Source organism: Rattus norvegicus, chromosome 8 (assembly GCF_036323735.1).
Source record: "Rattus norvegicus strain BN/NHsdMcwi chromosome 8, GRCr8, whole genome shotgun sequence".
Classification (NCBI taxonomy): domain Eukaryota; kingdom Metazoa; phylum Chordata; class Mammalia; order Rodentia; family Muridae; genus Rattus; species Rattus norvegicus.
This window is the reverse complement of record NC_086026.1, coordinates 124,839,736-124,983,914: the sequence shown is the minus strand read 5'-3', so window position 1 is coordinate 124,983,914 and position 144,179 is coordinate 124,839,736. Positions and strand designations below refer to the sequence as shown.

General features: G+C 44.8%; 5 long non-coding RNA genes across 8 annotated transcripts in view; 2 read left to right on the top strand and 3 right to left on the bottom strand.

Annotated features, from left to right (window-relative positions):
* The window catches only part of LOC120094286 (uncharacterized), a 49,425-nt gene extending 35,625 nt beyond the window's left edge, over positions 1-13,800 (top strand). For both annotated transcript variants that reach the window (XR_005488544.2, XR_005488542.2), the window contains one exon: positions 13,359-13,800. This is a non-coding gene — a long non-coding RNA (uncharacterized LOC120094286). The remainder of the gene's footprint in view (positions 1-13,358) is intronic.
* An 18,005-nt stretch (positions 13,801-31,805) lies between these two features.
* LOC102549917 (uncharacterized) lies at positions 31,806-48,017 on the bottom strand. Its single transcript, XR_005488541.2, has 4 exons — positions 46,883-48,017; positions 45,539-45,661; positions 43,120-43,195; positions 31,806-42,781 (listed from the first exon to the last, which is right to left on the bottom strand). It is a non-coding gene; the product is annotated as an uncharacterized LOC102549917 (long non-coding RNA).
* A 2,108-nt stretch (positions 48,018-50,125) lies between these two features.
* Positions 50,126-80,927, bottom strand: LOC102549861 (uncharacterized). 3 transcript variants are annotated; one of them, XR_010054300.1, is made up of 5 exons: positions 80,645-80,927; positions 76,725-76,827; positions 72,217-72,593; positions 51,083-53,928; positions 50,126-50,861 (listed from the first exon to the last, which is right to left on the bottom strand). It is a non-coding gene; the product is annotated as an uncharacterized LOC102549861 (long non-coding RNA). The 3 variants fall into 3 exon arrangements; XR_010054299.1 differs by having other exon boundaries at positions 50,126-53,928; positions 80,645-80,925; XR_594184.4 differs by lacking the exon at positions 72,217-72,593 and having other exon boundaries at positions 50,126-53,928; positions 80,645-80,925.
* A 1,722-nt stretch (positions 80,928-82,649) lies between these two features.
* On the top strand, positions 82,650-99,510 carry LOC120094285 (uncharacterized). The gene is made up of 3 exons (XR_005488538.2): positions 82,650-82,959; positions 94,531-94,642; positions 96,946-99,510. It is a non-coding gene; the product is annotated as an uncharacterized LOC120094285 (long non-coding RNA).
* Positions 99,511-101,365: 1,855 nt separating this feature from the next.
* Positions 101,366-103,333, bottom strand: LOC134480109 (uncharacterized). Its single transcript, XR_010054298.1, has 2 exons — positions 102,489-103,333; positions 101,366-102,206 (listed from the first exon to the last, which is right to left on the bottom strand). It is a non-coding gene; the product is annotated as an uncharacterized LOC134480109 (long non-coding RNA).
* Between the last annotated feature and the right edge of the window lie 40,846 nt (positions 103,334-144,179).

Sequence of the window (144,179 nt, the reverse complement as noted above, 5' to 3'; positions counted from 1 at the left end):
CTTCTCCTTCTCCTTCTCCTCCTTCTCCTTCCCCTTCCCCTTCTCCTCCTTCTCCTCCTTCTCCTCTTCCTCCTTTTCCTCCTTTTCCTTCTCTTCCTCCTCCTCTTCTTCCTCCTCCTCTTCTTCCTCCTCCTCTTCTTCCTCCTCCTCCTTTTTCTTCTTTTTTCCTTTCTTCCTCCTCCTCCTCCTTTTTCTTCTTTTTTCTTTTCTCCTTCCTCTTCCTCTTCCTCCTCCTTTCTTCTTCCTTTGAGTCCTATGTCTATTTGTATGTGTGTATGTTTACATGTATGTAGGTATACCTATATGTAAGCGGATCATGCATGTGGAGGCCAGACTGACTTCAGGTGATTTGATTGCTTCATCTCCTCTCTATTTACTGAAATCAGGTGTCCCTTTGGATACAAAGATTGACAGTTAACTTAGTCTACTATCTAGCTAACCAAGGATTCCCCCGTTTTATGAGTAACGATTAAACACACACACACACACACACACACACACACACACACACACACACACACACACAGTTTATCAGCTACTTTTCACAGTTGTGACAAAAATACCAGGCAGAACAAAGGAAGGGAAAAGGGATTTATTTGGATTAACGTCCTCAGAGGATGTCTTCCATCGGAGTGGGGAGGTCACAGCAGACTTGATTACAGTGGGTCACATGGCAGAGACTCCTAACACCATAGGCTCCCAAGAAGCAGAGAGAACTGGAACAGAACCAGAATAACTTTCAAAGACATGTGTCCAGGGACTTCCTCCAACCAGCCCAGCCTCACCTGCTAAGGGTTTCAAACTTTCAGAACAGCTACCAATTAATGTTCAAAAAGCAAGCCTTGCCGGGGACAGGTCAGAACCCAGGTTCTGTTGTCATCAGCAGCACTGACACTGTAGAGTAAAACAGCTGTAGACACACCTCAGGGATGGACCTCGGGGTAACTGACTGCACAGCAGGTGGCATGGCGGTGCTGGGGGAGCGAGAGAAGGAGTATCACGAGTTTGAAACCAGCCTGGGCAACTCAGTGAGGCAGTTATCTCAGAACAAAACTGACCAAAACATAAAAGCAACAAAAGCAAAACCGGGGACCAGGCAACCGTGGCCCAGAGACTCTGCATTAGTTACTCTCTGTCGCTGAGATAAAACACCTTGAGCAAAGGAAGGAACTGTTTATTTTGGCCTGCGGTTCCAGAAAGGTAGTCCACAGTGGCGGAAGAGGCACGGGAAGAACCAGCCAGAAGAACCCGAGTGGGTTAGATCTTCAACTACACATGTGGAATAGAGAACAAACTGGAAATCGGATCAGTCTATACACCCTCAAAGCCAACTCCAGGCTGTACACCCTCAAGATCAATCCCCCCAGCCAAACACTTCCTCTGGCAAGGCTCCACCTCCTAAAGGTTTCATACCCTCCCCAGGCAACATCATCAACTGGGAGCAAGTGTTCAAAGATATGAGACAATGGGAGACATTTCTCATTCAAACCAGCATAGACTGTAATTTTCAACACTAGTTTCAGGAAGAGAGAGAGAGAGAGAGAGAGAGAGAGAGAGAGAGAGAGAGAGAGAGAGAGAGAGAGAAAGGGGAAAGGGAGAGAGGAGGGAGGAAATGAGGGAGAGAAGAAAGAAATTAAGGAAGGAAACCTTCCTTTTCTTCCTCCTCCTCCTTCCCCTCCTCCTCCCCATCCCCTCTAGAGACTGAACCCAGGGCTTTGAGCCTAGCAAGCATCTTACCACTGAGCTACACTCGAACCGTTCACATTTTATATATACTTGTAAAAAAAAAATGGTGCAACAACGTGTGCACTTGGCTCCTTTAAATAGCTCTCATCTGGCTGTCTGTTAATGTATGTATCCTGCTTCCATACTGGGGTGGTGACTTTTCATTACTGGGCACGGGTTGCAGTAAAGAGGATGGGGTCCTTGAATATCACAAAGCAATCCCTCCATTCTCGTCAGGACGGTTTCGGAAAAAGAGTAAATATTCTGAAGGCCATTCAGTCTCAAGTTTGGATATTTATTTCTATTTTGTGAACATTTGTTTTGCTTTTCTACTGCCTGGGAAGTCGGGCTTGCATAACTATTGGATCTTTTCTGTGGAATTTCACACCCTCCATTCCGTGGCAGAGGTGGGAACCTGTTGCCATGGAGATGATTTCCAAATTCCCAGGGAGGTTTGTGATTTCTATTAGGAAGTGAGCATCCAAAGTAAGTGAATTTTCCACAATGCCCTCCAGTGTTGAAGCCGACCTTTAACCTGACCCCAGTGCATTATCCACGGAATTATCTAGATATAATTACCCTTGCTGGTAATGAAACGTTGTTGGATGTGGATACTTACTCTCAGGTTTGTGGGATGCATACTTAGAAAAGCTCTTGGCCTTATTCTACATTAAAATCTCAATTCATTCCATGGGAAAATACCTAGAAGATTGGTACCTGGAGGGTGTCTGAACGATCTTGGGCATCTTCCTGTTGGCTTTGCAGAGCTGGGAGCTAACCCTAACCGCCCTAGGCCATGCTAGGCAGGGACTCTACCACTGAAACACATCTGCATCCATGAAACAGAAAGTAGAAACTGTAAACATAACAGACTTCACGTGCTTTGAACCCCAACACTCAAAGGGAAGAGGCAGGCGGATCTCTATGAGTTCAGAACAAAATCACAAACAAACAAACAAACAAACAAACAAACCAGAGTTTTCCCTTTTGGGTTGTGTGCGTAGAGCAAAAGAAAAAAGAGTAGATAATAAAGTTTGATTCAAATTCTGGATCGGTGGCACTGTCCTCTTTCAGAACTGCTGAGTGCGGGAGATAAAAGCATAGTATGCCCAGTTACAATTTTATTTCAGGCAATGAATAGCTTTTATGTTGCATATGCTCCATGAAGTAGTAAAGCAGAAAATAATCTGTTGCTTATCAGAAATTAGAACGTAGCTGAGCATCCTATATTTTTCTTGGAAATCATCCCCCCACATGGAAGTCAGAATCTTTTGGGGCCTTGGTATTTTCATACATTATTTGTCTTATCAGTATTTTCTATTGATCTGCTTGTTTTTATTTTTATTTTTGGTTCTGAGGTGTAAGCCAAGGTACTTGGGCATCAAAGAACAGAAGTTCCCCTGGATTCCATCTCCAGACCTTGGTTTTACAGACGGGGTCTTGCTATTTTGCCCAGTCTGGCTTTGAAGGTATGATACCTCTGTAACACTCCTCCACTCCTGAGGTTAAAGGTACCTGGCCACCACGTCTGACTGATACTCACTGCAGTTTCAGTAACTTCCTTCCAGTAGAATTTTTCAAGGTTAGAAAGTTTGAGTCTGCAGAAAGTGGCCTCCATTGTTAGAAGCTGGACACAGAGATGGCTTCCTTATTCCTGATCCATTCAAAGGTTCAGGTCTATATTATGGACGGTGCAGAATCATGGACTTCTTTAGTATGGGCTTTTGTCGTTTCCAATACGTTCTCTTAGCCGGGGGTCTAGGGCAAGGGGGACGGGGCAGGTGGCTTGCTTTGTAAGCAAGCAGCCCAGAATCTGATCCCAGAAACCCAGGTACAAAGCTGGGTGCGGTGTTGTGAGCCTATAATCCCAGGGTAGAAAGGCAAAGAGCAGGTTTCCCAGAGGTTCACGGGCCGGCCAGTCTAGCCTATTGAGTAAGATCCAAGCCAGTGAGGGACTCTGTCTCAAAGAGCAAGGGTGTGGGAGAGAGAAATGGTGCCTTGACACCCGCCCTTCATAACATGTGCATATGAACACCCACATAAATACAAATATACACAGAATGCCCTCGGTAATATTAAACAGTGAAGCAGAACCCTCCTGATGTTGAGAACCAGTGTAGTTGACATCAAGACATAAGTTGCTAGAAGATGTTGAGTTAACCCCCGTCCCAGAAAGAAGAAATGGCTCACAGGAGGCTCCTGCCACTTTCTGCCACCTGCCTTCATTTAGCTCATGCATTTCTCCCTCCCTCCATCCCTCCCTCCATCATCCATCCACCCATCATTCATCCATCCATCATCTATCTATCCATCCATCCATCATCCATCCATCTATCCATGATCGATTCCATCCATCCATCCATCCATTCATCCATCTATTTATCATCCATCCATCCATCATCCATCCATCTATCCATCCATCATCCATCTATCCATCCATAATCCATCATCCATCCATTATCTATCCATCATCTATCCATCCATCCATTCATTCATCTATTCATCATCCATCCATCCATCATCCATCATCCATCCATCCACCATCCATCCATCCATGATCGATTCCATCCATCCCTCCATCCATCCATTCATCTATCTATTTATCATCCATCTATCCATTATCCATCCATCCATCATCCATCTATCCATCCATCATCCATCCATTATCTATCTGTCATCTATCCATCCATCCATTCATCCATCTATTCATCATCCATCCATCCATCATCCATCCATGTTCTCACACTCACTCTGGGCTTTATTATCCACACTGCAAATAGAGCAGTGAATAATCTGGATTAATTACTCCTTTCAGAATATTTTATTCCTTGTGGGGAGAGATTAAAAAAATAAACGAATGAGATTTGATGCTGGGAAGAAATGTAGAAATGTTTTCTTATCAACATGGTGGTTCACAACTCCTGTTCCAGGGAACCCAATGCCCTCTTCTGCCCTCTACTGGCACTGCATGATCATGGTATAGATGCAGAGAAGCAGGAACACTCACATATAGATAATAGTTTAACATAAAAACATGGATATCTCTGCTGACCTTTCAATATGTAGAGATGAGTCCAGTGCAGACAAGCCATGTGCCATGATTTGTGACTTGAACAAGCTCTATCTAGGCCAGTTTAAGATAGGATGGAAACAGGGGCAGATACAGGTATCTCTGGAAAGGTTACAATGACTTAGAGAAAATAGATAGCTATTTCTTTAAAAGAAACTTGAGTTGAACACCAAAAAGTTTTCACTCATTGAACAAGCATTCCATGCCCTTATTGATTCAAGAGAGACTGCTGTTCTGGGGGTGTTCGTTTGTCTTCAGTTCATTTTACAAAATAAACACAGAGTGTTCGCTCACATGATTAGCTCACATGGTCAAGACACTGTGGAGCGGAAAGTTATTTCCTGGCCGTTTAATAAGGTGAGACTCCAAGTCTGTTACAAGGATTGTTGAAAGCTTTTATTGCAAAACCATCCCACTCTCTAGGGCAAACTAAATCAGATCAATAGCGGTGTTTCTAATTATTACATGGTGGGGTGAAAGGAGAGTGAGGGACAGAGTGGATAAATGCACTCCTTGCATTAGAACTCACTGGAATTTGAAAACACTCCAGCAAAGCCATCAGGTACAAACAGGGAAGAAGTGGACAGAGGGCTTTTTACAGATCTGCTGTTTGCCTAGAAGGCACCCTGTGGGTTACCTCCAAGGAGTTCACCTTCCTGGTTGGTTTACACAGGAAAAGAAAGGCCTCTTGACAAACAGCACTCAGTAGTTTGCTCAGCTGTGAGATTTCCATTAACCAAACAGAAGTCCTCCAGCACACACTGGGTGTTTGCTCAGCTAGCATGCAGTGGCATCTCGTCAAGGCCTGCCGTTGTCTGCAAAGCCCTTGAAAGCCCTAAGTCCACAAGAAAGCAAACAGTTTGCCTAGTCATTACTGTCAGACTCGGTTTTCATAAGGCGGCTATGAATGTCACCAGTCGCCAGTTGAAGTGAATCTCAATGAAGCCACACATGTCATGGTGGTTAAAGATTTCCCGGCAACTACTTTCCCTCTGCCAAACGGTTGGGAATGATATGGGTACATCGGGGTGTCTTGAAGAACAGTAAAGTCTTTGGCGGATGGGGGGAGTCAAGAGTCCCAGACGCCAGATGGCCACCAAAGATGCCCTAAACGAAAGGCTTTCGGTTTCTTGTCTCACGGATTTGAAGAACAAAACATTCAGACCACGATGGCTAACTCTTAGAGAGAAATTATTATGGATTTATAGGTGGGAGCTTAAGGTGAGGTGCAGGGAACACTTATATACAAGTACAAAGCCCCTATGTAACAAGACGAGCAGTCTACTTCCCTCCTTGGCGTCAAGGTGCCTCAAAGTTTTATTTGCATTCTCTGTATGGTTTCCAGGAAAGAGCTACTCCAGAAAAAGATTAAGTAGTAGTGTTGTTGTTGTTGTTGTTGTTGTTGTTGTTGTTGTTGTTGTTGTTTGAAGCGATCGCAAGGCAAAGGAATGCCACAAAATCACACCACGCAACAGACCTCATATGGGGGGGGGGGCGGGGGCGGGGCAGTATGAAAATGGCTGCCTCTGAGCAGGAATGGAAAGCAGCAGCCCACGAAAGAACAGGCTTTAAAACAGGTATAGTGCATGCGCGTAGGGAGACCATGCGACATTTGGTGGTTGATGGTGGAAATGTGTCACGTTTGACTGTTGGGGATGGGCAACGGCGCTGACTCACTGAAGGCGGGCCGGGGTTCTGGAATCTGGATGGTCTCGGTTTGCCAACAAAAAGAAGTAAGGAAAAGTCAGACCCCCACCCTCACCCCCGCTTCTAGCATCTCCATACTCTGACTGTGGTAGAACCAGAGGCTTTGGGGCTTGAACATTTATGGCTACCAAAAGCCCCAAAGGCATCCCTAGCTTTTAGTAAATAAAGACCCTGGGTGGTTTCCCAATACAAAAAGAAATGGATCCCTTTTACCGAGGAGCTTTTCCCAGTGTGAAACCATAAAGCACTTTCCTTCACAGCTTGGTGGGACGCCCTGTAGGAATATATCTGCAACTGGTGGTTATGTCAAAGGCCTGCCTTTGAAGATCGCAGCTGCTTGTAGCTCTGGCCTGTGGGTCTTCTCCCTTCTTGCCTCGGTTTACAGATCTTCTGGGTCCTTGGTACTTCAAATAAGCCCATAGCTGGTGTCTTAATTGCTTTCTGTTGCTGTGATAAACATTGTGAGCAAAAGAGCAACCGGAGGAGGAAAAGCCAGGCAGGAACTCAAAACAGGAACCAGAAGCCGGAAGCCGGAAGCAGGTCTGAGGCAGAGGCCATGGAGGAATGCTGCTATTATAATACTTTGCCTGTGCCTTGCTCAGCCTGCTTTCTTGTAGAACCTAGGATCACTTGCCCAGGGGTGGCACCACTACCAGGAACCTGGGCCCTTCCACATTAATCATCATCTAAGGAAATGCTTCCCACCCCTCATGGGTCCACAGGCCAATCTGATGGGGGCAATTCCTCTATTGAGGTTTCCTCTTCCCCAGTGACTCTAGTGTGTGTCAAAATGACGATAACTAACCGGCCCGGTTGGATGTGGTGGCATATGTCTATAATGCCAACACTAGGGATGGGACAAAGGCAGTAGGATTGTAAATTCCAGGTTATCCGGGCTACAGAGAAAGTTTGAGACCTGCCCAGACTACAGTGAAACCTTGTCTGTAAGCAAAAGAGAGAATGTGACCTGCGGGCGGCAGGAGCCCCTGTACCTGTCCCCAGGCGCCCCTGTACCTGTCCCTAGGCAGCATCGCAGACTTCACGGCAGACCCACTGCATCTGAACATGGCCTTTAAACAAGATCCGGACTTCATGAGCAAGTTTCAGAAGCACTCGGCTAGAAACTTTCTCCTTTCAACCAGATGTCAACTCACGGTAAACTTTGAGAGTCTCAAGGATGAAGCCCCCAAAGGGATACAGTCAAGCGGGTATTTCTTAAGGCATTCTGTGGGTCTGAAGAGAAATCTTTTTATAGTTAATATTTACCTCTTTAAAAAGCCATATTTTTTATAAATACAATTGTTTTTACAATTGCACGTGTACCCAATCAGGAAACAGGGAGGGCGTGTCAATGTCCCTTTGCACTAGTGTGACAGTTAGTGAGGTGGGCAAGCAGTCTACTGCTTGAAGGATCTCATTAGGACTTCTCTGTTGGTATATAAACGTTTCAATTGAATGTTCAGCGTCAGGTAGCTGCTTTTGAAATTAAGGCTCTCCCGTCATGCCCTGTGCTACATAGCAATGGAGGGTGTTCACTATTCTTAAGAAAAACTATCTATTGGAAATCAATGCTGTGTCCAATCGTCCAATTGCTTTGCTGATAACCAGTGGGGTGAGACGAGATAAGTCATTCTAATTGCTCCCATTCTTTGTTTTCCTGCCAGCAACTTTAGATCAGCTCATCTCGATAGAGCTTCTCCATATTTCAGCACAAGACTGGCTTTGTAAAAGTTACTGGTGATGGGGAAAGTTTAAAAACAAAAACAAATATCCCCCTCCCCCACCAAGCCGTGCCTTCACCCCCTGCACCTTTTTGTGAATGACACCCTCAGGGCCCTTCATTGTACTTAAGGTAACTGTTTCTTCTTATCCTGAGCAAGCTGGTTCTTCAGAAACTTCAGAAGCAACAGTCTAGCACAGCCCCAAAGGAAAACATGTGCGACTTAGTGCCCAGAAATGGCTGAAGCACTCCAGCCATCCATGCTATAATCTCTGGGCCAGAAGACTCAGACTGGGTGGCCTGCAGCCTGGAGCTTTTAAGATAAAAGAAAAATTATATAGTAACAGAGCCCTGGTTCTTGAGGAGTAAAGAAATTGTCACTGCTCTTTTACACACTGTGAGTTCTCTTCTGAAATAACCTCCAGCAGACTTCCAGCTCTCAACTCCTGGGCTAATCAAGGCTCTTCAGTTCTTCCGGAGGACCGAGATTTGATCTTGGTTTCTTGTCCCAAAAGATCTGTCTCTGTGTGTGGCAGAGATCTCGTACAGAACCTGGGGCTCTGGAGGGATGGTTGCTACAGTTTCAGGATGAGCATCAGATAGCTGCCCAGTGAGCTCCTAGCAAGAAGAAAGTGAAGTGTGTGTGTGTGTGTGTGTGTGTGTGTGTGTGTGTGTGTGTGTGAGTGTTTGTGTCTGTATGAGTGTGTGTGTGCCTGTGCATTCCATAGAATGTGTGTGGAGGTCAGAAAGCAACTTTGAGAGCTAGGAGACCAGATCTGGTGGTCAGTCTTGGCAGCAAGCGCCTTTACTCATTGAGCAATATTACTGGGCTTTCCTTAGATGTTTGTTTGTTTGTTTGCTTGTTTGGACAGCAATAGAAAATTAACATAATACCAGAGTTCACAATCCTTGATCTAGGATCAGTAATGTAACACATTTTACAAACCCACAATAGCTCTATATGGATTATTATATATATTATACTATATTATCTAGTATATCTAATATACTTCCATATTGGAAGAACTAGAAAACACCCACAGCAGTCCTCTACAGCACTATGTGTAAAGAGAGCTGGGTGGTCTGTTCAGAGCCTCAGAGCTGATTCTTGGGTAATCCCGTGGCTTCTGCTTTGGGTCTAAGGATGTGCTTGGAAACGTGGGCGTGGCTGACTTCTCCACAGTTGCAAGGTTCCCACTGTTCCAGATGGCCAGTAAGGAATGTGATGTGTGGCCCACCTCTGGAAAGGATCGAGGAAGCTCGGTGGTATTTCCTGGCAAAGAAAACAAGGGTGGTTCTTTACGGCTTATGCCTTCCTTCAGGTACTAGGGGTGTTTGATTGTACTTATAAGTAGTCTATGAAACAAGAGAAGGTGTCGGAAAAGCAGAGCTCGCGGGGATTGTAATTTTACTGAAACCGGAGTGTCGAGGGAATCCCTCTGGGGGAGCAGAGGCACTGGCTTAGCGTGCCGTGCCTTCTCCATCTTCTCAGAAGCACTAGGCCTAGAGCCCCGGCTTGCACACTGCGAGCACATTTAGAGTTTGTGATGGTTGAATGAGACGCGTCTCCTAGGCTCCTGTGTTGGAACACTTGGCCCCAGCTGGTGGCGCTCTTTGGGAGAGTTGTGGAACCTGAAGCCTCAGTGGAGGAAGTGGGTTACTGTAGGCTGGCTTGAGGTTTTATGAAAGCACTTCCGGCCTCACTTCATTCTCTGCTCCCTAACTACAGCCTAATGGACCATGCTCCGGCCTCCTTGTGTTCCCCACCTGGAATACTGCCCCTCCACCGCCACCCCACCCCCACGCCCACCCCTTAAGCCACGAAGCAACATAAACTGGTTCTCCTTTAAGCTGCCTTTTCTCCTGTTTTTGACCACACTGAGAAAAGTAACTAATTCAGCAGAACCTAAAGAAAGGTCTCCTGCCAAGCCTGGCCAGCACAACGCAGAGCCAGCATTCCTGTGTTTGACTCCTGCCAGCAGCTCATGCAGACTCCATCAAGAACTCTCGGAGAGACAGCCCTGCGCGGAAATCTAAAGCGGAGCTGGCACGAGGACATCACATGCTTCCAGAGCACCAGCACTCAGCCAGTTAGAAATAGTGGTGTCTGGGGATAGGTGGAACCCGTGGGTTTGTTGTTTTCCCCTATTTAATTTCTTAGAAAATAGTTGAGGTCAGCGTTCGTTTTGTATCACTTGCATGGAATGCAGCCAAGAAGGAGGAAACCGCTCTAGTTATGTGCTTTGTGTGGAGGAATACATTTTACTCTCTCTTTATGCTGTGGGCAATGTGTTAACATGCCACTGGCTGAATTACCCTTGACTTAAAACACCTGAAGGCAATAAATCCAAGCCCTATCAGGTGACTCATGGGAAAGGCATGCCTCCCTCCTCTGCGGTCCACTGGTCCGTGAGTGTGCGTGCCAATCACCATCACCTGGAGGCTCACTGAAAACAGACGCTGTGTTTCTGATTGAGTGCATTTCTGGGCTGGAATGTGGCCTGGGAATTTGCATAGCAGAGGAACGCCCAAGATGATGCTGGCATTCTGGCTCTGGGGCCACGCCTGAAGGTTCCCTGTCCTGAGTAAGGGGCCAGGGTTGCAGAGCAATGGAGACACCACGTAAAGCCGGCACACCGGCACATGTCTATCATCCCAGAACGCCAGAAGGAGTAGAGGAGGTGGCAGCCTGAAATCAGAATATATAATCTACTATGTATCAAGGTCAAGCCCAGCTTGGACTACCTGAGACTCTAAATAATAAACAAATACGCTACCCCAAATAGACTCTTTTAAACCCAAGGTTACTCAAGCAATTCTCTCCTCAGGGACAAACCAGGGATCCTACCTTGTAGGTTGAGGTTCACAATCTTAGCCCAACTTTTAAAAAAGATTTAAGATCCGAGGACGGATTTGCCAAGTGCCCCACCCAAGTGCTACTGACACTCACAAGGCTGCTCCCCATCCCTTGTGATTTTGTGCCCTCTCAGTGTGGTGGCTCTCCATTTGCTGTGGCCCTTTCCATTGGACTTGCTTGAGCCCTGCCCTGTGAATGCTCTAACAATCAGACCAGACATCACTGTTCTGTCCCCACCAGATCCAAGTCCTGGTCTTGTAGCCTTTCTCTCCTTACAGTTTGCTCACTGAATAGCAAACCTTCTCTTGGTTCCTCTTTAGAAAATCCCACAGCTTGCAGTAGGATGTATCTTTTGAAGGACATTGTCCCGGGCAATGAAGAGCCTACAAGGAAATGTGGTGCACACTCTGTGATGGACACGTGCGATGGAAGATGTTCACTGTCAACCCGACAGGGTTTGGAGTCACCTAGGAGACACACCTCTAGGTGTGCCTAAGAGGAAGTTTCCAGAGAGATTTGGCTGAGTAGCAAAGACCCCCCCCCCATGAGTGAGGGTGGCACTGTCCCCTGGCTTGAAAGCCTGGACAAATAAAAAGAGAACTTGAACTGAGCAGAAGAGTTCATATCTCCTTGCTACCTGACTGGATGCAAGTGACCATCTGCCTCAAGGTCCTCTGGCCATGCTTCCCCTGAACCAAAATAACCCATCCCTCCCTTCGTCCTTTCCTCCCTCTCTCCTTCCCTCCTTCCCTCCCTCCTTCCCTCCTTCCTTTCCTTCTTTCCGTCCTTCCTTCCTCCTTCCCTCCCTTCTTCCCTTCCTTCTTTACTTCCTTCCTTCTTTACTTCCATCCTCCCTTCTTCTTTCCTTCTTTCCTTCCTTCCTTCAAGTTTCTTCTGTCAAATAATTTGTCAGAGCAAGAACAGCAATTCACTAGGGTGGGAGTGGGGGGTGGAGAAACGGCATAGCAATTAAGAACACTTCCTGCTCTTACTGATGACCCAAGTTTGGTCCCCAACACTCACATCGGGCAACTCACAACCCCCTGTATACAACCCCAGGTCCAGGGAACCTGCCTGCCATCACTTAAGAGGCACAGAGGTGGGCAGATCTCTGTGCATAAGGTCAGTCTCATCAACATTCTGACTTCCAGGCCAGCCCAGGCTACCTAGCGAGAGCCTGTCTCAATAAGTAAATGTACGAACAAATGAAAAAATAAACAAGGTTTTGTTTTTAACAAGGGCAGTAATGGATCAATGGTTTCAGCTGTTAAATAACTCATGTTTGGAAGAATTATCACATTTCTTCATTTAAGGGTTAATTTAATTAATTTAACAGGACAGGATGTTTGTCTGGGTAGACCCCTCCAGGTAAAAGCACAAGCCACACAAGGCTGATGACCTGAGTTTGCTCTCAGGATCCAAAGAAAGATAGAAGGAGAGAAGTGACTCTATGAGGTTGTCCTCTGAACCTTCACACAGGCACTGTGGTGCGTGCGCGCGCACACACACACACACACACACACACACCCCACAAATAATGATGATAATAACATTTTAAAGATTTGTTTTACTCTTGATCATGCACATATATGTGCGTTGTGTGTGGGCATGTTCATGTGTATACAGGAGCCTGTAGAGGACAAAGAGGACATCAGCTCTCCTGGGGCTGGAGGAACAGGCAGTCGTGGGTTGCCCAGTAGCTGTGGGTTCTGGGAGCGGAGCTCTAGTCCACTGGAAGCACCGTCAATCACTGAGCCATTGTGCCTGCTCATGAAACACTTGTCTTAAGTGTGGGAAGCATACAGTTTACAAAATGATACCTCTGATTTGATTTTATTCATGCAAGTGTGTCTAAATAGGGATGCCCTTAGGATTATTCTCAAAATAATATGTATGACCTTTTTTCTTCTTTTTATAACTTTTAGGAGGGCTAGAGAGATGGTTCAGGGGTTAAGAGCACTGGTTGCTCTTCCAGGGGACTAGGGTTCTGTTCCCAGAACCCACATGGCAGCTCAGAACTGTGTGCAATTCCAGTTGCAGGGGATCTGATGCCCTCACACCAATGCATGTAAAACAAAGCTAAACAAACAGCTTTCAGAATGCTTTTTTACACACTAATAATGAAGCTGCATTACTTATGGAAGAAAAGGGCGGGGGCTCTCTGTTCCTTTTGTGCTCTTAACAGCTTGTCAGTTTTTAAAACTCAGGTTGCCTGCTTGACTGTTGTTTTTGAAATAACTCTTGGGTGGGAGATAATAATGCAAATCTTTTTTTTTCAGCTAAAGGAAGAAAGGGAGGAACTGGAGGTCAGACCTTGGCAACAAAGCTCATAGTCACATTGTGCACGGAGCGGCTGCCAGCGTGGGAAAACCTTAGCGCCGGAGTGGAAATGTGGCCTGACAAACAAAGGCCACATACCAAACGTGTAAATTCACAGACACTGGAGAAAAATGTCCCAAATGAGTATGTTTAAAATGTTCAAGTTCTTACCCGCTGTCCTAAGATCAACCCAAATGCCAACTTAAGAGAAAAAAAAAAACAAAAAAAAAACAAAAACAAAAACTCAAACAGACAATCGAGCAAACAAACAAAGAAGTCATCAGTTCCCTTCCACCTTGACTCTTCCTGTTCCGATAACTGGTGTTGCAGGTGTGCACCACACAGGCTAACAATGGGTAACCTGTAGCCTCCAAAGTAGGCAACAATGAAACATTTTTAAAACATTCTAGCTGTTGTTTTGATACTTTATTTTTAGTGTGTGTGTGTGTGCAGGTGTCTGAGGAGGCAAGAGGAGGGCATCGGACCCCCTGGACGCGGAGTTACAGGTCCATCAGATGTGAGTACTGCTTTCTGATCCCTGTCCTCTGGAAGGGCTTCCAGCGCCCTTAACTGCCCAGCCATCCTTTCAGCCTAAAAGCACCTACTTTATTCTTCCACAGTAAGGCTTGCATTTGAATTGTTTTTCTTGCATGGCTATTCTCCTATCCCACCTTTAGCTCTTACTCCTTGATGTAAGGCAGACTAATGATTTGTCAATCAGTAGCTGGCAGAGAGGAGGTGGCAGGCAGCCTGTCTGACTATTTTAATTGTCATTTGTATGTGTATGTGCTTGGGTCTCTGTGTGAGCATGTGCACGTGAGTACAGTGCCTATGGAAGTTAGAAAAGGGTATCGGAAACGGATGCCCTAGAACTGGGTCACAGATGGTTGTGAGCAACCATGTGGGTGCCGAGAATCAATCCTAGGTCCTCTGGAAGAGCAGTAAGTGATCTTAACTGCTGAGCTGTCTCTCCAGCCCATTTCACTTTTTGAAACTAGTATTGTGTCTCACACACACACACACACACACACACACACACACACATATCATCTAAATAATGTATACATCATAATCTCATCAACATAAGAGAAGAGTAGCAAGAAACCTGAAAGCCAACTATGATATGTCAGACTTCATCCTGGCATTGCCTACCTGCTAAATTCTAGAGAGATCGGTGCTCTGATGAAGCACTAGATAACTCAGAAAAAAAACCCAATCCTGTGCACCTACTAGTTATCGCCACTAGTGGAAATAATAATAGTAATTTAGGTTTTAAAAATTAAGCACATCATCTCTGACAAGGACTTTGTCGTACATTAGCTGGGACCCTGACTTAAGCGGGAGTTGTAGACAGTCTACATTAAGTGAATCTGCTTTCTTAGCAAAAGCACAGAGCCTATGATAGGTTCTGGGCAATGTCTAGGTTTCCAGATATGAGGTGCATGCATGCCTGTTATCCCTGTACTCACAAGACTGGGGCCAAGACGCTGATGATTGTATCTGAGGCCATTCTGGTCAACACAGAGAGACCATGTCTTAAATGAGAAAAAGGGAGAGGGAGATAAAGATAGACCATGAGAGGGAGAAAGAAATGGAGGGAGGAAGGGAGAAAGAGAGAGAGAGGGAGAGGGAGAGGGAGGAGGGAAGAGGGAGGGAAAGAGGGATGGGTGGGAGAAGGTAACAAGTAAATGGGAAGGAAAGAACCTTGAGAAAGAACCATGTAGCCAGCATCACCTGTATCACATTTTAATCAGTAAGCTGCTCAGGTGGCGACCTGTTTTATGAAAGTCTATTTTTTCCTTTTTCCCTCCTACTTGGTTACCATTTAATATAGAAAAGAATGTCCACTTGGGTTTTGTGTCAGTTCTGTTTGTTTGTTTGTTTGTTTGTTTGATGGTGTAAGGAGACACATTCTCACACTGGATTTTGACTGAGAGATTGGGTGTGGTCAGTCTCTTCTAGAAGCTGGGCTCAATCCCTCCGGTCCTTCTGTGCTGAGGATTCATCAGGAGAATGCAGGAAAGAAATTCGGGAGCCTCTGTGTCTCTCCTATCGCCCAGTCCAAAGCCAGAATGTCCTCCACTAATGCTTGTTGCTTGATACATTGTGTCAAAAATCTGTACTAGGCATTCCCGATAGATAAAGGGGTTTAAGGAAGATCCATGTTGGCTGTTTAGCAAATGTTCACTGTCGGAGGGATTGCATGTAGGTGAGTGTTGAGAACTTTTGGCCAGCACTCCATGTAAGGGATCCTTGTCACACAACCAGGACAGATGGGCTACAGTATCTGGCCTGCCAGTCACTGTCCTGCAAGAAAGGGCTAGCCAGCTCTTAGGGATGAGACTTCGAATCTAGAGAACTCTAAAGATCTCGGTCGTCAGACCTTAAAGACAGAGTGATTGGTTGCTTTCAGTGCTTGTTTATTGCATAAATCGTTCACAGATAGTAATGGTCCTCACATGAAAACTCAAAAATAAGAGTGTATGTGGGAATGAAATTAGCATCATCCAAAATACGCCATACAAAGGTAGCATTCCTCAGGTGTGTGTGTGTGTGTGTGTGTGTGTGTGTGTGTGTGAGAGAGAGAGAGAGAGAGAGAGAGAGAGAGAGACAGAGAGAGAGACAGAGAGAGAGACAGAGAGAGAGACAGAGAGAGAGACAGAGACAGACAGAGAGGGGGTGGGGGATTACACCATATAAAAGTAGCTTTTTCCTAAGGTACCCATCAGTGAGCCGCTGATAGCTTTCACAGCGGATCTTAGCATCCTGATTTAGACTTCTGTGGTTTTCTCTCCTCTAGCAAATACAACCCTGGCAAGTAGAGAGCCCGACAGACCCCTGGCAGATGGTCTTCTGTGCCTCTACACATGGGGTCAACAGATATTTGGCTAAAGTGAGTGGGCAATTAAATGTAGAATTCGATGGGCTTTTTCCTCTCCTTTATTTGAATTACTTTTAACCCACATGAATCGAACAATTAATGCTTATATTTTCAGCACCTCTTGCTTCCTTCTAATCTTTCTACATAAAACTATTACAACATAAAATGCATAACTAATGGATAATATACACTTTAACCATATTAAGTCATCTGTTGCACACAAAAGCTGGACTTAACTGTAAATGTACTGTCTTTGTTAGGTTTTCTATTGCTGTGATGGGACACCATGAACAAGAGTAACCTGTGGAGGACAGGGTTAATTCACCTCACAAAATATAATCAGTCACTGAGAGAGGTCAAGGCAGAAACCTGGAGGCAGGAGTGGATGCAAGGCCCATGGAGGATCGATGTTTTTCACTGCTCACTTGCTCACTCATGGATTGCTGGGCCTGGTTTCTTGTAGAAGTTGTGACCACCAGACCGGGATCGCACTTCCCACAGTAAGCTGGGTCCTCCCCCATCAATCATGAATTAAGAAAATGTCACAGGCTTGCCCCCAGGGCAATCTGATGGGGGCGTTTTCTCAATTGAGGTTTTGCCTTCCCAAATGACTTTACCTTGGGTGGAATTGCCTGACGTAAAACTCTCCAACACACATGCTATTTCAGACTGGGAAGCTCATGACCACTCTCTGCCCTTTAGAGTCAGTCATTTGCTATATGATGCAGAGGGATGTGCCAAAATCACGTGTGTGTGTTTGTGTGACATTTACATGTAAGTATTCAGGTAACAGGTGCCCTTGTGCCAAAGGCCAATATCAGATGTCTTCTTCAATTCTTCCTCGCTTTATCCTTTGAGGCAGGGTCCCTCACAGGGGACTGTGGTCTCACCATTTCAGTTAGTCTAAGGAGCCAAGAGCCACAGAGATTCCTCCTGTCCCTGCTTCCTGACACTGGGGTTACAAACAGGCCACCATGCCTATCTTTTTACATAAACTCTAGGGATCGAACTCAGGTCCTCAAACTATGGGGCGAGCACGTCACCAGCAGAGAGATCAGCCCAACTCCATGATTTGCGTTTCTGTGAAGAGATGGTGAAGAAACTCAGTGGTTTAGCTCTTCAGAGGACTAGAGTTCTGTTCCCAGCACCCAGGTGTGACAGCTCACAGCTACCTGTGACTCCGGCCCCAGCGGACCTATTGCTTTCTGCTGACCTCCTTGGAGTTAGAATTTCTCCAGCCCAGTTCTGACTAGTCAGGCAGCCATGATAACCACTGTGGAGACCCTTCTCTACTCTGAGCCCTGCCAACATAGCTAGAATGTCATGCTAATGTCAGAAATGACTTAAGAGAGCAGGAGAGTGGCAGACGATGATATGAAGCCATGAACGCCTGACCATAAAAATCACCATTTCACAGCCTCTCCTCAGCTTCTCCTGTCTGCTGATGCACTCTGCTAGTAGTAACAACCCTGCCTCTGAGGACAAGAGCCTTTAAAATCTCCCACAATTCAAAAGGGGGACACGGTGCAGCACGAGGCTAGCAAATGGGTTTCAAAACCTTTCTATCTGCCTGTTGAATGGGTCAGCTGGGAAATGAAGGGAAATGATTCACGGCCAACAGCTGTGTGAGCCGAGCAGGATTTGGCACATGGCCACCTTTTGCCAGTAAAAGCAGCGGCAGGCAGCCACAATCCTGCCTGAGTCCTGCTCACATAGGCCGCTCGCTCGGACTCTCTTCAAACTTCGCATTCACAAGAAAGCCTGACTGTCAGATGACCTGCGCATGTGCAGTTAAGCAAGCTTTTCCAGCTTCCACCCGGCAGCTTCAGCAAAGGAGAAAACAAACAGACCTTGAGGTGAAGCCTGCCATCTCTTTGTGGATTATCCCATTTTACAATCCAAAGACTGGGTCACTTCGAGGTGATAAACATCAGCCTCTCTGGGGAAGGAAGCAACACACACCTGGAAACCAAGCCTTTTCCAATGTAATTTGTCTATAAACTCACCGGACTTCAGGCTATTCTGGGACTTAACCAAAATACGTAAAGTGCTGAAATGACTCCATAGCATCTAATTACAAATTTCCAACTACCAGTGAGACATTTTAATGTCAACACAAGTCCCTGGTAGAACACTTTAGAAAGCCCATCTTTGGGTTCAATTCCTGGCACCTAACGTGGATTCAGTTTGTGACACTGAATTTATCTATTTTTATGACTTTTTTGGTTTTAACTATGTGTATATGTGGGGAAGGGGCCTTGCACACATGTGCACAGATGGCAAAAGAGGCTGAGAAGGGGGTGTCCGATCTCCTGGAGCTGGAGTTACAGGTTGTGAACCACCAAACCTGAGTGTTGGGAACCAAACCCAGGTTCCCCGCAAGAGCAGCAAACGCTTTTAAACACCAAGCCATCTCTCCACCCACAAGTTATCTAATTTTTGCAGTACCTGGGGACTTAGAAAGCCCGAAATTGCTAAATTCAAACTATCTAAAAGACAAATTTTGACTCTGCTCTGTGAGAAACCTTTCTTCTTGAAGAGAACATAAGCGAACGTTATATTTTGTGGAAGAAAATCATATAAAAATGTGTTTCTGTGAGAAGCCAAGGAAATGAAATGGGTGTCTTTTCAGTAGGCTTATGTAGAAGGCTTTTATATTCTAACCCCACCCCATCACCAAATGAGCTGTTTCTCTAGACAGAGTGCTGGCCATTTGGTTCCTACAGTCACTGTATTTATGAATCCAAGGAAATAAATCTAGAGAGCTATTTATCTGCAAAGCATATAAACAAATAACGGACAAACAGAAGTCAAATAAAAGAATATAAAATACATTTCCACTCCCAGGAAGCCTCCAAAAGGGGGATGTTTCGTTAGATTTAAAAAAAAAATCAAAATCACTTTGCTTTAAATTGAATATCAGTATCTTTTTTGGTTTTGGGGCATCAGTATCTTAATTAGGATAGAAGCATACTATTTATTTATTTATTGTTAGGGTTTATTTTTATTTTAAATTACATGTGTGTATGTGTATGCATGTATGAGTGTGTATGTTTGTACATGTATATATACATGTGTGCATGTGTACATGTGTGTGCGTGTATGTATGTACATGTGTATATACATGCGTGCATGTGTACATATATGTGTAAGTGTATGTACCTGTGTATATACATGTGTGTATGTGTACATATATGTGTAAGTGTATGTATGTACATGTGTATATACATGTGTGTATGTGTACATATTGTGTAAGTGTATGTATGTACATGTGTATATACATGTGTGTATGTGTACATATATGTGTAATATCTAAAGAAGTCAGAGCTGGACCAGGCAGATGGTCGGGAGCTGCCTGGTGCAGGGAACAGAACTCAGGTCCTCTGGAAGAGCAGTTCATGCTCTTAACTGCCGAGCCAGCCATCTCTGCAGCCCAGCGTCAGTATGAAGGGCACACAACTCACTGCCTCGCTTTCTTGCATCGAGCATGACACAACACTGTTTTAGGCACCGCATATAAACATTTTGCTATGTCAGCCTGAATATGATGAGTCATCCGATAAGAAACAGCTTGCCTTTGTTTAAAACCATCGAACCCAAAGCAGCCCCTGGCAGGAATCATCCAGCCATTTTCTCACATCCGTCTGTCCGTCTTCATTGCTGCTGCTGATTCAGTCTTTACATGGGCAATGCTTGTGTGACTATTGGAAGATGTGTTAAAGTATCTGTATGATCACCTATTGGCAAACTAAGAATGTTTCTTGCTTTTTTCATGGAAAATGTCATATAATTTTAAGAAAATGGACTAGCCTTCAAAGTGTCAGGTGTGACAGCAACAGCCCTACTTGAATAACTCCTAATGGGTTTAAAGGTAATTCTAGGGGTGCTGGGTTCAATCTCCAAAGTATAAAAAAATTTAAATGAATAGAATGCAACCACAGTGGAAATATATATATGTTATATTTTTAGCAAAAATATTTTCATAATAGATTTCTTGAAAATTGAAAGAGCAATCAGAACGAAACTCTGACATTAATGAACCCTTTCCAAAGTGAAATTGTATCTGTCTGAGAATTAAAAATAATTTATTTTTTTATATTTATCATTTATCTTCATAAAAACGGAATGTTTATTGTCTTAACTAATATATAATTCATCTACACATGACTGCCTTTTCCATAGCTCGTTATCTAAAAAGAAACTAGTGAATATAATTTGGGGGGGGGGCCTTCTGAAACGGGAGTAAGAAAAGTACCGTTCACTGTGAAATTTAAAAATAAGACTACAGCATATGACTATACAGCCCTGGGAACATATTTCGAAACACAAAATCCCTGTCACTCACCCCAGAGGAGCATGAAAGACACTTAAGATAAAGAGGCTCCTGGTGGCAGACCACACTACCACAGCTTTGAAGATTGTCTTCTGAGACTCATGCAATATGCATAAATAATATGGTTGTGATTTTGTGGAATCAGATGAGACTGCACGGAAGGAAAAAGGGGGAGATAATCCTGACAAGAAGAAAGGCTGTGTGCGCCCTTTGTTCTTTCCTCCACCGCCCCTGAGAAGCTGAGTCTTCTCCCTCTTGAGGCCGAAAAGTGGAACGCTGAAAATACATTCGGTGTATCCGGTTTCTGTCAATTACCCATAGATCCTCACTTCACACCAAGATCAACCCTTCTCAGTGACACAGATGTGCACCACTTTTGCCATTCAATTTAAAAAAAACAAATCTATGAATGTTGAGTAATACCCAAGATACAGCAATGGCAGGGGGGCTTGCAGCAAATTTGAGGCCATCTCAGGCTACATGTAGCAAGTGCCAGGCCAGCCCTGTATTAAAACAAAACAAAAATAGAAGGAAAAAGGAAAAAAATCCAGTGAAAACATAACCAATGCTCACACACCCAATTTTTCAAGAATTGTCACACATCGATTTTTAATATGAGTACAAAGTATGTTCAAATAGAAATGAAAGCATTCTGAAGAATTAGATTGCAGATTTGAGGGTAAACATTTTCTCCTTGCAGGGAGCTCTCTTAGCTTCTGACAGGCAATGACTCTGGTCTCTGTGACGCTTGCCAAGGGAAAGCAGGAGAGGCAGAGGGTGGCTGGATGTAGCCCTGCTCTAAACACTGAGACCCACGGCTCTTCCTCTAGATGAAGGGGTGAGACACACAGGGTCTGCGTCAATGAGCAGCACACTTCAAGGTCATCTCTACTGAGTCCTTGGTGAGAGCTAACTCTATCACGTGGCTATTTTTAGTGTGTTTATTACTAACCTGTCGCTAGGCTGCCACTGCGGTTTAGAATGCCATAGTAATTTATACCATCCTAAAGGTGAGTATCCCCTCCTGGATGATAACAAACAGATTCGATTTCCGTTGAGTCTCCCTCTTATCTAGTTACGTTACAGCGCAGCTAGGTCCATCCCAAAGGTCTTGATTGCCACTCTCCATCCCTAGAAGGCATTTGGAGCCCATCTTTCTCCTTAAACAGTCCAATGTGAGTCCACTTACACCACCAAAAAGCTATTTGTATGAAGGAATACACAGGGACTAGCCCAGCTTTTCTCCGCATCCGCATCGGAAGGGCTTTGGTCATTCTCAGATAGAGGATACGCGGCAAGGAAGATGCACGGCTTCTTTGACCTCCTGTTTATTTTTATGTGCATAGGTCTTATGCTTGCATGCATATCTGTGCACACCATGTTGTACCGGGTACCTGTAGAAGCCAGGGGAAGGTGTTAGATCCCTGGAACTGAAGTTAAAGTTGCGAGCTACCATATGAGTGCTACGTGTGCGCATGCTCACCACCTCACCTCCCCGTGTGCGTGCGTGCGTGCGTGCGTGCATTCATGCATGCATGCGTGGGTGTTTTTGAAGCCTTTACTGGCCTGAATTCACGATGTAGACCAAACTGGCCTTGAATCTGTGATAGTCTTCCTCCCTCTGCCTCCTGCGTGCTGGGATTGCAGACATGGACTATTATTCCTCGCTCCTTTGCTGCCCTGACATCCTGTGTGGCACAGAGCGTCTTGCCACATCTTCAGGTGCCAGTTGTAGGGAAACCAACCAAACATGCATGTTGTTGCTGACATCCTTGTGTACATTTATTAATAGCTGTCCTTTTGCAGTAATGGGCCTCAAACCTTCCCCAGTTTGAGGCTCCAACTGTCTCCAGCATGGGAGGGAGAGATGTGAAAGGCCGTGAACCACAGCTCCCGCCTCCTGAGAGTGGGCTGGTTGACAATGCATACAGTTTGGCATAGGGAAATTTTACAGTCAGTAACCATATACTGGTATGTAATTAATGTATTAAGGAAGAGGAAAGATAATCTAATCAAGATGCTGAGTCCTTCCTCTGGGCATGAATACCATAGTGCCTTGCTTAATGAAATATAATTTTCTAATAATGCTGAAAATCCATTTCCTTATTTCTTTATCTGTTCCCATATGTAGTTCTGGGGAAACTCATGTATTAGTGTAACATTCGTGACAGTTGGCAAGAGTGTTGACACATTATTCATAATACTAAGGTAGGTGTCTTCTTTTTTTAAAAAAAGAAATGAATATGGTATTTCTTTTTAAAAAAGGAGCTAAAACCAAAAGGCAGCTACCTGTTTAATCCAAATGCATCATTCCAGAGTATGCACCTGAAGGAAAAGGTCAGCGTGCCGTGGAGATGTGTGTGCCCATGCAGTGGAGACATGTGTCCCCATGCAATGGAGACATGTATGCTCATGCAATGGAGACATGTGTGCCCATGCAATGGAGACATGTGTGCCCATGCAGTGGAGATGTGTGTGCCCATTCAGTGGAGATGTATGTGCCCATGCAGTGGAGATGCGTGTGCCCCTAATTTTTCGAGAGTTACTCACAATTACCAAGCCATGGTACAAGCCTAGATGCCAAACCTTCATTATCAGCTGAATAAATAAAGAAAATGTGATAGGTGCAGTATAAAAAATATATAACCATGTATACACATGTTGTGTATATACATGTTGTGTGTGTGTGCCTATGATGTGAGTTTTCTCACACCTTAACAGAATGAAGTTATCTCTTTAAATTAGAGAACATCCTAATCTAACGCCACTAGACTCACACGTGCACACACACAGTTTGTTTTTCTAAAGTCTCTGTATACAGACCACTAAAGGAAGCACAGACTGAATGTACAAGGTTTTCTCTTTAAAGACCAGACAGGCACTGAAAGCAGACATTTCGGGGTGGTGCCATTTTCAGAAGATGACTCTAAACAATTCAGTGTGTTTTCAACAAAACTATTAAAGATCATTTTAGGATAAACGTCAGTGTAAAGTATCAATATTTGTGCGTTGTGCCATATTTTACTTTTAAAATTAGTTTATGATCTTAAATACTTAAAAGTATGTCTTTGAAAGTGCTTATAAAACAATTTATTCAAAATGTTTCACAATTATTTTTATTTTGTTGAAAAATATTATATTTGATTACTAGAATAAAACTATAGTCTCCTTTTGATCATGAAGGTTCTTAAAACAAAATTATGTCAAGAATGTGATTATCAACACAGATATTTTCCTGATAGGAAGAAAAGGAATATTTTCATTAAAACTAAACATAAAATATCTTGAATTATACATCTATATTTGATTATTTGCTTGAACGTGCCTATCAAACATGAACATAGAACCCAGAAACATGCATTGATAATTCAATTCCTTAATGTTTGCAGATTCCAGCCAGATGACATCATCACACATAGCTTTCAAGTTTGTCATGATGAAGACTTATTTTATGGTTTGAGGAAAAAGTATGTCTTCATAATGACTTCAGGACTTTGATTTATAATGTTGGGACATTTACATGTGTGGTCGTAGAGGTCACTGTTAGTCTCCCTTTAAGTAATACAATATTAACACAGGAAGCCTGTTTTCCCTGACAGCTCTGTCCTGAAATGACATCCAGTATTACATCCATCCCTCCACATACCCACTCCCCCACCCAGGCTTTTCTCTCTTAACACCCTTCTAATTATTTTGCACCCATTCATTTTTGTTTTATTTATGACTTTATTAATTTTCAAGAATGTACATTTAATTAAGAGCACAAATTTATATCTCATTCATCTATAACCACATCTTCTCCCCCCACCCTTAAAGAATATAGCATATACACTTGGTTATCAATACATCCAGTTCACATTCATTCTTCAAATTAAAATGTTTACGGAACACTTCGGTGTTCTGGATACTAAGAGATTCTATTAAGTGATCTTTAAACATGAGAGAGAGAGAGAAAGAGAGAAAAAGAGAGAGAGAGAGAGAGAGAGAGAGAGAGAGAGAGAGAAAAGGCCGTGCATACTTGATGCAGCTCCTTTCCTGTTGTCCTGATAACATACCATGACCAAAGGCAACTTAAGGGAGTTTATTTCTGCCTGTGGTTTGGTTTTAGAGGCAGAGACCATATGGTGGAAGAGATATGGCAGAAAGAGGTTGAGAGATTGTATCTTTAACTCCAAACAACAAGCAGAGAGAGAGAGAGAGAGAGAGAGAGAGAGAGAGAGAGAGAGAGAGAGAGAGAGAGAGAGAGAACTGGAATGGGGAGAGACTATGAACCCTTATAGCCAGTCCCCAGGGATGTACTTCCTCTGGCAAGGTTGAACGGCTCCTCCCAACAGCCCCCACCTGAGGATGAGTGTTCAAATACCTGAGCCTGTAAGGAGCGCTCTTATTCAAACCACAACAATTTGGCAACTGAAGGAAATGTTAAAACGAAGTGATCTCATCTCAGATCTATGCAGATTTTTAAAGGGAGTGGAAGAGGGCTGTCCACGAGCCATCCTTCCATCCACCAGTGTGCTGTTAACCACTGTTAACAAACCTGCAAGCACAACAGTTTTCTCTGCCATCCATCCAAACAGACCAGAGGTGACTCAAACGCTTTAATCCCCCTGGACCACAAGGTTGTCTCTGGCTTCACTGTCACTTCAGGATTCCCCACAAAAGGAAGATGGCAGGCAGCTGGCACTCAAGGTAAGCCTCCCTGTGTTAGGCTGAGACACTCTGGCTCTCCACACTTCTGGGAGGGGGATTCCCACACATCCTGCAGCCATCAAAGGCAGCATGCAATCTAGCAAGATCTTTCAAGACACTTCATGCATCTTGTGTAATGTGATTACTGAATTTGGCTTTGAAACTAAGTAGTGTTGTTGTTATCTCTTTAAAAGAACCATTCAGAGCATGGAGAGGTGCTCAGTGGTTAAATACACCGAGTTTGGTCGCCAGCAACCACATGGTAGCTCACAACTACAATGCCAGTTCCTGAGGATCCAATGACCCCTTCTGGCCTCCTTGGACACCAGGCTTGTACATAGTAGACAAAAACACATTCAGGCAAATAGTCACACATATAAACATAGTAAGTAAATGTATTTTAAGATTAATTTGGTGTGAGAAGTGTTATGTGTGGGTGAGGTGGTGCCCTATGTTCTTCAGTCAATTCTCTAAGTATTTTCCCCCTACAGTGCTGTCTAACCCTTTCTGTGATTCCTCCTGTGTCTTCCTTATTCACTGAGAAGGAAACGGAAGACCAATGAAGGCAGCTGAACCGTTAAAGAACTCATGACTGAAAGTGAAAAGCCTACATCCGTGTCCAAGAAAACTTGACTCCAAAATCCAAACTCCTAAGAAAGTACCATGCCAGTTTCTCAAAAGTCTCTTTCAATGCCATGTACAATGAATAGCGTGAACCTTAGACTTTGAAAGTGTGTTTCAAAGTCCATAACGGAGGTGCCGTTTTCTCCCAGTACCAACAGGGTGGTGGGGAGGGTGACTGTTAGCAAGGGTAACTGAACCCTTACAGCATTTCAACCTGTAAGGAGGAGACCTCACAGGTGGAAAAGTCCAGGAGTTCCTAATAACAGGTCTGTACAAGGAAGATCTAACTGTTTGCAAACAGTAAGAAGTTGAAAAGCAGATTCAAGGGGAAAATACTGAGATATAAGAAAATGTACATAACTACGTTCTCTGCTAGAATTTGTTGACAGAAAAGTGTGAGATTGTGAAGGGCAGGGTTAGCTTGCAAAGGGATGCGAGGAGGTGGGGAGGAGGAGAAAGAGGACAGGGAGGAGGAAAGGAAGGAGGAGGAGGGGAGAGAGAACAGGGAGGAAGAAGGAGAGGACTAAAAAGCACAGACACTATTCTTTCTCTAATACCTAGACTAAGTTCTTCTCATGGGTGTGGCAATAGAACAATGGGTGAATTTAAATTTAAAAGAAAGAAAGGAGAGGGAGAGGGAGAGGGGGAGAGAGAGAAAGAGAGAGAGATTGACTTAACCTTGAGAAGTGTCTCACACCTCAGAATACAGAGGGACTTGCTCTATTAGAAGGCACCTTGCAGCATTTCACTTGGCCCCTCACAAAAGGTTCTGTCCCAGTTTTGTATTTTTAAGAGCAAAAGTAGTGTTCCTAAAACGTGTGTGAAGTTCATTTCAGCAAATCAGACCGTTAAAGTAGGGGGAAGTGCAAGTAAAGGAGAATCCTACCAAGGGCTGGAGAGATGGCTTAGTGGTTAAGAGTACCCGACTACTCTTCCAGAGGTCCTGAGTTCAATTCCCAGCAACCACATGGTGGCTCACAACCATCTGTAAAGAGATCCGATGCCCTCTTCTGGTGTATCTGAAGACAACTACAGTGTACTTATATATAATAAATGAATAAATCTTAAAAAAAAAAAAAGAAAGAAAGAAAAAGGAGAAACCAACCTGTTGCCTAAGAAGTAAATCCTACGTGCAACCTTAGATTCCATTCCAATTCTGAAAACCCTTCCTGGGAAGTTCTTCCTTTAGTGGGAGTGCTGGGTTACTTCTACTCGCCTTTTGGTTACTGAGGAAAGAAACCCTTGCTGTATTAGGACTTTCTGAGTGGACGCACAGGACAGCACAGGACAATGACGTCATTGGCCCTCAGTCTCCACACCTCCCATACTGAGTAACAGTGTTTACATCAAAAGGTAACGATGAATTGAAGGAAGAAACCCAGAAAATACCAAGTCAAAATCCTTTTTCTTCTCCATATTCTTCCTCCTTAAATTTCACACTAATTGGCTCCCTAGCGTCGTCTCTGAGGCCTCCTCAAGCTTTAACGGTCTTCGGAGGTGAGTCCTTCTGTTGGAAATACTTTTTTACATTCAGTCTGATTTCCTGGTTTCATTTCCTGCAACAGTTTCAAGAATCACCAGAGAATAGAGACAGAGAGGAAAGAGAGCAGAGAAAGTACCAGCGTGGCTTCCTGTGCGCCTGCGTCACCAACTGCAGCTGCTGTGGTTTGGTGAAGGGAAGCCACAGACGACCTCTAGAACAGCAGCTGCAGAAGCCACTCCGAAGACACTCAAGAGTGTGCATGGTTCACGAATGTGGACTGGAAAGGATAGGGAGCAGGTGGGGACGTCCGAGGGACATGGAAACATAGAAAAGTCAGAGGAAAGGAAGGGGAAGAGGTTCTGAACAAGGGAAGAAGAGAAGAAAGGGAGGGAGGGAGAAGAAGGAGGAGGAGAAGTCATTTCAACTCGGCTGTATTTCGGCACTTTACCAGGTCCACAAGTACGTTAGGCAACTTTCCCAGTAACGCAGAGCATAAACACTTAGTTCCATTTTCCATGTCATCAGCCAAGATGTCAGGGCACACACAGACCAGGGACCCCGACCGCTGTCCATTTCACATGCCGATTCTCAATGGGGTGAGCCAGGCGTGCAGCCCAAATCAGGCTCCTCAGAAGTAGGGAGGTCGCTCAAAGGGTAAGACACTGCTGCCAGACCTGACCATCTGAGTTGGATTACAGGGCCCACGTGCTGTCTGGAGAATTAAACTTTACATAGAATGAGAAGGCTTATTGTAAACACAGGGGGTGGGGGAAGAGAGACAGACAGACAGACAGACACAATAGAGTCCTCCGTGCAAAGGTCACAGATGTGAGGCTAGTACTACTTTGTATTCCAGTCTTAAAGCCACAGGCAATTAGGCTGCAAATAGATTCTGAAAAATAATAATTACATAAATCAAAGTTCCATTTACTTCCTTATATCACTATCGATTCTGCGTGTCCTTATCAAATTTACATTCTGCTGCTCTCACTGCCTGCCCCCTGCAGCCTCCCGCTCTCTGATCTAGGAGCCCACCTGTGCCTCCCTGTCACAAAGATGCTCTTCCACAGAAGGCAGCTCCCAAGGAAGTGCAGAGCACCAGGAGCCTGTCCTCTTAAGCCAGCCTCCATTTCTCGGTACAGTTGCTCCCCAAGACCTCCTGGCTCCTGCCAGGTTTTCTAAATCCAACTTCTCCTCCTGAGAGAAGGATCGCATGACACTGATTAACTCTGCAGACTGATAAATGCCCTCTCGCCTGGCAGCACTGTGAATCATAGATATTGACTAGCACTGAGATTTGCAGGTTCTGGCAGAGGGGACAATGCTGAGGGAAAAGGGGAGGAGTGAGCTTTCCATGGAAGGTCCTGGGATTTCACGGGGAAAGGAGACTTTAAAGTGTGAAAGGTCAAGGTTCGAGGGAACCTGAATACCTCTGAACCTGACAACTGGAGCTCCACCTGGGACCCACACGGTGAGAGAACGGCCCTCTGCAAGTTGTCTTCTGATCTTCATAGAAGCTCTACAGCACACATATGCATGTGTGTGCTGCAGAGCCTCTATGCACACGCACACACACACACACACACACACACACACACAGAGAGAGAGAGAGAGAGAGAGAGAGAGAGAAAGAGAGAGAGAGAACGAGAGAGAACTCTGCTGCATACACAAAAGGAAATCTGTAATTCTTGGCCCCATATTTACTTAGATTTGATTTTTAAAATGTGCATGGGTGTTTTGACTAGGTATATATGTGTACACTGTACACTGTACATGTCAGGTGTCCAAAGAGGGTAAAGAGGGTGTGAGACGCCATGAAACTAGAGTGACCGATGGCTATGAGAGGCCGTGTGGGTGCTGGGAAGCCAGCCTTAGTCTTCTGCAAGAGCAGTAGGTTCCCTTAATTGCTGAGCCATCTTTCTAAGCCCACTTTTTTAATCAACTTTCCTTTGCGTGTGTGTGTGTGTATGTTTGTGAGTGTGTGTGTGTGTGTATTGTGCATGTGTGTGGGATGTGTATTTGTATGTTTGTGTTTACATGCATGTACATGAAGGTGTATATGCACATGCCTGTGGGAGTCAGAGGTTGACACTGGGTATTTTCCTTGATGAGACTCCACCTTTTATGTATTAAGGCACAGACCCTTTCTGAACCTAGAGTTCTCATAGTCTAGACAGCTGCTTTGTTCCAGGGGAACCCTTATCTCTGCCTCCTGTGTGCTAGAATTATGGGCAGGCTAACATACTCGCCTGAGCCTTGGGGATTGAAATCCTAACTTCATGTTTGTGTGACAAGTGCTGTGGTGACTTGAATAAGATTGGCCCCTATAGATTCATATATTTGAATGCATGGTCACTGGGGAATGACACTACTTGAGAGGGGTTAGGAAGTGTTACCTTGTTACAGTAGGTGTGGCCTTATTAGAGGAAGTGTGTCATTGGGGATGGGCTTTGAGATTTCAGAAACTCAAGCCAGACTCGGTGTTGTTCATTCCTGCTGCCTGTGAATCTGGATGTAGAACTCTTACCGACTCCTCCCACACCAGCACCACTCCTGCTATCACACCACCATGCTCCCCACCATGACAATGGACTGAACCTCTGAAACTCTGAGCAAGCTCCAATTAAATGCTTTCTTTTATAAGAATTGCTGTGGTCATGGTGTCTCTTCACAGCAAAAGAACTCTGGTATATAAAAATACCTTGTACATGAAGCCATTTCTCTAGCTCCAAGTCATATACTCTTTTGTATGTAAGATTATTTAAATTTCTAGATTTTTTTAAATCAGCAATTGCACATTACTTTAAAGGATGCATATTCATCTCACCTAGCACGGGAGCAATGTGGTCTGATGTTGAGACCAGAGGATTAGTAAGATTTACATTAAGTGTCAGTAGGAACCAATTGGTCTTGTTTCAAAGACAGGAATTTCTGTTTAATTGGGCTCCATGAAAACATAAGTAATTTCAGTCTTCCATACCAGCCATGACACAAAAGAGAGTAAGAGAGAATACAAGGTGGATTACCATGAACTTTACACAGATCTGGCCACTATCAGATACCCAATTATAGATGGAATCTTTAGTGCAATATATGGAACGTTCACCTGTCAATAAAAAAGCCTATGGCCAATGAGCTGAGGCAGGAAATAGGAGGTGGGATATCCAGCAGGGAGAGAGGGGGGAATTCTGGGAAAGAGTCAGATGTGGGAGATTCCACTTGGAACTTTGAGGAGGAGACAATCCCAAAACCTGAGGAGCAGTAACTAACTGTATGGAAGGCATAGAATAATTTAAATGGGTTTTATAAGTAAGGAGCTAGTTAGGAAAGAAGCTGAAGCTTATGGCCTAAGCGTTTATTAATAACAAATAACTCAATCTCAGAATCATTATTTCTAGGAACTAAGAGGATGGGTATCAAAGGGCTTAGGTAAGAGATGGCTCAGTGGGCAAAATGCTCACCTTGGTAGTATAAAGACCTGAGTTAGATTCCCCAGAACCCAACCTCTTTGTAGTGGCACATACTTGTGACTCCCAGAGTTCAGAAGGTAGACATGGATCCTTGGACCTGGCCAACCAATCATTCTAAACTACTTGGCAAATGCCAAGCCAGTGACATACACTGTCAAAAAAAGAAAAAAAGATTGAATGAGGGTTGGGAGAATGACATTGATCACTTTCTACAAGCTGTCTTCTGCTCTTCATAAAAGCTCTGTGTAGGCATAAAATTTTTGCGACCTACTTTAAATAAGGTTTTAACCTCTCATCTAGCCCACCACCCAGCAGAGGTAGTAGAAAAGTTATTAGGATGTGGGGGTTAGGATGTTATTAGGATTTATTCAGCAAGAGTTCTTTGGGCCTAGATTGATCTTCTTTCTCAGCAGTTCAGTCCTGTAGCAAACACCAAATACAATTCAGCAGCTACGGACCAGCCCTCTAAGCCGGCAAACACCAGGCATGAACCAGCAACTGTAGTTCAATTCTGAAGAAATCTCCAGGCTCTCCAACTGGCCTGAGGTGAGGCCTCAGAAGCTGCAAGCTGCCGCAGGAACCTCAGGAGCAGTTTTTGGGCGAGCTTCTCTCAATGGGGTGTTACCACAAGTTGAGCTCAACAACACTATGTAAGGTGAACCAATACGTGAGTGTCATTAGGGAAGAATGATGAGGCAGAGCCAACCAAACCAAGGCTCGGCACTTGTCTTCCAGTGTGTGTGGTATCATATTTATGCTCCATCAAGCATCCTTCCACCCGTGCCTCCTTCAGGAAAGCAGCCTTTCACATGTTTGCTTTAGCGAGACATCCTTTCACTTGTGTGCCCCAGCTAACTTTCCAAAAAAACTAGAAGTTTTCACATCAGCTCTGCAGCACACACACACACACACACACACACACACACACACACACACGCACGCACACGCACATGCACAGATGCATGCATGCTTGTACACATGCACAGGCAGCTCTGCAGCATGTATGTGTGAACACACAGACAAATACACATACACACACACACACACACATGAAAATATATGCAAGCACACACAGAGCTCTGTAGCATACACACATATGGACAAACAGTTCTGCACACACAACCCATTCTCACACACACACACACACACACACACACACACACACACACACACACACACCTCTCTATCTCTGTCTCTCGCCACTATCAGGAGAATATGTCACATGAAAGCTGCCCATAGAAGCCATATATCCGCAATCTCAATGGTGTCCCAATCTTTTATACTAGACATCTTAACTGTCCCCATCAGACACCTGCATCCCATGGGCCTGCCATCACACCTAAAAACTCCACCTGGGGACGGAAGCCATCTGCAGAAGTAAAAGGCAGTGTGCATGGTGTGCAGGGGCGTGGGGTGTGGCGGTTCTGTGCAATGCCTCTTCCTCATTAATTCACATCCCTCCAAGGCCACTTCCTGGCTTCCCTCCTGAGACTATTATCCTTGGTGGTTCCTGAGGAGTTCTGATGGAATGTTGCCTCTCCAACTTGCCTCCCCTGCTGGTGAGTTCATGGCAGGATACATTTTATATTTGTGATATTATTTCTGAGGAAAAACTGCTCAGTAGACATTTTTGTTTTCCCTGTGGTCCCCCAGGAGAGACGCAAGCACACTGGGAAAGTGTAGAATAGAATAAGAGAAATAGAGATGCTCAAATAATCACGCGCCCTGACCTATTTTAACAGCTAGAGAAAGAACAAGCCGGCTTCCCCTCCTGAGGAATTCCAGGGGCGTCTCAGAGCAGCGGTAACTCAGAGTATAAAAGTGCTTCTCCATTCTTTAGAGGGGGTCTCAGCACCACTCACTTTTGAGAAAAGAACTGGCTGCAATTGCTTTTCCGTTCCCAATCTTCCCTTTGGATACCTCACTATTTTTTGATAATGTTTGACTGGCGTACCTCAGGGCAAGGTACTGTAGGGAGGGTCAATATCATTTCTAAAATACCTGAATCTTTTGAAAAATTTGTAAAGTATACAAGGCAGGATTTAACATTCAAATGTTAAGTCAGGCAAATAATCCCCTGACTATGTGGAGCAAACTGGGGATAGTGGAACTCAGTTTGGGCATCACACAATAATTCAGAATTTATTCCTTAAAATATATATTTTTTAAAAAAAAAAAACTTAACAATTACAATGAATTCCAAACTACCTGTGCTTTCCGCACAGAAGTGTCATTGACCTTGAGATTCCAAGGTCACTTGAATCCTCTGACTTCCTTCTTGCTGGCCATGCTTCCTCTTGACAAGGAATCTTTGCATATTCTGTGGAAACTTCTTAGGGTTCCCTCTGCCTTATTTCCTTCCATGTGTTTGCATTTATGTCTTCCTTCAAAGATGACTGTAGCAGGAACAGCAGGGCTGCCTCTATGTAAATGCAGAGCAAGGGGTTATGCAGCCACAAAATTATCTCCTGTGGAAGGACCTAATTGAGGACTGCCTGAGAGATGCAGACAACGCCAGCCACACAGGAACTGCTATTTAGAAGAGATGCTTTCTTGGGATCAATGGGGTTTGGATGGAGGGTGTTAAAGGAGCTTGCAGCAGTGCTCAGATGAGCTTATGGTGTTTCTCACCTGCTCCCAGAGTCTGTGCTGTTGTCTTTGCGCCACCTCACCTCCAACCCTCAAGGGTAGGTAGGGTCAGGCAGTGAGTAGTCCAAGGCACAGACAACAGATGATTCAGTCAGTCACATCCACAGCACACCAACTGCTTACAGAGCCAACAACTGGCAGACATTTTGTGGCACATGGAACATAGAATGTACAAAGTAAGTCCGTAGAGTCATCCACAGACTGGGACTGCAGTCCAGCATGTTGCTGTGATGAAGGATTTGACCAGTAAAGTAGCTTAGCACTCAGCTCTGAAGCCTCACTACCTGGCTTCAGTCCTGCTCCATGACCAGTTAAATCATCCTCCCTGGGACTCGACTTCCTCATCTGAAACAATGGGATGATGTCACCTCTGTTCCTAGCGTTCTTTGCTGATCAAATAGGGAAACAGATGCGAGCTGCTTAGATAAGACTCTGTACCCTGCTGTGCCGTCTTTACCAAGCTATGAACTCAGAGCAATGCAATGACTAGAATTATCAGAAGATCTAATGATATAACTGCATTCTGAAGGAGTCACCAGTGTAGACAGTATATCTCTCGTGCTGCAGGCACTTCCCGACTTCAGATTATTCACCCTTGATGATTGTATAAATACTAAGTCTCAGCTCAACACTCTCTGTGTATTCTATAGCAATTCAAGTTAAATCAGTTTCCTGGAGGAAGCCTCCTTAAGACTTAGGAAGTTCTAAGTTGAAACACTCCCTCTGGGAAGGCCAGGAAGGAAGTAAACAACTGGCAAGTTTCAGGAAGTTCCTGAGATTGACAAAATATACAGAGCCTCTTCCCTAGGTTTAGGAGGCAGTGAACACCTGTTGAGGGGGGAGACTCTTAGCTAGGTAAGCTGGTTAGAGGAAACTGTCTTTGACCTGTCAGCTGTGCACAGAGCTCCAGGGATGTAGCTTTTGTGAGTCATTATCCATGCATTTCAGAAGTACAAATGCCTTTTGAGTCACCCATGTGCCTGCATGTAACCCCAATAAATGTATGGTTTGCCAAATTGGACTGCATTATAATTGTTATTTACTCCCTTTCTTATCATTCCTGCTGAAATATTATGATTCCCACCTTCCCTTCCAGAAGTCAGTCATTTCAATTTCTATAAGGGGTCACCTTCTATTAGGCTGGAACCCCTGCTTGCCGCTGCATAAGCTGGAAAACCCCATCCACCCTCCTTCCTCCACACCCACCTCATAACAAGGAATGACTCCAAGAGCCCAATTCTGCCTTCTTGGCAGCTATCAGAACCTCCTCTCCTGATGCTGCCAGCACCCAAATCCCTGCCTAAGTGCTCAGCTCTTAACCGTACTTGGTACAAACATAACTTATGGCTGACACATCATCACCCATTGCCTACAGTCAATAAACTGTTTCCTTCCTAGCGTACATGCATAACTTCCTCAGCCCCATTCTTTGGGACCACCATCTAATAAACCTGCCTTTATCTATTTTAATCTGTCCTATATCGGTCTCGCCGAAGGAGAGAAAAAGCCTATCGCCCATCTTCTTCTGCAGGCATTTTGGCCGTCTGCACATGTAAGGGTGACAAAGTGTCCTTCACCACAAATAAACATGGTCCCACCTAAGGTCAGATCAAGCCTCCTCCTTTCTGCCTTCTATCTCTCTATAGCTGCTTAATAATATAACATTTGTTGGCTCTTTATCTGGGCTAAACAGATGCCTACGGCTTGTCTCCCCAGGAAAAGCACCCTACAACATCATGTTAAAGAAATCATTGCTTTGCACTTTAATCAGATGTCATGAAACCTCAGGATCCTGCTCCTACCCATCAAGGACTCATCCTAGTTTTGACAAAAGTGTCTCAATGAGTGTGTGAGTCATTTCAGTGAGAACTAACCCTGCCTCACCCTGGATCTCACCTGGTCTTCACAGTGATGGCTCTGCTGTGAGCGAAACTCTTTCAAGGAGGGCATCCCTGAGCAGAGATTCTTGTTGTAATTGAAACACAGCTGTCTGGATTGCTTTAGCAACAACCCTGTATAAACCCAAGTCTAGCACAGCCAATTTAAGCTTATCCCAGACTAGTTTACAAAGGAATGAGTCTCAGACTATGGTCATTTTACTAGGCTTTGACAATTACAAAGAAGTGGCCCCTAATCTACTCTTCTAACTGTTGGCCTGGATACTTCCCCAGCAGCCTGGGTACTTCTCCAGTGGTGTGCCCCAGATATTGCTGTTTCTCCGGCCATGGGCTCATCATCCATCTCCCCTCATGGCCTCCCCCCCCCTCTCCCTCTTTCCCTCTCTCCCTCTTCCTCCTTCCTCTCCTGTCTCCTTTCTCTCACCCAGTCAAGTCACTCCAAGCCTACCTACCTCTAATCCTTCCAGTGGTTTCACTGTAGCCCACTTTATTTAACCAATTGTTTTAAATCAAGGAACAAGGTTTGCACAGCAAAAGCTTGTAAACATGAGAAACCTAGAGTTTGGGAATAGAGTTTAGCATTATAATACATACAACAGACCAAACCTCAACGCACATGACTTCTGGATACAACCAGCCTAGGAATTACTGTCCCTCATGTTAAAAACAAAACAAAACAAAAACAAAAACAAAAAATACTCCACACCTCATATTGATGGTTTTTTTCTCTTGACCTGGTTCTTTGCTAGATGATACCTGAAATATTAAAATGAGGGTATATTGAAAGTTGAAGCTACTTTATAAACTGTGGATTCCACCCTATCTAGCCTGGAGCCAAAGCTTTGAATACAGGCATCATTCTTCTGGGTAACAGGGATGGGAAACCCCAGGCAGATGAGGGGCAGAAGTGAAGAAAAGTCTCCCTAACTACCACAAGCTAAAGAATTCCACATAAAAGGCAGGGAGACCCCAGTGGAGAAACCATAAAAAACAAATTTGGTATTTTTAATTTTTAATTTTGAAAGAGTTATAGACACTAAGGATGTGAAACAATAGTTCTGAAGATTCCCCTACACCCCCATCTGTCTTCTTTGAATGAGAATAAGGTATGTAACTGAAATATATCATCAAAATCAGGAAAATGATTTTATAAAGTACTATTGCCTATGGTATAGGTTTAATCAAATTTGATCAGTTTTTACATATCTCTAGGTGTTTAACATTTGCTAATGCCTGGAACAACAACAACAACAACAGAGTAGAAAGACAAATATTTAGATCATAGACCAAGTCTAATCATTAAGAGCTTAGACTCCCTCTGCCTCTAGGTTTCCCACATTGCATCATGGCTCCACTATTGGCTGTCTTTGTGACTGAGGACCCTATGGAACCTTCTCCACTCTGGTGCTCTCCTCCTTTCTCTACACAACAGAGTCAATAAGAGTTTGTTCCAGAGACATAGTGAGAAGCATCGAAGCAAAATGCTTCCTAGCAAGCACAGAATAGCAACCAGCTGTGGTAGACACTGCATGATAGCTCCTACTGTCCAGTGGGGTCCAGAGACACATGGAGTGTTGGGGTAAAGAAACAGAATTTTGACTGATTAAAATAGCATATGCACATTGTCTGAGTTAGAGGTCCTATTGCTGTGAAGAGACATGATGACCAAGGCAAATCTTATACAGACAAATATTTAATTGGGGCTGGCTTACACTTTCAGAGGTTTAGCTCCCTTTCACAATGGGTGGAGCCTGAACAAAAAAGGAGACCTCCTAAGCCCACCCCACAGTGACAGGCTTCCTCCAACAGGGCCACGCCTCCTAACAGTACCACTTCCCATGGGCCAAGTATATTCAAACCACCACACACATTTACTAATTAGGAAGGAATACAACAGAATAAAACAATCACTTGCAGAGAAGGGTACTAGACACATATTCTGGACCTTAGTAGAGAGGTACGCAGTCATTCCTGATCAGGAGGGAGCAAGCACAATCCGCACAGCAGGTGAGGTGGAGTGCCAGCATTTAGGGAACCAAGAGAGAGCAGAGCAAACAGACATTCTATAGTTGTAATGAATGTTCTTGGTTGTCGAGGTCACTACATCTAGAATTAACTAAAACCCGAGCTTCTGGGTACATCTGTAAGGGAGTTTTCTTCGTGAAACCATTTGAGGTAGGAAGACTCACATTTAAAATCCAGATCTTTTGAGATGGGAAGATGCACCTTTAATCTAGGCCATCCTCTGCTGGCAGCCTATATAAAGGACGTATAAGAAGGGGGAAAGTGCTCCCAATACCTTCCTGCCTGCCTTCTGTCTCCCTGTCACTGGCAAGTCTCTTCCTGCACTGGCATTAGAGTCTACTTCTTCTTCAAGATTCTGGTGTATACTAAAGACAAGCTGAGACACCCGGCCTCGTGAACTGACCAGCTACTTAATTCTTGGACCTTCTGTTGCTAGACAGCCATTGTTAGACTAGCTGGGCCATAGTCTGTAAGCCATCCTAATAAACCCCATATATACAAAACACACACACACACACAGAGAGAGAGAGAGAGAGAGAGAGAGAGAGAGAGAGAGAGAGAGAGAGAGAGAACACGAAGGGAGAGACAGAGAGACACACAGACCCACAAACACAGAAAGAAAGGGATGCAAATAGATCCACAGTTAAGACAAGGTATCTCTTTCATCAAGTTCTGTAGGGGTGGGAAAAGAGACATAACTAAGTCAATGACTTAAAGACAAGATGGGGGTAAGATTGAAGGAGATTATATTTTCCCCCAAGCTGAGTAGTAGTGCCTTAGCCATGTGGGAAAGTTATAGAAAGGTGAATGTTAGAAGAAACAGAACAGTAACTATGGGCATTCTGCATTCCGACTGACCCGAAGACGGTCACATGGTCAGTCATCCTGCGAAGCACATGAATTAGAGACAGAGGGGCACACACAGTGGAGGGACAATCTCCAATCTTCATCAACTTAAGTAGACTTAGGAGACATACACCTGCAAGGATCTTTCCAAAGAGGTCGGACTGATGAGGGGAAACCCTCCTTGACTTTAGGGCACCATCAAGGCCTTGGGCTGAGTGAGAACAGCACACAGAGAAAGACAAATATCAGCTCTCTTAACATTTTGCTGAGTGGACAGAGCATCATCCTGTCAATGGAGTTTTATCACGTAATTAAAGAGCCCCTGATTAATGAAACTCAGAGGCAAACTCATCCAAAGCAGTGATGCTGGGAAAAGATTATTGCAACATTTTTCTCTGGCCAAAATAAAGCAAATGGCTACAGCCTTACAGCTTGCGTTTCGGTTATTCACACTATGGCCCATTTGCTGACAATTTTTCAATACTTACAGATTTATTCTGCCCTATTAAAAGCCTCAAAGCAACCAGGAAGTGTTATAAATATTTGAAGAGAGCTGGATGTTTCAAATGCTGAATAAATCATTAGAACCAGAGCGAGCGCTCTGGTGGCAGTGTTGGGTAACGTGACTGCCCTTGGCTCCGGGCTCTCTCTGATGTAGTTGCCCTTCACTAATCCGCTCCTGGTTCACCCTTTGCATGCTGAGGAAAGCTCTATTTTTTTTCCTCTCAAAGAGTCATTTCTCATCCTGAGAAGTTACAAGGAGGAGACACATTTGTGAGGACAGTAAATCAATTTGCCTCCTAATAATTAGAGTTTCCCACAGCCTTGCAATCAGCCATTCTCGCACTGTGAGTGGACTGGCGTAGTCAACTTCAGGTGAATGATTCTACGATCATTCTAAGAGCTGTTCTCCTAACAATCCTGTATCACCAAGGCCCACACACAAGTAAGTCATGGAGAACGTGACTCTTTCCAGAGCCAGCCCTCTGTTTACTTCTTACATCTGGAGGCTTCAGATTCATGAATTTCTGTCTACCTGGGACACAAGTAATGCCCCTGTCTCTAGCCATCAATCTTCACTCAGAATCCAGCTCAACACAGGTTCTGTTGTTTAAGTTACTTCAGAATTTCTATCAAGATTCAATGTTTTTATTACCCATGTTCCCCACGTTCACCCTGCCCATTCTTGATTCCTTAGTTTCTTATTATTTTATTTTATTTTGTTTATGTGTAGGGTCTTTTGCCTACCTGTATGCCTGTGTACCACTCACACACCTGGTACCAAGAGCATCCAGAAGAGGGCATTCGATTTCTCTGAAACTAGTTACAGATGGTGTGAGCCATCATGTGGGTGCTGAGAATTGAACCTCAGTCCTCTAACAAGAGTAGCCAGGGCTCCTAACCACTAAGCCATCTCTCCAAAGTTCCTCATGGTTTTTGTAGCAAGCAGTTTATGGATACTTGATATTTTATAGTCGTTGTTATTAGATCTTAGCTGATTGTAGAGAAGCATATCACGGCGATGCTTCAGCTGAGATTGGGAGACTGAAATTTTCAGGATTTATTCTGGGATGGAAGATAACCCACAAGGAGGGAGGGAGACACTGGAGTGGCATGCTAGCTGCCCCTTGCATCAGGATTTGTTAGCTTCTTATGGCAACCGCCATCTAGTCATGTAAAATGGGTGGTCACTGGCAATCCCACAGCTGGGATATAAGCAAGTAAGTGGCCCGGTGCTTAACATTGTCTCCGAGAACCACACTCGAATTCTAAGGCTGAGTCTTTCCTGGCTGCTTCCTGGGGAGTGCAAACCGTACTCCCCAGTGTTCTAACTCTCACTCCAAAAGGACCTTGTGCAACAACATCTCATTTTTCTTCTGCTAGTCAAGGCAGGGAATGCTCCCTGCTGTGTGCTACTGTGGTGTGCTACGTGCTTGGCTCTCTGTCATCTTTCTCAAGAGTCTGGCATGAAATAACCTCTCAGATTATGCCTTTATTGAACCTTCTAGATGGGAGTCATGTACTTCTCCTTGTCCCAAAGACATCACACTCAGCTCGATCCTTACCCAACACCACATGCACACACACACACACACACACACACACACACACACACACACACACACAATTTTTTGAGATAAAAATTACCTAGAACAAAGAGAGTAGGATTATTTCCCCACCTCTTTTCTGGAACAAGTGGAAAGTCCTGTACTCTGCTGAACTGGATGTGATGTCCTTGTCCAGTCATCATTTAGCCAAGCAAGAGGAAAAGTGCCAGATCTCATAAGATGGTCTGGAGAAAGGATGAACGGGTAAAGCAACTGCCTTTTGATGGTCCAGTCAAGTCTGAACATCAGGAGGGAGAAGAAGAATGTGTCTCAAAGCAAGTTCAACCTCAGTGGACCACCAAGAAGTGTCAAGTGGGGTCCAGAGGCAGCACTACCATAAAGAGGAAGGATGTATCGTGTATGGTGTTGGAGAACAAACCTGTGCACCAGGTATAAAGCACAGCCAACTTTGACATAGTCATTCCCACCTCTTAGGGATCCTGTCATCTTGAGAGATACCGTACTAGGTCTGTGGTCCCAGCATCCTGTAGTCTTTCTGAAAACAGCTTTACAGCTCGCCTTTTCTCTGAAGTGAATGGAGGAAGATCACAGGAATCTGTACCCTCAAGCAGAATCAAGCTGCAGGCCAGAGCTTGGTACAGTACCACTCCTGAGGCAGTACATAAACTCCCACAGCCTACATCTGCAGACGCTATTGGAATCAAAAGACCCAAGACTCGCTCATTAAAACAATAAAGATTTTGTCATGTTAGACCCTGAAGAATTCATTTAGCAATCAGAGTAGTCTGCCTGTTGGGAAGAGAGGGGCCCATGCAAGACCTCCAGGAGTTCTTTTTAAGAGAGGCCTCATTGCTAACCCACAACGATGCCACTCTGTCTTGATCTTATTTATTAACCTCTGAAATCCACACCCTGGGCCAGCAAAATGACTCGGTGGGTAAAGGGTCCTTTCCACCAGGCCTGACCACCAAGGTTCAATTCCTACTGTTTCTACAGTGTGTTGTTAGCCAAAGGAGGGCACACTATCCTTTTAGAAAATCTCTCCAGGGTGTCAACCCAAGATCGAATTGGCAGAGGGTCTCCTCTGTCACCCACAAACAAGGTCAATGTATTGGTTATCTTTCTTTTTCCCATCACTATGATGAAAACACCCTAAGGAAAAGGAGTTTATTTTGACATGGAAGGCTGTCTGGGGTAGAGAGAGCGCTGTGGTCATTGACTTGAAGCAGCTGGTCACAGCGCATCCGCAGTCAGGAAGCAGGAAGAAATGAATGCTCGTACTCAGCTCATTTTCTTGCCTACTTCCATTTAGAGCCCCAGACTCTGGATAGTCCCGAGCCCCCCAATCATGGTAGGTTTGTATTCAGTTAAAAATCTCTAGTAATGCTCTTATAGTCATGCCCAGAGGAATGCCTCTTAGATGACTAATCGAACCACGTTGGTAGCTTACATTAACCATCAAAAGAAGGTAGCGATGGCCCTAACTTCTGACTAGAGAGGGGCAGTTTCCTAATGGGGATTTGAATGAGAAACTTCAATGCAAGTTAGGACAATGGCTTTGGCTTCCTTATTCTCTAAATGCCTTCCTTCTTAATATTCTTCCCTTTGAGGGAGGCAAACATCTGCCTTATGTTTCTACTTATAATTTCAAATTCAAACAAAGAGCGCTGGCCCATCTGTTGAGGCTGCTTCAGACATCTGGGGCACCATTAAGCAGCAGGGCCAGCTTGGCCAGGGTCCAGTTTCTTCCTCCCTCTCTACCTACTCCATACTTTCCCAGGGCTCCTCAGGCATCCAGCAAAAGAAGAAGAGTTCAGTGTCTCTGCCCTTGTAAAACATTTGCTTTTGTTTCCATAAATGGGAGAGAAAGGGAGGAACACTTTTGGAAAGCATCCTGTGTTTATAAACTGCTTGGATTAAAAGTCTCAAATAAGGTAACTTGGTGATAGCTCTATGGGTCACGTGGGGCTATTCCAGTCCTGCTCCGTGAGTCACGTGGGGCTCTTTCAGGACTGGTAAAAACCACTCCAAGAACATTTGGAACTTCTGAACAAGGCTCCTTTCCCTGGACTTTGTAATTTCCATAGACCTCTGAGCTGGAGGAAGGCACTCCACTTGGAAATAACTTGCTCATTTTGTTGACTTCCTCTTTTTCAAAAAGCAAGAAGCAACTAGGAGCTGAGAGCCACACAAAATATCTGACTTTCAACCTACAGTGGAAATGATGGCTCCCAGGAATCCTCGCCTGAGTGTATTCAGCTGTGGCTTCTCCAGCCAACTGTGTGTTGGTTTCCCTGGGAGGCCTGACGGCCATAATAAACAGACACAGAGAGCGGTGCACACCAGCTTGCATGCTTGCCTGTGTTTCTGACCCTTTTCCTCCTGGACTTCAAACGCACATAAATGGCTCCTTCTCCTAGGAAAGGCAGAGTCGGGACAAAGGAGAAAGTTGAGAAGGTAGTTAGATAAACAAACAAACAAACAAAAAGGGGATTTTTTTTAAAAAAATGTTCTTTTTGTGAAAGAACATTTCACAAAATTTTGTGAAATTTGTTATGTGCAGAGGATGACCTTGAGTTTTGAATCCCCCTGCTTCCACCTCCTGAGCACTAGCCTTACAGGTCTACGCCGTCATAATTAATGTTAGACAGGTTCACATTCCAGACCCTGTGCATACTAGCCAAGCTGGTTAGATAGAGCTTGACACAAGCCAAAGTCAGCTGGGAAGAGGAGATCTCAACAGAGAAAGTATACCTGTCAGACTGGGCTCTGGGCAAGTCTGTGAGACATTTACTTGATCCATGTGCAGTTCCACCTCTGGGCAGGTCGCCTGGATGGTATAAGAAAGTAAGCTAAACAATTATGGCAGGCAAGCTCAGCTTGCAAAGACTATGAAGGGATGCTGCCTCCTGCCTCCAGGTTCCTGCTTGAGTTACTGCCCTAACTTTCCCTGTGATAGACCATGAGTTGTAAGACGAAATAAACCCTTTCCACACCCAAGCTGCTTTCCCTCATTGTCTTTATCAAAACAACAATAAGCAGACTAGAATACTATAATCCAAGGCTCAGCAAGCCAGAGACCAGGATGCTGTCCAGTGAGGCTCCCTGTATTCCATATATCATATTTTACCAGAGTACATGTGACGTGTGATGTCTAAAATTGCTTACGCTGCAGCAGGTATCGAATGATCTTGAGGAGGACCATGTGAGCCACAAAGCAAAAAGACGTTTGCTACTTACAGGGGGAAGAAGACAGGCAACTCCAGAATCCCCATGAGATGTATCTTAGCTCTGGCGGGAGTGGGTCTTTTACTGCACACTGCAGGAGTGTGGGCAGATTTGGCTACTGGAGGAACCAAACAGTGTCTATGTTTGGGAGCAAGATGTGTGCAGGTGAGACAGAACGATTAGTGAGTTCAAGTGATGAGCAGAGGCGACCCAGGGAAATGCAGAATCAGAATTTTAGTGGCAGAGTGACAAGTATCAACTGGAGAATGCAGTTGACCTCCAAGGTTCCTTCCTGTTTCTATGAATGGTTACTGGGGATGACACTGCAGGAAGGATTCACCTTACAATAAAGATTGAAAACCCTGATGATGGATGATAAACAATTTGATATCTGCTGCAAATAGCCATTAATTATTTTATACTTTATTGAAGGCAGATATGGATCAAGGGTCTTGAAGAGTTTGCATGTATTCTTTGCTTGGGGAGCGGGGCTGTCTTTGTCTTGTAACTTTAGGATGTCAGTAAATGGAGTATAGAATAGTATAGTATTGTCCCCTTCAAGGTAGCATTCTAAGTCTTATGGTGTATGTATCAGCAAGGGTGGGCTAGACCATGCTTCCATAACAAACAAGCCCCACATTTCAGTGGGAGCAGGAGTTTGGTCCTTGCTGTTGTCACATGTTTGCTGTGACATTAGTAGGCATCCCTGCTTGCTGTTGCCATTCAAGGACCTACCCTTTGCAAACTTATCCTTTGGACTGCTGAGTACTATCAGCTATTGCCTCTAGTTTGATGCATCTGAGGAGTGTCATAAATCATTTTCCTTCATGGTTTACATGAACACACTTTGCCAAACTCTCCCTACCGCCTCTTATAGGTCAGAGGCACTCATGTTAATATGTTGGTGTGTCTGGTAGATATGTTTCATTCAACCTTTAAACGGGTATGAGGCCTTGCTGATGACGATTAGGTCAAGAAGTACTGAGTGGCTGTTCTGAGCTACCGCTCTCCTGGTCACTAGGGAGACAATTCCAAAGGAGAAATGCGAACTTCACTGAGCTTTCCTAGGAGGGGCAGGAAGAAGCTGTGAGTGCGCCACGTGGTGGATATGAAGGACAGTTAGTGCTGAGTGTTCTGGAAATCAACAAGATCTGGGAACTAACGCCAAATGCTAAGCTCTGGGAATGGAAAGGTCTCTGCCCCTGAGCTTCTTCTCATTTAATCTTGACCATGGCAGATGGCTTGAGGGCTCTGGAGATCGCTTCTGCCTAAAGGCAAGCTGTACAGGCAGATTTGCATATTCCTCTTATTCTCCAGCCCAGTAATGATGCAGAGGTGGTGATGAGTAGGATCTGGGAAGGACGCAGGGCTTGCCAGGACTGTGCCGTTTCCTGAGGCCCCTTACAGCTGAGGAGAAAGTCTTTCGGAAAGATAGCTTCCCTATTTGTGCTCTGAGATGTTACCTTAAATACAGTCCAGCAAATCAGTGTCCAGAAACTAACGCTTCGTGGAATGATAGGAGACAGTGAGGGCAAATCCTGCCCCTTAAAACCAAACAGAACAAATCAAACCACATCCCTTCTGCATCCGTGGGCTGGGTTTGCAGACATGGCTGTGTTGGGTCTGGGTGCTAGGAGATTGCTGTGTTTCTCTTCATTTATAATGAATGACATGTCTGTAATGAATTTCCCCAGTCCAACATTTGGTCCTTGTTTCTGTCTTCCTAAAATAACTCTTTATTTCCTCCAAAGCCCCATAGTCTTTCAGCGGCTCTCGTCGGCAACTCATACACTGTTTTAAAAGCAAAGAATCCCCCCCAGCATTCAGTAAGACCTTTCTTTCCCTATGCTTTTTCCAACAATCTTCCTGTTAAGCTTGCCAGCAAGGGGTGCGGATCAAAACAGTATCTTCTGTATAAGTAGCTCTTTCTATGAACACGACTCACCCTGGCCTTGTCAGAAGACTTGGCTCTGAGACAGCGACTCACTTATAGATGTGTTTCAGGTTTCAATTTGAGCGGTGACCTTGGGTAGATGAGCCGTTTTCCATTGTGATAAATAAGGTCTCCCTGGGAAGACAAGACTATTCATTTTCAACTACAGAGTGAGAAATTGAGGTGTCCTGGTATCTAAACAGTAGAAATGGGGCAAACAGGCAATTACCTGACCTTGATCAGTCAGAGATGCAGGGGAAGGCTGGTGTGTCCTGGAGACTGCCAGAGCTCAGGCCTCATACCCAAAGCTCAGGGCCCAGTAAGGGTTCTGGAGCTGAATTTTCAGTCTGCAGACAGCTTCTCACCCTTAGAGCCTACCTTCCTAGGACTCAACTCTCACTAGCCTACTCTACACTAGGAAAGTGATAGGTCTCTGCTGGGATGCCAGCAGTGGCTTATATACTGTGGCAGGTTGCATGGACAGCCATAGCCGTCCATCTTTGATCCACAGTATTGAGGCCACTCTTATAAAGGGACCGGGTGCTCTGTTCATGAATGTAAGCTCTTGTTATGTGCCATGCCTGGACTGATCACACAGATTCTGAGTTACAAATGGCCCCAACCAAGGCTTTGTCTCCATAACCATTTACTGTTTGTTCTTGTGCTAACATTTCTGTATTGAAATTAAGTCTATGCCAAGCACTTGGAGAATGAGATGTGTCTCAGTTACCCTCATCCCTTCCTAGCCAGCTAGCATCTAGTAAGTCTCCAGGAAAATAAGAGTTGAGTTTGATTTAAGTCCATGAATCCATGGGTGAGCTGAGCTAGATCAGGCTCGATCAATGGTAGCTGGATTCACTTACGCGTTTGCCAAAAGCTGACAAACTGACTAAGAGGTATCTGGTCCATGAAAGCCACACACATATACACACACCATTATTATCCATGAAATAGCACTGCTCAGATCCCAAGCCAGGTGTCTAATAATTCAGGATCTCTTATTGCCTTGGGTACCACTGGGCACCATCCTCTCTTACATTTTTAAAATTACAACCAAGTGAAATTTACTAAAAATGTGCTGATTTTTCTCTTCAGCTGAAGCATTCTTTTTGATTGGACTCAAAATGCCTTCAATGTTACTCCTCCTTTTCTTGGAGGGATGTCTTTGCTGTCTTCTGATACTCTGTAGAAACAGTTATCCATGGAAGAAGTACCCACCAGGTATCTCAGGAGACCTTTAAAAATCTGTTTATGCCAATAACCTGATGCAAATAACTTGTTGCCTACCCTGAGACCTCTCAGCCCCCTTTCCACAGGAGTGAAGATAATTCACCAGCATTGTGAGCTGTCACTCACCTGGAAATGAATTCATTCAATGTTGGTGTGATGTTGGATAGGGGAATGCAGGCGTAGTCTTAGAGACAGTTCTGAGATGAGGACTATCTAGAGAGCAGCTATGGTGCGAAGCTTATGTTGTTTCTTGAAACAATCACACTGACTCTCCATGAAGCTGCCCTTTGTCAATGTATCCTTCCTGGAACAAAATAAACTAATAGTGTTCATTTATTGACTGGCTATTTTATTTTTCAATGGTATGTTTATGCATGTATATTCACCTGCACATAAATAAAGGCATCACATGCATGCAGGACCTGAGGAGGCCATCAGAGGGCATTAGATCCCCTGAAACTAAGACTGTAGATGGTTATGGATGCCATGTCAGTGCTGAGAACTAAATCTGGGTCCTCTGCAAGAGTAGTTCTTAAGTGCTGAGCCATATCTCCAGCTGCCAATACATTTCTTTTTATTCCTTTGGGTCACACATAAGAAACACACACCCAAGGATCACCAGTTGATTTTATCCTGTAGTAAACGCCAACAAACACTCTTCCCTATAGACAGTCCTCTGCCTTTCCTGTGTTTATTTGCAAGGTCCCATATGAGGGGTTTCTTCATTTGCACAGTTTTGATTTTAATAACGCAACAGCTGCAATCCATTTGTTTTGAACAGTTTGTAAAGGTACAGGCAGGAGCACCAACATTTCAGGGAGCTCACCTCTTGCCTACGGACAATGAAGATGGCAGCCACTCTTCCTGTCCATAACAAGCAAAGCTGGGGCAGTCCACGTAGCTACAAATGTTTCCAGTCATGTAGCAGAGGGGATGAGAATGCACATGGTGCCTGATCATTCAGACTTCCGTGTCTGTCTGGTCAAGGATAGAGCTGTGACACTGCACTGGCTTTATGTCTGTAAGCTGGAAAGCAGACGTTCTGCCTTTGACTCATTCAGTCTCATGAGATAGGCATAATTCCTCAATAAGACATTTTCTCCGCAGAGAGTCATAACCAAGACATAAATATACAAACATTAGACACAGAGACTAACAAGATGGCCAAGAGAGGAAAGACACCTACCTGCTGCTAAGCCTGACCACCTGAGTTCAGTTCCCAGGACCCACATGGTGGAAGGGGAGAACCAAATCCTGAACATTGTTCTTATGCCCACTGGTTACACACACACACACACACACACACACACACACACACACACACACACACACATACACACAATTTTAAATTTAAAAAATTTTTAAATTTTAAATTTTAAAAATTAAATATTTTCAATACTGTCTTACTTAACATTATGAAGAACAATACCACAGACAATCCTCCATTGATTAAGGGCTTAGTGTAACTTAAATTCTATTTTCTGCTTTATATCACTATTATTTAAAATTTATAAATATAGCCCGACTCAGGAAAGTTGTAAGGTTTTTCTAAATTTATACTATAGCTAATATCTGTTCGAGGGGTCATGTTTTATTTCTATTCATTCATTCAGTTAATTGAAAGTTCATAACATTAATAATAAGTTTCAAAAGTACTATTAATTGTACCATTTTGTGTTTTGGATATTAAGTGTGTGTGTGTGTGTCTGTGTGTGTGTGTCTGTGTGTCTGTGTGTGTGTGTGTGTGTGTGTGTTCAGATAGCTGCTAGAGTTTTGTCACACATAAACGCACATAAAGACTTTTTTCTTTTTAACATGAAGATAAATTTAGAGGGTTGAAGAAATGACTTGGTTGTAAAATACTTACCATATAAGCACAAAGACTCGACTTAAGTCCCCAGAATAAAAAAGCAGGCATAGTGTCATGACAGAGCACGGGGTAGAGATTGGTGGATTCCAGAGCTTGCTGGCCAGTCAGCCAGGCTGAATGAGTGAGTTCCAGGTTCAATGAGAAATCCTGTCTCAAATAAATAAGGTAGGTAGAAACAGGGGAAGATGCTTGTGCTTCAAACTGCACACACACACACACACACACACACACACACACACACACACACACACACACCATCTAGAGTATGCACTTTTACCCACAGGTGAGAATTCATCCATAAACAGCCCATGGGAATTAAATCTTTGCCTCTTCCTAAACTGGACTTGATGCCTGAGTGTGAAGGAATCACCCTAAGATATGATCCTGTGATTCTGCCCAAACACATCCGAGGATGCCAGAAATGGTGGTATGTGTCACAGGAATGTTCAGCCTGCTTCTCCCAAAAGATCTGGAAGAGAACATCCTGACCACATCTGAAGGCCATCCTAAACTCTGGGGCATCCCTAAAGTGGATTCTGTCAGGAGCTAAATCTAAAGACACAAAAAGGACCCACTTCCCTAGACGTTCAGATTTCTGCCTTACTTCTGGATACTGTTCAAATAAAAGCATGGGCATCTTTCCCAGCTGCTCCCCCAAACTGGAGAAGCAGAAGCTATCATGTGCTTATATGGTGATTCATCCTAGGGAGTCTGAATCATTTGTCTGTGAGTAAACTAAACAAAGGGCAAAGAAAAGAGCCCGGAGTACTCCACTGGAAGAGATAGTTACGGGCACGGTGAAAGGTGAAAGTCACCCAGACCTCAGTCCTTCAGGATCCAGAGTCTCAGAGAGTCAACTGGTGTGTACGGCTTAGAAGTTGGGAGAATTTCCGAGGATCACACAGGTATCTGTCTGTGCCAGTGCTGGGCAGAAGAAGCTAGACTGCAAGAAATTCTGAGCTCTGATCCACGTGCCTGGACTCGTGATTTTCCAATGCTTGCCCTTTATGGCAGCTACCCGTCTTCTCCCTTTGGAGGGACATCTCCCAATAGCACCTCCTCACTGGTAACCTCTGGGGTCCTCCAGCTCTCTTTCTTGGCATGGCTTACATGTGGAGTTTGGAAGAGCTTCGGAGGAAGGAAATAAGAGATTGCCAAACTCCATTAGGAAGTAGTGTGTAAATATTGCTCTCCCACACGGGGAAGATATTTATCATATCAGAATAGGACAAAAAAATAAATGGAAGTTGTAACTGTTTCAGATTAGATAGCAGAGCAAAAGCCCAAACTCAACCCCCGATTTCACTCTAACTAAAGAGGAGGCAATGCACAAAACGCAGTTAAAATGCGCTAGCAGAAAAGCTAAGATACAGAAGTAGTTTGTTGGTGGTAAATATGGTTGAAATAATGAAAGCTGGAAAGGTTGATGGTAGACCGAAGTTTAAAAAGATATCCTTAATCCTACCCCATGTACACACATATGCCTCAGTCACTTACTTTTCTATTTTTTCCTTTTTTTCTTTTATTAGATATTTTCTTTATTTACATTTCAAATGTCATTCCCTTTCCTGGTTTCCCCTCTGGAAACCCTCCATTCCATCCCCCCACTCTCTGCCTCCATGAGGGTGCTCCCCCACCCACCCACTCCCTTCCAGCTCCCTGCCCTGGCATTCCCCTACACTGGGGCATCGAGCTTTCACGGGACCAAGGATCTCTCCTCCCATTGATGCCCTACAAGGCCTGTCCTCTGCTACATATGTGGCTGAAGCTATGGGCCACTCACTCCCTGTGTACTCTTTGGTTGGTGATTTAGTCTCAGGGAGCTCTGGGTGTCGGGGGAGGGTCCGGTTGGTTGATATTGTTGTTCTTCCTATGGGGTTGCAAACCCACTCAGTTACCTCAGTCCTTTCTCTACCTCTTCCATTAGGAGCCCATTCTCAGTCTAATGATTGGCTGTGAGCATCTGCCTCTGTATTTGTCAGGCTCTGGCAGAGCCTCTCAGGAGACAGCTTTATCAGCCTCCTGTCAGCATGCACCTCTTGGCATCACCAGTGGGTTTGGTCACTGTATGTGGGATAGAGATCCCCAGGAGCAGCAGTCTCTGGATAGCTTTTTGTTCAGTCTCTGCTCCACTCTCTGTCTCCATATTTCCTCCTGTGACTATTTTGTTCCCCCTTCTAAGAAGGAATGAAGCATCCACACTTTTGTCTTTCTTCTTCTTGAGCTTCATGTGGTCTGTAATTGTACAGAAAATGTGGTACATTTATACAATGGAGTACTACTCAGCTATTAAAAATAATGACTTCATGAAATTCTTAGGCAAATGGATGGAAATAGAAAATATCATCCTCAGTGAGGTAACCCAGTCACAAAAGAACACACATGGTATTCACTCACGGATAAGTGGCTATTAGCCCAAAAGCTCAGAATACCCAAGATACAGTTACTTTTCTTACCGCTGATAAAATGCCTGAGAAAGCAACTTTGGAGGACTCTGAGAGGTTATGTGAGCTCTCCTGGGGGCACAGCCAAAAAGGAAGGGCTGCATTGTGTGTTGTGTCCTTGGAATTGGCAGGTGTGACCACTGTCTTTATCATCCCGTCGATAATCTAAGTACAGCAATGCAACAGCCTCCAGCAGAGCTTGGACCAATCACAAACATACATGCGGTCAAAACTCACATGCACATAAACTTTAATTAGTTAAAAAATTAAACGTACATATGAGTGTGTGTGTGTGTGTGTGTGTGTGTGTGTGTGTGTTGTATCTATGCAATGCATTCATTTTCTTGGAGAAGCCAAAGAGAATAGCAGATTTCCCTTGAGCGGAAGCTGTAGACAGTTGTGAACTACCTGATGTACGTGTTGAGATCTTCTACAAACACAGTATACACTTTTAGTCACCGAGGCGTCTCTCTGGACTGGAAATTCCAGATTCTCAGCACCACTAAAAACAATAAAGAAGTGTTCACTTCCAGAGTACATAGCATAGGGTCAACTCTAAGCCAGGATACCAAACACTGCCCACAATCCCATCCCTGTCTTCAGAGCGTTCTTTATAGAGTAGAGCTTTAGAGAAATCAATACATCTCTACACAGAAGTTTCACTTGTGTTAACGTGAAAATATTAGTCATTTTTATGAGTAAGTAGTTAAACTATAATTCAAACAGAAGCAATTTCATCTTCTTGGTCTTTTTGATCTGTGTAAGATATTTTCTAGGAACTTCATAAATATCATCTTCATTTAACCCTCATATTAACTTACAAGTAACTGTCCTTAACTGTGTTGTGCAATGACCTTATTTTCTTTTTAAATGTGTGTGTGTGTGTGTGTGTGTGTGTGTGTACCTGAGTGCAGTGCCCATAGAGACCAGAAGAGGGCATCAGATCCCTGTTCCTATGGAAATGAGCTACCCTCAAGTTCTTGGAACCAAACTCCCGTCCTTTGATTCGACCATTGATTCGTCTATCTAACCCTTTAGCCTTGAATATGAAAATGAAAACCTTAGCAAGTATGAAACCTGCCCAACACTGCACAGCAAGTAGGAAGAAGATCTATGATCTAAAACTGTTTTTTACTTAAGTGCAAAATATGATTATTTCATCTTATCACACCCTGTCGTCCTTGCTGTTTCTCCCTTAGGATATCTTGCTGAGGGCAGAGAGATGAAACTCACAGCCTGTTCAGCTATCCTGATTATGACTTTTTTGTCTGGGTTTTGCTAACTCTTTGGTTTTTTTTTTTAACTTTTTAACATTTGTTTTATTATCTTACGTGTGTGTTTCTGCCTACATATATGTATGTGCACCTCCTATATGTCTGGTGCTCAGGAAGGTCAGAAGAGGGCTTCAGATCCCTTGAGGCTGCAGTTATCAGAGTTATGAAGCACCATAGAGGTGCTGGAAATTGAATCCAGCTCCCCTGGAAGAGCAGCACATGTTCTTAACTCTGAGGCAAACCTCCAGCCCCCGGGGTTTTTGTTGTTGTTTTGTTTTGTTTTGTTTTGTTTTGTTTCTTTGAGATAGGGTTTCTCCAAGTGACCTAGGCTGGCCTTGAACTCACAACCCTCCTGCTGCCCCAGTCTCTTAAGGGTTGGGATACAGGATACAGGTGAGTGGTATCATGCCTGATGCTTACTTAATAGTCCTTTCAGGGGGTGGGGGGGATTTTAGTCCCTGCGATAGTTAATACTTACTGTCAAAATGGCTGGGTTTGGAAGACACATCTCTGGGCAAGTCTGTGAGGGCTAAGGGAAGAAGGAAGAGCAGCCCTGATTGTGGGCGACACTGCTCTACACACTGAGGAGTAAAAAGTAGGTGGGAGCTGAGCACTGGCATCGGTTTCTGCTTCCTCACTGGATGAAGGCAACCAGCAGCTTCACATCCCTGCCATGGTGTGTTTCCCACCATGATGGGCTCTACCCTCAAATCCTGAGCCAAAATAAACCTTCTAGCTTCCTCACATCGCTGCCCTCGGGCATTTTGTCACAGCAGTGGGAAATGCGACTAATTACGTCCTGTGAGAACACAAGAAACAGCGACAGTCTCAACTCACAGGTGAAAAAAATAAACCCATCCAAGTTTCAGTTTGGACCAAGCACAACTCGTCTGAAAGAACATTCCGGAAGTCCTGTTTGAGTCCAAGCCCTTTGTTTCCTCCCACTCTGACAGACCTGTGGTACACCACACAGAGACATTCACAGGAAACACTCAGGACTGTTCTAGTCTGCTAGAAAACGCATGTTTCCCTTTTCTGCATGTGAAACTTGAAGGCAAATGGACAGAGTTAATGTCAAGTGTCTCCAGGAGTCAGTGCAAAAACTCCCCAGAAATATCTGAAGAGTTGGGGCATGCGGCTAGTCAGCAAAGCTGTGTTCTGGAGTCTGGGGAGGCAATCAGGCATCCAGGAGCTTGACTGACCATTCTGGATTGTCATGAGTTCAAGGGTCTACACAAACTGAGTCATACAAAGGGCAGACTGGACTGTAGAGTAAGAACCTGTCCCCCCGCTCCAAAAAAAGAGGATTCTGTTTGTTTTTTATTCTTACCTCAGCATCTAAGGAGTCCCACACAGCCATGGAGCTTGAAGAACAGGTGTTTCAAAAGACAGTTTCACTCTCGTCACAGCAAGAACCAACTAGCCATGCCATCAGGGCAGATGGATGTCTGAAGATGTCTCAGTTCTGCTCTTTGCATCCCAGAACAGACTGGAAACCCATCGGTGAAGGCCACCGAGTGCCATCTTTCTGCTGGCGAAGCTCCTTGGAGTCAGTAATTTGTCTCTCCTCGGGATCATGAAAGTCTGCAATTGAGGAAATGAATGGTTTGAAAAATACCTGCCTGGGAGACACCCAGAAGAATTAGATCCTGAAGCCTGCAAACCTGCCTTGCTGCTTACAGAGTAAAGGAATAAAATACCCTGACAGAAGCAACTTCAAGTCAGAAAGGGGTTCATTTGGCATACAATTCCAGGTGAGAGGTCATCACTAGGGGGAAGTCAAGGCAGGAATTTGATGTAGCCAGTCAGGCCTGAGACAAGAGCAAAGAGGAATGGATGAATGAATGGGGTTAGGTCTCAGTTCATTTTTTTCCACTCTTATACAGCCCAGGACCAAACCTAGGGGATGGTGCCGCTCACAGTGGGCTGGGTCTTCCATATTAATTAATATAATCATCCACAGGCCAACCTGATCAAGATAATCCCTCATTGATACTGTCTTCCCAGGTGATTCTAGATTGTATCAAGGTGACAATTAGAACTAATCACTGTTTAAACTTAAAACTTTTTTTTTGTAATAAGCAATAAACAGAACAAAGGCCGCCGTGCGTCACCAGCAAATCTACCAGCTGTCTGCTCTGTAACCCAGGTTCTGTTCCACAGCACAGCCTTTCTCAGTCATTTGTTTCTCTTTCCTTTTCTATTTTTTTTTTTTTTCGGTTCCCTTTTAAGTCTCTGCATGTCTGCTACGGGTGTGCTTACTTTTGAGGTACCCCGCAAAGTTTATTACTACATTTCCGCTAATAAGTCAAAAAACCACTGAGAGCGCAGACATTGTCAACAGGAAGAGGTTCAGGAGAAGAAGTAGAGAAGCCTGTTGAAGAGGAGCCAGATGCAGGCAGAGATAACCGCAGGTCATGGAACTAGGGTTCAAGCCAAGTTGAGCCTAGTTTCCCAGGACCTCAGGACCCAGGTGGCATCTGCATTGTACAAACAAGTTATCTTTGACCCTTGTACAAATGGTTTATTGAAAAGCTCCCAGGAGATCTCAGTTAGGGCAGGGCACAGTTGGACAAAGAATGAACATTGCAGCTAGAGGTTGGGTCCACCCCGCCTGCAGGAACTCTGACCTACATTCTAGGTTAGAGAGTGGCTTCTCCATACTGTGGCAGCTACTATGGAGAGTCCTTTCAGAGGCCAGATGCCCATGCACACAGTAGAAAGGACACCAGTGGCCTACGGGGTCATCTTAGCTCTGTGTCCTTGCTATCCCCACATGGCCAGTGATCTGCCTTTTCTCTAGTGACCATCACTGCCTTGCTTATGTTCCTTTCTCTTTTTTCTTGCAATTGAGGAGTTTATCTCTAAACTGAGAACATTTTACAGTTCTTCACAAGCTTCGCCTATTACAGCATAACCTGGAGACAAAATCATTTTCCTCATTTCAAAGCCAGAAAAGCATTCAACTTTAGCTATCACAGTGAGCACAATACCTTCCCTCAACTATGCTGCTAAACCATGTCCTGAAAAAGAGTATTCTAGAACGCCCAGAGACACCGCCTCCACTCACTTGCTGCATAACTCAGCACTCTGGGGAGCGCTGTTCACCCCTACTGGGACTGAGGTGATGCTTCAGCAAATTCACCAGAAGTGAACCCTGTCAAGTGGGCTGTCCGTCCTCCCAGTACTGAAGGACCTGGTGCTCTCTTACCACCACGTAACTGTTTAGGTAGAACCTATGAGGGTTTTTTTTTGTTTGGTTGTTTGGTTTTTTTTTTTTTTTTTTTTTTTTTTTGTCCCCATTACAACATCTTTAAGGAACATTGAATTTCTTTAACTGCCCTATTCCAGTGGGAGCTACTGGACAAAGGGGCAGGGGGGAGTAAGAAAGCACAGGGGGAGCAGGGGAGTGAAGAAAAAAGGGAGATGAGATATGGGGGCCAAGGGAGAGTCTGCAAGGACAAGAGATAGAGGCCTTTTATTGATACTTTTGTATTTGTTTCTAATTAAATATTTTATTTCTTCTTTGAGGATTTCCCACACACATATAATATTTCAATCATATTTGACCCACTTCATGTCCTCCCCCCCTCAAGCCCTTCGAAATTCTCCCCACATGCCACTCCTCACCCTCCCCATTCATAACCTCCGTTTTTGTTCTTATAACCCACTGGGTCCAAACAATGGTGTTCACATACATACGGTGTGGGGCACCCCAGAGTACGGTCTACCTACCAGCACTGACTGTGGTCAACCTAGTAGGGAGGTAGCAACAGAAAGGGGAGGATGAAGGGGACCTGCTAATATTCCTCAGCATGCCTTAGGAAGGCAATGGAGAAAAACGTTCATCACAAAGTATCTTGGAATGAGAGCAGAAGGTCAGGGACAGGTCGCTGCCATCTTTGCCATTGGAGAAACAGTCATTTGGTGAATTAGCTCTGAGTTGTTGACTGGCTTGCAGATGTGTAAACCAGAAGCAAGAATAGTGAGCCGAGAGAAAAGCTCAACAAACTGAAGGCAGTGCTATTGATTCTGCATTCTGTTCCCACAAGAAAAAGTCTAGGCAAGCAGGTCTGAAGTCAAAGATATATACACCACCGACTCCTTAAGTTCCCTCGCTGGAGTATAAATCAATGCAGGGTCAAAACATCTTCAACTCTCCTTTGCCTACAGGGACCCATTCACTCCTCATCAACCCATCGCTGAAACACCCTACTCCTTGTACTAAGTGAGTTTGTTTTGAGACCCCGATTAGGCACGGTTCGTTCATTGCACTTTGACATATCAGAGGAAATGTCAAGGCCACCCTGAATCTCCCAGCCACATCAGCAAACTGGGAATAAAGATCTTCTTTCCCCGAGATGGATCAGAGAAGAAATCTATAGCAGCCTTTGTGAGAGGTCCCACAAGACACCAAGAATCAGATGTAGCTACTGTGCATGGCTCTGGAGGTCTTGATGTAAGGGAAGGCTGGGTGGGATGTGGAGTAATGGGAACAAGTTGAACAACTAATGAGACTTACCTCAGACCTGGGAGGCCCTTTCCTCATTCTATCTGTGGCTCCAGAGGCAGGTTGATTCATCTTGTACAGATGGGAACATTAAGTTGTCATAATTTGACTCATTTGAAATTTGCATAATAGATTTGATTGCCTCCGCTCCTCCTCGGTGTTTATACAACAAAGCTTCCGAGTGTAACGCGTTGTCTTTAATTTGGCTTATTCTCGTTTCATGAGCCTCATAGAATATATCACTTTCTGCAAATACTGCTTTAAAGCAATTCACCAGTTGAAGATAGCTAGCTATGATCCTCACGGCATCTTACCTGCAGTCTGTGTGCAAACACGTTAGACTACCCCATCCTCATGCTATGTAATGAATCTCAGGCATAAATGGAGTAATCAACTAAAACCCATGAGGACTATGCTTGGAGCTTCTAAGCTGAGCTATACCCTCAGGTCAGTGGATTGGATTCCAGAACTCACAGGGCTTGACCCTTGTATACTATGGTCTGTATTAAGTCACTCGTTAATCACTCCTGAAGGCTGACCAGATTTAGAATCTGAGCCAGATTCTAGGTGGAAACTGCAACTTTGGAGGCCCCCAGACATTCTCTCCTTCATGAGTACAATAGAGTAGAGTCATAATACCATCAAGTGGGTACAATTTCCTGGTTGCACTGTCATTTTGCAAAGCAAATGACTATATATTAACTGGAGTGAAAAGAGCTACAGCTCAATGTTTTTTTCCAAATATACATGTATTTGGATCTTTACAGAAGTGCTGACATTGCTTTTATGTAAATGTGTGTTGTGTGTATACGTGTGTGTGCATGTCCTTGTACTAGTGTGTGTGTGTGTGTGTGTGTGTGTGTGTGTGTGTATTATGGGGCACACAGAGGCCAGAACACAACCTCACTTGTCATTCCTCAGACCAGATTCTACGTATTTTTTTTTTTGGTTCTTTTTTTCGGAGCTGGGGACCGAACCCAGGGCCTTGCACGCTTCCTAGGCAAGCGCTCTGCCACTGAGCTAAATCCCCAACCCCTTTACGTATCTTTTAAAAACATTATTCATGCTGGTTTCTCACTGGCTTGGAGTAGGCTAGGTTGGCCAAACAGATTACTGGCTGCCAAGCTAGGGGAATTCTCCACCAGCCTTGCACTAGGATCACATAGCTGTGCCATGGCTCTTTATCTGGGGGTTGCTGGGGAGCTTGCCTGGGCTCTTTGCAAGTTAGGCAAGCTTTCTGAAACCGAGAATGCGATGGTTTTTAGTGACCCTCATGTTTTTTTTACATGGGTTCTGTGATCAAACTCAGGTCTTCACACTGGCAAGGTGTATATGTCGCCATTGGAGCATTTCCTCAGCACTGGGTTTTGCTTTTCAGCCACCCCACCGAATACTTATGGTGACCTCATTAAAAACTTCTCAAAGCAAAGTCAGCCGCACAACAACAGCATATGAAAAATGCATGGGGAATGTTCTTTGGGTCAGAATCTATTTATAGATATGACAAAGTCTATATTCTGCCTTGAAATGAGAGAGAGACAGAGACAGAGAGACAGAGATAGAGACAGAGATGAGAGACAGGGACCAGGCAGAGACGAGTGACAGAGACAGAGGAAAAGGAAGGGGAGGCCAAAAGGTGGCATATAAAGGTGAAAGAGAGGGAAGGAGGGAGGAAGAACAAAAGTTGAGTTGTCCAGAAGTAGAGCTGCAAAGAAAACCAGAAATTCTAGAGCTGTCAGATGTAAACATCAAGATGTATGTCAAGAGCAAAAATAACCCAATTAAGACCAGCATAAGGCAAAAGTTCACCCGAGATGGACACATGGAAACAACTTCACTTTGGTCAGTCAGAAAAACTTTCTCTCTGAGAAATCTTCCATGAGACTCACATTAGAAAACTTGGGTCTCTCTAACAATTTGCAAGCCATCCAATGAGTCTTTGCACGTCTTAAGTAGGGGAGAGTTTCAAAGGCAGAGAGAGTATGTCAAGGCCATAATCAGTCAAAGGGAACCTTAATGGTTCTCATAACAAGAACATCTAAAGAACGTGGACTTTACCAGGATATCCTGTTCTTTAGTAAAATACAGTGTTCCTGACACAGGTATCCCTGTCCTCAGGAAAGTAGCTACTATTGTTACATGGGAGAGGACGTGTTTTTGTGCTTGCACCTAGGAGCAGAGAGCACTGGTCTTTGCTGGGAAGTTGTGGGAACATAACTCACCTTGGGAGTCCTTCCAACTCATGGCAAGGGCCAAGTTGCCATTACAGGAGAACATGAGGGTTTACCTTAATACCACTTAAGTCTTAACAAAAGAAGAACAACAGTTAATTAAGAAAAAGGACTTCTTCCAGAACACAGGAAACCGAGTCACAGTAAAAGCTTGGCCTCAGCCACAAGGGCCCAATTTTGTCCAGAATGAGGTCACTGGGAATAAGAAGGCATTTGTCATTTGAAAGAAAGATAGAGATGAGGGGCTGAAGAGATGAGCTGGTGGTTAAGAGTTCTAGGGGACCCAAGTTCAGTTCCCAGCATCCATATCAGGCTGATCAAAATAGCCTATGACTCCAACTGTAGAAAGTCTGTAGACCCCATTCTCTAGCCTTGGAGACCTGCAAACATGAGGGAGAAATACACCTAGAAATACAATTAAAATAAACAATAAATAAAGTCTTTTTTAATAGAGATGGAATGGGAAATATAATATCCAGCCTATAAGCCCACTGGTTCTTCAAGTCTCTATAAAATAAAAATAAACACATATAATAGCAAATCCATAGAAAGGACAATTTTGTAAACAGGAGGAAGGCAAGTCCCACCACATTCTTTGGGTTGGAAATGAAGGAACAAATCCATGGAAGGTAGTCCTGGGGCCCACAATACCTAATCTTCCTGACAAGAATCTTCTCACTAGCTGGGGAGACAGCTCAGTAGGCACAGTGCTCACCTTGTAAGCCTGAAGGCCTGGATAAGCTTGATTCCCATAACTCACACAAGAAAAATAAACTTGATGGCATGTGTCTGTAATCCTAGCTCTTAGAGGCAGGAGTAAGGGAATCATTAGCCAGCCAGAGAGTTTACTTCATAGTTCCAGGCCACTGAGAGACTGTGTCTCAAGAAAAAAAATAAAAAAGGATGGATGACAGCCAAAGTACACACACACACACACACACACACACACACACACACACACACACACACACACAAGCACATATACATACACACGCATACACGTGTGTGCAAACACACACATATACATATGCATGCACACACATGCTTCTCAACACATACTGTAAGGTAACTGTATGCTTTTGAATTGACAAGAGGAAGTCGAGTTGTTAGTGTAACCAGAAACCTGGCTAGGGGAAATCTCTCACGAGATAGATGGAAACAGCCTTTTCCTGTGGTCAATTCTGATTCATAGCCAAATTCCCAACCTATATTGCATCTGCATTGAGCCCACATCCTTGAACCAAGTGTCATTTATGGTAATCGAGACTTTAGAGTGACTGTCAGCAGTTACCTTTGGTTAGGAGTAGGTGAGGCCCCTACAAGATACATCATGGCCGGCTTACATGTCTAGGCCCACATTCTATTGTGGACACAAGAATGCATTCCGTACAGGAGAACAACAGCTTTTAACTTAGTGAATACATCAGCTCTTGGCTTATTAAGGTGTTCCAAGAGAACACATCTCCTCAGGACAATGAAAACATTTTATTGGAAGGCTCTAGCCTACTGTCAAGTATGATCCAGGAGACGACAACAACAAATCCTGGCATCTGTGACTGAAGAATCTAAATCCATGGTATCATTAAGTCTATGATCGAGGCTTAGTAGGTACTTGTTCCCGCTCTATGTAACAGTGGGAAAGCAAAGAGCCATATTGAAAGTAAGGGCCAAATAAAAGAAAATTAAGATTAGATAGACCCTACCATCTCCATGAAAGTGGTTCAAAGTAAACTAGAATTACATGGGACACATCACACATGGCCATCGACAAAGAAATGGCTAACCAATGTGCTGTGCTACAAAGTAGGATAGCCCTGGAAGAAAAAGAAATGAATGGGCAACATCTTCCTACACAACGGGTAAAAAGAAAATCCCATGATAAACCAGAATGCAGGACTCAGATACGGTTTATAGGGCAAAGTATTTACCATGCAAACACAAGGACCTGGGCATAATCCCTACAAACCAGATAAAGCCAGATGCAATCTGTAATCCTAGCGTGTGCGCGCGTACACACACACACACACACACACACACACGCACGCACACACACACACACACACACACACACACACACACATGCATGCACACACCAACCTGGGCACAGGGATGTTTCTGGAAGTGTACGGTATGTGAACACACTCTGTTAAGGAAAGCTACAGACTTCACAGCGTATGTATACCCCAGAGATGAGCCTTGGACTTGGGGTGGCCTGGAGGCTAGCAAGCTATAAAGAGTAGAGTCTGTGATAGCCAGAAAGCAGTGAGATTGATGTCCTGGGCCTTTCATAAGCAAAGCCAGAGCTGGTCACCTGCTCTAAGGGTCCCAAGTGGCTGAAGTCTATCAGGGCACTACGGAACCAGGGCTGTATTCCTGAGAGACTGTGTCTTTCACAGACTATTTAAAGTCATGGTGCTTGGATACCAGGCCCAGTGTCTTCCCAGCTCTGGGGCTTTCTGCAGAATGCAAAAAAAAAAAAAAAAAAAAAAAAGATAGCTTGAATAAGCAGGTGGGAACAGCAGACACATGAATGTAAGGAAAATTAGCAGAGGGTAAATTTCCCTCCCGTGCAGATGTGATTATAATGCAGACTTCCATAAGGGACCAGGACCACTATGGACTTCAAAATAAAACTAGGAAGTGAATTCTATCAAATCCCCTGCATTGTAGTCAGCCGTGTCTGCCTACCTGGGATTGCAAGGAGTCTTTTTTTTTTTTTCTTATCGTTGGAAGGAAGCTGACTCTGAGTAGGTAAGGTGCCATTCCTAAGGCTGTGAGTTCCTCTCTGCCATGCGCTATTTAATCTTCTCTCAGTGTACTCTCTGGCTACTCTAGCCCGGGATATGTCTCGAAAACCCTAAGATCTTTCAGTGCTAGTGTGTGAGTGCTTACAAAAAATGAACACAGGGAATGTTCGCTTTCTTCTTTTGAAGTGAGTCTTTTTTTCTTTTGAAAGAGTTCAGCACAGGAGGGGGCTGGAGATGTAGCTCAGTTAGTGGAGAGCTTGTCTAGTGTTTGAGAAACCCTGGGTTACTCTCTAGTACCGTATAAACCTGGCGTGATGGTGCGCTTAGAAAGTAGAGGCATGGGAATCAGAAGGTCAGGGTTGGCCTTGGCTACATAGCAAATTTAAGGTCAGCCTGGGCTACCAAAAACAAAACAAAAGAGCTATCACAGGGAAAGTCAACACAAATGAATGATTTCATCAGCTTCCTGATTCTTTCATATTTCATATCAAGCCTAATTCAACTGACTGACTTAGGGAAAAGTACACTGCCTATTTCAATCCCAGCTCACCCAAATGGTAGTATCTCATGGCAACCGCTCCACAGATGCCTTACTTAGTTCTGAACCTGTCTGAGGATGAAGTTCAAATTGGGATGCTTTGGTAGGGCTATGCAGCTATGATTGTTTTCAAGATGTCTCCTCAGAGTTTTAATTCTGTGAGTCTGGAAGGGGGATGCTGGCTTCTCCCTGTCTTCCTCCCCCTCTTTCCCACACTTCCAAGCTCATAAATCTAAATGGAGATCTTGCAAACGTACCCACAGCCTGTTGAACAACCCAATGCCCCCAAGACAACTGGATGGCATTAGAAACTTGGCTGTCCCTCACCGTTTGCCGTGTTAAGCTCACAATTTATGCCTGCAGGTGGCTCCTTGAAAATGCAATTAGGTGCTGCACCCTTTGGGAAGGTTTGTGCATGCCCAATTACCTGGTCTAAGGCTGTATTAATACTGGTAATTTTCTGCCTGTGGGAAGAGAGGAAGGCGAATGAAGCCAGAGGAAGTGAAATGTGTCACCAGGTGCACAGAGCATGGCGGCCAACTGTGTAGTAAAGAGAAGGACTGAAGCCTGGATCCATTAAGTTCAGGTGGAGTTGGATCTTTCTGGGATCATTCACAAAGATTTGTTTCAACAAAGAAGGAACCTTCCTGGACAGAAGCTCTAGGGCTGTTATAAAATATGGTACTTTGTTTCTTCCAAAGTATGGCATCGTAGTTTTGTGGAAGAGACACGTTTGGAATAAGACCAACCCACATTTCCATCACACATTGAGATTTAATCCACCGAGGAATAGCGCCCGTCAGGTTTTGAATGTGAATGATTGAACACAAATTTCACAATTTTTCTTAATACACATGGGGTCCAGAAACCACAGTGACTAGAATGCTATGTCATAGGAAATTAATATTTAAGGTGTTGGTGGCCTGCTGTCTAAAATGTTCAGCCTGTAGACAGTAAGGCTTCAGAAAGGTGAGTTGTGCTATTTCAAAAGAACCTCTCGAGATTCTCCTACTGGCTATTGGCCTCAGACTCAGACACAATTAGAAGAACTGTTCGTTACAGCTGTGGCCTACTGAGGCTCTATGCTTTCTTTTTCAGTAGGAAACTAAAGCTGTCTCAAGAAGGCCATGGCTGAGAGACAGGGAAGAGACCGGATCTTTCACCTACTTAATCCTGGCACTGGAAAGCTCCTCATACAGGAAACTACTTCCCTGTGTAGGAACTGCAAACAGGGATAGCGTGGGAAAGCAACCGAGGCCAAGCAACATTGACTAGATCCCCCAAAGATCTAGCCACAAACACTTGGGACTGAACACCGACCAATCAGGAGCACTCTCATTTGCATTGCGGAAATCGAACGTTGGGAAATTGTATACATGTGGCTCCCTTTATCTGAAAGAGAGACCCTTCAAATTGGAGAGCACCAGAGCAGCCTTGCACAATTCTAATGCTACTCTGATCTCCGCTCAGCACCCTGCAGCACACAGAACAAAAATTGTTCCCTTCCCTTTTGATCTAAAGAGTAAAGATTCTTCCACCGATCTTGAAGCAAAACTAGACTGTTCGTCTCAAGAGATTGCTGATAGAAGGTTCTAAAAAGAACAGCGGGCTTTAGGGGAAAGAATAGAAGGAAGAATTGCATTTTCTAGGCACAGTAACAAGTTGAAAGAAATGGTTCTGGGTATGGTGAAGCCCAGGCGTGGGCCAGGTGACATGTGGGCACTCAAAGCATAGCCGGAATTCATTTCTGATTGGTCTACACTAGCATAGTCCATCTGGCACCCAGAGAAGAACAAAGAAGTCCCTATAATCCCATAGAACAGTAGAATGAGATGATTGAATAGAACTCTTTGTCATCACATAGGCTGAGCTCAGCCTCCAGATCCAAATATCTAAAGCCTTTCCCATTACCTACTAACTGCGACTTGCCCGTGTGTCCTGATCTCTTGAATCATCAATACTCTTACTTTCCTGCAGAAGGCTCCTGAAGGTTAAATGGGAAAGCAAGCATGTGACAGACCCAGTGCTCACTGTTCCTTACCTTTGCATACGGGATCATGGCCACCCCTGCTGTCCTTTACTCTGCTCCACCACTTAGTAAAATAGAGTCCCTGTTGAGTAGTCCAACATGTTCTAAACAAGGACAAGATAGTGAAGACATAGCTGTTGACAGAAAAGCAAAGCCCTTGGTGTGGCTGACATGAGTGGCATGGCCAACATGAGTGGTGTGCCTCTGAGGTGGTGTTTTCACTCCTACCACTTTTCACAGGTCCAAAGCCGGACCCTCTCACTCACCTGGAGAGTTTCCTCCAGTTGGACAAACTGGAGAGTTAGCCCTGTCTCTCTAAGTTTCTCAGGTACACTCTGACTGTCCCTACTTGGAACACTGCATCTTGTTTTTGTTGTTAATTCCAGATCTCTCTTACCAGCTAATTCCAGAAATGTTCTGATGACTCATTTCTAATTCCAAATTAGACACAGGTACTTGACATCGAGACCAACAAATATTTTCAGACAGTATCTTTACTTTTGGTTAAAATTGATTTTGTTTTATTTTTACTTGTGCACACACACACACATACACACACACACACACACACACACATAAATGCATGCATGCATGTACGCACTCACGCACATACATGTAGAGGCTAGAAAAGGACACTGGATTCTTTGGAGCTAGAGTTACAGAAGACAGATGACAGCCCAACATGACCAGGAACCAAACAGATCTGGCTATCTCTCTAGCTCCAACAAAATATCATTATGAATAGTAGGACACTACACACAAAATCTACTCAGGGACAGACATATAACCTTACAGTCAAAATCTCACTTCACGATGGGGGTTTTGAAAGAAAACATAACAAAATGGTATCAGTAACTGTGGGTCTTACTAACTGTTCCTTCCCTGTGAATCTCGGGAAAAGAACACAGAAGAAAAGGTGAAGTGTGTGCAACCATGGGCTGCATTACCCTTCCTGTCACGAACTTCAGGAAGTTGTCATAGACTCCATCTTGTCTCTGGGATCTTTATATACTCCACGGAGCAAAGATTGTTCTGGGGTTCACGCTGTATTAAAGTGCACAGTAAAGTTAATTACCCAACCCTACAGATGTCCAGTTTGCCTTTTAAGAATAGACGTACAGCAAGGCTTTCTGGAGTGGCTGGCGTAAAAGGATCAAGAAAGCCATCTAGGGCTGGAGAGATGGCACGGCTCTGGGTTAGGAGTTTCCTTTGCTCTCGCCAAGGACCAGAGTTCAGTTCTCATCACCAACATCAGGAGACCCACGGTTGCCTCTGACTCCGGCTCCAGGAGGACTGGATACCCTTCTTGTCTCCACTGGCACCTGCCCAAGTGCAAAAAGCCATACACAGGCACACAGACGCGTAATTAAGACTCTTTTTAAAAAGAATCTGATGGAGACGTGTGTCAGAAAATGGAGAGATGGTGAAACATTGCAAATTTCTTTTGCCTGTTCATTATTTGTATCAGACACACACACACACACACACACACACACACACACACACACACACACCATATTTTTGTGGATACAGTAATTCAAAACTGCATGGTCTGAATCATGCCCAAAGCAGTCCTTTCTGTTGTTTTTGAAGGGAAATTTCAATTGTTTTTTTTTTGTTGTTGTTGCTTTTGAAATCAGTGTTTGGGGCCATAAGGTGACTTTTCTTTTTGAGTCTTCAGAAGGACAATGATAAATTCCTTTAAAAGACAAAAGTGTGTTTTTCCCAAATGTGTTGTCCAGAACAGACAAGCCAACATCTACCCATGGGAGAAGGAAGAACAAAGGGTGCTGTCAACACAGGAAGGCTGCTGGGAGGCAGATGCCGGCCCCCTGCCACCCTGCTTAAAGAAAGACAGGAAGCTAGACCTGCTGACCCTGGGCTTCTAGGAGAAGCCCTCTGTGGACCCCCATGGGAGGAAGAAATAGCCCCAGGCAGAGAAGAGGTGACTTCTTGGGCTGTTCTCTCACCCTTCATGTAAGATCAGATACTAAATTCATGCAATGCCAAGGATAAAGACTCCCCTCCCTAGGACGGTACTGGAATGAGGGTGAAGAAACTTTACCAGGTCTTACAAAAGCCATCATGTATCACTTCAGACCGGCTCTATGGGAAAGGGAGTTTACATCGTCCGTTTTCTGTGCTGACTTAGCTAAGGGAGATGTCTGAGGACCAGATTTCTATCTCTGCAAAATCTCAGGGCAGGAAGAATCTACAAGAACCTATCCAATGTGGGGTTGGGAAGGCCCACATTAGATATCTGCCATTTGTTTGCTTGTTTGTTTGTTTTTGCATGTAGGGTCTTACATGGCTCAGACAGGCCTCCAACTTACTAGATAGCAATAGATAGAAAACCTTGAATTCCTGATCCTCCTGCCTCTACCTGCCAAGTGCTGTGATGACTGGCCTATGACACCATACCCACTTTATGCCTTGCTGAGCTTGGAACCCAGGGGTTTGCAAGCACTTTACCAACTGAGATAGGACAGTTCAGAACACATGACTCAGGCGCTGTGGGTAACACGGGAACTGCGGATGTCTGCCTCCCTTCTGAAAAAGGGAAGAAGCCAAGCATGCAGTTTCTTGTCTCTTACCCGGTCTCTTCCTTCAGGTTCCCCAACTCCTAATCCGGGTCAGATGTCTGTTAGAAAATAACCAAGTATACCAGCTTTCCCTGCAAGTCAGTTGTGTGTTTGAAGTTGGAAGCATCAGGCAGAGGATTCTGGAAATTCCAGCTTGTCCTTGTGGCCTCTAAGCCACAGTCCTGGATCTCTTCCACATTCATGTTGGCTCTTCCTCCTTGATTAGTATTCCTACTCACTTCAGACTCTATGCCAGTTGGAACAAGAGCAGAATATAGAATTTACTTAACTACTTCCTGGAACCGTGAAAAGCCAAATCTCTCTGATAGTTACCAAGAAGGCCAGGCTGATTTCATGGCAGATTTTATATTGGCAGTTGAGGAGACTAGGCCTAAGTCTCTGTTTCTATGAACTGGGCAATTCCAGGCAAGTCCAGGTCTCAGAAGTGGCCCCGCCACCGGGCCTGAGGTGAGGACAATGGGTCAGCAACAGTTTCCAGACCTCCTCAGCTACTTCCTCAGCAACAGTTTCCAGACCTCCCCTGCAAGTTCCCAGCTCCCGCACCCAGGTAATGGAATGTCCATAGAGATGGACCCAACAGATTACCATGGAGGTCACCTCCCTTTGAATTACCTACTATGCTATAAATCAGGTCTGTAAGCTCACTTGGTTGTCTCTCTATTTTGGTAACGGGGAGACCCCAGCGTGCTGGACTTCTGCAGAATAAAACACTCTTTGCGTTTACATACTGTTTGAGTCTGGGTTATCATTCTTCAGCGAATCATGGACCCTTACAGTACCATATTCCATATCCCTACAACCAAACCCACCCATGGTCATCTGACTCTAGGTGATCTGACTCTGGGCTTGACCTGGTGACCAACCAGATGGTTGAGTGAGGGAGGATGGAGGTGTTGAGATTGGATAAAACCAAGTCATGAAAACACAGCTATAGAGCCAGAAAATTGGGACACTGCTAAGTAACCCTTCAGAGGAAGTAAAACCAACCATTGGAAACATCTAGAATCCTGGATCTCCTCAAGGAATTTAGGTCCACTTTCTACGTTTAGATGTGTGAGTATTTATGTGCACTTGCAAAGGTATGTGTGCATATTTATCCTTATACACAGAGTTAGGCAAACACTGTATCGCCAAGCAGCCATATCCATTGTTAACTTACATTTAGTTAGCCAAGGGGTGTGTGTGTGTGTGTGTGTGTGTGTGTGTGTGTGCCACAATAGTGAAGCAAACACATGTATGGGAACTTTGGGGTGGTAGCCAGCCTACTCTTGCTCTCACACCATCTTGCCTTCCACCTGACTTTATTTTTACCCACTGTTTGCTTGGTTTGTTGTTTTGTTTGTTTGTTTGGTCCATTAAACTAAGAGTAACTTTTACATTTGTCAATGGTTCAAAAGAAACCTGCCTCTAAGCATCATGATATATTCCTGGAATGCCAATACTCTGTGAGGCCGGGGATTTCTCTAATTTTGAGGCCACCCTGAGCTAGAGCAAGTTCAAAGCCATCATGCAATGCATAGCAGAATTCTGACTCAAGCCAACAGACCCCACAAGCTAAAACCAAGCATTGACTGGGAAAGTCATAAGCCTTAGGGGGAAAGGTAGATATTTTGTTAAAAAATAGACATATAGCTAAGCTGTCTCCTAAGTGCTTATATTTATAGCTACAGACTATTGCCTTCTACAGCTTGGCCAGAGAAGCTTCTTTATTTTTTTATAGTGGGCAATTGTTAATACAGAGAATCGTATCTGGTCAAATGCTTTGAATAAAGTCAGGAGAAGATTGTAGAAAAGGTGCTGGGAAGATTGTGAGAGCCAAACAAATGTGGGGGTGCTGTGAAACACTGTGCTCCCGACATGGCGTGACCAGTGCAGCTGTGAATGCAAACTCATGCCCTGCATACATACTAGGGCAAGTGTGGGATAGTTAAGGGAGAGGGTCATGGAGAAATACATGTGATCATAGTATGTTTTACTCATACATGAAATGGTCAAAAATAAAAGGAGGGAGGATGAGTTAAAAGAAAACAAACATGTGAAGGTAAAGGATGCTTGAAAACATTTTATTTTGTAATAGTTGATATGAATTATATGTAGTTCAAGAATGCAATGTTCACACATGCAGCTGTGTTGGAGAACAGCCACTATCCCCCTTTGCATATTATCTGTGGAGACCCCAGTTAGCATGGCTGAGGTGTCACTGAAGAGACCAGTTTTTCCATAACATATAGTGCCTACTATAGCCCTTTCCGGAAAAATCTTCACCTACCTGTGGTCTGAGGAAGCTATATCTGAACCAAGAAACAGAATGGAGCTTTCTCTAAAACTGCAGTAGACCTGTATTAAAAGTGAGCTAAGAGCTTAGCTTGCCCACATGCTCATCATGCTCCCAGGCCTGTGAGTATGATGATGTCAACACGATCACCCTGCCCAAGAGACTCCCATGGGCAATGTTCTATATCTGGAAGCACACAAGAAGACAGAATAGCTGCTATGGTTTTAATCTCAACACAGTGCAATAAACATTTGTTTCTGGTTGGAAATAATCTCAGATTAGTATCCCTGGGGGGGGCAGAAATGAGAATTAGTCCTATTAGTTTATTAAATATCTAATTCAAAGCACACACTTTAAAGTTTTAAAACCTACATGGGAAAAGAAAATATAAACAGAGGTCAGATCCAGACCCCCCCCCTGCCTCAAACCACCACCACACACAGACACCTCTGTTCTGTATGAATCAGCCAGTACCCAGTTTGCAAGTGGTTATTACTGAAGGCGAACTGAAGGTCCCCTGGTACCCACTCAGTACCCTGCAAAAATGTTAGACATCCTGTTGCTAATAGCTGGAACAAGCAGGCAGGGTTTGTGGCCTACTGTGTTAAGAACTCTGTAGGGGAAGATAGGAATTTTTAGGCATTTCCTTTTGTTTGGGGAATAGCTATGTTTGTTCATTCACTCTTGGGTCACATGTTGGGAGGTCTTGTTTACTAGAGACTAGGTGACATGCCAAGGAACTTACAGGAATAGGGCACTAGGCCTGGCCCAGGGCTCACACAGCATCAAGCAACACTTCATCACTGTGCCACCCCCTGCCCCCTGCTCTGCATTCTCTCCCAGAATAGCCCTCTCTGGGGACCATGGTTCCCAGCGGAACAGCGCTAAGCACTCTGGGTGCCACTTCCCAAGGCAAGCCTGACTGTTCACAGCAGCTGGAAAACAGACACATCCCCCAAGCTCACAAATGCATGTTCTATATCCTGCAACCAACAGTTCCAGAAGGTGTCTTCTGCGAAGCTGTTACCAAGGTATCATTCAACAGCAGGCCTACCTGCTTTACGGAAGCCACATCCTTCTGGTACTTCTCAAAGGGTATTTACTTGGCTTGCGATCTCTCTCTCTCTCTCTCTCTCTCTCTCTCTCTCTCTCTCTCTCTCTCTCTCTCTGTGTGTGTGTGTGTGTGTGTGTGTGTGTGTGTGTGTGTGGTGTGGTCTTACCATATAACTCTGCCTTGCCTTGGACTCACTTCTCTAACTTACTCGTCCTATGTGATCAGCTGCAGTCCCAGCTTGTGGGTCAAGTGGACCAGACCACCAGACAGAAGGCTGGCTCAGACCCCAGGGAATCTCAGAGAACAGCAGTAGTGGCAGCTACTACTTGTCCTGCCATGCTCTACTTGTCCTGGAACATGTACCTAAAGAACTCCACTGAGAGAGCCACATAGAGACAACAACTGAAGTCCTTCCCCATGCAAATAGAGCATCCCTAACATCTCAGACTGAGCCAATAGGAAGCCTCTACCCTGGATCCCAGTCTACTTGCTCCTAAAGTGTTTATAAGGTCCTTATGCACATGAAATAAAGTGCACAGTTACCGCACCAAGAATTGTTCGAGAGAGGCTGTTGTATTGACCTGTAACACTCTGGGAAAGAGTTTGCGCTCCTAAAGCATTCATTGCTGGACCTTGGATCCACCCAGCATAGACTCATGCCCCTGTCTCTTCCCGCTGTGGTTCTTGGATGCAGCTCTTGGCTGTGACTGTGGCTGCTGCTGCTGCTGCTGCTGCTGCTGCTGCTGCTGCTGCTGCTACTGACATTGGTGCTACTATGGTAGTGGGAGAGACTCTGGCTACCTCCCCTACACATGATTCCCTTCAGAGAGTGGCAACACTTTGGCTGTTCCAGCCAAACCATAGCCCGCAGAACCTTTTGTTTAGGCTGGACCAGAGATGTGCAGAATATCTGTTTTGGTTCTGCAGAGACTGCCACATGGAGACCCCTACCACAGACTGTTTTCTATCTCCCTTGAGCAGCTGTAACACCCCAAGATGCGAGGCAGACGGGCAGCCTGGCACCAGCTTACCATGTGCCTGCTCTATCCTCTGTGCAGAATTCCATTGTCTTTGTTTGCCGTTGTCTTAGTTTGTAGTAGAAATTTATGATCCTAAGAACACGGTATAAAAGACACACGATCCAGATATTTCATTTACAAGCCACAAGCCTGGATTGGGCAGATCTTGGGCTATTCTAACTTATTCCCCTGCTATAAGGCCCCTTGTTATTTGTTGTTTCTCCAGGCCTCGTGGATCTGGTCCATGACTTCTCCTCCCCTCTCTCTACCTGCAACCCCCTCCAGTCCCACCTTTCTCCCTTCCCTGCCCAGTGGGACCTCTAGCCTTTTATTGGTAGGTTAAACTGAGGAGAAGATTCCTGTGGCATCATCACTTGAGTACGTGAGGATCTGCTCCTCGGAGATAACCACATCTTCAGGAACCAGTATTCAGCATTAGAATATGAGCGGCACCAGACCAACCCACTACATTAGTTACTTTTCCTTGGCTGTGATAAAACACCATGACTAGAAGTGACTTAGGGGTGAAAGGATTTATTTCATACTAGGACTTCTAGTCCATCACCAGGGAAGTCAGAGCAGGAGCTCAAGGTAGGAATCTGAGGCAGGAACTGAATGGAGGCCACAGAGGAATGCTGCTTACTTGTTTGCTCCCCATGGCTTGCTCGGTCTGCGTTTTTATACAATCCAGGACCACCAGGATTGGAGATACCACTGCCAACATAGGCTAGGCCCTCCTACATCAATTTCAATCAAAAGATTGTACCATAACTTTCCCATAGGCCTGTCTGCTGGAGACAATGTGTCAACTAGCACATATGTATATGGGGACGCAATGATGGTGTCTATGATCCTTCTGTACTCACCTTCCCAGTCCTTCCCTCATAAGTTATATCTCACTTTCAGGTCATTTATTTTTCTCTTTTGGTTTCCATGTCTAAGAGACGACATATACTTCTTGCCTATCTGACCCCGGTATCCTTTGGGTCCGACCATTCAGCTGCAGATGGCAGGATTCCATTCTTGCTCATGGAGAATAATAAGTATCCCATTGTGTGCATCTCGATTTCCTCTTTCCACTCTTCTGCACATGTGCGCTCCAGCTGACTCCCGTGTCTTGGTTATTGTGAATAATCCATCAGCATCACGTGCATTTCAGGTTTAGCTTTTGTGTGTCATTAACTTCCCGCGGCTGCATACCCAAGGTTGGGATGGTTGAGTCACACAGAAAACATCCTTCCCCCTGCCGTTTGACAAAGAGCTTGTATAGTTTCTACCTCTAGCAGGGCTTCAGTCCGACTAACTCTGGGGAGGCAGTAGGAATGACCCTAAGTGTGAAGGGAATGCTTGCTCTCCCAGCACCTTCTGCTAGCAGAGGTAGGAATAAGATCACCACAGGAAACCCCAGTGAGACTGGGTAAGTGAAATCATAAAAATATAGAATCCCATTGTATACTGCAAGATAAAAATAGCGTGCTGTTAAAAATAGCCATTGAAAATATCCCCCATTTCCCAGGGCTTCTGGGAGGTCCGCATTGGCCTCAGCTTCATCCTTGGCCCACTTCCTTAACATTTAATGAAATCCTGCTTTTCTTAGCTGACAACAGAGGAAATCCTTGGATTGTATTGATAGGCAACATCGTATCTGAGCCTTTGTGTTGGTTTTAAAGTTAACATCATAATCATAACATCAAGATGTCAGCGCTTACAGGAAGAGTGTTCACCTTCGTTCAATTCAATGGCATCAATGTCAACCTGGTTCCCTCAAGGTCCTTCTCTATGCTGACCCCTCATGTCAGACCTTGGTGTCACTGTTCACATGATGGGAGGTGCCCACACTGAATGAGGTCAGAACCAGCAGTCATTTAGAAGGGAACATACCCCTGACTGGTTGGAAATCTAAGACTCAGCAGGACTTTCCTGGGGTTGCAGGGTGTGTTGATCTCAAAACTTGGGCCTCTGAAAGTATATAGGGGTTGCTGAGATCCCAGGCTGTCAGCCAGGACTCTCATTGAATGGGTTGCCCCCCAGAATGATCCTTTAACACCACCAACAATCCCTGGGACAAGAAAACTGAGTCTCTCCCCTTATTGAATTAGAAGACCCACTTCTTCTTGAATGTAATACTTGGTTTATGGGTGCCCATTGTTCACATCCTTGCAGGGTGTTCAACCCTAGAAAAGGGACAATTTAGCCCTGAAGTACCTTCTATACACTTCCTAAACCCTCCATTACTTAAGTGTATAATTCCATTACTCTAAGTGTAGATGATTAATAGCATTGCTGTAGATAAAACCAGAGCGTGTCAAGAAGAATTCTCTGGGTCTTGTGGCTTTTTTCTTTCTTTTGTTGTATTAGGTATCAGACAAGAGGTCATGTACCTGTAAGACAAGCGTTCTAACCACTGACTCCTTTCAGTTCCTGTATGGCAGTGTGTATATGTGTATACTATACCTGTCAACATTAAGTGTCTTCCTCAATCCCTGAATCCCACTTTACTATAGTTTTTTAAGGCAGAGACTCTTGCTGAACCACTGTTCAGCTGGTCTGGCTGGGCAGCAAGCCCCTTGGGTCTGCTTGCTTCTGGTGCTTCATTTGCTGTGGGCTACCATGCATGAATCTTTGTGTGGGTGCTAAGGATCTGAACATGGGTCTTCATGCTTGCACAACAAACACTTTACCCACTGATCCATCTCCTCAGCCCCTACTTGGCATCCTAAATTGTTGTTACACTCATGGAGAAGCTGTCCAGTCAACCCAAACACAGGCTGGATCCAAAGCCTGGGGTCTGGAGAAGGTCTAAGACTGAGTCTGGGTCTCTAGAGGTCCCAACACTCTGGAGAATCGCTTTGAATAAGTTAAAGATTAAGCTAAGTTTCCCAGCATTCATTATGATACAGCAGCAACAACTGCCTCTGATCATATACCTTGCTGGCTCCCAGACATAGGATAGAGGGTTGATACTGATGTGGGAGAAATCATGCAGGTAATTTCATGGGTCAAGGTCACTAGGTTCACTGTGACATGGGGAAATAGATCTGAGATGTTCAGGGACACGTGAAGTCAAATGAACATTTCAGAGCCATAACTTGGGGATTGATATCATCCAGTCTTATTATCATAACTCTCCATGGTCTCTGTTGATGCTTTGCTCTCTCACCCTTCTCTGGGAGCCCATGCTTAATAATCCTACAGACATGGGGCCGCCCCATGCCTGTGTCTGCATCTGTGCTGCTTCGTCTTTGTTTCCAAGGCAACTCAAAAGACAAACACACTGGGAAGGCTAAGACTCATAACTATAACTCCCTCCAATGGATAGGAAGTCAGAAGCTTGGCTGCATCCAAGCAAGAGTACTCTCGTTTTCTTTTTGCATTCCAATACTCACTATTTGTGATTTCTCTTAGTCATCAGTAAGGATTTCATTTATAAAGAGAATTGTTTTTATTTGTTCTATTTTGTGTGTCTGAATGCTTTGCTTGAATGTGTGGGCCACTTGTGTGACTGGTTCTCAAGGAGGACAGAAGAGGCTATTGCATGCCCTAGAACTGGATGTTGTAAGTTGCCATATGGGAGCTGAGAGTGGAGCCTGGGTCCTTGCATGAGTGGCCAGTGCTCTTAGCCACGGGATCAATCTCTCCAACCCACTTTACAATATATATGTGCATACTCTTCGAAGGGCTTGTGCATATGAAAATGGTGCCTTTCAGAGGCCAGAATAGGACACTTGATGCCCTGTGAGCCTCTTCATGTGGGTGCTGGGAACTGAGCTTAGATTCACCAAAAGATCAGTAGGACCTCTTAGCCATTGAGCCATTGTTTTAGACCCTAACCATGAGGTTTATAAATATTCACTCTATCAGTCATTTTCCTACCTGTGTGCTCGCCTAGATACTGGAAATATGCTATAAAACAGATGCTAAACCCCATTCTTCATGAATCATCTTAAATAGGCCTCACACTATGATATTCCGAGAAGTAATTCTAGTTTCCCACTAGGAACTTCTTTTGAAAACACATAAAATTACGCAGTACTCCCATTACTAGCTGACAGTCAGGAACTATCAGGAACTACTTGGAGATGTCCTATTCATGACCTCTTCGGTAAGGGGAGTATTTGTAGAACACTGTCTCAAGTTCTAGTTCAATACTTAACCTTGATTCTGTTGTCTGTAGGATACTTGGGAGCACTATCTTTCAATATGAAATGTGGTTTGAGGCTGGCTCAGCAGTTAAAAGCACTTACTGCTCTCCCAGAGGACCTTGGTATTGTTCTCAGTAGCCATATATTGACTCACAACCACCTATAATTCCAGCTCCAGGAGATCCAGCACCATCTTCTGACATGCACAGACATGTGGGGTATACAGAGACACCTAAACATAATTTTCTTAAAGGGTACTTTTGTATTACTTTTGGGTGTTAAAGTTTTAAAGATTTATCTTATTTTATGCATATGACTGTTTTCCCTGCATGTATTTATGTGTACAGTGTGCCTGTTTGGTACCAGCAAAAGTCAAAAGAAGGTATCAAAACCCTTGGCACTGTATATATATGTGTATATGTGTATGTGTATGTATATGATGTATATGTATATGTGTATGTGTATGTATATGTGTATGTGTAGGCATATGTATAATGTACATGTATATTATGTAAGCATATGCATATGTATATGTATATATATGATATATATATATACATAGTAAGTTGAGAAATTGGAGTTGGAGAGATGGCTCAGTGGTTAAGAATTTATCATTCTTGCAAGAGGCCCTGGGTTCAGTTCTCAGAATGCACATGGTGGCTCACAATCATTTGTAATTCTAACTCCAGGGAATACTCACTCTGGCCTCTGTTGGCACTGAGTGCACATGATGTACACACATATTCTCAGAAACATACATGCACATAAAATAAAAGAAATGTCAGAAGGAAGCTTAAGAGAAATTCTCTCAAAGAGAAAGTCTATTAGCAATCATAAAAACATACCAAAAATCTAAAAAATAGAGTAACATCTTATTTGACTAGAATTATCAAAATATTTTAAATATTTGTTATTGTCATTGTTGGTTTATTTTTGAGGATCTTATGCAACCCAGGGTAGCCTCAAACATACTAGGTAGCCAAGAATGGCTACACAATTAACAGTATGCGAATTACATTTTACTAAAGTTATTAAAATGTCAACTGTTATAATGTATCAATTATACACTAAACTAATAGACAATGAAAACACAAATATGTGATCACCTTTTATAGGTGTATAATCACCTTATATATGAATAAGTATTTAACAACTTTTGTCCCTGACCCAAAATCTCACCAAAAAGTACATTTGAAAGAGCATCCAGCATTGGCAGGTGCACTGGTGCATACCTGTGTCCCCAGGACTCGGGAGATGGGAACAGGAGAATCAGGAATTCAAGGTCATTGCCAGTTACACAGGAAGGAGGGCAAGCTAGGCTGCATGACACCTCATCTATATAAAAATGAAAGGAAGAATAAAAAAGAGCATCTATGCTAAGAAATTACATACACACACACACACACACACACACACACACACACACACACTTCCATTTTCTGCTTCTTTCTTCAGGATATCCAGATATTGTTGTACACCACGTGGAGAAGGATAGAGCAAAGTCCAGAACTAGTGGCTTCGTAGGATCCCAGTTCAGCAACGAATGCCAAAGGCGGTGGTCTTACTCTGAAGATTTTAGTGTTACAGCTTTTCAGTTTTACAGCTCCTTTAGAAAACAGCTCTCTTAGATTATATTCGACAAAGCGGCTTGTGCACATACACTTTCCTCAGGGTGAATTAAGGGTTAAATATATGAGCCTTGGAGAGTGGGAAGGGGTTCTTGGGGTGAGGTTTCATTGACTGAGGCTTAAGGTTCTGGTGATACCTCACATGCATGGAGAAACATTCCAGGAAGTTGAACCTGTAATTTTGCCAAGAACCATGTGACATTCCTCAGGTAGAAGATGAGGGGTCAGGCTCCCCAGATCAGGTGGAGAAGCCCCACTAAGAAAAGGGAGTCCTCTGTTTTGTGCCAAGCTCAGGAAAGCTGTCTAGACATAGTAGACTACAGCCTTGGTAGACAACACACACACACACACACACACACACACACACACACACACACATACACAGACACACACACACAAATACACACACACACGCACACATACACACACACAGATACACACACACAGACACACACACACACACATACACATACACAGATACACACACACAGACACACACACAAACACACACACACACAGTATCCAACTGGAATTCAAGATTTAACAAAAAAAAAAACAAAACAAAACAAAAAAAAAAAAAAAAACAAGGTCCCTTTTGCAATAGCGATGATGAGCTTGTTCCTCCAAGCTCGGGACAACAGAGAGTTGCCCTGTCTGAAACAATACAAGGATAAAATGTGAAACAAATGTTCTCAAGATAAGAAGTGTGGGAATAAGAAGGGCTTCCCCAGACAGGCACAGAAAACAATGGAGCTGACCTTTGCCCCCAGCTCATCTTCCCCCCCTGAGGAAAAGCTCTGCCTGTGCTGGGAAGGGGACTCCAGATCACTGACTATTCTGCCTGAAAGTCACAGCAGCCCTTCCTTATTTTGCATGGCAACAGCTCGATATATTCGTTTTCCATTTGCTTGCTTTGGTTTTTCATTTTTGAGGGTTCCAGGTAGCCCAGGCTGGCCTTGAAGTTGAGAGAGGATGAACTTGAGCCCCTGGCCCTTTCGCCTCTACTTCCCAAATGCTAAGACTACAAAGGAAAAAAAAACCACCTCTCTGTCATCTTTAAAGAGATTTTCCCAAATAAAATATTTGGTTGACCCCAAGGTTCATGTTCTCCTGCATTGTTGACTATATTACTATTTCAGACAAAACCATCTGCTAGACCAACCAAGAACAGAACACACCCCAGCTTCCATTTTTACCTTCACTTATTTCTTTTGGTGTACACTTCTGACTGCTATTGTTTTTCTTCTCTCTAAAGAAATGGTCTTAGTGTAGTGCTGAGTTTGGTCTTCTGCTAACTATGTAATGCTAAGTGCAGGCTCCAAGACCTGGTTGTCCCAGAGATGAGAGAGTCCTTACATACATCTTGACCCCAAGAAGTTTCTGATTGGTAAATAAAGATGCCAACAGCCAATAGCTGGGCAGATGAGACAGAAGGGGGATTTAGCTGTCGTGGGCTTGGAGAGAGGAGAACCATGAGGAGGAAAGAGTGTAGGAGAAGGCACCATGTATTAGGAGTCAAGAGAACATGGTCCCGAGGGCTGCCTGATTGGAGTCAGGAGCAGCTCCATGAGGCATAGTAAGTAGTAAGAAATACTGCAGGGTTATCGATAGGAAATGGCAGGTACCTGCCCAACCATTGGACTGCTTAAGGCCTATTGAAAACATCGAGGTTGTGTGTTTCTTTCATCTGGGAACTAAATGGTCTACGGCAGGGTAGAAGCCCTGAGATGGGAATGAATAATCTCAACCACACCATATCTAGCCAGAAAATGGGCCCATCACAAATGCCATTCTAGTCTCGGGGATATAGAATTCTATGTTGCAGCATATAGAATTGTAGGTTTGCATTTTCTTTCTGAAAACCCTACTTTTCTTGCTTGCATGGTTTCTTCAGAAAGGCTAGGTACCATTTCTGTCTGTTCTTCTACAGTGAAATGTTTACATTTTTCTTTTCATGCTCACACACAAACATACACTCACACACTCAGAGGGGGAGGGAGAGAGGAGAGAAGAGAGAGGAGAGAGAGAGAGAGAGAGAGAGAGAGAGAGAGAGAGAGAGAGAATGAATAACTTGGGAGTGGAAATGCAGCTGGTACTGGGAATTTTAGTCAGTTAACCGTAATGCTGGAAGGCAGGAGAAGTGGATTATGAAGTATAACTTTGGTCATGGCCAGAGATTCCTGCTGGGAACTGAGACTCTTGGGGTCTAGAAGGAACAGAGCCCAATGAGCCATCTCTAGCTACTCCTGCCGTCCCACACTTCAGGGACCTCCTTATCTACTGTTGTCTGCTCCTAATTAGCAGGAGGTGACAGGGAAGCCAGCCAGGGAGCTGGGAGAGAAGGATGGGCCAGGGTGGTACTTGACATAGCAGAAAATGACCAGGAAATGTCTGAGGAAGAACGGGAAGTGACCAACCCACTCCTCAGGACCCACTTTGCAATCAGACTGCAGAGAGGAAGGTTTAAAGATCCAAGCCTTTGCCTTAGTTTGACTTTCTCTGAACAGTGGTAATTGTAATCAAACCACGTTATTTCAAAACTTTTCCCTGAGCGTTTTGTAGAAGGATGAAAAGGTGCCAAGCACATGCCACACAATCTAGACCAGGTTGAAACCTTGGGCTGTCTGTGTCTCTGACTCTTGCAGAGGGGGATCGCACAAGGCAAAACCCGTGAAGTGCCTCGCCAGTGAGAGGAGAAGAAGCGTCTTCATCAGATGGTTCCTCTTTGTAAAACTAAATACAGCAGAGGAACTGGCAGAAAGGGAGCCAAGGCATCTATCTCTAAGTTATCGCTAAGCAAATAATCAGCCAGAGTAGGTAAACATTTTTTTTCCGGCCATTCTGGGGTGTGCGCCTAATTCTTCTCCTTCAGCATTTTTATGCCGCGCCTTGCTCTCTTTCTGAGCCCCCCTCCCCCTCTCCTATCTTTTTAGAACCCCGCCCTTCCTCACGAGTTGCTCTTGCTTTATAAAGTCATAGATGATGCCTTCTGCCCTCTGCCCGGAAAAATTTCATCAGCCTGTTGTTATTGATCTTGTTACTAAGGACCGTGAATCTGCTCGCGTCCCGCCTCGGGAGTGGTGGGAAGAGAAAGCATGTCCTTAAGATTTTCCCATAAACCAGATGTTTTCTTCAACCCTCACATCTTCAAAATAGTTTCTCTGAAGAAAGATTAGCGGGAACGCAGAAGGCTGAATCTTGTTTTCTCAGCATACCATGAGTCCACACCCAAATATCTGGCAATTCCAGCTTGTGAGCAATCCCGTTTTCGGGACTCTTTTTTTTTTTTTTTTTAAAGCAACAGGTATCATTTCCCCGCAACTTGCTTCATAAATAAACAGTTTTGGACCTTCTTCATGGGGATTCCTTTCTTCATCGTTACAGGAAACAGTGAAGCAGCACCGTAGAGGATGTCCCCATTCGACGTCCCACACACACACACACACACACACCCGTGTAGCAGAATAAGATAGATTTATTAATTCATCAAGGGCTACAGCTTTGAGAATTTGGCTAGAACTTACCTGAAGCAGGCAGTTGAACTCAGCTCAGGTTTCTTTTCAGGACATGTAGCATGCTCTATCCTGCCTGGCCCCTCAGCAGAGAGCGCCATGCCTCTCCCAGCTGGTGTTTCCAGGGACCAGACAGATGCTGAGTGAAGTGGTCATCAACTCCAGAAGTCATGTCACCTGCTTACAGCCATTTGCTGTTGTTACAGCCATTGTCTCTTGGCCAGGGCCAAGTTTGTTCCCCACGTCCTGTCCAGGGAACACTTGGACAAGTCTCAGTGTACTTTTGGTTTGCGCAACTGCAAGCCATGGGTGCTTTTGGTCTCTGAAGGGTTGTGCCCAGGAAGGTTTCTAAGTGTTTACATTGCATAGGAAACTCTCAACAACAGAGAATTCCATGGCTCAAAAATGCCAATAGAACCTCCCCCAATGACCGAGGCAGACTTGGGGGCAGTAACAGATCATAATCCTGTAAATTCACTTATTTATTCCCTCATGAATTCATTGTGTGTGCCTGTGCATCTGGGCATCTGTGTGTCTCCACATGTAGCTGTACACGCACACATGAGCACACATGGAAGTCAGAGGATGGTTGAGTCTCTACCACCCTCAGCCTCACTCCCTTCACGGACTCTCTCACTGAACCTGGAGCTTGCCATCTGGGTTAAACTATCTGGCCAATGAGCTTCTAGGATGTGCCTGTGTCTGCCTCTCAGAATGCTGGGTTACAAACACACTTGGCCACGCCTGGCTTTTACATGGGTTCTGGAGACTTGAACTCAGGTCCTCTTGCTTAGGCAAGTGCCCTTACCCACTGAGCCATCTCCCCAGCCCCTGTGAGCTGAGCACTCCCACAGCAATCTCTAATCCATAAACTACCCCCACACACATGCCAACAGGCCCATCTGACAGAGGCAATTGTTCAAATGAGGTTCCCTCTTTCCAGGCGATGAGTCTGGTACAACACTGTCACACCAATGCAATAGAAAAGAAAACGAAACGTTTGTAAGGTTGCTTTGGAAAGATAAACTGAACCACTAGAAGAAAACACTGACGACAGGAAAACACATTGATGATATGAGAAACTACTACGGATCCCACAGACGGTAGAAGGAATCCACAGGAAACAAGCTTATGCCAACAAATTAGATGAACTAACTTTGAATTGCAGTTTAACCCCCAAAACAACACAAGATGGAACGGGAAAATGTGAACAGGCCTCAAGCTGAATTTGAATCTGCCAGCCACATTACCTTTCTGCGACCAAGTCTGGTTGTATGATCCAGTGCTAATAAGGCTGAGCCAGGGAGATTCTGTCTGCTCACCACACTCTGCGACGCTGTGTCAGGCCATATCATCTATGCTGTAAAACTTGGTGTTGGTTCTGTTGGAGCAGTTCACGTAGTTGTCTGGTCTCCCCACTGTGTTTCTCCCTCTGTTTCTCCTCTTTCCATTAGTGCACAGCCCTAAAAGGATGTTATTTTTTAAAATTGGACTGAGACTATATTTAAAATTAATTTTCAAAAATTCTTGCCTGAAGTCTAGAACACAGTTCTAAAGCCTTGAAACGATGGAATAGAAGCAGCTACCATTGGTAGGACAGGGAGATGACCTTGTGTCTGGAGCTATCTTTTCAGCATTCAGCCAGCCATGCAGCTTAGGCTGTTCAGTCAGGAGATGTTTGTCTCTTTCTCCTGAAGAAAAGCTCTCTTAGCAGAGCCAGGAGCATGTGGGGACTAGTTGGAGTTGTTAGAGGCATCAAGCATCATTGAGCAAGTGGACTAGTGTTACAGGATGGCAAATAGAACTTTAAAGCAGAAATACGTTTTTTTTTAATAGATCTGCCTTCCTATTCCTTTATTTGTCCCGGTGTCTTTCCTACCATCTTCAGACGTGACCTCTGGCCTTACGTTCTCCCACTTCTCCAGTGGACCAGAGAGAGACATGATCTGGTGTCTGCACTGGGATGGTAGATTCTGCTTCCCCTCTACAATTTAACTCTTGTTTGAGAACAATTCTCTTATTAACTCTACTTCATCTTGATTTTTCTCAATTTTGGAGGAAGCTTGACCTAGATGATTAACTCCAAACCGTAAAACACTGTAGTCATTCTCACTTCCATACTCGACAGTCCTCTTGCTGTGTAATTGGCTAGAGTCTTCAAACCCACAAAAGATAAGCACATTTCCCAACCAGACACTTCTGGGCGGTTCTTACATTCCTGGCAGAGACTGAGTACCAAAGGGTGGACTGCTGAATAGACACAGATGAGCCCCTAACAGAGCCACGTGGGGACAGGTCTGTTCCTCGTGGGAAGCCCAACGAAACAGGTAAAAAGATGTGGGTATGTGAGACTCAAGTAAGAGAGGAAACAACCTTAGCCCTGCGAAGCCCAGAGGTCTTTGCAGAGTCTTCATCAGGGTTGGTAGTTTCCGGTTACTGCAACAAATACTTGAGCTAATTGGCTGATCAATGTATAAAGTGCAAATGTTTTTTCTTGGTGGTGGTGGTGGTGGTGGTGGTGGTGGTGGTGGTGGTGGTGGTGGTGGTTGGTAGTGTTTTGTTTTGGCTTATTATGGTTTCAGAGATTTCCAAGGTGATCCATTGGGCCCATTGGTTTCATACTTTGACCAAAGGGAACATGTGTTAGAGAAAAATTAACTACTCCATGGCCTACAAGCAATACACACCTGGGGGGAGGGGCTCCAGTGATATGCCTCCAATGAGATAATGAATGCCCACCAAACCCCACCTCTTTGAGGCTCTACCAGCTCCCTAAGTGCTAAGCTAAAGACCGTGCCATTGACGCAGGGGCCTCTGAGGGACATTTGAGGTCCAAGTGACAGCATTGTCAAAACTGAAGGAGTCACAGGAAAGCAGCTGGTGCACAGCAAAGAAGGGAGCGCTGCCAAGCCAAGTGCTGTGTGACTGCTTCTTCTAGAAGCAATTTTTTTTTCCTGGAGGGAGGAAGAAAACTCATTTCAGCCAAGGACATATTTTAGTTACAGTAAACCCAATCCCTGCTGCTACTCTACAGGGACCACCAGCGAAAACAGCAACAACAAAACAACAACAAACCTATTTTAAAGAGCAAGTAAAATAAACATTAAAAAAGAACAAAGTGAAAAACAGCTCTACCCCCCACTTTAGGTCATAACTCTAGCCTAGACCCATCTGACTCTGCTCTTCTCCAATATTATATTTTGTTTTACCCTGATTTGGCCCTTTGGCAATTGCCAGTCTTAATCTTTTGAAGTTATATGTGCTTTCCTTTTCTTGATTATAGATATATTCTGTGGGCTCGTTTCCTTCCTTGAAATTTCCATCCCCAACCATAGCACCTCAATGTCTACTTCACTGTGTCCTTCATTGGACACAACTCTAATCTGGGTGCCGACAAGTTGATTACTTTTTGCCTGATGAGTTTAATGATGGAGCAGGACTTGATTAAAACAACCATTTCCCATTACACTCTGATAAAGAGCTTGGCCAGAAAACCCACCTTCTCTTCTCTCGTTTTCAAACCAAGCGTGCCTTAACCCTTCCACACAAATTTTAAAGTTGCCTTGCTATTTCCTTAGAGTGATTTTTTTTTAATGTATAGACTATTTTCTGAAGATTGAATCATTGTTAAGTCCTTGCAAATACGTTCTAAAGTCTGCAGCTCTGCACTTCTTCCGCCCCTCATCAGTATTCTTCATCGAAGCTGTGGAGGGTTTCTCCTGTCCTGCAGAGGGTGAGTTTAATCCCAAACGGAGTCTAGTTTTGTGAGCAGGTGGGCCTGTCTTTGTAAATATCATCATATTTTTGTTTATAACTTCCCACTTATTACTGCTGCAAGAGAAGATTAATTGCATCTCCTGCAATCTCACTTAATTCTTGCTTTAAAATTCTATTGTGAACACTAATCATTTTGTGATCTTCTTGAGTTGGGGGGAACTTGGAGGTGGATGATTAAGTTGCTGCGAGCACTTTTGCCTTTCCCCTCCGTAGGCTTGGGCATATGTGCCCTACTTTAATTGGATAGAGCCTCCAAAGTGTGTGGGATGAAAAGGCTCCCCATCTTTTTCTGGGTTCTAAGAGAAAACAGATCTGAAGTGTCTCATTGTGTTTGATGTTTGCCTGAGTTTCTGAGGAAAGCATGTGTGTGGGGAGGAAGGGGGTGCAGGGGTGCTTCTTTTCTGATCAGGATCTTCTGAGAGTCCCCCAAATTGACAGGTATTGAATTTTAAGGCATTTTACGTAGCAGATGAGCTACACAGGCAGAGCCTTTCCCTTCACTCCATGCTGTGGTGATCAGTATGAAAGCAAGCCAAAAGAGTACATAGGGCACTCAAACCAGGGAGTGCTTGTCATGAAGAAACAGACCCCACAGGTAGCACTTGGAGGAAACCACACTCCTCATCCTGGTCCCTCCCTGGGGATGATTAGCACGCAACACCTAATATTGAACATGGGGCTCTCTTTCCATTCTCTGAGTGCATTCTTGTTGATTATAGCATATTCTAAGCTTTTTCCAAAGCAGAAGAGAACCAAGCATTTATTTAATGAAGGGAAGCACACAGCCCACAGCATACATGTGACAGAGAATAACTCGTATGGAGATAGTTCTCTCCTCCCGCTAAAGGCCTCTGGGAACTGAACTCACATCCTCATGCATAGTGACATTGGCCTTCATCCGCTGAGCCCTCTCAACAGCCTGGACTCCTGTCTTGCAGCGTTCATCATGAGAGAACTGTACTGATCATTTTCTTTCCTTTGTGGTGCTCGTCAGTTCTGGAGTGATTAAGGCGAGACTCTGTGTTGCCTTCCTGGCTTTTTGAAATTGTGGGCATTACAGGTGTGAACCAGTCCCTCAGTAGCACTCTAGGTTCAGGCCAAGGTGGTAGAGGATTGATAAAGCCATCTCTGTCTCCCTGGACCTCAGTTTTCACCATTGTCAACCATGTACTGAATATATCACTTATGTGTTTGCTTTTGGCCTGTTCTGCTTTGCTTTATTGGATCTTTAAAATGTAATTATCTCTTGAAAATATTGACTGAGCCCAGTCAAAGAGCTTTTAATTTTCTGACTTTTAATTACCTGAGTGACAGAGTAAATATGGGGGTGTCCCCTAATTTCCCTGACTTTTTGGAGTCTGTTTGACTTTCCATTAAGTTTTCTTACTAGTGGCTCAATGTTCTATAATAAGCTTTACTCTTGACGACTATGACAATCGAAGAGCTTTGGTTTGGGTTTCATGGCTGTGAAGGGACACCATGACCAAGGCATATAAGGGACAACATTTCATTGGGGCTGGCTTACAGTTACAGGAGTTCAGTCCATTACCATCATAGCAGGAAGTATGGCAGCATCCAGGCAGACATGGTCCTGGAGAAGAAGCTAAGAGTTCTGCATCTCTATCCAAAGGCAGCCAGGAAGACCAGCTTCCACACTGGGTGGAGCCTGCAAAGCCCACCTACACAGTGACACACTTTCTCAAACAAGACTGCACTTCCTTCAATAAGGTCACACCTCATAATAGTGCCACTCTTTATGGCCAAGCATTCAAACACATGAATCTATGGGGGTCAAACCTATTCAAACCACCACATAGAGTTTCTGTCCTAATTTTTGTTCTTTTCTTGCTTCCTTGTTCGTTGGGGGTTAGGTATAATATTTAAAACTTTGCCTGAACCTAACCCAGAGTAGATATTTCATTGATAAAAGATAGCCTACCAAGTTTGGGTATGGTTGGCTATCTGTCATTAGTTTTATTTTCCTCCCACCTCAAATTCTCTAGGATCACATTATAACATTGACCGTAACCTAGAACCCACTTTAATTCCATCAGTATTCTCATCTATGGTTCCTCTTTATTCAGAAGTCAGTCCTGTCCCTGCTCCTTCTGTCTATCGTAGGATGGGACAGAATAGCATCCTAGAAAACCATCCAGTAGCTCAGAGTCCAATGTCCTCCCATTACCTCGTGTTCCCTCTCTGCTGGCAGATATTTGCAGAATGTTGCTCCTTACCTCAAGGGAAAGATAGGATCGCCCCTTTCATTCTTTGAGAAATCCGAGCATGGGGAAAAAGAAGTAGGTACATAAATAAGTATAATAGAATTTGGAGAAAATGTTATTTTATAGCAATAAGGAGAAGGCAGTGTTTTCACCAAAATCTGTAACTTCAATGAGGGGAGAGCAAGAACTGGGGGACCACTGGGGTAGGGGCAGTGTGGGATACGAGAAGTCCTACTGCACTAGCCCACCACTGTCACAATGACTTGGCTGCGGAGGCCTTAGATCATGTGGTAACTCTGAATGTGGGGGTGCTATGACATGAATGTGACATAACTCCCATAAGCCCATGGGTTTAAACAGCTGGTGGCGGCGCTGTTTCAGATCATAAAGGCTTTAGAGGTAGAGCATCACTAAAGTCTGTAAGGGGTGGGCCTTGAGGTTTTAGAGACTAACACTACTTCCTGCTCATACTGTTTCCTGACTGTAGATGTCATGTGACCAGATACTTTCCCTCTCCCACTGTGGTTGATGGTATCCCTCGAACTGTAAGCCAGTATGAGACCTTTCTCCTTGAGGTTTTGGTCAGGTACTTTGTCATAGGAACAGGAGAATAATGGATGCCAGGCTAACCTCTGTTCTCCTGTCTAGGGATGGTTTAGGGAGCTAGAAAATGTAGACTGGAAAGGATGGTGTGTCAGTCACATGAGCGTCAGATGTCCTCAGAGGTTTGGGATGACATAGTATCAGAAGGGAGCTTGCATCGAGAAGGGCAGAAAAATTATGAAGAGCCATAGTTGACTCTGGTTCCTTAGCACAATGTGGTCCAGATTTGAAAATTGAGTTGGGATCTGGCTGCTGAGTTGGGACCTATTACCAGTGACATCTGAAGAAGGACTTGCAAGGAAAGCAAGAATGAGAACAGGTCAGGAAGTGTCCACATGCACAGCTGATGACCCAACCTATAGGCTTTCCTTAGGGGCTTCATGTTGCCATGGAAACCCATCAGGACTTAGAACACCAACAGGAAGAGCTAGGAAATAACTGAGCAGGAAGAGCGAGGAAGCAACTGAGCTGAGGTTTCTAGAGGCCAGATGGAGACAGCTCATAATGGAATCCTGTTTTGTGTGGAAAACTGAGGTTGTATGTTTTCCACACCTGAATTTGTAAAGTGAAATTACAGTCTTGCTGGCCCTCCTCATCCCTGGCAACGCAATGTGCTCCACTGTGACGAAACTTAATGTCCATTCTTATCTCTGAACACTTAGACTCCCCTTTGCTCCTCCTTAGAGCTGAGGATGGCGCTTTCCTGAAACTTGCTTGATAACACAGAATCGCATGTCACCTCGCCTCATATCTAAATGGTGTCTGAATTTTACCATATAATTTCCTAATCCTCACTTCACAGAGGGGAAAAAGACCTACAGAAGGCAAAGAGCTTGGAGACGTGTTTACTGGGGGATAGTTAATGCTGCTCCTCTTGGCCATGAGTCTCTGTGTGCAGTTCTAAAAGCAGGACTGTAATCAGAAGGATTTGAAGTTTGGTGATACCTATAATTTGTCATGTCTGGCCTATTGATTAGCCACAGTTCCAAATTTTAGTTGGCCTTTTTAATTTTACTCTTCACTCAGACTATCTCAGGTATTATTTGTGTAACAATGATCAGAACCCCCACTTTTGAAGACATGCACAGTGTTTGGAAAAAGATGTTTTTATTCATTCATTCATTTGTTTGTTTTTGTGTTCTCATAGGGACAAGAGGCTTCTATTTAAGGCCCCACCAGGGTTAGTCACTTTCAGTCTGAGATACTGAACAAAGTTTCTTGGGAAATCAGGTTGTTTTTATTTATTTTTAATTGGATTTCAAACATTATCTCCTTTCTCAGTTTCCCATCCATAAACCCCCTATCCCATCCCTCCTCCCCTTTCTTCTATTAGGGTTCTCCCCTATCCATCCACCCACCCCTTCCTGCCTCCCTGCCCTGACATTTCCCTACACTGGGAGGTCCAGCCTTGGCAGGACCAAGGGGTTCTCCTCCCATTGGTGCCCAACAAGGCCATCCTCTGCTACATATGCAGCTGGAGCCATGGGTCTGTCCATGTAGATGGCGGGTAGTGTTTCTTTTCTTCCATTCGCTGTGTGGAATTCATCATCCTTCGGCAATGTGCTTGTGGTTAAATGATATATAATTTCTCCTCACTTTGTGCTCCTGTTTTAACCATTAGGAATGGTTTCTCTCTTACTTCTGTTGTCCAGTTCCCTCCAGAAGTGTCAAAGCAAATTTTATTAGGTTAATTTCCTAATGCCATGTGGGAATTTGTAAGGGCCAATGGGAAAGACTATTCTAGAGCTGCCTAAGGGCTTTGGTTTGTCTTCTCTACACAAAGAAGGGAGAGGCTAAGTTATCTCTGCTTACATGGAGCATGTATAATGTGCTTCTAGGAACAGATGGAGAGGAAGGTAGGTGAGTTCTCAATGTGACAAGGAATGCCCAGCATCCATTGCTCCTTCCATCCACCCACTCAAGCAAGTTAAAAGCCCACTATGTATTACACGCCCAATAGGTCTCTGTTCCAGAGGCTCTTGGCGTCTCCAGGAAGAAAGTGAAAGCGTCCTTTGGCTAAATACAAAATATGTCTCAAGGAAGTCCATGATATGAAAAAGGAAAGAGGTGGTGGTAGGGAGTGTTAGAAGGATATCTGAGCTGAATTCCAAAGACGGAAAAAAATCTCTTTCCATCCTCTTGCAAAAAGATGTGTGTGTGTGTGTGTGTGTGTGTGATGAATATATGTGTGTGTATTTATGTATGTGTATGTATATAGTGTACATATTTATGCAAATCTCTGTGTGTATATGGGTGCACTGTGCATATGTGAGTATATATGTATATGTATCTGTTTGTCTGTCTGTGTGTGTCCATGTGTGTGCTTATGTATGTGTGTATGTATATGTATATAATGTATATAATTATTTGTATCTCTGTATGTATATGGATGCTTACTACATATATGAATATCTATGTATGTGTATGTGCACATGTGTGTACATATATGCATATAAAGTTAGAACACAATGCAGAAATTTTGTTTACCAAGATGAATCATTCAAGGGTTTCTTATAGAGAGTGGGAGTCAGAAATAGGATATGGGTTAGACCATGATGCCAAAGAATGCTTTGTAAAGCTTGTTTCTGCCTCACCACGGCCATGAGAGAGTGGGTCTATGAGATGAATACCCGATGTGAATGGGTTGGCCAACAGGTTCAAACTTGAACAGAGGCTGAAACGAGTGATTCCTAAACTAGGGGTGGTGATCTTAAGGTGATTGCCAGTGCGTTCAAGAAGCAAAATGTTGTCTAAGACAGCAGCAATGTACGCAAAAACACTGCAGCTTCTGAAAACTTCTTAGACAACAACAAAATGAGTAACAGCGCAATTTTAGAAGTTGTATGAGGCAGATGGGGTCACCTCAGGCTACATACAGATACCCTGTTACAAGAAAACAGACAGAGGAAGGAAGGAAGGAAGGAAAGAAGGAGGAAGAGAAACAGAGAGAGAATTATACACCTAATTAAATTGTGTGAATTAGTAAGATTAGCAGAAACTAGATACACTGCATGGATTCAAGTCTGTTTATCTCTTTAAAAAGACTAATGTGTTGGTGATTTTCCTCGTTTTTGTGACCAAATGTCTCACAAGGAACAATATAAGGGAGGAAGGATTCATTCGGGCCCACAGTTTGAAGGAACACAGTCTACCACAGTGTCTGTGTCTGTGTGTATGTGTGCTCCTTAGTAAGGAGCATGTGTGACTTCAGGGATTTCAGGTTGTTTACATCTCCGAGGATCAAGAAACAGAGAGAGGGAAGTTAATGCTGTCACTCACTGGTTTCTGTTCTTTTCAATTGTATTTTTCTTAGGACCCTAGCCCATAAATGCAACCCTCATCAGGTTGCACACACACAATCCAGGTCTTTCCTGGCTGATTGCAGACCCAGTCAGGTTGACAATGAAGTTGATAGCTTGTCTGCTAAATATAAAGTGTTCTTAGATCAACTGGAACAGAGAAACCAGAAGACTGTGTGTGTGTGTGTGTGTGTGTGTGTGTGTGTGTGTGTGTGTCCTTTTGAATTCCAGTCTTCCTGGAACTAGTAGCAAGGAGGGGAAAGAGCAAAAGGTTAAGAGTTTGAAAAGATTTAGGAAAAAAAATTATTATAAAAACAATAGTCTACATTTTCTTTGTCTTACCAAAGAAGAGGTTAGAAATTAACACGAGGAATGCAAAATGTTTGGCCCAGATGGCAAAGTGGGTCTCTGTGCATATGTGCATGTGTGTAGGTAGGCAAGAGGACAGTCTCCTCAGTCTGTGCCATCCTCAGAAATGCCATCCACCACTTTGGAGACAGGGGCTCTCTTTGGCCTGAAATTCACTGACCAATGAATGCCAACAATCAGTGTGTCTTGCCTCCCTAGCACTGGGGTGACCAGTGTTGAGCACACGTGGTGTTTTTATGTGACTTCATGACTCCGGGAGGTTTAACTCAGGTTGTGGGGCAAGCACTTTAACAAGGGAACTGTCTCCACAGATCAACACCAGAACTTTCCACTTCTTAACAAAGAGCAAAAAGAGGCCAAAACCCTGGGTGTAAAGACAGCAGGTGGGGCAGAAGTGCACGTGTGCACCTGACTGTTGACCTCAAGAACACTTCTTCCTGGGTTTTTATAGGCTAGGAACATATTGAAAAATCTTTCTGTAAATGAAATCAACATTCATTAAACTCACTGGGAGATTTAGTTAGCCAAACAGCCTAGACATTTTATTGGGTTTTATAACAGGGAGCACTATAAACATTTAAACATCAAGGCAGGAAGCAACTAACTCCAGAAATTTCTCTGCAGAGGGAAGGCACTTTGGGGAGGACTATGACTCTCTGGAGAGAAAATATATTCAACAGAAGAGTGAAGTCAGACAGATGTTTTATTTGCTTTGGGTCCCAGAGCAATAACCCTCCTGAGCTCTTTCACAGGGACTCTCTTATCTCTCTCCCACTGACACAAGTTCCCCGGCCTCCACCTGGCGCCCTTTTGTTGCCATAGCTCTTCTGGGTTGGCTTTTGGGATCTCCTATTCCCATGGAGCAAGGATGGTGACGAAGATACTACCAAGCCCTTAGAAGCGAAGCTGTGCACAAGGCAGGAGCAGCTCCCTCCATGGTGTAACAACAATCAATTGAAACGTGAATTTTTACTAGAGATTCACTAATGGCCCTTTAAAATCCTTCCAGAATAAACATATCACTTCTACGAAGTATATCTCAACTTCTTTTTTCAACGCATTAAATGGGCAACCATATTCCAGGCCCCAGGAGACACATCCCAATATGACATGGTATAAATGGGGGGCGGGACTGGATATGGCAGTGTGTGTTATAGTTCCAGCTCTCAGGAGGCAAGAGAGACACTTGAGGATGAAGTCAGCCTGAGCTATATAGTGAGTTCAAGGGCAGCATGGGCTACATATAGCAATATTCTTTCTCAAAGAAAACAAGAGGGAGGAGAAGAGTGAGAAAAGGAGGGGGAGGGGGAGGTAGACAGAAAGGAGAAAGGGAGGAAGGATAAGAGAGAAGGGGGAGAGAGCAAGAGGATGGAAGGAACCTCTACCTCCACCTCCACTGCCAACTCTCCAGTACTGGAATTGTAGACACACATCACTGTGTCCCCATTTTCATTCTGTGCTGGAGATCACACCTAAGACCCATGCATACTAGGCAACCAACTGAGCTTTGTCTCCGGCAAGAGATACTTCTTACTAAATGTGTTTGAGTGTGTATGTTTATGTATGAGTTTGTATGTGAGTATGTAAGTGTGAGTGTATGAGAGTGTAAGTATGTATGCGTGACTGTGTGTGCACGTAGAAGAGTATGTCTGAGTATGACTGTGTGTGAGTGTACATGTAAATGTGTGTGAGTGCATATGAGTGCATTTGAATGTGTGTAAATGTGCGTGAGAGAGGGTGTGAGTGTGCGTGTTACTTGTGTGGCTGTGTGTGACAGAGAGAGGGAAAGAGACAGAAAGAGAAACAGAGCTAGGGAGACTTGAGACTGCACAGCAGCTGAAGGTGTTGATCAGAGGTTGCAGACTGGGGTGGACTCAGGGATTCAGGAAGCTGGTTGGACTGGTGAAGTAAGGATACTTCTATGTGCAGGGGCATCCCCACCATTCCTGTAGGAAACTCTCTGGCCAGGTTTGCAGCTTTGTGTGAGGAACCTGAAACCTGGAGGGCTGAAGTATATTTAAACTTCTTCACAAATTACCTTCCCAAGCCTGATGTTCTCCAGATGTTGCTCATGTTAGACCAAAGCAGAAAAGTCAAGACCACCAAGGACTTTAACCCACAGGGACATTCTAGTCCTCCAAACTGGAAGAACACTGGGTTATCACCAGTACTTTCTAGAAGGTTCTAATTCAACCCCTAGTTTAAAAAAGGAAGCTATTAAGCTTTTCAGTGAATTCCAGTTTTGGTCCAACATGACATTTTCAGGATAGCATTTTGGGGGGACTCAGTGTAATGCAACATAGCCCCTAGATAGGGATCTAATAACCAACATGGAAACCCCCAACCCATGTGTCTTAGTCAGTATTCTATTGCAGTGAAGACACACCATGACCAAGGCAACCCTCATAGAGAAAACATTTCATTGGGGCTTACTTCCATTCAGAGGTGTAGTCCACTATTGTCAGGGTAGAAAGCATGGGAGCACACAGGGAGGCATGGCTCTGGACAGGAAGCTAAGAGTTCTACCATTGAATCAACAGGCAGGAGAGAGAGAGAGAGAGAGAAAGAGAGAGAGAGAGAGAGAGAGAGAGAGAGAGAGAGAGAGAGAGAGAGACTGGGCCTGGCTTTAGCATTTGTAACTCCAAAGACTGCCCCCTATGACATACTTCCTCCAACAAAGCTATACCTACTCCATCAAGGCCACACCTCCTAATCCCTCCCAAATAGTGCCACTCCTAATGATGAAGCGATGAGCCTATGGAAGCCATTCCTATCGAAACAGGCATGCTATATGTATTTGGCTCTCCCTAAAGACAAGCACATTACTGTGTATCCATGACTGTTCTCGACACCCAACTCCATATTCAACAACTTGAGAGAGGAAGGATTGATTTTTTTTTGTCTCATACTCTAAGAGGAACAATACAGCCCGTTGTGTTGAGGAAAGCCTGGCATCAGGAAGTAACTGGTCACACAGCATCCACGGTCAGGAAGCCTAGAGCAATGGAGGTGGACACCCAGTTTCCTTTTACCCTTTTATTCGTGCTTGAAATCCCTCCCACAGAGTGGAATCATCCAACTCTCCCAAATCTTCCCTCCTCGTTTAACCCTAATCACTAAACTTCTTCGCACACAAGCCTAGAGATTTGTTCCCATTGCGACTCTGAATCATCAAGATGAACCATCACACACTGTAACAATCAGCCTGAGGCAATACCAGACATCTGTTGAATGACCAGTCTTTGCACGGTAGCAAAAAGAGAATGTTTTTTTTGCACATGCTTTCTCATACAGGAATCCATGGGAAATTACATCTTTAAAAACAACAGCAGCAAAAACAAAGACAAAAAAAAAGTTCCATGCTCTTATTTGATACAGCTTTCCAAATAAAATAACAAAGACATAGGCAGCTCGGATGAGCTCTCTGAGGGTTGAAAAATGAGCATCGTGGCTGATCTTCATTGTTGGGTGTTTGTGAATGGAAAGTACTCTGGAAAAGCCATTCATGGGCAGGAAGTCACGGCAGGAATTAAATTCCCCAATGTGAACTGCTTTTCTAGGTAAGCCACATGTTAATCAATCATGCCCTATAACATGATCCACTTAAGTCATTAGATTGTATTTTCAGGTCCTCTGTGCTGTGTGCAAAGAACAACAGGCTCTTTAATGGGAGAGTTTCCTCCTTGAGTGTTCCCATCCGTGGAGGAAGCAAAGCCAGCCTGTTGGAGTGATGAAAATATGTAAGTGTGTCTTAGGGTAAAAGGAAAGATCGTGCCCCCTTTGTTATCCTCATCTAGATTGAACCCAGATTCTCTGAAAACTCATTAATATTTAACAAAATGGCCACTTCCTAATCCCTTTTCAAAGTCCCTATACTGTGAAGCTGAGCAAAATTGAAATGATGGTGTAGCCCACGATGGCACTTGGTCACAGGCTTGTCTAGGGAAAGGACGATATGCTATCAGCAAACACAGGCTTAGAGAATGAAATGCACTGGGGTCCTCACACACATAGGAAAGTCAACCCCCAACAAAACTGCATCTGGAGATGAAGGATGGAATAGTTACTAGTGATTATCCATTTGATAGGATCTAGACCCGCTGACCAGGCAAACCTCTGAGATCAGGTTGATTGAGGTTAAAGGTTAGGCTTGGGCTGGAGAGATGGCTCAGCAGTTAAGAGCACTGACTACTCTTCCAGAGGTCCTGAGTTCAAATCCCAGCAACCACATGGTGGCTCACAACCATCTGTAATGGGATCTGATGCCCTCTTCTGGTGTGTCTGAAGACAGCTACAGTGTACTCATGTACATAATAAATAAATCTTTAGAAAAAAATTAGGTTTACAAGTGGGTGGCACCCTCCTAATGGCAGGAGTCCTGGGTGGAACACAAAGGAGAAAGCAAGCTTGGCACCAGCATCATCTCTCTTCTCTTCTTGCCTATGAGTACAGTACAAGTAGCTGCCTCAATCCCCTTCCTCCATGCCATCCCTACCTCGGTAGACCACACTACCAAACTATGAGCCAGAGTAAACCGCATCTTCCATAGGTATGTTCTCACAACACCGAGAAAAATAAACCAGTGCATCAGCGTCATATTGAGGGCTAAGTTGAATGGGATCACAAAGAGAGACCGTGCTTCAGAGCCTTGAACTTTTATAGAAGAAACTTGCAATTGGCTGTACTTCCGCTCGGCTATAGCAGTCCCAGAGTCCAGCACAGCCACCCTTAAAGCTGAGGACATTGTCCTGTTTCCACATCATCAGGATCACCTTGCTAAGTTCATTCGCTCTCCTTCTCCAATTAATCTACTTCTTCAGCTGGTGCTAACACATCAGTCACTTTCTTTATTCCTGTCGGGAGGGGAGAAATGACGAGAGCAATTTGAGAAAGGGTTTATCTCATCCCATAGTTCAAAGCTCTAGTCCATCATTGTGGGGAAGGCATGGCAGCAGGGATGTGAGACAGTGAGTTATGCTGGATCCACAGTCAGGAAGCCAAGAGGAATGAACTTAGTTGCTCAGCTTGCTCTCTCCTCTTTCATTCTGCCCAGGGCCCCATCCCATGGAGACGCCCACATTTCAGATGATTATTTCCATATTGGCTAGCTTAATCTAGAAAATCTTTACATATGCATGAGGCTTGTCTCCTGGGTGGTTCTAGATGATGTCAGAGTAACCCTATTAACTATAACATCCTGGACCAGCTTGGTAGGCTGAGAGATTTTTTTTTTTAAAGAACCACCCTCTTTCACTTGGCGGGTGTCCCCTCAAGGATCAAGAAATGTACCGTGAAACATGCAGTATACCATCATATAGCCTGGGGCAATGGAGAATCTAGAGGAAAGTTTGTGTGGACATGGCATCGGAATGTCTTTGAGAAGAGGTGACCTTGGAGCTAAAGTGAGAAGGAAGGGGGGAAGAAGCATTTGACATGAAAGAAACAGATATTTCCTACTGATGAGAATGAAATGGGTCTGCTTGGGACTCTGAAGAGTAAAATGCCATTATCACTACAGTCTGCTGGACAAAGGGTCAGTGACATGACACATTTGGTAATGCCAGGCGCCAAAAAAACATGCATGGGCCAAAAAGACACCCTCGTTCTTTGAAGGCATTTGCATCGGCTGTTTGGTCATAGTAACAGATGTCTTACCGATGCAGGATGCAGTGATATACATTTAATTACCTGGTAGGTTGCCTTCTGTCTCTGATGATAAAGCTAATTTACTTGGCCTCTCTTCCATGCCAAGTGAAGAATGGGACATCATTGTTTTCACTGGGGGTCCTGTGGTGGGATACCCAGGACAGTTTCCCACAGTGCATGTGGATAGGGAGAACAGGTGAAGTCAGTGGTGCCATCCTCTCCCTTGTACCTTGGAGATGATGGGACCCCAGAGAGGCATTTCCTGGTCCTAAAATCTTGATACAAGATCTATCTTAGACTGCTTTGTCCTATTTTTTTTCATGCACTTCTTTCTGTAAGGACTGGCTTACTCTGCATCGTGCAAACAACCTTAATTCTATTCGCACTGATTTTTCAGGATAAGTTCACGAAACAACAGGAGGCAAAGAAGCAGTAATATGACTTCTCGCATCTAATAAGAGGAAATGGGCACGACGACACAAATGGAGGGATGTCTCTCCTCCGTGGGAGTGTGACAGCCAAGGCAGAGTGACAGGACTGACATCCAGGCTGGATTCTGATGGACAACCATGACCATGAGAGGAGACAAGAAGAGAAGAAAACTTTCAGGCAGCAGCTGTTCAAGTCGGCCCAAGTCTCCCTACACAACCTGTTCCAAGAGCCTTGAATCATCAGGGGCGAGCAGGGACAGCCACTTCACATGGAGAGCTATGAGACATGCTGCTGCTGAGGCTTCAACTCTGCAACCCAGGGTCCCTCAGCAAACACTGAGGGTCAGGTCAGAGTTCACTGGCTAGTCTAATCAACAGACTTCTGTGTTTAGTCTGTAGTGTTTAAAGAATTCAGTTTGATGACGATATTAAAATCTGGGGAATTTTCGGGTCTCCTTTGGAGAAATACGTACTCGTATCTTTGCCCATTTTCACACTGAGTTTTCCTTTCTATCGAGAGGTAGACCTTGCTCTTGTACCTGAAATAGTGACCTTCCTGACATCTGGCCTGCAAGTCCTCCCTCTGCGTTGTTGGCTCCTTCTATGTTGTGAGCTGTCTGTCTGCTGCAACAGAGCTACGGCTTTTCCTTGTTACTTTCCTTGTTTCTGGACTTCTGACATTTACATCCAGAACAAGACCAATGCCAGAGAAGCTTCCTCTGCTTCCTCCTGTGGCTTTAGACCTTCTGTTTGAGTCTTCAGTCCATTTTAAGTTGATGCCTTTGTGAGTTCAGTGTCCTTCTCTCACATGCGGCTGTATGGTCCCTGCCATTCGTTACCGTGAATTGTGTTCTTTGCCGGGTAAGTTCTTAATTTTCACAGAGCACAGGTCCGCTGGCCTCTTCCTCTCTTGGCATGGTTGTTCCAGCTTGTTCTTCATTGTTTTATTGATTTCACACCGACCTGAATATCAGTTGTATTTGCATAGGGACTTTTACCCTGTGATCATAACCAACATACCCATTAACTGTGCATTTAATATGACATCGCACTGTCAAAGATCTACAGGATGATGCTTCGATTTAACCCCAACAGAGGTGCTTTCAATGTGTCAGGTAAGTATACCTTTCATTGATAGTTTCTAGAAATTCTATTTTTAGACCTAGAGAGGTCTTTTCTACTGAAGTAGGTTAAAAAATAATCTTTAAACTGTGAATAGGTTGACTTTATCAAACATCTTACCTGCAATTCCGGAGATAATCACCATCCCTTCTTGATTTTTATAAATATAAGAATCCGAGTTGATTCTTAACAATGGGATACCCGACTTCTCTGAAGTCTACCCTACTTGCATGTGGTACTTTAAAATCATTGACGGGTGTTATCGGAAAAGGTATCGTCGAAGGCTCTTCTATCAATACAACACGCAAGACTTTGATCTGCAGCGTCAGACTCAAAATAGGTCAATCTTTCTTCAGTGCCAGTGTTAGAAACTCAGCCACGTAAGACCCAGCCGACGTGACTCCATTGTCTTCAGAGATTGCATCCTTTCCCGGAGGGGAAGAGGTTAAGGGCAGACCACCTTGACTCACTCTGGAGCTGGCAGGACTCAAGTTTCTGTTCTGCTGAGGCCTGCTCTTTCTGATGTTTGCCCTCCTCCCGAGACACAGCCGTCCAGCCTCTGAACTGCGAATTTGCAGAGCACCTTCCTTTGAAATGCCCTGATATTAAAATTCTCCCTCATCAGCGTCTCCAGCCTGCCCTGCCTTCAGCTCTCCTCCCTGCCTCCTTAGATGCCTGGGCTGTGTGCACAGCTTACAGTGCTGCATGAGAAAACAGGATCCACACAGAATTCTACAGTGGCCGTTCTCTGGGACTTTAAAGCCGCCTCGAGTTATGGCTCATTTAATAATCTTGGTCCCCAATGTTTGTTACCTCAGGCTAGGAAGTGTGAGAAACGCTTGGGCTGCTATCTCTCTGCCTGGTTCCTTGTCCCCACGCCACCTATCGCAACTTAGTACATGCCACAACACAGAAAGTGATTCAGTGGCCACAACACATCTCCAAATTCTGCTTCCTCCCCAGAGAAGGCAATTGTCACTCAAGTACTGAGGACACATTCAGAACTGAAGCAGCCACATAAAAGGCCTGGAACACAAGTACTGGTGCACACGTGTGATGTCAGCACTGGACAGGCAGAGAGTGGAGGCTTCCTGGGGAATGCTGCCCAGCCTGCCTGGCTGAACCAGCAGCAAGCCTGAGGTTCCTTTGAGAGATCCAATCTCAAATCATTAAATGGGGCAGATGGAAGGATGTCTCATGGTTTAAAGTACTCGCTGCTCTTACAGGGCACCTGGGTTTAGTTCCTAGAGCCCACAAGATGGCTCACAGCCATCTGTAACTCCAGTTCTAGAGGATCTGAAACCTTTTGCTGGCCTCCAAGGGCACCAGAATCTCATGTGGTGTACAGACACACAAGAAGGCTGAACACAAACTACAACAAACAAAATCCCCAAAAGTAGAGAATGATTAAGGAAGGCATAGTCCTCTAACTTACATACACACACGCATGCGCAAGAGAGGGGAGATTGGGGACAGGGGGACAAACACATCACTAGAAAAGCCTTGAGCGTGGATCTCTCTCTAAGTTCCACATTCTGCAGGTGCCCCTGTCAATGTAGCAAGTTGAGACTCAAACCCAGGGCCCCTTCTGAGCGGGCCTGCATTTCTCTACCATGATACCTCATGGATGGCAGCGGAGATGTGTCCCCGAAGCTTACATCCAATCCTACAAAGCTTCCTTGAGGTAGGAGTATTTCCCGCCACGCTGGCTAAAGCACGGATATAGTCCTGAAGCCAAGCACGGACACTCTACAAACAGACCCAAGCGGTTAGTCAGACCACTTGCCCAGCAGGGAGCCATCATCCTGCAACCCTTCATTTTTCATCCTTAAAAAAGTCATCTCAGGATAAATGGATGGCAACTTGGGCCAGACGTGAGCTAGGAAGATTCAGGCAAGGCTGGAAAAACATTCACAGGAGTCCTTGGAAGCAATATTCATCTATAAAGGAAGGCAAGCAGCTTTCTCTCTCTCTCTCTCTCTCTCTCTCTCTCTCTCTCTCACACACACACACACACACACACACACACACACACACACACACACACACACACACATTCCCCTCTAAGGAGCTCCCTGGTGGAACTTTTCCTGCAGGTGCTAACTGCTCTTGAAAAAAAAAGTTCCTGTTTCTCAAGATGCTCCAGGCAGGGAGAGGTGCCATCAATTTAAGAACAAAAGTTCCCTCTCCCTCTCCCTCTCCCTCTCCCTCTCCCTCTCCCTCTCCCTCTCCCTCTCCCTCTCCCTCTCCCTCTCCCTCTCCCTCTCCCTCTCCCTCTCCCTCTCCCCCTCCCTCTCCCTCTCCCCCTCCCCCTCCCTCCCCCTCCCTCTCCCTCTCCCATGCTCTCTTCCTCTCTTGTTCTTTCTTCCTCTCTCCTTCACACTCCTCTCCCTCTCTCTCCCTAGCTCTTTCCTTCCCTCCCCCCTCTTCTCCTGTCTGCTCTTCATTCTCATTTTCTCCTCTACTCTTCTCACTCTCTCCCCATCTCCTTTATTTTTTTCTCTCCTCCTTTCTTACTCCCCCATCCCCCACCCTCCACACTCCATCTAACAAGCACGGCCGCAGCCCGGACAGTGGAGTGGCATTCCTAGCTGGTGTCCACACATCGCTCACACCCATAGAGACCCACGCTATGAACTTCTTGCTGTACAATCACCACCAACTCTGCCAGTGTGGGGCGTTTGAGAGTCTCTCCACAGACCTCCATCAAAGTACTTTTGGGATTCGGGTCATGTGACCAGTCTGCTCTGAGGTATTCATGAGATATCGAGCTTGAAGGCTTCTCCAGAGCCAGCTGCAGAAACACAGATTTCTGCTTAGCTGTTCATGTGAAACCATAGTTCGCTGGTGCTTGTTCTACTGGAAATTAAGTTTATGCCTCTCTGAGAGGCATGAAGATTTGCTAATGCCAGAAGAGGCATTTTTATGCCAAAATGGTGGCTGCAGGTGTTTTCTGTCCTACTTGGTCTCAGGGATGCTCTGCTCTGTGTCTAAGGATGTCATTGGCCCTGAAGAAAGCCAGCCTGTGGTTTCTTACTGAATCCTAAGCATCCTCAACCATGTCATCCCGCTCACATAGCTTTGTCAATACTGTCAGGGATAATTACCATCGTGAAGCTCACTAAGACAAAGACACCTTGGTTTTACACGCACACCGCTCCTTAGTTACAGGAAGTTCCCAAGGTGCTGATGTAGAAGAGAAGAGAGGAGATTTTGAAGCAAAGGCTAGCTTACTTCACAGGAAGTATGAGACACAGAGGAACATGGAGAGAAGTTTTCTGTATTCTGATAGGTTCAATTCCTGTCAGTTACCTGGGAGCAGTTCAGAGAGAGACACCACATGGGAGAACCCATCAAAGGGCTGCTAGCCAGGCTAACTAACCATATAGTCCTCTATGGAGGCCGTTACTATCATTATGGTTTATGTGGTCTGCCCTTCATGCCTCCTTGTCTTTGCACACTTGCTCCCCAGCTGCTGGCTGTTTGGTAGAATTGTGGAACCATCAGGAGGTAGAGTCTTGCTATTTGAAGTCTAGGGTAGGCCCTGAGGTTCTCTGGCCCAGCCCTCCCTCCTGTTCACTCTCTCCTTCTTGACTGTTGAAGCAATGTGACTAGACAGACTCTGGCTCCTGCCCCACACCTTCTCCACAAGGATGAAAGGAATCATCCTGAACTGTAAGGCAGGAAAACCTTCCATGCCTTTATATCACTTCCTGTCAGGCATTTTGACATAGTAGTGATATAAGCCACCAATACACCACAGTTCTTCACCAGGTTTCCAAATGCACTGATGTCACTTGTGTGGGCCTCCTCATGCTCTATCTGATAAGAGGAAGGCTGTATTATCATTAACAAAGTCACTTCTGCCTAATGGACCAAATCTTTCCTGGCTAGGCCAAAATAATCAGTCTTTTCATTATGGAGGCCGCCCTCTGGAGAACAGTCAGTTTACTAGAACTTTAGCAATGACGTTTGATACAAGCAAACTTTGCCTCCTTTGCAATAGGAAAGAAAGTCCATTTCCAGAATTATCTTCCGATTTCGTTCTTCCCAGCTCTCTTCCCCTGCTATCGTTTCTTCACAGGGGCAGTAGCAACCACTGTCACTAAGGGAACAATTAAGAATAAAATGTCAGAACAACAGAGGTGCGACCATGGAATAAAAGCCCAGTGTTACCACCGAACGCCAGGCAGTGTTTCAAAACATAGTCCCACTGTATCTCTAAGGAAATTAGTTTGCTCTGATTTAGATTTTTCCCTGCCATAGCTGTAGGGAAATAGTATGAGCCAAGTATTAAAAAAAACTTTGGAGTAATTAGTAAGCATGTCAAATGCACCTTCGTTGTTTCTACATGAAAGCCCTAACCCACAATTAATAATTAGTATACCCTTGACCCGACTCCAAATACTGCCCAAGCTCTTCTCTTTCAGAATGAAAGAAAAAAAAATTCCAAGAAAGCCATTAGTCCTGTAGTGACCTGTGAGATCTTTCTTTAGTTTGTTTTGCCACCAAACCATAGAATTCTAGAACCAGAAACCTGGTTACCATCCTGCTGCATAAATTCTAGACACAACCCATATGTTGATATGGGTTAAGATTACCTGCCTGCACTGGGAAGAGGACTCAGTAGGTCAAATGTCTCCCTCAAATGTTCAAGGACCCGAGTTTGGTCCCAGAACCTACCTTAAGGGGGAAGCAGAAATAGGAAGATTCAGGGTCTTGATGCCCCAGCCTGGTCTATTTGATAAGTTTGAGGTGGGTCAGTGATCCACTCTCAAAAGCAAAACAACCAACCAAACAAACAAAACCAAGGTGTTTGATTTTCATTTGTACATGTACACACACACACATACACATACATACACACATACACACACACTCATACACATACATACACACATACACACACACTCATACACACACACATACATATATAAACACACACATACATACGCACATACACGCACGCACACATGACATTTTTTGTGGAGGGAGATTGGTTGGTTGTTATATTGTTTTTTTCTTTTTTCATTACACAAATGGCCAACGAGGACTCACACCAAAACTCACAAAGTTGTACAGGGGCTGAGGGGATTCAGCAGTTAGGAACATGCACTGCTCTTGCAGAGGACCAGGGTTTGGCCCACATCAGGCAGATCACAACTGACTGTAATTATAGAGATAGGAAGCCTTTGACTGCTCTCTCTCTCGCTCTCTCTCTCTCTCTCTCTCTCTCTCTCTCTCTCTCTCTCTCCTCTCCTCTCCTCCTCCTCCTCCTCCTCCTCCTCCTCCTCCTCCTCCTCCTCCTCCTCCTCTTTCACATACATACTCACTCAAAACTTTAAATTAAAAAAGACTCTTTTAAAAAAGTGTTGCAACCCTGTCTTGAACAATATGTTGGACAGGCCTGCTGGACCACAGCAGGCCACTGAATGCTGTCCCTCCATCTGCAATGACTTTCTTCACTCGGCTGTGCTGACTCTCACATAATTATTTACTGGCTCTATAAACAGAAGGATTCAAGGAGAACTTACAGAAGGAATGTAGAAAATAATGACCCTAAAACAGTAAACAGAACGCACACCGGCGAGAGCAGCTGCTTCTAGTTTTCTTTGGGTCCCAAGCAAATAAATAAGGATTACATGATTTCCTCTTGAAATGGTGCTCAGACCTCAGGGTGTGGTATCTATTTGAAACCAACATCTGGAGGCAGGTTCAGGGGTACACGCCCGAAAGCTTAGCACTGAGAAAAGCAACTTGGAGTCTAGCGCTGGGCTGCACTGCACAGGGAGACCCAGTCTTGAAAACCACCACCAACAGGAACACAGAACACAAACACAGAACAAGCAAGCGAGCAAACAAACAAAATGCCAAAAAAGCAAAACAAAAGTATGGTATGTATTCTAATTACTTTGTCTTTTTTTTTTTTCTTTTTTTTTCCGGAGCTGGGGACCAAACCCAGGGCCTTGCGCTTGGTATGTATTCTAAATTGTAAAGTAGTGATGATCAATGTTAAGGATCTTCAGGGGGGCAGATAGAAAACAAGGGTGGAGAGGGCAGGCGTGGGCCGTATGTTTGAGAATGGCTGGCTGCTCTAAAGGCTTCAAACAAAGGACTGAATGAGAGAATGGGTATGAGTATTTAGATTGGAGCAATGAGCAGTAATGATGGTGAGTAAATAGAGGAGGAGGAGGTGGAGGTAGAGGAGGAGGAAATGGAGGCAGAGGGGTGGAGGAGAAGGTGGGGGAGGAGGAGAAGATGGGGAGGATGAGGTGGAGGAGAAGGAGGTGAGGGAGGAGGAGGAGGAAGAGATGATGATGATGATGATGATGATGATGATGACAGAAGAATGGTACAAATGGGGTTCTGAGGGGTGTGTGGGACTAAAGCAAGAGGATCCATGAGGATACAAAAGAGAGGTGGGATTTTACCTCAGGGGTGCATGAGAAGTCCTGAAAAGCCCCTAACCGCACATGGATCAACATTCTTTAACATTTGCTTGACCTGCTTTGTGGAGGAAAATGACAGAGGCAAGAAGGAAAGGGGGACAGGGTACAGCCACTTATGGACGTAAAAGCCATGGTTCTGTCGCATGTGCTGGCAACTTGCAGTGGAATCCGAGTCTCTGCCTTGGGAGAGCTAAGCAATCACTGGGCATCAGTAGTGACCTACAGCAAATTTGCGAGGAATGAGAAGCTCACTGAAGGACTTCCCTCAGCAGCGGTGAAGGAGAACCCAGCAAGCCTCCTCAGAGCACAGTGTCTGTCACATGTGACAGCCCAGAGAGATGTGTGGAGAAAGAAATATCTAGTCACCAGGAAACGGGGTCCTCTAGATCATTACTGTCTGTGACAAATGAACCAGAGAAACCGGCAATATCCAGCTCTTGATGGATGGACTCTGCACACTCCCAAACCCACTGAAGTTAAAGAACTTTCACACTGGCTGCTAAGGGATTAGTCTGGCTGTACTCAGGAAAACCATCCTGGTAACGGATAAGAGCCATGGGCTATCTCAGACTAAAGCAGCAATAAGACCCTGAGATAACCATACACTGTTCAAAGTCATCATCTTCTAACGCTATTAATAAGTTCTACTAAGGACACAAAGATATTGTTAGGCCTCTGCCTTAACTTTTGTTGCTATGGACAAAATATCTGACAGGGGATGGGATGGGATGGGGACACAGCAAGAAGTTGGTCTCTCTGTTCAGTTAAACCTCCTTGGGAATATCTCAATGGCATGCCCAGAAGTCTGTCTCCTCAGTGATTATAAATACCACCAAGTAGACAATCAGGATTAACCCTCACAGTCCACCCCGATGGCACTAAAACTTGTGCTCAAGGGACAGGGGAGATAGCTCAGTACACATATTTCAGTACATACGTCAGCAGCTCACAAATGCCTGTAACTCTAGCTCCAAGGGTTCCAGGGTCACCTTCTTGCCCTGATAGGCAAACACACACACACACACACACACACACACACACACACACACACACACACACACACACTGGGTGCCATAGATCGAAAGGGTTTGTTTGCATATATTAAGGGAAGAAAGGAGGGTTAAGGTCTTTTTGGCCCTAGATTCCACCCGGAGTGTGTCATGTGGCCCCTAGCTATGACCCTTACCCAAAAGCAATCTTAGTCTATTTCTAGCAAGCCCTTCAGGGCTGATGATACTCCTAGTGTTCAGATCCTGTTGTGAGAGTCAAGGACCCATAGTAGAGAGCCTAAATGTCATTTCACAGAATTTACTGCACAGTCTCAACGCTGCCCTTCCATCCCCACCACCTTGCCCTTCCTCTTGCTCATTGACTCCTGGAGTGGATGCCCTTAGGAGGGTTTGAAACATAACCTCACACTGCCACATCTGCTCTCCTTGCTTCATGTTGCATCTTCCTGGAATGTTCCAGGCTGCATTTGTTGTCTTATTTGCTTGAAAGAATCCCCCGCTTACACAGAAAAGGTTTCAGCTATTGCCTTGCCTCCAAGAACAGCACAAGCACAAATGCATTGCACAGGGAGGTGATACACCCAGAGGTGGTGTAAGCAGAGGTAATGTGTGCAGGAGCGATGCAAGCAAAGGTGATATACATGGTGCTGATGCAGACAGAGGTGATGCACACAGACATGATACATACAGAAGTGATGCACACAGAGGTAGTCAGGCTTTAGCCCCCGATATCTGGTCCCATTGAGACTCCTAACAACACAAATCTTGCCACAATACATGTAGTCATTTATTTAACTGGTTACTTGACCATATGTAAATATGGATGACATGTTCAATACCATGTCTTATTTGCATCTAATGTTTTATGTGTATAGGCATGTCTGGTTTTGTCTGCATGTATGTCTGTGTACCACATGAGTGCCCAGCGCCTTCCTGTGCTACAGGAGGATGTATGGTCTCTTAGAACTTCAGTGCCAACCGAAGTTACAGCTGGTTGCCAGTTGCCATGCGGATGCTGGGAATCCAACACAAGTCCTCTAGAGAAGCAGCTCGTGGTCTTCAATCCTGAGCCAACTCGCTAGTCCCTGATGTACATTTTATCTCGAACACATCACGGTACCTGCTAAATAGCACTTTTAAAATAAATGCGGTCTTAGTTAAGGTTTCTAACTAACTAAGGAGGTTTTCTGAAGCAGCATGACCAAAATCAATTTAGGGAGGAAGCGAATTGGTTTTATTTTACACCATGTAGTCCATCATTCGGGGAAGTCAGGGAGGGAACTGAAAGAAGAAGAAACCAGGAGATGGGAACTAATTATTCAGAGGCCATGGAGGATGCTGATCACTGGCTTGCTCAGCCTGCTTTCTTATAGCACCCAGGACCACCGGCCCGGGGCTACCATCACCCACAGTAAGTTGGATCAAAGAACCATCCATCAAGAAAATGCAAGCACAGGCTTGTCCACAAGCCAGTCTGGTGGGAGCGTTTTCTAAATCGAATTTCCCTTTTCTCAAACGCCTCTGGCTTGTCAAGTTGACCTACAACTAGCCGGCACAAATGCTAGCTAAAATAACTGTAGTTATTACACCGTGGCTGTCCAAAACAAGAATGGATTATAGCTTAAGGGATGTACAGTGAGATATTGTATAAACGGAACTGGGTGGTTACTGCCTGTAATCTGACCACTCGGGAGGCAGAGGCAGGGGAGTAGCCCTAAGTCTCAGGCTATCCTGAGTTACAGAATCTCACAAAGAAAAAAAAAACAAAGATAAAACAAGGACTTACTGAGTCCAGATATTGGTTTAAATACATGGTAAGGCAGTGGGGGGAAAATCTTCAAATTGGACAGGGAATGTAAAATGGGAAGATCCCCAGCTTAAAGAAAACAGGATGTAAAATGGACCCTGACTCCGTCACTGTTTTGTTGCTGTGAAGAGACACATGACCATAGCAACTCTTATAAAGGAAAGCATTTAACTGAGGCTGGCTTGCGGTTTCAGAGGTTTAGTCCATTGTCATCATGGTGGAAATCATGGGGCACAGACAGACATGGTGCAGAAGTAGTTGAGAGATTCTATAACCAATCTGCAGGAAACGGAGGATGGGGAGGGGAGAGGGAGGGGAGAGAGGGGGAGAGAGGGAGGAGAGAGGGAGGGAGAGGGAGAGATGCTGGGTCTCCTTTGCGCCTTCCTAAGCCTCAAAGCCCACCCTCAGCGACACACTTCCTCCATCAAGGACACAGCTACCCCAACAAAGCCACACCTCTAAATCCTTCTGAACAGAGCCACTCCCTTACTGCTGTCCTCAGATCCTGAGTAAAATTGTACCACATATTCTATGACACCAAGACCTGGAATTTGAGCCACAGGTTGTATTATAGAACCATTCTATTGCTGTGACAAAAACATTCTGACCAAAAGCAAGGGGAGAAATGGGTTAATTTGAGCTTCCAGGTCCCAGTCTATAACTGAGGGTAGTTGGAAAGGAACTTGAAAGAGAAACCAAAAGGAACAGTGCCCTGCTTGTTCACTCACTCCCAGGCTCCTGCTGAGTTTGCTTTCTTACACAGCCCAGGACCACCTGCCTAGGGGATGGTGCTGCCCACAGTGAACATTATCTAATGAACTAGGATTATGGATATGTGCTACCAGATCTATCTTTTGTGGGTTCTGGGGATTTGAATGCTGGTCCTTGCCCTTGCACAGCAGGCAATCTCCCCAGCCCCACTTTTTTTTCTTTGAATGGGAAGCTGATGGGAAACCAGAAAATTGGAAAAAATAATTTTGACCATCAATCCAACAGAAGGAAAAGTCAGTCTCTAGGAGCCGAGCAGCAATTACAATTCAGCGTGCATAAGGGAGTCTGTTAACTAGCTCCGGGAAGGAAAGAAACAGTATTAGCAAGGTTCTCAGCAGGAGAATGCTTGGAAATGGTACAAGCTCTGAGGAGATAAAGTCATGCTTCACGACTCCTGGTGATGTTCACATTTTAATACAGACCAGTAAAGGGTCAATATTTCTCCAAAACCCATTACTGTTGGGGTATATGAAAGGAAGAGATAATTTAGAAGGCCTCACTCTTTCCCATAGATAGCACTGAAAACTGCCAGGCCATTCAGCCAACCCCAGGATGCCCACGTACCATGATGTAATCGTGTGATTCATATTGATGATTAAGCAGTGTTAGAAAATCTAGAGCCAAGGTGCAGCTAGAAGGGTCCCTGAGACATCCTGAAGACCGAGTGCTTCTCTTAAAAAAAAAAAAAAAAAAAAAAAAAAAAAAAAAAGCCTTCATACTCAGCAGCTGCCAGACTCATTCTGTGATAACTCCAGATAGTTCACACCCATCTCACCGTTTAATTACTAAATGCTGGGTTTTCTAATCAGCCGTGGCTCGGAGGCCTGAGCAATCTGCTCTCGGATCCCCGGGTAAATGCTGAGTGACAACCAAGCATCACTCAGGAGTCCGAGGGACCGAGGAGATCTGCAGGAGACAAAGACGCAATGTTGAGCCTCTGAAGAACGCAGATGTCGGGGAGAGGAAGAACTGATGGGAACATCTAAGGGAGCCAGCTGCCATTTTTGTGACCCCAGCAACATGCTCTTCAGAAAGCGTGCTTGTTCTGGTGCTGAAACGGCTTCTTTTCTCACTCACAAAGCTGCCCTTCCTGAGACCAGTGAACGCGTTCTTAGGACTTATATATAGCTCTTGTTCTCAGAATGAAGTTGTTGGGTGACAATAATATCATTGTTGTTCTACTGTATCAAAGACGTCCTTCATGAGCAAAGTCATGCTCTCGGCCTTGTGAGCCTCTCTGAAGTGCTCTTTCCTCGGGGTTTAATTCTACCCAAGATCATTAGAGATGAAGGGAAAGCTCCAGGATGCCTTGAGCCAGGAAGCAGAAAGGATAGGAGAAAGCCTGCTGTGCTCTCTAATGAAGCTGTGTGCCTGTAGGTCCAACAGTTTGGAAGCAGAGCAGGAGCATTGGGAGTTCAAGGCCAGCCTGGCTATCTGTCTCAATAAAATCAATAATAATTAAAGTGAAAGCCGGGTATAAACTTAAAAGACATATACATCTGTCTTAATCAGGGTTTCTATGCCTGCACAAAACATTATGACCAAGAAGCAAGTTGGGGAGGAAAGGGTGTATTCAGCTCACACTTCCACATTGCTGTTCATCACCAAAGGAAGTCAGGACTGGAACTCAAGCAGGTCAGGAAGCAGGAGCTGATGCAGAGGCCATGGAGGGATGTTACTTACTGGCTCGCTTCCTGTGGCTTGCTCAGCTTGCTTTCTTGTAGAACCCAAGACTACCAGCCTAGGGATGGTACCATCACTTGATCACTAATTGAGAAAATGCCTTACAGCTAGATATCATGGAGGCATTTTCTCTAGAGAGGTTCCTTTCTCTGTGATAACTCCAGCTTGTGTCAAGTTGACACACAAAACCAGCCAGTACAATTAACCTCTTGTCACCTTGACACACAAACACATAACTATTAAGCCTCAACCCTTACTTTCTTATTCATCCTCAAGATCTAAATAACTTTAAAAGTTCCACAGTCGGGGTTAGGGATTTAGCTCAGTGGTAGAGCGCTTGCCTTGCAAGCGCAAGGCCCTGGGTTCAGTCCCCAGCTCTGAAAAAAAGAAAAAAGAAAAAAAAAGTTCCACAGTCTTTACAAATTCTTACATATTAAAATTGCAATTCCTTTAAAATATCCAATCTCTTTTAAATTTCAAAGTCTTTTTACAATTCAACGTCTCTTAATTGTGGGCTCCCCTAAAATACTTTCTTCCTTCAAGAGGGAAAAATATCAAGGAACAGTTACAATCAAAAACAAAATTAAACTCTAACCATCCAATGCCTGGAATCCACTCATGATCTTCTGAGCTCCTCCAAGGGCTTGGGTCACTTCTCCAGCTCTCCCTTTGTAGCACACACCTTGTCTTCTGGGCTCCAGCTGCCTGTTCTCCACTGCTGCTGCTGCTCTTGGTGGTCATCTCATGGTACTGGTGTCTCCAAATCACTGCTGTCTTCTGCTACAGCTAAGCTTCACCAATAAATAGCCTCTCATAGGCTCTCTTCATGGTGCCAAGCTTCAACTCCTTTGCATGATCCCTTCAGTCCTGGGCCACTGCAACTGAGGCTGCACCTTCACCAATGGCCTTCCATGGCCTCTCCCAGTGCCCAGCCTCAGCTGCTCTTCATGAACCCTTCATGCCTTCAAAACCAGTACCACCTGGGTGACTCTTACACACTACCAAGTCCAGCCACAGTATGAGGTACAACCTTAGCGATCTCTGGAACACAGCTCTAAAAAAAACACTTCCCAGATGATTTTACCTCAGTGATGCTGGTCTCTTCTTAATCACTGCTAATTTCTTAACTCGAGCTGACCAGCATCACTAGTCTTGGTAATGCAAAGGTTCGCTTTAGTAGTTCTGGTATCTTGTTAATCACAGTTGATTCTTCAGCCCTAGCTAACCAAACCCACAGATATTCCAAAGTCCTTCCACAGTCCTCCCCAAAACATGGTCAGGTTGTCACAAGAATACCCCACTATGCTGGTACCATTTGTCTTCATCAAGGTTTCTATTCCTGCACAAAACATTATGACCAAGAAGCAAGTTGAGAAGGAAAGGGTTTCTTCAGCTTACACTTCCACATTGCTGTTCATCACCAAAGGAAGTCAGGACAAAAACTCAAGCAGGTCAGGAACTTGGAGGCAGGAACTGATGCAGAGGCCATGGAGGGGTCCTGTTTACTGGCCTGCTTCCCCTGGCTTGCTCAGCCTGCTTTCTTATAGAATCCAGGACCACCATCCTAGGGATGGCACTACCCACAATGGACTGAGCCCTCCCACCTTGATCACTAATTGAGAAATGCCTTAGAGCTGGATCTCATGGAGGCATTTCCTCAAGGGAGGCTCCTTTCTCTTTGATAACTCCAGCTTGTGTCAAGTTGACACAAAAACCAGTCAGTACAACATCTAACAAGCTTTGGGACCTAAGAAGGATCATATTTTTCATTTATTTATATTTTTGTTTGTTTGTTTGGGGAGCTGTGCATGAGCATGCATGTGTATTCAGTGTGTGTCTACATGTCTTTGTGTGCATGTGTATGCAGTGCATGTGCATGTGAGGTATGTGTGTGTATGTACGTGGCTATGTGCATCAGTGGGCACATGTGCTAAGGTCAAAGGAGGTCATTGGGATGGACATCCTGCTCTGTCACTGACCATCTCATTCCCTTAGGAGGACACTAGGATGGGAATCTTGCCCTAACTCAGTCCATCTCCTTCCTTTGAGACATAGTCCCACTAAACCCGGATTAGTGAACAGAAGAGCCAATCAATTCTCCTGCCTCAACCTTCACAGCTTGGGGGCTGCAGGCACACATGGCCTCATACTGATTTTTACATGGACTCTAGGAGACTTGAACTCTGGTCCTCTGGTTTGCATACAGTTGCTGAGCATCTCCTTAGCCCTAATTTGCAACTTTTATAGTCTTAGTGCATTTTCAATGATGATCACATGCACCCTTGCTGCTCCATTCCCAAGTTTCTACTATCTTATCAGAGTAGCCCATGCATTTCTCCTGCCTGCCTCCCTCCCCAACCCATATTCTCTCTGCTTACCTATCCTCCTGGAAATAGATGTTATCAATGTCTTCTCTCCCCTCTCTGGACTCCAGACTCACCCAAGCCAACTCCCATCTTTTCTTAGTCATCATAAAATTAGAGATATGAGGCTCACTGGCTCACTGGTCCACAAGACTAGCATACCTGGGAAGATCCAAATTCACTATCTCAAAAACCAAAGTGGATTCCTCTTGAGGAATGGTATCCAACCCTGTTCTGTGACCTCTACATGTAAGTGCCTTTACACACACACACACACACACACACACACACACACACACACACACATCTGTACACAAGAACAGAGAAGGCACATTGAATAGCTCTAACATCTTGGAAACTACTGAGCCTTTCCCACCATGATGGACCTCCTCATCTCCATGAGAAACATTCTGTTCCTCAACCTAACAGGTAGCCTTCGTTTTCAGGTGCTCTTAATATCCAACTCATCATTATGACTAAGACATGGGTAGAATTTCCCCTTTGTCTAGCAGATTACTGAGACATGATTGGAGCAAACAAATCTAATTGTTTGATTTGATGTTTGAGATTCTAGATATGCAGACATGCTTCTGAGACTCTCACAGTAAGCCAGACCACAAGTGTATACATCACCCTCCAAAATCAGCTATGTATGTGCCTTTGAAATTCACCATTCCCACCCTCCACTTTCCCTGACCTGGGGAAGAGCATCCCTTTCAGTACTATGGGCCTAATAGCATTTGTATCTAGAGTTCCAAGTATGTCAGGTTTCAGCCTGCACAGTCATTTACTCTGACTTCTGACGCTCACCATGTTTATTTAGAAACCTACTCTTGGAGTTACATGTATCCTATAGTTAGCTCCTTTGATTTGAGTTACCAAACAGCAGTGCTTTATATAGAAACATCATAGTATGCATCTATCCATCACATAATGGACAGCTGGTCTACCGCCAACCATTGGCTACACCAACAAAGTTAGCCAAGTTGTTTCAGTCTTTTTTGAATGAGCAGGCTCGTCATTGGTCATGTGTCCTTTCAGTCTTCCAAAAGCTAGGTGATTCTCCCAAATTTGAAAATTCTTCCTCTTGAAAAACTTACAACAATCCCATGAGCCCCCTCCAGGAGTCAGTGCTTATGAGAAATGCTAGCTGTCATCACACAGTGGTGTATCTGATAGGTATGGGTGTTCTGCCCAAATGTATGCCTGTACAGCACTCCTTTACTCCTGAAGTCAGAAAAAAAATCAGATCTCTTAGAAAGAAAGGTAAGGGTATTTGTGAGTTGGTTGTAGGTACTGAGCATTGAATCTGGGTCCTTTCCAAAAGCAGCAAATGCAGGTGACCACTGAGCCATCTCTTCCCAAGCTGTGTATTTTTTTAGGCCACTCTTTCTTAGAATTACCTGAACTCAGAACAAATGAGAATCCATCTTTCTCAAAGGCTGAGAGGCTGCTTGTCTTCTACCAGAGAACCTGCGGCTCATGTTCTGTAGTCACTGCACATACATGCTTTCTCTGAGGAGCTTGGGTTTCCTTGCAGGGAGAACACTCAACAATGTAGTCTGGTCTTCCAGAATTCTCAGGATAGACATTTTGTTAGATTCCCATGCTAATGGGGAAGAATAGAAATCCAATCTTCCTAACTGTGTCACATTCTCAGTTTTTAATGGTTAGTCTTTAGTGGTTCCTGCCTCTGCCTCAGGTTCTCATTCACGCCTTTCATTCTCCTTTCTCGTGCCCGTGCCCGCCTCAGGCCAGACTTGCATGTAGAATATAAAGAGGGGCTGGGAAAATGGCTCAGTTGCTAAGAGTACTTGTTCTCTTGCAGAATACTTGTCCATACCTCCGGCCCTAGGGGACCTAACACCCTCTTTAAACCTCCTTTAGCACTGCATGCAAACGGTACATATACATACACACAGACAGACACGCAACAGATAAAATAAACATAGACAATTAAATCTAAAGAATAAGAGGAAGGAGGTTGGAACATCTCTCTCATTTTATTTCTAGTGTGTGTGTGTGTGTGTGTGTGTGTGTGTGTACACAGAGATGAAAGCACAACATAGTACGCATATGGTAGTCAGAGAGCATCCTCAGATCTCCATCTTCACCTTTCACCTTGTTTTAGACAGGGTCTCTTGTAGACTTGCTGAGTAAGGTCAGGCTAGCTGTCCACAAAATTCTGTGGCTTATTTTGTCTCCACCTCACATCTTACCACAGGAACACTGGGAGTACAAATGTGTGGTATCGTACCTGTCCTGGTTTTAGAGCTCAGGACTTCATAGCTGCAGGCACCCAGCCAGTTCTTCACCCTTCGAGACACCTCTCCAGCCCTCTGTGTTCCTAGTGTCAAGTTCCATTCTGCTCCAACAGCCTTCTCACTTGGGCAGTATTTGAGAAAAAACAGAAAGCTTGGCTTCCAAAGGCTGTCACTTCTGGGAGCAGGGCCAGCTGCTCTGAGAAGTGTTTCTGGACTATCCCGTGTTTTGGCAATGTTCTCATTGGGCGATGTCGTGTCCGTCAGATTGCATGAGTGACTGTGACTGATACAAGTAGCCTTCTGTCAGTGTCCTGTAGCACTGAGGCCGCAAAGCAGAGCACATGGCTCAGCTGCAGACTCTGCTATTGTGGGCTTTCCTTTGCTTTTGACTTCCGGGTAATTTACCTCCCAGAAGCTGGAGAAGAAGGGCCCATGCAAAGCAAGTCAATGTCTTCAAATGCCGACATGTACATTCTCAGTGCCTTATTTCTATTCATTTGTCATTCAGATTAAAATGATTTAGTGCAGGGGATGGGGCCAAAGCTCAGCTAGTAGAACACTTACTTGGCTAGCATGCAGAAGGCCCTGGGTTTGATTATTGGTAACCCACCACACAGGGCATGGTGGTGCCCGTAATCTCAGCATGGGGGTGTGGAGGCAGGAAGATTGTTCTAGGCTATATGAGAAGCCCAGCTGAGGCTACAGGAGACCCTGTCTCAAACAAACCAACAAAAAATTAAATAAACTACCAAGCAAACCCTTCGAAGCACAAGGAAGGCTGGTAATGCTTAGGTCTCCATTTCCCTTTTAGGCTCACTCTGAAAACTGCACTCAGAAAGGAATTGCATCAAATGCAGGAAACAGATGGGAAGTGTTCTGAACCCCAATTCTGTTGTTGAACTGGCTTGGCCATTTTCATTTAACCTCTCAATTCCAGCCCCCTTTGTCCCATTATAATTAATATGACCCTGGAACAAAATGTTTGACATTCCAGAGATTTTCTTGTCATCCCCTCACAGCTAATTCTCTACACATCATTCCTATTTCCTTAAAAACATTATTAGTAGTGTCAGCGATGGGCGTGTCCGTGGGCAAACATTTTATGGCACATGTATAAAGGCCAAAGGTTAACTTGGTGGTGTTGATTCTTTCCTTCCACCTTTAGTGAGTTCTAGGGCTCAAATTCAAGTCACCAGGGTTCTGCAGGTCTTGAAAGCCCCTCCTGTCTAATTCGTTACAGTAGATCCTCTGTTGAATTACTACTCAAGCCTCTTTTCTGATTGAGCCCTACGGATAGTGCTGCTCATTAGGATTGACCCGGCTTGGCCACAGGTGTATATGATGTCCCCGAGACCAGCAATCAGAGAAACGCACTGCACTTACTGGCTGAGCCCGGATTCGTGTTGGAGACATCCAGACGGCATGCCCGAGAACTGAAGAGAGGAGAGTCCCGGAAGCAAATCATAGGCATTTGCTTTGGGAAAAACCACAAGCAGCACATCCAGGGGGTTGCACGCACAAGCTGCAAGAGAGAACGTCGGAATGGAAAAGCACAGTTGACAAGAACCCGAGGGTGGGGCCTGCATCAGATCAGGGGAGCCCAGGCTTCAGGACCTTGGCAGTCTTTCAGTGAAGAATATAAAATCTTGCTTGAATAGAAGGAGGTAGCCCTTCTCTGAATCCGGTGCTTACCCGTGAAGCACTACCTTCATCTTCAAGCTCTGAATCTCAACAGAGAATCTATCCCTGGTGTTTGTTAGCATTGTTTCACGATGTAAGATCGGCCTTGAGCTCAGCTTTCCTCTTATTTCCTAAATGACTGCCAGGATGCCAGCTCCCGGGCCATCAAGCTTCCTGCCTTTCTTCCAGGAAGAATCTGGGAGTGACACTGACCTAAGTTTCTCTGCAAAATCCCCAGTGTTCTTTTCTTCTCTTCACCAAGACCATGCACTATCAACGTATTCCAAGGGCAAGGAAAGCGTGGGTTGGCTTAGGTTCTGTTGCATTTCTATCTCTAAAGCCCAGGTAGTGCAATGGGACTGACAGAAGAGTGTACGATGTGTGCTAAGCATGGTTACAGGCAACAAACCCCATAAGACGATTCCTACAATGAGGCACCCCTTTGCTTCACCCTAAAATAAATCCTATCCCATTCACCTTATTGTATTAGCATTAACACATACAATGCCTCCATAAACCCTAAATGTTCCTTTAAAGTTCAAAAAATGCCCCCTTTCATTCTTTAATCCTACAGTAAGAAATGGATGTTCATTAAACATTTGAACTTTCTTTTTTGTTGTTTGTTTCTTTGCTCAGTCTTGTTTGAGACAGGGTCTTGTGCAGTGTAGGCTTCCCTACCCACAGTGAAGCTGAGGAGGACCTAAAACTTCTGATCCTCCTCCTCCTGCCTCCCTGGTGCTGGAATCACAGGTATCCACTGCATCTGTTTCTCTACAGTGCCCAGGGCTCGGCATGTACTGAGCGATCATTCTACCAACAGAGTTAAATCATCAGCCAGAATGAATGGTTTTAAACATTGTGCTTGCCCAAAGGAGTTTGAGGTGAACTCTGTAGCCATTAAGACCCTCTCGAAATGCTCAGATGGTTCTAGAATCTGAAATGTTATCAGAGAAAAATGAAAGGAGGGAATCACAGTTAGTCAAGAAACATATTATAAAAGGATGATTTTTCTGCATGAAGCACCAGGGTCAGTCCCCAACACTCCAAGAAAAATAAAGCAAAAGACCATTCTGAGCAAAAAACAGCTCAGTTAGAGACAGGAAGATTTTTCTCATTTCCAGAAGTTGGAGACACAATTTCCCAGGTCTTTCAAAGTGGAGAGAGAAGCCGGGCCACTCAAGAGTTCTCAGGTCAATTGGCCAAAAAGGAAACAGATCCCAGAACAAATTTGGGGGGAGAAAATAAAAAGCTGTCTCTGCTCTATAGAACTCAGCACTGTTTATTAAACAGTGCAAACGGAGAACCGATCATTTATAAATACATCAAACATGCTCCCCAGCCTCCCACACATCAGAGGGGTAAATCATTTGTTAATAAATATTATCTCTGTGCCTGTCACTGCATCAACAGGTGGTTTTTAATGGGAGCAGTCCACAGCATGACTTTTTTCTCATTCATAATTGTCTTCGTGGCTTTCCCATTTAGATATCTAAGTGGCCGACTAGACTTCCCCAGACAGCTGTACAGCAGTAAGCACACACACAGTGATGGACAAGGGCCAGACCTGCCGAGGCCTCCTGTAAGGAGTGAAAAGAACTGGGCTGGAAGAGGAAAAGTTTGGAGTTTTTCGTTTTTTATTTTATTTGTGTTTTTTGTTTGTTTTTGTTCAAGGTAGTTGTTAGCTTTGCTTTGTTTGTTTGTTCCCCCTGCTGTTGAGATTTTCTCATTTGACCTAGCTCAGCTCAGATCCCTGAAGAAGGATCAGAAAAGACCTTTGTCGCTGCCGTTCCACCTATGGGTAACGACCGACCAACCGAACTGAATGTTGGCTAGCCTTTGGCTCCCCCGTCTTCACTGATCTTAAAGAAAATAAGTCACAGAAGTCAGAGGATGCCTTGGATCGGATACAAATCAGCTACTGTCTGTAATACCACGGATGAATTCTTGGATCCCCTTTAATCTTTATGGCTAAGATGAAGATAATAGGTAATAAGACACAAGTAATATTCAAAATGCCATCAGCACGGTGCTAAGTCAAGAATAAACACAGCAAATGAGGGCTGAAATGCAGACTAACACAGGACTTGTGAGATGTGATCTGTCACTCTCCAAGCCTCTGCCCCGCCCCGTCACCACACATACCAGGTCCCCCATCTGCCCAGCCCCTCCCTCTGCTTCTGCCTGGAACTCCGCAATTTGGTTGCAAGCCGACAGACCACAGCTCAGACATGTTTTCCACCCTGTTTGGGTGTCTCTAAAGTGTACGGAAATAATACTTTTGCTCATCAGAGATGTAATTAGAATTGATGAGAATTAAAGGTGCATTAGCTCAATGAGGTTGGAGGATTTGTTTACATGGCCCGAGAATTTTACCTACTGTCTGTCATGAATAGGTCCTCAATCTGGCATAGATTCGGCGGTTTTGGTATTTATCTACTCATTCATTAACCTGGCTTTGGTTTTGGTTTGGTTTTTTGTTTGCGTTGTTGTTGTTTTGTTTTTTGGGACAGGTCTGGAGTTACTGCTCAGGCTCACCTGGAATTCATTACGTAGCCTTGGCTGGCTTGACACTCAGGGAGGTCTTCCTGCCTCAGACTGGACTGTGCTGGGGTTACAGAAGTGGCCACTAGACACAGGAAGTGCCACACTCCTTAGTGAAGCAATCTGTACTCTTCCGGGACCATAGTGAAGCAAGCTGGGGCTCAGCCCCTGGCCTCCCCCCCTGGATCTTCAGTTCTCTCCCAACCTTGAAGCCTACACCAAGAAAACTGACTTGCCAGAGATGTTGAGCTTCTTCTACTCACAGCTCCAGGTCTTGAGGCTCTGACATTTTGTACCTACACTCATTGCTGTCCTGACAAGCCGACACTGCTGTCTGTGAATGTGCTTCCAAGTTCTGGTGTGCTTTTCTTGGTCTTTGTTTATATAAATCAGTGATTCAGTATCTCCAGAATGGCTGGAAATTTAAAAAAAAACATTTTGGAATTAACTTTAAACATCTGGGGTTATAAGGTGTGACACAGAAGAAAGCAACTGTAAATCCACAGAAAAAGCAGTCAGGAAGAGAAAGGGAAGAAAGGGGGAGGGGCGCAGTAGCTAAAGAACACACCTCCTTTGCCTCTGTGTGTGTGTGTGTGTGTGTGTGTGTGTGTGTGTGTGTGTGGTGTGGTGTGTATGGTATATAGCATGTACATTTATGTGTGTATGTCTGTATGGTGTATAGTGTGTGTGCACATTCATGTGTGTGTGTGTGTATGATGCGTGTGAATGTGCATTTGTGTGCGGTATATACTGTCTGTATACATTTATGTGTGTATGTATGTGTATGTGTGGTATATGGTGTGTGTGTATTTGTGTGTGGTGTATAGTGTATGTGTGTACATTTTGTGTGTATGATGTATGGGGTGTTTGTGTATATGTATGTATGTGTGCTCATTTGTATATGTGTGCAGGAAGAAGTACCCGGGGTGTGGAAAGAGGTGGGAGTTCAAGGGATAGCTAGTTCCAGGTCATCCTAGGCTGCAGGAGATTCTGACAAAAAATAAATAAGGAGCTAGGGAGAAAGATGGGGCAGGGAAAAGGGGAAGGAAAATGGAAATAAAATAGAGCAAATCCAGTGGCAAAATCAACATGCTCCGTCCTTCCCATTCTTCTGAAAACTATAAAAGTTAAGACAGATTAAAACTATAGAGAGTTTACAGCTGGGTGATATTTGATGGAGCCTTTTGGTCTGTGCTATTCTAGGAAGCTCTAAGATCTGGATGCAGCTGGGGGCGGTGCTTATTCTTTATCAAAAGCTTGCAATTAATAAAATTTATCATTCTCTTCTGGCCACTCTTCCTAGCTACACTGACAGCACAGGCAGCTCCTTTCCTCAGGACCCAGTACTTGCAAGTCCTGAATTGATCCAGAGAATTGCGGGGGGGGGGGTTATTAATGAACAATAGAAAGCAATGGGATGTATCCGGAAACCTGATTAGGGCCATGGATCCGAGCCACCTGCTTTCCGCCATAAATAAGGTTAACATGTGGACGCCTGTCTGATGAATCCATTTATCTAGTCTTTATCTCTGTACCAGGAAAAACAAGGAGAAATGTTATTTATTGTTTCATAAAAACTCCCAATTAGTGAATCAGTTGGGAGCCTTGATGCATAGTTGTAAACACCAGCACTTTGCCTGAAATTGTCGATGGGGTCCATGGAGACAAAGAAGGTTATTGGTTCATAAGGGCAGAAGGATTAGACCCAAATCTTCACAGTTTCATGAACTCGGGATGCGCCGCATTTCCGTTGTGGTAATTTGTTACTACTCCATGGCTGTTGGATGGTATTCTCTCTGGGGTTCTTGTTTGTTTGCCTTGTTTTGTTTTTATAACAGGGATGAGCTATGGTGTGACTCTGCAAATGGCCCTGAACCATTTTGATGGCTGCAGATTGGCTTTAATGGGGATTGTATAAAAATTCACTCATGCAAACGTACACATCTCTAATGAGCACCTGGGAGATGCCAAATAGTGCTCTGAGTCTACAGAATATATTAGTGGAGAGAGAGAGAGAGAGAGAGAGAGAGAGAGAGAGAGAGAGAGTCAGAGACAGACAGACAGACAGACAGAGACGCACACACAGAGTGTACATGTTTACGTGTGCAGGTGCATGCATGTGTGGAAGCCAGAAGACAAGTTTGCATGTCCTTACCTTTTCATTTTGTTTTTGAGGTAGAGCACTGGTCTACTGGTCTGGAAATTGCCAAGTAGGCTAGATTGTCTGAACAGGAATCCTTAGGGAAGGCAGCTTACCTGATCTATCTTTTGAGTTTTGCCTCAGATGTGGGGAGCACAAGGCCATGTTCTTTCATTTACAGTCAACCTCCAGTGAGTGGTGATCATGACTGGGCAAATACTGTGCCATCCATATCTACAGTCAGGAAAGTTCTGGATCATTCTAGCTCCTTCTGGAGCTGGGCTGAATGAACATTGGGCCTGCATCACCACCTCGATATCTTCTGCTCATTTCTGCTTCCTTTTCCTCCCATCTACGTATGCGGATTTCCTGGAAAACTACTAATAAATATCCTACATGCCAAACCCCATTTCAGAGTCAACTCCCCAGGCAAACCAAGCTGGGACTCAGCCACTCTGCAAGGACAGAAGTAGCTTCAAAGCTGCTCTCTGTTACCACAGAAGGCATGTCCTATTGGCTCGAATAGATAGCACCTGTGGGTATGAAAGTCAATGTTGAGTGACTGCAACCTCCAGGCAAGAAATCACTCATGAGACAACATCTAAGATAGAAGTGGAGGAAGTATTCCATTAGCGTCTCAGCAATGGGCAGAAAAAAGTATGGGAAAGGAATATTTATACCTAACTATTTTCTCTATCTATCTATCTATCTATCTATCTATCTATCTATCATCCATCCATCCATCCACCCACCCACCTACCTACCTACCTATCTACCTATCTATGTGTATATATAAATATGTATATAGATAAATAGGTATATATAACTATAGATATACAAATAGATCTATATACAGACATATAGAGATATGTAAATATATAGATATATAGAGAGATCTGCATGTATATTGAAAGGACATGGGATTTGGAGTTGAAAGGAGATAGTGAGGTAGATTGTCATTCTGGTAAGAGGTCCCTTAGAAGAGTTATTATCACTGTAGACAAGCTGACAGAGCATGGTGGGGACTCTGCATGTTCAGTCCTACATGACAGATTGGGGGCACATCTTTATAGGTTTGACAGATTGGGGGCACATCTTTATAGGTTTCTGGGAAAGGTCCTATTCCATGTGAGTTATTGATGAGTTGGTCATAGTACACGCTTGAAGCCAGGCTATCTCAGAATCAGCTATGAAAGTCAGGAGGGCAAGCATTTGAACAAACTGTTTCGGTTCTGAAAACCAAATACTGTCATTTCAGGGATTATCACATTTGAACCAAAGTGGAGGAACTTTACAAACTGGTGTGACGCAGGCTAACACATGGGTATGTGATGTGCACGTGTCTGTATGTTCACGTGTGTAGGTGGCGCCTGCACATAGAAAGACATTTAAACATGCATGTAGCTGTCTAGGTGTCTGTAGATCACTCTCCACCCTATTCGTTGGAGATAGCTTCTCTCAGCTGAAGCCAGAGCTTAAAGACAGGCTAGTTTAGCAAGCCAGCTCTTCCAAAGATCTCCTGTTTTCACTCCTGTGTATTGCAATTACAGGAGAGCCACCATGCCCGTCCAGTCCCTGGTCCCCATATATAACTGGCAAGTGTTTTGCCAAATGAGCCATCTCCCCAAGCCTGGAGCTCTCATTTCTCTAGATACTAATTTAAACTTTCGAGAAGTTTGAATCTTGGGTGGGGCTTAGATTTGCCCCACAGGTTTAGTTAGAAGAAAGAAACGATCCTATTGTTTCTGTTGCATCTCTGTTCCTTCATAATGGTTTTGTGCTATCTTTGGGGGCTAATGACTTTTGAGCCGTAACAGACGACACGGCTGGGGATGTGTGAACAGAAAAGCAGAGCAGGGAGCAATACTTTAACTCTGAAGACAGCATGATTCCAAAGCTAATTTAATAAATGTCTCCTCCTGAACCATTCTAGAAGCTTCTCTCAGGTAAAAACTAAATTGCCCACCAGGAGATGTAGCCTAACGAAGGCGAGAACAGAATCACTTTATTAAATGTCCATGGCTGTTTGCTCAAGGAATAAAAAGATCAAACTGTTGGCATTCTGGGAGAATTCTCTAGGCAACTTCTGTATTCCCACAAATGAAAATGCTCACCAAAATCATCTCTCATTCTCTCTCTCTCTCTCTCTCTCTCTCTCTCTCTCTCTCTCTCTCTCCCTCCCTCCCTCCCTCCCTCCCTCCTTTCCTCCCTCCCTCCCTCCTCCCCTCCCTCCCTCCTTCCCTCCCTCCCTCCTTGTTATTATTGCCCCTCCATCCTTTGCTGCCCTTAGAAGCCAGCCTCTTTGGCTTCCCAATGTGGACTGAAGACCAGCTGCTCTCCAGGAATTTCCCAAGACTTCAGCATCAGATTGGGGCTACTGAGAGATCCAGTCCTCAAGGTTCTGCTCAATCCTCATGGACTGAAGAGCTGCCAGATGTTCAACCTTTCTAGACACTGCTGAACTACATAGCCCCTAGCCTGTAATCCAATGTAACATATCTTCATTTATAATACATATCCATTACCTGTTCTTTTCCCCAAGAGAACAGAGAACATGAACTACATGAACTACACAGCGTCACCTGAGAGCTAAAATGCCAATTCGAGGAACACAGGTTGGTCCACAGACTCAAACCCACTCTTGAGGGAACTGTTTCAAAAGTGCATGTTTTAGAAAAACTCACTGTGGCTACAGATGCAGGAGGCTTCTCAATGCAGTCTTCCCTCAGAGATTCACTGCCTGACTGATCCCCATGTGTATTGCCTGAAGAACACCTTCAACTGAGAAGAGACAGATTTATCAACTGGAAAGGCACAGGAGAAGCAGCATGTCCTTTGAGAACCTTCATAAGAACAGTTCAGAGGAGGTGTTATTGTTGCCCAATACCCCTCCAAGTCTGTTCTTGGTAGAACAATTTATACTTCCAAATGTCACTTGTGCCACAGGCACATGATGACCGGAGCGTAATTCAAGTCATATCCTTGTGAGTGCAGAGCTCACACCACTGACACCTTTGACTCTCTCAGAAAGTGCTTTGGTGTTTATTTTCCAGTCCTTTCCTTGTTGTGGTTTATTATTTAATCTAGACTGGAAAAAGAAAGATTCCCAAAGTTGACTGATGTTTAATGTAGGAGCAATCATAGCCGACAATGTGAATAAACAAATTATCTGTGTCACCACGTGTCATTTTAGGGACTACAAATGGGCATCACCACATGTTCATTCATGAAAGCCCTTCTCAGTGCTGACAGGGGAGGAAAGGTGCTTTGAACCAAGCATAGGACAGAAGCTTGGATCTCCAGCACTCACTTGAAAGACGGGCAAGCGGGAGTCCCATCGCTTAGAAGGTGGAGAGATGTGGGGATTCCTAGAGCAAGCTGACTCGCTACACTAGCCAAATGCCACCTCCAGGTTCAAGTGAGAGATTTTGCCTTAATAAATAAAATAGAGAATGATACAAAGAGACACCCAATTTCATCTTGGGATCTCCACATGCATGTACAAAGAGTTGCTCACACACCTGCATAACACACACACACACACACACACACACACACACACACACACACACACACACTTCATTCCTTCTGCCCCTACTCGTCCACCCATCCCTGGGTTTCTCCATAAAGGAAGACTGACTACCTCCATGGCTCCCATCCTCACTTTGGTACAAAGAACACTGCACCCTGGTCTGCTGTGTGCTGTAGCTTTCAACTTCCCGTTTCCTCAGCTCTAGGTCCTAGACCCCAAGACTTCACATTGCTAATTCTTCTGTGTGGTTCTGTGTTTAACCCCACTGCTGGGGTATGGGAACTCGGCCGCTGGACAAGCTAAACATGGAGGCATTTACTCTACACCCGCCATCCGGTGATGGGCTAGCAGGAAGCACTGATACAAAGGGGTGGGAAAATGCAGCCTAAGATGTGGGAGGTCAAAGCTGGGGTTCCCTGATTCCTGGGTGTCCAGTCACCACTGGAAACCATGCAGCGGAGTTGGGAACGGAGGATTGGGGGTCCAGCAGACCAGGGGATTCCATACTCCTGGACGTCCAGATGCTGCTGAGTCACAGGGAATTGGGAACGGACTTAGGTCCTTGGGCTGAGGAGGTTGGGGCCCAAGGAAGGGAACTCCTCCTTAGCCCATCAGTGATTATCTTATCCGTATCTTATCTCCTTAGCTTGTCCGTAGTTGTCTGAAAGCACAGAGGGGCCTTCTGCAGGAGACTTAGACAGCTCAGCTTTGTAGACGAGTGCCTCTCCATGCTCCTCATGGTAGTTCTTGATGAAAGAGACAGTCCTTGGTTCCAAACTTTATTAACTGTTCATCGTGCAAAATGGGTGCAAACCACCTCCTCAGCATAGACCAGATATTAAATACCTTTTGCAGGAAGGAATTCCAGGAATGGAAGCTTATTGGCTAACTCTCAGGGTCTCTAGGTACCTCATTAGCATGGAGAACTCTATTCAGATCTATGTGGTCATAGGGGTGTGGTCACATGACAGGGACCTGGTAGTCACATGACAGGGCCCTGGTTGGATGCAGGTGAAGTTCCTACCATCCTCTCTGGGTTCCAGGGCTTCCAACTCGCTCAAGCTGACCAAGTTTCCTGGCGTGAGACTTCTTGTTGATACACAAAAATGTCATATTTGTCTACTTTGCTGAAGTGCTTCATGAGGGGGAAAGAGGTCACTGGTTAACCCAGAGGAATATCTAGTGGGTATGTGGCTGAATGTCCTCTTGCCTGGCAAAGGGTATCTGTGTTCCGGTTCTGTCCTGTTTCATTTCTGGGGCTCTGTCATGTGATGGTTTAAATGTAGAAGACATACCCCGAGCTCAGGTATTTGAACTCTCAGCTCCCAAGATTTTGTTGATGTATTGGGAGTTTTTGAAACAATTAAGAGGTGAAATTGGTCATTGAGGATATCTTAGGGATTCCAACCTGGCCCTGACTCTGCCTCGGGCTCCTGCAGCAAGGTGGGAGCCCTAGGTATCATGGCTTCCCACCATGGAACTATGAGCTAAAATAATACCTTCTTCCCCTGAAGAGGCATATTACCAAGAACTTGTGGCAGCAATGAGAAAAGTAGGTATCCAGTGGCTAAGGAGATCAAGAACCCAGTGTGTCTCCTGCTGTGAGGAGGAGTAGTGAGGGGAGACGCTAATCATCACATTTGGGAGGTGGAGGCAGGAGGATTGGATTAGGGGGTTGCCAAGATCCTTCCCTGGACAGATATCAAGTAAAGACAGATGACAAAAAGAAAATAACAGCTTTATTCTTCTGGATGGAAGGGCTCTAAGGCTGGGTCCACTATTGGGTGTTGCCTTAGCTTAGAGATGCCTTCCCCTCTCCCCTATTGGTCCTATTTAGATGACCTTCCACCGTGCCTTCCCTTTCTTTCTTCTTGCAATGGCTTCTGAAAACAAGAACCTAAAACTTCAGGGACACTGTGTCTGCTATCTCTGTCTACCTGTCTCTTGAACCGCTCAGTCGTGGCTACATGGTGAACTTGAGGCTACCATAGGCCACATGAAACTCTGTCTTAGACATAAAAAACAAACACAAAAGGGACACACACACACACACACACACACACACACACACACACTGAGACACACTGAGACACTCACACATGCGCATCCATGTAGCTAATTCTTAAGAAGCAGGAAAACCAGTACTGGTATGGATATTCATCTTTCAAGAAAGGCCACAGGAATGGTATCATTTTTTTTTTTTTTTTTTGGTTCTTTTTTTCGGAGCTGGGGACCGAACCCAGGGCCTTGCGCTTCCTAGGCAAGCGCTCTACCACTGAGCCAAATCCCCAACCCCTTCATTTTTTACTTCTAATCCTGAATTTCAGACACAAATTTAGTCCTAGCCTCTTGTGTATTGTGCAAGTGTTCTACTTCTGAACTGTGTATCTATAGCCCAAGAGTTTCCTTAAGAAAGACAGATCCAGTGGTTCCGGGCGTTTGCTATTCTTGCAGATCTGTGATGGCTCCCAGTATCCACCTACGTCCACCTGGAACTGAGCTCTCAGGGATCCGATGTCTTTTTCTGGCTTCCTCAGACACCTGCACACATGTCCACACACATAGAGAGACACAAAATGGATCAATAACTTTAAAAAAAAAAAGAAAAATCATGAAGGACTACAATTGCTAGTGTAATAGAAATTACTGTTTTTGTGGAGAGGAAAAGAGTGAGGATCCCCCTTTTCTGAGCCTTTCTTAAGAGGCCCTCTGTGCAGGACCCTCCTGTATTACTCTGAGTGAGAAGTTATCTAACAACACTGGAAATTATCTCAATGAGGACAGGCGACCACAGCTGTTCAGTTTCTATGCAATCTTTGGAAGAAAGGGAATTCCAAGGAAATTTCGAGAGGTTCAGCCTCCTCTAGACTCTTCTCAGAGGAGAAATGGCATCAGAAGGAAACATCGACAGCTGTGTCTCTCTGGCAAACATTCTACGTTCCTCGAATAACCTGGCACCTGGCTCTCCTAGCGGGGCTCACACACAGCTGAAGGTTTTCACACGTCCTGATTTGGAAAACATCTGGAAAACTGCTTCACATGTTCATAGAGGCTCTAAGTGATGGAGTGCCCTCCTCCTCGCAGGCAGGATTCTGAGGTAAAGGAGTCCTGGGGGACAGTTTAGAAAAGTCGCTGCCCTGGACTAGACTACCATTAGCCACAATGGGCTGCACCGGTTGACAATTCCCCTTAGAGGTAACCAGACCTGTGTGTCCAGAGCGGTGGGGAAGTGGTGGTTTGCCGCCAGACAGGCCTTGTCTTGAGGAAGTCACTTCAGAGTCTCAGCTCTTCTACTTGTGGAATGTGGAAAAACTTGTGAGGAAGGTTGTGCACAGATACATCTGGCGCATGACTGACTCTTAGTGAACACCACTCATCCTCACGAGCTTCTCATTGGGAGTTCACAGCCCTGAGGTTCCTCTTCTTTCTATTGTCCCTGAACAGACATTCTAGTTGCTAGACATTTCTACTCTGCGTCTTGTCTCGTTTTTATTTTTAATTGTGCATGGGGTGGAAATGTGTGTTAGTATGTGTACCATGTATGTGTACCACGTATGTGCCGTGCCCAAACATAACAGGGTCCCAGACCTTAGCACAACTGACTCCATGATGATGGAGGTGCCATTCAGTCCATACAACTCAGCACGTAGACAGCACCACCCGCCTGAAATGAAAATAAAGACCTAATCCGTCAAAGTCTCTGGGAAAGCCTCGAATGGACTAACCTTGCTTTTTTTTTGCTTCTGTAGTTCTGCTTCTGGATAACCGTTCTTGTTAACTGATGTTGACCCAGAACATGGCCTTTGTGCTTAAAAGCTCACCCTCAAAAAGGCTTAAAGCTACTCTGGGATCCCAAAAGCACAGTGTAGTCACTGGCTGCTGATAAAGATTTTCTATTGGCTTAAACCCATGTCTAAGCGGTCTTCACTGGTGGGTACCTTACAATACAAGGATGCCAGAAGGTGTCTGGTCTCTCAGAGCTTAGGTCCCAAGCTGCCAGGCGTGGGATCTGAACTGGAGTCTTCTGTGAGAATAGTACATTCTCATGACTGTTGTGCCAAGCCTTATTTTTACAACACTGCAGACAATCTGTTCCTATGAAAGGCCTGGCTGTGAATGCTGAAATGACTGTCTGCCTTCTTTTCTCTCCTCACTGACCAAGAAATGGTATTTCTTTGCTTTTGGCAGATTCCCAAATCTCACCCTAAAAGCTAAGGACAAAGATCTGAAATGCATAGCCAGGATTTATGCATCTTCCCTTCAGAGCACAGACAATGGCTTATCAAGGGTGCAAGCAAATGCAGTCAACTCAACATGTTATTCTCAAACAACCTTTCTTGTCTTCTCTTTTCTCCCTTTCCCTCTCTCCCTCCTTTCCCTCTCCTACCCACCTCCATCCCTCCCTCCCTCCCTTCCTCCTTCCTTCCTCCTTCCTTTTTTCCTCTCTCTCTTCATTAATCTTGACACAATGTATCTTGTAGCCCAAGATGGCCTCTAATTTACTACAGAGCCAAGCATGACCTTGAACCTCTTTGGGCCTCCTCCTCGCCTCCTAAGGCCAGTGATTATTATAACATGTGGTGTTAGAAATCCATCCCTGGGTTCCATGCATGTTAGCAAACACACTCCAGCCCCAAACAACATTCTTTTACTTTGGAATTTAGGTGACTTCCGGTTTCTAGATCAAGGGGTTGTGGAAGAAGCACTCACAGATGGCATGTGGACTGATTATCTGTGTGACATATTAGCCATTGATGTGCAGGAAGATCTGGGTGTGGCGGTGCACATCGGTGCATTCCTATAACCCCAGTACTTGGGAGGATCAGGAATTCAAAGCTACCTGAGTCTACGTAGTAAGCTCAAAACCAGCTTGGGATCCATAAGTCCCTGAGTCTTTTCTCAAACAAAACTCAGAACATGGAGGGGTCTGTGTGAAAAGACCCTGGCACTTCCCTTAGTCCCACACAGCATCTTCAAATGCAAGACGCACTCCGTGCACCATGCCCTGCTTCTCACTGTAGTGACAGTTACCCTGTGATACAGTGGGTGGAGGAGTCTCAGTCTCTCCATCCGGAACGATTGGCCAAGCTATAGGAAAGTGGTATAGACATAGCTAAATACTCAAACTCAGCAAAGACAGAACACGCAGCAGCCGTAAGAACCAGGGGCTTCTTCTGGAGTGTCTACTCCTCAGGCCAATCCTACAGGAGTGATGGTGCGTGCTTTGATCTGGGGCAGACTGAAACCAATTGCTCTGGAAACACTTGTGCTGTGCTTTGGGGATGGCATGTCCCCCACAAGCTTACGTGTGTGAACACTTGTTCTCCAGCTGGTGCTGGGGTTGACGGGTTATGGAACTTTTAGAAGTTGGTGGTTCTTGGAGGAGGCTCGTACCTGGAGACACACCTTGATGTTTTATAGTTGAGCTGCACATCCTGTCTATACTCTAATTCCTGACTGTAGACACAGTATGACCAGACATCTCACGCTCCTACTGCCACACTGGCGTGGACTCTCAAACCCAGGGGTAGATGACTGCACTTTTCAGAATCCCGGCGAATTGGAAAGCAAGTTACCGGCTATATTAACTTGCCTTCTATTGCTGTGATAAAACACTATGACAGAAGCAACTTGGAGGAGGAAAGGGTTTATTTGGCCTACAGGTTATAACTCATTATTAAGGGACACCAAAGCAGAAACCAGGAGAGGGAAACTGAAGCAGAGACTGTGGAGGATCTCCATCTACTGTCTTACTCTCCAAGGCTCGCCCAGACTGCTTTCTTATATCCACCCAGGATCATCTCCCCGCTATGGACTGAGTCCTCCTATGTCAATCACTAATTTAGAAAGAAACGCCTCACAGACTAGCCCACAGGCCAATGCGATGGAGCCATTTCCTCAGTTGAGGGTCCCAGATGACTGTGGGTTGGGTCACGTTGACAAATATCCCACTGGCATATCAGGCCTGCTGCCTCAGCTACATTCGGCATCTCTGAGATGGTTAGAGATCTCCTCTATGTGTAGGAACCTGAGCAGATGTTCAGCCCACTGTCACAAAGCCATGAGTCATGACCAGTGGGTCACAGAGAAGCAGATGCGATGCAGCAAGGGAAATTCCTCAGGACACAAAAGCCCAGGAGACCACAAATCAACCACGGCATTTTTTTTCTCTCAAATCATGAATCACTCTGAATTTTTAATACTTCTTCACAGCATACACCCATGCACACCCTTCCCAGCTCACCCATGCTCTCAATATAGGTCACCATGTCCCTTCATCCAGTCCTCTCTTGAGTACAGACAGGATGTGGATCCTACTGTGAGGACATGTGCAGCCATGTCCAGTCAGGGAGGAGAGACCTAGGCTGTGAGAAGACTGTTTTAATGAACCATCTGCTGAATAATGCAAGTACTATCTGAGAAGTTAATTAACTGATTTCACTTATTTAAATAGTGGTGCTAAGAAAACAATGGAGGGGCTGAGTAGGAAAATCCTCCCCAGACAGAGTGCCCCTGCCTTGTGTGTCACTGGGAAATCACAGCAAACACTCTGAGGGTTGTGATAATACAGTTCCAGTTGTTTGCTGGCTTTGCAATGAGAGGATCTAGAAACTGTGACTTATCCTTGACATAACAAATGGAGAAGCCCTATTGACAGCACAAGAAAGTCTCTCTCCACTTTACCTGCAGGACAGGAGAAATGGAGAAGAAGGTGGGCAAGAAAATGCTTTCTTTTCCTTGTCCTTGGTGTCCATTGTCTACTTTTAAAAACCCATGAATCTCCAATGCCACAAAGATAAATGTGTTTCCCTCCTAAGGCCATGTAAAGGTCAAATTTAAAGGACAACTTGTGGGAGGGAGTATTTAAGTAACTCCAGAAAACACAGAACTCCATTTCCCCCTTTGTATATGTTACTTGTTACTCTTTACTATGTCTGGGGATGACAAGGACAGAGCAGTGTGACAGTCTCTGCTGTGACTTTTCCTAGGATGATGCCAACACATGTCTATCCACCGCAGATGTGGCACCAAGGATGAGACCAAAGTAAAAATGCCACCCAACTTCAACCTGAGAAGCCAATGATGAGTTCTCTGGGTTCTTGGGGTTGTACCGATATGGAGTGCTACTTACAGTGTAGGTGACCCAGAGTGCCCCACCCTATCGCAGATGACAACCTTCACACACTGCCACTTTTGGTTGGCTTTCCAGTTCTCATGTACTCAAGCATTGACTGAGATTACATGCCTCCAGGACAGAGGCAGGAAGGAACAGTGTCTGGAATTCCAGTTGAAGGTGGCTGGAACTGAAGGTCCTAGACACTCTTCTCCATCTTCTCTGAAAGAGTGTTAACAGCTCCATCACCATGACCACAGACCTAGCTACCACCACAGTACTGGTCTGCTTATTTTGTTGCCATAGCAACGAGACCAAACTTATCTCTACTCCAAGATGCAGATGATGTTACTAGGAGAAACAGAGGTTCTCTCTTGTGGTTCTTAGTCTTGTTAATAACAAAATTTAAGAATGAACTAAGAATAAGGCTCAAAGACAAGTTAGAATTTAAAAGAAAAAAAATTCCAGGACAGGGAAGTTGTAAGCCTTGGCAGCTACTCCAAGGGGGAAGATGGAAAAGAGGAAGAGAGAAAACCATTTCTGAGTAACCTCAGCACAGTGTGGGGGGAGGTGAGGGACAACTCCACAGGAGAGTGAGAAAGACCAGAGTGCTCAAGACACTCCCTGTATCTGAAAGAAAAGAAGGGGGAAATATGTTGTTCTGGGTCCTACAGAAGAAGAGGAAGGAGGAGGAGGAGAAAGAGGGGGAAGAGGAGGAGAAGCAGGGTGAGGAAGAATAAGAGGAGATGGAGGAGAAGAAAGAAGAGGAGGAAGAGGTGGAGGGAGGAATAGGAGGAGTAGAAGGAGGAAGAGGAGGAGGAAGAGGAAGAGGAGGAAGAGGAGGAGGAGGAGGAAGAGGAGGAGGAAAAGAAGAAGAGGAGGGGGGGAATAGGAGGAGTAGAAGGAGGAAGAGGAGGAGGAAGAGGAAGAGGAGGAAGAGGAGGAGAAGGAGGAAGAGGAGGAGGAGGAAAAGAAGAAGAGGAGGGGAGGAATAGGAGGAGTAGAAGGAGGAAGAGGAGGAGGAAGAGGAAGAGGAGGAGGAAGAGGAGGAGAAGGAAGAAGAGGAGGAGGAGGAAGGCAGTCTTAATATAACTGGATAGCAGCAATTTTTCAAATCACTGCACAAAAGGAAGGCCTTCCAGAAACTAAAGATAAACTATGTCATTAAGTGATAATTATCCTTCCAATCTCTTCAGCACGGCTTAAGGTGAACCAGCCATCCTGAAGCATCACTGTTATAAAAAATAATGTGGTGAGGGCACACCATGGCAGGCCCATGCCAAGGTGTGCCCCTGGGAAATTACGTCATGCAGCAGACCCGGTGTGAAGGAGGTTTACCCTGACAAGGGAGGGGAGTCAGGACGTAGGAAGGGGTAGAGGCAGATGAGTGGACATGTAGACAGGCAGACTGACAGGAGCAGAGCCATGAGGGCAGAGCAAGGGGGAGGGGCTTCAGAATCCAACATCACAAATGTGCGATTTACCAAATGAAGACTCAGAAACAAGATGCTGTGATGAATATCTGCTAGTTCAGAGAAGCCGAGAAAATACTTTTCCTCCTGCTGACCTTCCTACTCCCTGGACATTCCAGGAAGAAAAGGCTCTTTCTCCTTCTCTGTGCTGTCTTAAGTCCCTTACAACTCAACGCCCCTTCTTTCTGTCTTATGTTCGCTCCCTCTCGATTGGTTGCCTGCACAGCCTCTTGCCCTGTTCTTGACCTTGTTTAGCTCTCGTTTACAGAGAGTTCTTGGGTTAAAGCTGAGTGCTAGGGTTGAGCCCCACCACAGCTACTTGCTTACAGTAAACAGAAAAGTCTTGGATAAAAGGTGTGTGCTAGGGCTAAGCCACACCACAACAAGGTTTTTCCAGTTCACACTGTTGGGGTTTATAATGTCATCAAATATCCTGCAATGGGGTGTGGGTGGTGGTGGTTAGAGAACTGATAAAAGGGAACGATCAGAAGAGAGAGAGAGAGAGAGAGAGAGAGAGAGAGAGAGAGAGAGAGAGAGAGAGAGAATGCTGAGAACTCAGAGAGAGGGCTTGATGGTGGGCAGACCTTTTACCCAGCCACATACACCTGTGGCCCCTGTGGGAGGAGGCGGGTCATGACTTAAGCGGTTGCTAAGTCCCTGAGGGCAGGCGAGCAGTCACCTGTAGGCTAACAATCACCCTTTGGCCAGTGACTGACTGGCTCAGCTTTGGCGGACATAGAACACTAGGGTGCCATTCTCAGAGACAGAACTCAGCTTCTACTTTGGTTTGGACCAGGAAGAAGTAGCTTTGCCCTAATGAGCCTCAGCAAAGGCCAGAAATCCCCCAAGGCCACCTTAACTTTCCCTGTTCTGAAGAGGTAACCCTAACACCATTTACTAGGTGGATGAACTTGGGGAATAGATATAACCCACGCTCACCTGAAAAGCTAGAGGTGCAGCACTAGGAAGGTTGAGACCCACTGGACTAGAATGAGCGGGGCCGCAGGGACAAGCACAGAGGCGCTCTAGAATGCCTTTAGGCAATCAGTGGCTCATTTTGATGCTGAAATTCGCACTTCTGGGTGGAGATTTAAGATGCTCCTGAGATATGATGCATGCCACAGTATGTAGAACTACATGTAACAGGTATATGAAAACTAACCTATGTAAATTACCCCAAAAGTCCTCAGTACACAAACGACGGAAAGATCCTGTGCGTGTGGCCACCAGTCAGCCCCATCCCTTGTTATGCGTTTGCAAGAGGCTGGGTCAAACTATGTAGCCCTGGCTGGCCTGGGACTTACTATGGAGGCCAAGCTGGCCTTGAACTCAGAGATCTACCTGCCTTTTCCTCCCTACTGCTCACATTAAAAATGAGTGCTACCACACCCACCTGGCATTTGCTATTGGAAGTTAATCTCTTTTTCTCTACTCTGGCCATCTCCCTCCTTCAGAAGTGTATTCTTTCTTAATAAATCCTCTTGCACTGTCTAATGTTGTTCTTGTCCTCTGTCCAATTTCTTGTTCCGGAAAAAAAAAAAAAGAAAAGGAATCTAGAGTCCCTTGGGAATATTGACACAAAACCACTCACCTCAAAAGCAGCAAGAGGGAATTTACTCTGGAGTCAAACATGAGTGACTATGCTTGGGAACACAGATGCAGGTTACCCTGAATCCTATGTCCCAGCATGGCAATAGTTTCATGGAGTTTTAGTAGCAACAGAACCAACAGTCACAGACCTTGGACACTCTTCAAATACATCAGTGGAGACATCAGGTTGGCGGTGACAGCAAAGTAGGGGAATTCCCATCGTAGGCCTCGGATTCTATCTGATGCTATCCTCAGCTTGTGGTTGGTGGAAACTGGTGATCTGTCCATACATTCCAAAAGGTTGTATGTGTTAGTTATGAGAATGTTGGGTCCGAAATAGAGATGGCCAAGGAATGGCTGCTGAGAAAGCTAAAGATAGCCCAAGATGAATTGAGGCACTGGGAGCAACATTGATGTTCTGATCGGTTAATCAGATCTCTAGAAAGTTCAGCACATGATGCCACACTTTTTAGGAACTCTTGTTCGCAGGTGTTTCCCACTAATATCTAACTGCTGTCATTATTACTGGGATCTTACTTTAGACCTCCCTCCCCTCCCCCACCCCCTACCCCATGGTCTCCACAGGAAGAATTCAAAGGAGACATGGAGATGAATGCAGAAGACAGGGTTTATCACAGAGTAAGGTGGATCAGGTTGAAGGGATGAGAGCAGACAGCAGGCAGGAAGGAACCCACTCGGGGGTGGGGGGAGTGGCCAGTAGCTCAAGAGACCACTGAGCAAACCGACATCGTTTTAGGTTGCCAATGTATTATCTCTTAAAGTCTCTCAGACAGAAAACTTCCTGAGAGATATCTTCCCGAGCAGGTGATTGACAGGCCCATCTGCATCAGTCTTTAAGCAGGAGCAGTGGTGCACATGGTTCTTTACCCATGTTTTTATCCCATTAGGAATCTTACAGTCTTTCTGCGCTTTGGAAAATCACATCTCCACCCAAGGCCAGAGATAGAACTCAGCCTGTTTTCTGACCAGTAATAACTCGACTTCTGTTCTTGGCTTTAGCTGCTACTGATTATCAGGAAGGACTCTATTCTGTATGCCCCCCACCCCCCAGGCTTTGCAAATCTGGATAGCTCTCTAATAGCCACAGCCTGTGTCGGGCTTCCTGGAGCATAATTTGAAAGTTTGTAAGATGTTTCTTAAGAGACTCGAAGGAGACACTGAGCCCAACTCCGCTCAAACCACAAAAGCCTCAGAGACTGATGTCTGTGGGTTTCCCCTGCTCTAATACCAAGGCCTCGTGAGCAATCAGGTAGCTATGCTGTTACCAAACCTGGGTGGATCTGAGACACTTCACAGAAGATACACTTCACAGGCCTACACCCTGCAGGCGCTGTGTGTGGGTGTTGCACTCCCCAACCCCCGCCACACACACACCCCATTGCGTATGGGTGTTACACTCATTTATTCTCCAGAGACAGTATTAGCCAAAAAGATCCACAAACAACAGAAGAAGACACCAAGGTCAGGTGGAGGGTGGGGAAGCTCAGCAGAGCAGTATCCACTGAGCGGGGAGGCCATGTGGTTCTGTCGCTGGAGAAGAAAGATATCATTTTACCTCTATATGACGGCTCCTGATTGTTCTGTTATCTGGTGTGATGTTGAAGGCTGACACAACCCCTTCATTAATTATTACAGAGAGAGGAAAAAAGAGATCAGGCCACGGTGCCTGCCTGCCATCCCAGAACCAGAGAGGCTAAGATAAGAGAATCGCTGTGAGTTTGAGGATAGCCTGGGCTATACAGTGATAAGTTTCAGGTTAGCCTGAAACATGTTAGGGAGCATGCTCAGGTGGGCAGATCTCTGTGAGTTTGAGGCCATTCTGATCTACAGATCAACATACAACAACATTTCAGGGTGACAGAGGCTATGTAATGAAACTGTATCAAATTAATAATAATAATAATGTTATTATTATTATTAAAAATAATGATGAAGATGATGATTTTAAAAGGAGCTAAGAGCAAAGATAAGGAAAAAGTAGAAAGGGAAGTGTTTTGTCCAGGGCACAAAACAAACTTTAAAAGTAGATAGTGTAGATGGAACCGACTCTGCTGTGCATGGGTTTACTTTGCTTAACTGTTTTTTTGTACTTTTTTCCTTCTGTCTAAAGATTGTTCTGTAGCCCAGGCTACCCTGGAGCTGGGTTGTGGCTTCCCTTTCCACTTTCTTTCCTTTTCCTTCCTGCCTTTCTGCTTTCCCTCTCTGTCTCCTTCCCTCCCTCCCTTCCACTATCCCTGCCCTCCCTCCCTCCCTTCCTTCTCTCTCTCTCCAGCATCTCACATAACCTAGAGTGGCCTGGACTTATCTACTCTTGCTTCCTGATTCTCTTGCCTCTTCCTCCCAAGGCTGGGCTTGCAGGACCGCGCCACCACATCCTGCCTTAAACTCATGATGTTTGCTTTATGCTGCTGCTGCTGCTGCTGCTGCTGCTGCTGCTGCTGCTGCTGCTGCTGCTGCTATCCCATACAGTCATCTGCCCACATTTTGCTGTTACTTTGACACAAGTGAAGTAGTTCCTATTTGGGCTTAGCACAGGTTAGACTTCTAGCCTCAATGCTTAAAAATTGGAAAAATGTCTTTACCATTCCTGAACCACAGTTTCTGTGAAGCAGGGGCGTGGGGAGACAGTAGCTGAAGATGGACGGTAGGTGAGGTGGAAGGCTAGGAGAGATCGGATAACAGGGGTCAGTGAGCAGAGGATGTGGGATAGCATAGGACGTTATACCATGAATGATGTGAGGTAGTAGGGAGCTCGGATAGCAGAGAGGGTGGGAGAGGATGGGAGGTGGGAGCAGAGGGCAGAGAGAAGAGCAATGTATGCATTTTAGTGTTCCTCACACATCTGATGCGCTAGTTAAGGATTACACTGTGTCATGTGGCCCAGGGAGTGGTACTATTTGGAGGTGTGGGCTTGTTGGAGAAGGTGTGGCTTTGTTGGAGGAGGTGTGGCTTTTTTGGAGGAGGTGTGGCTTTGTTGGAGGAGGTGTGGCCTTGTTGGAGTAGGTGTGTCACTGTGGGTGTGGGCTTAAAGGCCCCATCCTAGCTGCCTGGAAGCCAGTATTCTGCTAGCAGCCTTCGGATGAAGATGTGGAACTCTCAGTTCCTCCTGCACCATGTCTGCCTGGATGCTGTCATGTTCCCATCCTGATGATAATGGACTGAACCTCTGAACCTGTAAGCCAGCCCCTATAAATGTCGTCCTTATAAGAGTAGCCTTGGTCATGGTGTCTGCTCACAGCAGTAAAACCCTAACTAAGACACACTGTGTAGTGTATGAAGACTGAGAGATACTCCAGAGGATCTCCATATGAGAAGTGAGGCGTCACACTGCACCTCTCAGTAGTGACCTTTCTGTTGCTGGGATAAAAGTGCCCTGATGAAAAGCAACCTCATGGAGAAAGGGTTTGCTCAGCCACGGTTCCAAGCTGCAGTCAGCCACTGTGGGGAGCTCAAGGCAGGAAACTGAAGCAGCTCTTCATGACCACAGTCTTCTGGGAGAAATGAGTGAAGGCATGCTTGCTACCCGGCTCTCTTCCTCCACATTGTTTCTTCTTGCATTTGTTTATTTTCTGTGTGTGTCTGTGGGTGCACACATGCCATGCGTGCATATAAACGTCAGAGGACCACTTATAAAGGTCAGTTCTCTCTTTCCACCATGTGAGTCCTGGGCCCCAAACTCAGGTCCAGGCCTGGTGACAAGCACCTTTAACAACTTGCTGACCCACCCCGCCACTCTTACACAGTGAAGGACAAAAACCCAGGGGATGGTGCTGCCGTAGTGGAGTCAGTCTTCACACGTCAATTAATAAAACCAAGACAATCCTCCACAGACATGCTCACCAGGACAAGCTGATCAAGCCTATTCCCTGTTAAGACTTTTGTCCTAGGTAATTCTAGGTTGGGTCAAGTTGACAATTAAAACTATGCATACAATGTGTACAAATATTAGATGTTAAATAAAGATGGGGAAGGGGTAAATTATAAATCAATAATTGGATAACATGACTGGAGAAATAGCTCAATTGATAAAAGTACTTGCTTCACAAGCATTTGAACCGGAATTTGATGCACCCAACCCACATATAAGAAGGTGGTGAGTAATCACTTGTCATCGAAGCACTAGAGAAACAGAGAGAAGGCTCCCCGAGGCTCCCAGGCTGTCCTAATTTGCCTTTCATTGTTGTGATAAAACACTGACCCAAAGTAACTTGGGGATGATTTTATATGGCAGCTTACAGGCAGGAACTCCTGGCAGGAACTGAGGCAGAGACCATGGAAGAGTGCCCTGTATTGGTTTTCTTTCCATAGCCTGTTTATCCTGCTTACATTACATCCAAAGGTCACCAGTCCAGAGATGGCACCAATGAGGGTTGTGTTCACCCTCATTAATCACCAATCAAGAAAACACCCCAAAGATTTGCACTCAAGTCAATCTGGTGGAGACATTTCTTTCAACTGAGGAAACCTCTTCCCCTTTAAGGGTGAGCCCCAGGCCTACGACAGACTAAACCTAAAGAAAGCAGGAAGACAGCACCTCGGAGACAACATGCAAAGTCCTCTAACTTTCACATGTGTGTGCATGCATACATATAGCTTCATACATGCATGCACCAGCACACACACATGCACCAGCACACACATGAACACACATGTTAATTAATGCTGGCTATTAATTAATGTGGGTTATTCAGTAAAGTGTACAGAGTACCTTGGTCCTCCTGGTCCTTTCCCATCTCACTATGAGTTTACACTCATCTGGACACTAAGGGTTACAGATGAAATGCTGGAGCCAGTGCTCGCCCAATATTTGAAAGAAACAAACTCAAGTCTTGGATTAGAATGGGCAGTAGTGAATACCTGTCCAAGTGTTCATTTCAAATGAGACTTGAAGCCAGGCATGGTGACTGGTGTCTCTCATCCCAGCATCTGGAAGTTTAGGGGAGGAGAATTAAGGATTTGGGGGTCAGCTTCAACCCACAAAGAGATTGAGATCAGTCTGGGCTACTTAAAGCCATGCTTTAAAGAAGAGCGACAAACAGAATATGGTGGTGCATGTCTTTAGTCCCAGCACTTGAAGACAGGGTAGGCGGAGTTCTATGGTTTGGGGATAGCCTGGTCTATACAGCAAGTTCCAGGCTGGCTAGGAGTCCCACAGTGAGATAGGAAAGGACTAAGAAGCTTGAGGGCAACTCTCCTGTAGTGATACAGAATGGCAGACCTGTCAAGAGAAACCCTGCCTCAACAACATAGAAGGGGAAACCAACTCCCAAGGGCTGTGCTCTCATCTCCTCACTTGTACTGAGGCACACATGTGAATGCATGCATGTGCACACGGTCAAATGGCCTGGTCTACAGAGCTGGTTCTAGGACAGCCAAGGCTATGCAAAGAAACCCTATCTAGGGAAACAAAGACAAACAAGGAAAGTCAATTTAGAAAATGATTAGTTGAAAAGAAGTAGGCTTAGCCGGAGGCCACCCTAGCACGGTGTGTTGGGATTGTTTAGTTCGTCATTATTTATAGAGAAGTTTCCTTTCTCACACGGATTAACTCAGCTTTGGGTCTAACCAGACAGACGGTAGAGTTTATTGGATGGATAACAAGGACCTCTTTAATTCTCTTACACAAAAGACGACGACCATGAGTCAGGCTTTCAAAATTGCCTGAAGACGGATGTACGCCATTAAACAGTCATAATGGTTCCTTCGGAACCCAGCGAGGGACGCTGGGTAAATAATACAGTCTGCGGGCCATCGAGATGGCTCTAAGGACAAAGGTGTTTGCTGTCAAACCTGATGACCTAAGTTTGATCCCCGGGACCTACAGGGTGGAGGGAGATAACTGACTCCTGCAAACTGTCCTCTGATCTTCTTCACACACACACCATGACAAGAGCTTATGCACATGTGTGTGCGTGCACAAACACACAAACATAAAGCAAATAAATGTAAAACAAAACAATGCAAGTTGTGTAAGTCGTGTATCTGTGTTGTGCTTACATAACAGACCATAAGGAACCAAAGGATCTCAGAGAAGATTAGTTTATACTTGGTGTAAATACAGTGCAGGCTGAAGTTAATCAGGGAAAACGGAAATCAGGGAGAGAGGCAGGTTTGTCAGAGGCCTCAGGAGGTGAGATAGATGAAATGCCTTTCGCAAACATTTACATAGGCTAAGACTCTGGCAAGCTGATAACTAGGGCCAACTAATTCCCTTTGCAAAAACAAGCAGAGTCCAAGTGGTCGGGCCGAGGTACAGCCCCAAGATGACTCATGTACAGGGCAGGCAGAAGACCTCCTGTTGGAGACCCAGCTCTGCAGAAGCAAAGTCAAAGCAGTGGGAGCTGGGGGTGAAATCCAGTCAGAAGAGTGCTTGCCTGGAAGGCAGAAAGTCTGAGGCTCCATCTCAGCTGGACACTGAGTTTGAAGTCAGTCTGGGCTACATAAGCCTTTGTCACAAAGGGCAGGGAGGTGGGAAGGGGTGGGTGGTTGGGTGGGGGAACACCCTCATAGAAAAAGAGGGAGAGAGGATGGAATGGGGATTTATGGATGGGAAACCGGGAAAGGGGATAACATTTGAAATGAAAATAAAAAAATATCCAATAAAAATATGCTGTCTCAAAGGAAGAAATGAAAAGGAAGGAAGCAAGGGGAGAGAAATTAAAAAGGAGAAGAAACAGAAAAAGAGAAAGATTTGTGTGGGGAGGGTGGCAGCCAGGTAGTTACATAGTCCAATATATATATATATGGTATTTTCCAAAAGCTAGAAGTCAAAATGCAGCTAGACCTAAAATAACCAGATGAAGAGAAGGGATTTTATAAAAACCCAGGCCTTCCTCACTTCTGTTTATCTTCCTTTCAAAAATTCATTCTCTTAAAAAAAATAAAAAGATTGTATGTGCTTTTTTTTTTAATGTTGGTCTTAGTTCAACCCACTCCTTCCCTTCCCCCCAGAACCCATTAACAACGAAAGCTCTGGAAAGGTAGACACAAGGGCATCCCTGGCGTTTGCTGGGCAGCCAGTCTAGCCTATAGGGTTCAAAACCCTGTCTCAAACAAAACGAAACCCAAGTAAACCAACAGAACCAAGAAATGAGGTGGACCGTGTCCATACCAGATGCTCACACAGATGCTCACACACAAATGCACACACGCGTGTGTGCCTGCGTACACACAGTGCTCTTGATCAACAGGGACGCACACGGATCCTGTCCCAGCCATTTATCTGGGTTAAGTGATGGATCCAGAACTGGGTTTCTGGTCTGTGAACTATGGTGCTGTGCTCTTAGTGTGAGGTAAACATGACCTCTGCGACTATACCTCAGTCCCCAGCATTACCAAGTCTCTCAGTGCCCTAGCCACCATATGTTTTTCCAATTTGAGACTGTTCGGCCTTAATTGTTAACTTGACAAAGACTAATGTGTCTAGAACACACTGGCCTATGGCTTGTCTGTGGAGGGTTATCTTGATTACTCATGGATGCAGGAAGGCCTAGCCCACTGTGGGTGGCACCATCCCTAGGCAGGAAGTCCTGGGAGATATGAAAAGCTAGCTAAGGATAAGCCTGAGAGTGGCAAGCCAAAGAGCATCCTTCCTCCAGGATCCTACCACACGTCATTGGCTGCGAGTTTCCTGGGTAACTGCACGGTAATACTGCATGGAATAACAAACAGGCCCGTCCTGAGTTCATGCCTTGACTTTTCTCCACAATGGCTTGTAACCTGTAAGTGTAAGATCAAATAAACCCTTTACTCCCCATAAGCTGCTTTTGTTCAGAAAGCTTCCTCACAGTCATAGAGATGAGAGTAGGACTTATCTGTCACTGGGAGGTTTAGACCTCGATGCCCATCGGAGGCATCTTTAATTGTGTGACTGACTGCAAAAATGTCTACCCCGCAAAATTAGTATAGTTGTGGAGTTACAGAACTTGTTCAGCATAACTTCACTACTGTGCTGGCTGAGTTTATGTCAACTTGACACAAGCTAGAGTCACCTGAGAGGAGGGAACCCCAATAGCACCATAAGATTGGGCTGTAGGCAAGACTGTGGAGTATTTTCTTAATTAGTGATTGATCTCAGAGGTCCAGCCTATTGTGGGTGGAGCCAACCCTGGGCTGGTGCTCCTGGTTTCTATTAGAAAGCAGGCTGAGAAAGACATTAGGAGCAAGTCAGTAAGCAGCACTCCTTCGTGGCCTCTGTGTTAGCTCCTGCCCCCACGTTCTTTCCTGTGTGAGTTCCTGTCCTGACTTCTTTTGATGATGAACAGTGCTGTGGAAGTGTAAGCCAAATAAACCCTTTCGTACCTGCTTTGCTTTGGTCATGGCGTTTCATCAAGGCAATAAAATCCTGAGACAACCACTTTGTAACCTACTTTCTGAGTCCCTGCTTTGCTGAGTTAAATTCATTAATAGTAAATGATACTTCAACCTTGGTGATGGGTTACAGCATTCAGAGTCAGGTTAAAAAAATTACATGGAAACTTGATGCATGCTCAGTTCTGCCATTGGGTGACCTTTGAGGAGTCCTTTGGCCCCTGCATCCCACAGGGTGTGAGGGAGACTCTCCTGACACTGATGGAATGGGATTGAAGCCTTACCTGACATTCTAACCCCTGCCAGTGGCCTTAGCTCCCCATTTCCCTGCCCCTGAGGAATCCGAGTGTCCTTGCTGTCAGTCAAATATGACAATCTCACGTCTGCCTTTGTGTGTCCTTTCCTCTCCTCAAACTTCTCCATAGCGATCGTGAAAATAGGTTGTCTTGTTCACTGAGTTTATACCCAAGCATGAAACTTTGTAGGTGCTGTGAGTCTTTTTGTGGGGATTTAATAATTAGAACGTATACAACAGTCACAAGTCGTTAGAACCGATTCTTAGACGCCGATTCTGCTGTTCTTCATAATGACAGAAAATTGATACGCACTGCAAGGTTTATCTTTTTAAAAAAATACCCTTTGTTCATTCATTTATTTATTGTGTGGGGTAGAGGAGCAGGTCTGCCAGGGAGTGCACATGAAGGACAATGTATAGGAGATGTCAGTTTCCTCCGTCCATCTTGTGGGTTCCTGGGATTGAACTCAGGTCATTAGACAAGGCAGCAAGCACGTTTATCCCCAGAACTATCTTGACAGCACCAAGATTAGCTTGCAAGGCTCCATGATGACATTCGCTCTTTTTCCAGAATTATTTTTATTTCTCAATTACAAGCATGGTGGTCTGTGTGGAGGTATGTGCACATGACTGCGGGAGCCCATGGTGGCCAGAAGAAGGCAGCAGATCCCCTGGAGCTGGAGTTCCAGGCAGTTGTGAGCTGCCTGATACGGGGGATAGGAACTGAGTCTGGGTCCTCTGCGAGAGCAGTGTGTGCTCTTGAGCCATCTCTCTACCCCATTCTTGGGACATTCATGTGATTTTGTAGTGATAGAATAAGATACTGGTTGTAGAGGTGCTGTTTGTCTGTCTGTGCCACTTTAATAGCCGACCTGCTCCTAACAACCATTTATCGTCTTCTCTTGGTGGCTTGTGCTTGACACCCCAGCACTGCTGCTGAAATGGATGTCATAGGTGTTAGGTTGGATTTGAAAAGTTAGAACTCAGACTCCTCACGGAGTCGGTAGGTTAAACAGACAGATGATGAACTCAGAGG